Source organism: Xenopus laevis, chromosome 9_10S, assembly GCF_017654675.1.
Source record: "Xenopus laevis strain J_2021 chromosome 9_10S, Xenopus_laevis_v10.1, whole genome shotgun sequence".
Lineage (NCBI taxonomy): Eukaryota > Metazoa > Chordata > Amphibia > Anura > Pipidae > Xenopus > Xenopus laevis.
The window spans coordinates 64,669,282-64,813,460 of record NC_054388.1 but is presented as its reverse complement, the minus strand read 5'-3'; the positions used below and the strand labels follow the sequence as shown (position 1 = coordinate 64,813,460).

Below are 144,179 nucleotides of genomic sequence, written 5' to 3'. Positions count from 1 at the left end.
GCGAGCCTGCTAATACATGTGTAGCCATAATGTGGGGCAGGGTAACGGTAACTACAGCCTGTTCGAGCCTTGTCCCTCAGCCTTGTGATTGCTGCACATATAATTCAGTAGTGGCTGATTGACTAGGCTCCAGTACACTCCAGATATAAGACAGAGAATGGTTTCAATATCTACTGCATTGTGAATTGCAGGAAATACAGCTCTGCAGCTAGATTTCAGCAAAAAACTGGTGTTGAGTTGGGGGAATTATTTTAAGCAAACTTTTTCTACCATATAGATGCATCCCTAAAGCTACTGCCCTGGACATGGGCCATGGGCGCCTATATGGTATTCATGCCCACATATAATATATACTGCACAACTTAACCCCAGCACTCCAATATATAGCCCCCAGGGAAAACTTCTTTTTGCACAACTTAAAGGTAACATTTAGTAAAAAGAGACACTTTGTTACAAAGATTTTACAAAATATGCATAAGCTGACGCGCCCGGTCAAGGCAGTGTCCATGCGTCAGTCCTAACTAAGTGAAAAAAGAGTTATCTTTGGAGGGTGAAAGACCATACCTGCTTTTCTCTTTATTTCATTAAGGTGCTGGGAGTAAGTTGTGCAGTATGTATATCAAGCCATACCCATGTGCACCCAGTGAAAAAAATGGATGAGCTGCATTTTAGTGTATCTATGTATGTGTGTGTGTCTATATATATAGATATAGATATATAGATAGTGATTGAGATAACGGCACTCACGAAAAAGTTGTCTTTGTTCCCTGGGTGCAATTCCACAAATTGTATGAATCATCCAAGAAGGTAGCCGCACTCGAAGGACTTATAGTGAACATAAAATACAAGGTATGGCGCGAAAACGGTCACTCAGCTTTCGCGCCATACCTTGTATTTAGTTTGATGCTTGTATTTCTGGGTCACTTTGAAGAAGGCTGGTGTATTGGCCGAAAGTTTGGAATAACGCATTCCTGGGTCAGCACTTCCCGTAGTGAAACAAGTGTCTTTTTATTTTACACACAGTGCTCCAACGTTTCGGTCCCTCTTGGGACCTTTATCAAGGATAGATAGATAGATATAGACATATTGCAATATATGGACAAACAATCCCTGTGTTGTTTAAAGGGTAAGGCATTTTTTAGTAGCAGTATGCACAAAATGTCTCTGTCTTAAATATATTGATAATGGGTTGAGTGCAGAGGAATCTTGTATTTGTCTATATGTATTTTGTGGTCACACCCTCATTGCACCCCCGCCTAATGGTTTTAAAAAATAGTGGTGAGCACAACTTTCCCTTGTTTATTATATATATATATATATATATATATATATATATATATATATATATATATATATATATATATATATATATATATATATATATATATATATATATATATATATATATATATATATATATATATACACACACACACACAAGTTTCTGGTTTAGGTTTTGCATATTATACAAACCCTGAGTGTGCCAGTCTTTACCTTTGCTTTACATTTTTCACATGGCACCCTGGTCACAGACTCTGTCTGTGGAGTGCACCTATATAACTGTGTATATATATATATATATATCTATATATAGAGAGATAACCAAAGGAATGGTGCACTCCATAGACAAAATTAATACCTGGGTGCCATCATGGGAAATAAGCAATGAAAAAGGATTGCGGCACTCACAGGGTTTTAGTGAAAAAACGAAATATATTTTATTATTAAACCTCAACGTTTCGATCCCCCACAGGGGATCTTCGTCAGTTGCAAAAACAAACAAACATGTCACCTGCTTTGTCCACTGATCACAATACCTACTATACATCTTGTTCTCTAGGTAGGTTTACTATGCCCCCTACAATTTTTGTTTCCTTGTCCTCTTTAGTTTCTCCTGTCTGCTCACCCTAACTGAATGGAATCTCCATGTTGCTATAAAACCTCAGAGTCACTAAAAGGGCACAGATGAACCATGGCAGTTGCAGAGTTCTCTTTAACAACAAAGTAAGAAGCCTCTATTCTGAGTTTAGTCATACCTCTACATTCTGCCTTTTTTACTGGAATCCTATGAAATGACAGGGAAAAAATTGTACACCTATACATTTACTGCCATACAGTATAAAAGCCTTGTGCAGCGTATTAAAGTTTACGTACATATATTTTGTATGATAAAGTATTGGGTTTTTAGGGAGGGCAATATTTACCTTGTCACCATACCATGTTTTTCTATACAAGATATAGAAAACCAGTTACACTGTAGCACACCACAAACTTGAAGATAAGTGCATCAAAGTTGCTTTTTTAGCCCCAGAAAAGTAGATATATATACAAGCCAAAGTTTCGGACCCCACTGGGTAGAAGCTCTTCATATTTGTGTGGATTTCTATACAAGATATGACTGACAAAACCAGTTCTAACCACTAGAGGGTGATAAACAGCTTGACAATGTTAGTTATTGCACATTGAATAAAGTCTGCATCTTACACTGAGGAAAAACAGCTGCCAGTTATTAGCTGATCTCTGATGCTATGGTGGCCCAGGCAGGGAATTAACGTCTGCTAAGGGGGTGGCAAGGAAAAACGAAATTTCCTTAACCACATACTGCCAAAATTACACAGGCGTAATGGTAATGTGGGAATGATGTGCACAGTTACAGCAATAGGATTATAGAATACCCTATTCTTAGCAATATTTAAATTGGTCTTCATTTTTAAAAAAAAATGTAATTATTTGCAGGGGTGCCAAAACGCAGGTTCTTTATCTTGATACAGGGCCATATCTAAAATCGTGAGGGCCATATCGTGAGCAATATGTTGCTCCCCAAACCCTTGGATGTTGCTCCCAGTGGCCTCAAAGCAGGTGATTATTTTTTAATTCCTGGCTTGATGGCAAGTTTTCATTGAATAAAAAACAGATGTACTGCCAAATAGAGCCTCCTGTAGGCTGCCAGTGGAGCTACCAAATAGCCAATTCCTATATATATATATATATATATATATATATATATATATATATATATATATTAGCCAATAGACAACCCTTATTTGTCACCCCAGGAACTTTTTTTCATGCTTGTGTTGTTCCCCAGCTCTTTTTACATTTGATTGTGGCTCATGGTAACATTGGGACAGATGTAATTGCTTGTTATATATGATACTGTAAGAAAATATCTTGTGACGCAGGATTTCAGCACATTCCCTGCCTGTGTGAATCATTTCAACAATTTGTACTGCTGCTGGCTTCTCTTAGTCTGAAATTTACAATGAGCCAAGTATGACAATTCTCTACCAATTACTATGTTTAAAAAATGAGAGATTGCACTGTGTGACAGAGCACATACAATATGAATATGATTTACAATCTTTAAATGCTTATCCCTGGATAACTCTGATTCCGAACTTAGTGCAGGTTTTGTTGTGCAAACTGAGTGGCGAGTCACAACCAATAAACTCAGAATTCTTCACTGTAGTGTGGATTGTAGAGAAAATAGTGAGGCAAAATCACAAATGTCTGCGTGGCTTATTTTTAGTTAGAAAACATCAGCCACAATTGAGATATAGGCCGGTTAACTGGCTATCCAACTTCAGCCGGTTGATGTACCTATAGCTTTGGGGGCCCTCTCTCTAATATATTAGTGTGGGAGAATTAATGGAGTATGCTCCAGCAGTCATAAGCCGAGCCCATCTACAGGGAACAGAGTGCTGTATACAGTGATGTATAATCCTCCGTTTTCACTGATCAGATGTAGCTCCCTCAAGTCTGGTGCCATGTGGCCCGTATTTATGCCCCTGTGAATTTGGGATTATTCTGACTATGCCAGAGAAGTCAACTGAGAGATGCATCCATCATAATGCCTAGCCATGCCCCAAGTGCCACCTTCAATAAAGGGGAATTTGGGTGATTTTTGTAAAATTTAGTCAAGTTGCCTCTATCTGCAGCAGTTCTTATTCTCCCATTAAGGTGTTTGGGAAAATTAAGAACACACCAGGGGTTCCAGGGCTCACTCTGTAGATTGAGTGCAATAGTCACTGCATTAACGTTAGTTCTATCAAAGCTTGCATTGCACCACTAGAAACAGTACTATGTACACCAACAGTGACAGCACAAACTCGTGATGGCTGCCTGAGCAGTGTCATAAGAGAATCTGACCTCAAGGTCCAACAACTGCCTGACTCTGCCTATGTCATCACACATCCCAGAAACATTGCATGACCCAACAGGACCAGTGCCCACAGTGTTCAACTTGAGCATGATTTACCAATGTGAACAGAAATTAGTATCTAAATAAGCTAATGGTTATATTTACATGTGACTGCAGTTATTCAGGATTTCTAGGAAATGATGCATTTGTGGGTAAAAACATGGCAAAATTGCATGCCAACTTTCCACCCTGAACTTGCTTTCTGAAATGAAAAGTTCATCGAGGTTGGGGGGAACAATTTAAGGACTTCTGCAGTAATTAAGATCTCTAAATTCTAAATTATACTTTATATCTTCACCCAGTGCGGTAGAAAGAGACACAATCTTACCTGTGGATGGCAATAGACCCTCAAATTGATTTAGAAATATGTAACATGTTGAAAGATGTAGGCAATGGCTGGAATATCATATTTAGAAAACATTTTTTTTTCTACTTTATGGAAATCATTGGCCTATAAGATTCTGCTGTAATTTTGTTAAATGGTGGTCGTCATGGCAACGCTTCCATTTCTTTAATTTAGCTCCCTATGCAAACTAATATTAGCTTTATAATGTAGCTGCAAGAGTAGCTAGTTACATATTTCTTATCGATAAGAAGACTTACTATTATGAGATAAGGATATACATGCGTGATCATGCAGTGTTTCATTAGGACATGCAGGGCCGCCATCAGGGGGGACAAGCGTACCGGGCCCGGGCATGAAGGGGGGCCCGGCAGCGCTGCATTTTTTGAAGATCCGGGCCCCCCTTACGAGCGCCCGAGCCGTACGTCATACCTCTTGCATTGCCGAATGCGGAAGTGCCGATGCGCCGAAAAGACCCGAAGTCACTGAAATAGCCGAAGCGCCAAAAAGACCCGAAGTCACGAAGCGCCGAAAAGACCCGAAGTCACGAAAACAGCCGAAGTCCTGAAGCAGCGCAAAGACCCGAAGTCACGAAAACAGCCGAAATTGAAGTCCTGAAGCGGTGAAAAGACCCGAAGTCACGAAAGGAGGCGAAGTTAAAATACTGAAGCCATGAGTTCAATTCTTCTGAACACCAGTTTGTGTGTTTTTTTTTTTAATCCCCTGGCCACCAATGTATTATTTTAATATTCTATAGGCCCCTGCCACCAATCTTTTTTTTTAAAAAAACATTTTTTTTGGGGCCCCAATTTTTTTTTTTTTTAACTCGTAAGGGGCCCCCTGCCACCAGTTTTTTTTTTTTTTGTTTTTTTTTTAAATTTTTTTTTTACATTTTTTCTGGGGTCCCAATTTGTTTTTAACTTATAAGGGGGCCCCTGCCGCCAATGTTTTTGTTTTTTTTTTCAAAAAAAATTATTTTTTTTTTCAAATTTTTTTTTGGGGCCCCAATTTGTTTTTAACTTATAAGGGGGCCCCTGCCACCAATGTTTGTTTTACATTTTTTTTTTTGGGCCCCAATTTTTTATAAGGGGGCCCTGACCATCAATAGCTTTTTACAACTTGTGTGGGGGGGGTTTACTTTTTTAGCGCTGATGTCTGTGTGGTCTTTTAACTGCGATGTGGAGTGGGCGGGATATGGGGTGGAGCTTGGTCGTCAGTGTGGGCGGGGCCCAGGGGGCCCCAAAAATTTTGTTGTACGGGGCCCCGTGATTTCTAATGGCGGCCCTGAGGACATGTCCCTGTAATGCGCAGCTTTATGCTCTAAGCTTTATACCTCGTACCTGCCCTCTCAGCTTCTGTTTCTTAAAATATCCAATTTTATAACAGCCAATACTGGGCATTAGACCACCATATTAGCGCACCATCCTTTGATTTTTCATTGGAAAATGTAGATGCCTTCCCACTGACTGCATTGCATTTGCCAACATTTTGGTGACAGTTTGCAAATTTTTTTCTGCAGTTTCACAATTTTTTGGTAAAATGGACCAGGAAGTGCAAAAAGCAAAAAATCTTTAATGAACATCTCTCCTTTCAACTTCATTATACTAACTAGAAGCTTGGAAACTAGAAGAGTACTTTTACATTCAGTTTACATTCAGTTTTGGACAAATTTACTTACCACCGAAATACTTCGACAGGCATAGATTCGCCAGGACATCGATAATTCACGGAAATCCGAAGTTGTGTCCAGGGTTCTGAACGATTGCGAAGTTGCGCTAGCGATAATACGATAAGCAGTTAGAAGTTACTCTAACGATGCCTAATTTGCATATGGCGTGAAGTTAAAGTACAATGGACGTACCGGTATATGTTGCAGCAACTACATTACACTACACAAGACCAGGGAAGCTTAATAAAATAAAATAGAGGTGTTATATTGGCCTACACATGTGCCCACTGTATAGTTTATGTGCCATATGTTAGGAAATGTAGGGGGGAAGGAGGGAGCCCTTTAAAAAATATACAATCTTTTTCAGCCTAAAAGACTCCAGCGTTTTTTGAGACTTAGAAAAATGTTCAACTTTTTTTGAGGATTTCCTAGCTACTCTATTGCACTTCGCCTGGTCTGAGGTGGTGAAGGCAAGTCTGGCGCAAGCGGTCACATTCAGTAAAATCCGCATCTTAGTGAATTTGCGTAGTTACGTCCATTCGCCAGAGCGAAAATTTGCCTGGCGTTAGAGTGCGAAGTAGCGCTAGAGTCTATCTCCTTCGCTAGCGAATTTATGCCAGAGCCCGTTAGTAAATCGGTGAAGGTCCGCAATGACTTCACGCTGGCGAATTTTCGCCAGCGTTAGTCACTTTACCCTTTAGTAAATTTGCCCCTTAGTGTCTACATTTCCTTTAAAATAAAGGCAGTTTTAATGGAGATAAAACGTATTCCTATGTGGAACTTATAGGGGGCCATACCTTAGGGTTATGCGACTAATCAGCCCATATGCAAAATGGTCAGATATTATGCAGTTTCCCATGCATTGTCTTATTTCAGACCAGAATCTGAACCCAGAATGAATATGAGAGGCAGATAGTAGGAACTAAAGCTCTTCTCTGCACTTCCTCATCTTCTCCACCAGTCAGGAAGAAGCATCAGCAGCTGAAACAATAAGACTAACTGAAACTGACCTTTTCTCAAATTGCCATACATAAAATTGATGGAGAGTACAGTATAGTCAAAACTGGTCAGACTTCCTAACCAAATCACTCTTGAAGGGAGGTCATGTAAACTAGTGTGGTTCAGATGTTGGAATAGTGTGGATGGAATGTTCTGTCATAAACGCAGCTAGAATCCCAGCCATCAAGCATTATACAACATAAAGATATAGATATCCTTTATTATTTCTCCCTCCACAGGAACAAAAGTGAACCTTTCCAACACATATAAGTACATCATTTCCCCCCAAAAACTAGTTGGTATCTATAAATATGACACATTATTTTTAGTTACAACCCTTTTTTTCTAAATAGTTATGTGCTTTTTAACCAAACCAGTATCTTAATTTGGGGTCTCAATAAAAAAACAAAAAAAATCTCAGTATTTAACTATTTTTTAGAACCAGAAGCATGGAGAATAGAAAGAATATTTTAAAAAAAATGTTGTCTAAGTCTTTCATAATATTTTCCTAGAATAAAAAGAATATCATGTGTGGGCCCCATCTCTGGCTCAGTAGAAATGCGGCCTATTCCATTGGCCAGATAGACCCCCGTTGTTCTTAGAAAGGATTTTCTGTCCTTAAGTTACACTCGCTTCTATTATGTTTTTATGAAATCACTGCCTGAAAGCCAGACATGTGTGTTTTATTCTATTGTTACTGCTAATCTTTTCACTTTCCACCCGACCTTCAAATAAATTATCTAATAAAAGGAAACTCTTAAAAATTTTAAGTGGCTCTGTTTTTTTCCGTATCTTTTTTTTCCCCCCTATTTCAAAGAGCCTGCCCTTTGATACACTGTTGCTAAGCAACCTATCTACCCATCTTTGCAATAACTGAACCCCCCACCCCCTGTCCATTCACTTATTCAGGCAGGGAGCAAAAGTGTTGAATGTCGAGTTTCTATAGCAATGAAATTCAGGTGTGATATGTTTTCAAGTAGTTTCCATTGTGCCGAGCATCAGTCCTAGCAAAAGCTAAACTTGTGCATAATAAGTGTACTTACCTTGCTCCAGCTACTGGCTAGATGGTTGCCCAAATTCACCTTTAAAAACTTTTAGTATGATGTAGAGTGATATTCTGACTCTAATGTTTTATTATATGAGACCTTTGAGTTATGTAGCTTTTTATTCAGCAGCCCCCGGTTGCAAGCAAACTGGTTGCTAGGGTCCAAATGACCATAGCAACCATGCATTGATTTGAATAAGAGACTGGAATATTAATAGGAGAGGCCTGAATAGAAAGACGAGGAATACAAAGTAGCAACACCAATACATTTGTAGCCTTAGAGTATTTGTTTTTTAAATGGGATCGGTGATCCACCCCCATCTGAAGGAAAAGGCAAATAATTCAGAAACTAAAGAAAATAAATAATAAAGACCAATGGAAAAGTTGCTTAGACTTTGCCATTCTAAAACATACTAAAAGTTAATGTAAAAGTGAACCACCCCTTTCAGCAAGCCATACATTAACTGCCAAACAAACAGTTTCTTGTCCAGGTTTGCCACCCATGAGTTTGGCCAAATTATGCTGATCGGTTGCCAATATGCAGGCTTGTTGGGTGAAGACGACATTAGTGCACAAAGTAATCCTTGCATGAAGAGGTTTTCAAGATATTAACCAGCAGGGCAGTGGCATAACTACAGCTAACTGGGCCCCCCAGAAAAAAATCCAGAGTAGTCACACACACTCCCTCTCCTCTAGCGTGGTCCAGGCCCTCCTGTTCTCTGTGCCCCCCCCTCCCCATTGTGATCGCTGGGCCTGATGTATTATAGATCTGCCACTGCAGCCAGGTCATGGAAGGCCCATACACAAACTATTTACTACTGACGACTCAGTTAGTTCACCTCAGTTCAGGAAAGAAAAAGGTGCACATTTCCCCAAAAACCTTTGTCCTCCCCCACAAATACAGCTCTGACTATATTAGTCATCACTGTATTGTAGTTGTCCCCCTTCTCTTCCCCTATATGTCCCTTACTTGCGTGTCATTCAGAGGGGGCATGTTTGGGAGTGGCAGACTAAAATGGGGCTTAAGCACTTGTTAGATGAGCATTAAGGTGCACACTCCTGCTGGAATGAGTAAATGACCCATATAGGGCACTGCATAGAAACAGTACATGATATTTTCTTTACTCTTTCATTTAATCCATTATTCATAGAGGCACAACAATACCTTCAAAACACAAACCAAGAAAATAACATCAACAGTGCCCTCCAGGAGTTATCACATGAATATCCTATTGGCACAACCACACCTATAAAGAAGAAGAACCAGATGAACTTTATATACAAATGATGCTTTTTGGATGGACTTTTTTGGTTTTACTGTTCCTAAAGAGGGCCCAAAACAAATATCTAATTCCTGGGGCAGCTGCCACAAACATTCTGTGGCACTGACAGTACAGTAGTCAAGCAGTAAAGAGAAATGGAAGAGATGGGAAACTAACAAGCAAAATCTCACAATAACTTTTTAAAAAGATCCCCAGGAATAAAAATTATATAAAATGTTGTGGGGCTACAGTTGGGCTCACAAATAGACCTGGAACTGAAATTTTAGTATGATCTGAGATTTAATTGAGGCAACATGCCTGAATGATGCAGTACATTAACCCTTTCCCTGCCAGTGTCAATTTTAAAATCATAACATGACAATGCTGCTAATGCTTTTAAAAAAAACCAAAAACTGAATTACAGTATATGCAACTGTGCTAAAACAGCTGAATGCTGGCAGGTACAAACATGCAGAATAAAGAGAATTAATTAGCTCATGCATTTCGTGGGCACTCAAATATGCATCTCAAACTAAATGCCCATGTATAAGGGCCCTTAAGCTTGCATTTGCTGTGCAGTACGGGTCTTAATTGCTCTCATTCTGCCTTGTGGATCAGAACCCGCAGGGGCCCAGACACGCAGTGAATGCAGAGAGAAAATGATCTGAGCTGAGACTTTGCTTTCGCTCCTGTGGGTACAGCCCTATAAGGCAGAATGAGAGCAATTAACACTCATCTTCCTATGCAGAGGAAAGCAGAACAGACCCTTGGGTACAGAGACTTATTTAAAGGACAAGGAAAGGCAAGAAAATAAAATCCCATTTTTACTTTCTTTAATGAAAAAGAAATCTATCTCTAATATACTTTAATTAAAAAATGTGTACCGTTTTATAAGAAACCTGACTGTATGCAGTGAAATTCTCCCTTCATTTCCTGCTGTGGATAGTAATTGTCAGTTATGGAAGGTTCATACTTATGAACAGCAGGGGGAGCCCCCGCCTCACTTACCAGCCATGCAGAACTCAAGCAGCTTTGTTTATGACGATCCCTAAGCAGCCCAGACCACACTGAGCATGTGCCCAGTCTTAGTCTTGCAAAGATGTTTAACAAAGTTACAATATGACAGCCCCCGGTGGCCAACTTTGAAAGCATAAATCATTTGTTTGATTAGGCTTTGTGGTGCAGTATGTTCATGCTTATGTTTAGTATCGAAAATACAGCATTTCTAGCCTTATTTTATTTTAGACCTTCCTTGTCCTTTAAGAGTGATTGTCAGGCCCAGAGTCACACAGTAGGTCTACAGGGGCTGGTTATGGAAGTCTAATATACAAGGAAGTGTCCCAGTGCTTTCCTAAAATAGGGAGAAAATCACATGTAAAGGACACCTTACTGGTCTAACACACTGGCAATATAACGCACGGTACTTAATTATGGTAACATATTTGGATAGGTATAAACTGCTTAATTATGTCTACAAATCTACAAATAAATGGAAACCTTAATTTTACTGCTACTGAAGCATTTGTAAATCAAAGTTTGGGCAAGATAAGCTCATGCCCCCAATCCACAATAGTCATGCCCACACACTGGCCGGCCGCTTTAGCTCTGTGATTTGCGACTGCCCCAACTCAACTGGAACCATTGGGTATGATTAAACTACAACCCCCATACATGCTGTTATCCTGCCTTTGACTGTCTAGAAGAGCTACCAGGTGTATTATAACATCAGTGGGACAGCCACAGATTTAGTCATACCAGCAATGAAGCTAAAACATGAATGTCTAAACCACAAGTATAACCATGACACCCAGGATACAATGCCTTGGACTCTTAGCTTTGCACCCTTTGCATTGCTCTTATTTAGAAAGAACCCTTCCAAAGTACAGACTCTGAGAGATTCACATCTTACATGCAATTGAGTGGCATTTCAGACAAATCTGAAGAATAGTCTAACTTGTTCCTTTTTAAATTTTAACAGGTCACTAGGTATAATGCTCCAAAGCCATCAGACCACGCCATCTTTTATTTGCACTAGGTAAAGCCACACTACACAGAGGGGCCAGGCACATATAATTACCTGCCCAGGGAATTCCTAGTGACAAGGGCAACACGCTCCAGATGGGCAAACAATTTATTTGTTGCTTCACGTTGTGATCTCATTACTTCCTTGGCACTGGCCTTGATAACAAGCAGTTATGGTGCTATTTGTACCAGAGAAAAAAACCCCATAAAGCTTATATAGTGCTATTTATATTAATATTTCAATAATAAAAAATAATAATATATTTAAGTATGTACTAATATGTATCCTGCTGCGCTGTATTATAGAAGTATGGTATATAAATGAAAATATACAGATTAAATGCAAATCTAGTAAAATCTATAAAAATAAGATAAATGCCTTTGTGTGTATATTCAAGGTGAAGTCCATTTTTAAATGAACTGTTTTATAATATAGACATTTTTATTATTTTGATATAATTAGCAATTTGTCTTCTTTCTATTTCTGAGTTAATATTATTTTTACTTTCCTATCCACACGTCTCAGAATCTAAAAGAGAATTTGTTGGATGGGACAGGCAGAAGTTTCCATCGAATCAGCCCATAGTGTGAAACACTCTTTTCCCTCTATGAAAATGAAACTGTTGCAACACATGTAGAGACATTTATTTTCAGTCGACACAACAGGTCTTCTTTATCCTTGCTGTCTTCAAAGGAGTGTCCCTTGTCTTTTAAGTGTGTAAATACAGCTGAGTTTTGCCCTGTAGAGTTCGCCCTCCTATGGGCCTTCGACACCACCTGTCTGCTACAACCAATGCTGTTCTAACATCTGTACCCCGCGGCAGGCCCGGACTGGCAATGTGTGGGTTTTGCCAAATGCCAGAGGGGCTGCTATAAGGTCCCATAGAAAATCAGTATCTAGTGGGCTGGTGGGGCTGTTTCGGCCTCTGTGTGGGCTGATTGGGCCTCTGTGTACCGGAAATGCCAGGGCCTATTTTAATTCTCAGCCCAGACCTGCCCAGCGGGTTTCAGAACACTTCACACTTCAATTCATGCAACTCTCACAAGTTACACCTGTATCTAGGAGTTGCATGACACATTGGATAATCCTATCACAGTAACTACACAGAATCTACACCTCTGTGAATTTCTTCAGATGGCACCTCTTTGAAGAGTTACAATGTCCATTGTGATTGGATTAGTGGAAGAGTTTATATGCCGAGAACTTCCCACACCAGTGAGTTGAACTGAAGAAGCTGCTCGGATGAGTAGTGAAACGTCTTCATTGATTACTCAGCAAGTCCAGTTGTTTTTAGATTTACCTATACTAGATATTCAGGGTGACAGTATCCCTAGGTTTCCCCAGCGTCAATAGGCACACTTATGCACAGAAAACACATTTAGAAATGACCCATGTAATCAAAATGTTTTAGCTCCCTTCTGTTTTACAGGTGCACCGGTGATGGCTATGAAGAAATTTTGGGGGTTGTAGTTTCAACAACAGTTGGAGTTTCATATCTGATAGCCCTGAAATAATATTATCTTACTATACACACTATCCCAAAGATGAATCCCCATTGCCTGCACTGCCTTCTACTCTGCAGTTACTCTCTGCCCCCTTCCCCCAAAAAAAGGCAAAGTTCTTGTCAGTGTTTCCTTTTTAAATACTGTTTCCAAAAAGAATCCTGCTGTCTTTGCAAGAAAGTTTTCTAAAAAAAAAAAAAAAAATCTTTTTATAAAGGAAAATCTGTGACAGTATCTCCTCGTTTTTCATTTCTGCAGAGCAGAAATCATTTTGTGCCTGAGAGTTTGTCTATGTCTCCCCGCGGTGATGATGAATAAAGTCTGGAATTCTGGTGGTTTCTGCCTTTCAGTTTAATTACAGAAGAGCAGAAGAAGGAATTTTCTACCCACTGTCAGGTTTACACAATACTGACATTCACTCACAGCTTTACACAAAAGCTTCCCGCAATCCTGATTAGGGGAAATAAAACAAATGATTATAACAAACACCACATGTAGATTTCCTCTCCGCATGGAAGCACAATAGGGCTACCGTCCATCAGCAGCCACTTGCCTTATTGCCCCAAATAAACAGGATAGTCACGATTAAATATACAGTAGTTCCTCAGAGTCCGATTATATTCATGTTATTTTGGAACTTTGGAGGAAATGATTAAGAGAGAAACTTAAGGGACGAGGAGAATGGCAGTAGAAGCATGCAGAAATGAAATGGAAGAGTTCTGAAGAACATCAGTGAAGTAAAGGGGAAATTCACCCTAAAGGAAAGGAAAATATGACCCTCTTGTTGACATGAGATCATTCAGTTGGCCTTATTTGGACAAGGGGCATAAACTATATAATCTATATAATTGTGTCTTGCATATTTCCCCAAATCCATTGCTTGAATTCAATCTATTAGAAATGCATGTCTCAAAATGTGCACTTCCGTATAGTTGCACTCAACACATCCCACCTTCTTCTCCAAACTGAGCAGAGTGAGCCTATTGATGCAAGGGAACCCTGGAGCTACCACCACCTCCTAAGGATTCCCACAGCAGCCGGCACCAACCACCACACTGCACTTATTCCTATTCATGCTTACATGATTCTCACATTGTCTACTGGACATGATGACAACCATCTTCAGCTCTATTCACAATTAAGTGTGTGCTGAAAGAAACACAGTGATCTTAACTCTAAAGGTAATGGAAAAATTAGGAGATTAGCTGGCCCAAGATTAACCCCCTCTAGTACCAGCAGTTCACATGCGAATCTCGTTTGGGGAAAAATACACCGTGCTAAGTTGCACAAAGTTTGCTCAAGAGGAAACTTTGGGCTACTTTAGAAAGGAACTGTGCCCAGGGCCGCCATCAGAAATCGCAGGGCCCCATACGAAAAAAATTCCTGGGCCCCCTGGTCTGCACCCACCACAAGCCCCACCTAAAGATCCGCCCTCCCCACCCCACAGGTCCACCCCCACTACACAAAAAAAAAAACATTGGTGGCTATGGTTCCCACATGGGGAAAAAAATTGGTGGCCTGCCCCCCCCACGTTATAAGACAATTGGTGGCCAGTGCCCCCCTTAAATGTCCATGTAAAAAAAACTTGCCCCCCCCAGAAGTTTAAAAAAGATTTGGTGCCCAGGGCCCCACCACACAACAGGGACCACAAAGGGTTACCTTTAGGGGGGCGTGCCATGTTAAACTTCATTAGTGCGGCCCACCTGCTGTCAGTGAGCTGCCAACTACAGAAGGGAGGAGGGGAGCACAGGTGGCTGCATCTACTTCCAGTGACAGCATTTTCTTCCCTTACTGGTCACAGAATTTCAAGTCCTGGTAAAGCTGCATGGTGATTGGATGAGTTGGAGGAGAAATTCAAACCTCTGCTATCCAATCCCTGAGCAGCTCAACCGGGGCTTAAACTCAGTGACCAATAAGGTGAAGTAATGAACAGATGATACCTCCTCTTGTGCTCCCGCCCTGCCTTCCCGGAGTCAGCAGCTCTCAGAAAGCAGGGGGCCTGGCTAATCAAGAAAGTGTGGCGTGGCTGGGCCCCCCTTACCCACGGGGCCCCCTACAACTCTCCCCCCTGTCCCCCCCTGATGGCTGCCCTGACTGTGCCACAAATGTTTCTATAGCAGCGAAACATGTTAGCTGTTGGGAAAGCATTTGGAGGAGATAAGGTGCCCACATCAGAGGCAGATTGTGCCATTTTTTGCACTTTGCTTACAGCAGTCTTTCATTTAAGATGGTCAGGTTGGAAGAGGAACATAGATGTTGTCCCCTTACTGCCCATACCTGCCCTGTATATCTTGATCTTTTTTCTAACCAGTGCTCAGTGCAGAGCAAATCATAAAAGGGGTGAAATGCTTAGCAAATAAACACTGAGGGTCATGCTCTTGCACCCCTTCAAGCTCTTGCTTTTCTCAGGGGCGAAGAATGGCCCCTAATGTTATGCCACCCCTACTTCACCTTATTCTTTTGTGAAGCCCTTCTGCTTCCCATAGCGGATGGAGCACACATTCTCTTTCATGCAAAGTGTTTTATTTTTAAAGTAACACTGCATAAAAAAACTGGAAATGTATTTTGTGTCCAAAAATTGCACTTTGCACACTTGTAAATAAATGTTGCTTTTTTTGTCTAGCACTAAGCCTGCCGTTCTGATGTTTAAATGGACAATGCACATCTCTTTTCTGAAGATACTTTTTGTCTGTTGTATTAATTAAGAAATATCTGTGGTTGTTGATCATTCTGGCATCTGCCTAGTAGAGGAGAAGCTGAGAAAACTAATTAATGTTTAGAACACCTACTTGTAAGATTTAGGGGGTAACAAATACTTTTATTGAGGGTTTACATTACAAATATTTGGTTGCTATGGGTTACTAGACCTGGAGAAAATATAGCATTTTTTATTGTTTTTCTCACCTTTAACCAGGAAGGGGAAAATAATCCCAAAAGCAAGAACACATTACAAAGTACAAAGTAAAGATTCACTTTGTACGTACAACTTTTTTTATAGCCAGACAATGCAGACTTAGATACTATTGTCCACTTTAATGAGACATATAGAAAGAATACCTGTCTGCTTTTGTCTAGCAGTTGACAGTAACAGATATCACTTATCCAAGAGACTGACACTGACACCCTGAGGGCACTGTGTAATTCTAATTGGTGCCGGGGCCAGGATTCTTGTTGAAGAAAGCAGTCATCTGAGATGAGAAGTGTAGCTAGGTCATTCAAAAACACTGTCTGCCAATGGATACAAGAAATGGAAAATTAAGAAGTAAGCAGACAATGGGAAGTTATGCTACTTCATGACTGAGTAATAATAATCTAGGGAATGCAGGAGCAAGATGAATAGAGCGTATAGTCCTGGCAAATTAGTTTCTACAGTTACTGCTGCACACTGATAGAACAAGGGCATTCTGGTGCAGACATATAATTTCACTTGGCATGGGCAACATAGATCATCTGCCCTTATCTGCACTTAAACCGCCATTCCAATTTCCAGGGAAACCAATATGGCTATACATGCTGTATTTGATATGCTCACTTTACTGCAACAGCCTAAAGTTTTAGAATATAACAGCAATGATCCAGGTCTTCAAAGTTATTCACAAGAGTTCGCCATCTTGGTTCTTGTAAGGAGGGTCAGTGATAACACAAGGGACATATTTACTAAAGGGTGAAAGTGAAAATTTGGAGTAATTTCACCAAAAATGAAGACGCCCCTCAATATCTCCAATTTAGTAAAAGGAGAATACACTGTTTTGAGAATTAACTTCACAGTGGTGAAAATTCTCTTTGCATTGGTGAAAATTCCCATCTCTTCACCAGGTGAAATTTCTCCAGTGAATATTCTCCAATTTACTAAGCACACAAGAGACCATTCCTGCTTTATCTCCCTATCAAATCCCCTGCAGCTGGCCCCAATTCTTCTCAGTCACTATGTCCTACTTTTCACTGGTTTATTGCCCCCATCACTAACCTGACATCTAACATTCTACCTCCCTACAAACTTTCTCTCCCCTTGTGAAAAACAAAACTCAGCTGCAACTAATCATGATGCCATCTCAGCTTAACAACCAAATCCTACAACTGAACCCAGAAACAACTATTTAAAACACTATTGCCCAACAGCTGCACAGCAGCAGAACTAGTGAAAGTCACAGTTGAGCAGCAATATTCATATTCAGAAAACTAAACATAACCGTGTCCCACCTATTGAGTAATATCAACCACAATGTCCAACACCTTCCTTAATCCACATCAAGCCAAGTCAACGCAAAGCTGAAATCCATTAGCCAGCATAAGGGGTCCTTTAGATAAGAAAGTGCTTCTAACAAATGCTTTAAACATGATACTCCTGGGGAGTGTAATTATTGCCCACTTGCCAAAGTTTGTTTTACTTACATAGATACTGAAACTGGGCATCATCTAGTTTCCCAATCAGCACCCCTTGTTTTCTAGGGCCCCCGGAGTCTGCTGTGTTGGCAGTTACACCCTGTGAAGCAAAGGCAGAAGTTAGCTTTTGTACAATTGTTCTCAGGGACACAAATGTTTCCTTAGGATTCAGACTTTAGTTAGCATGCAGCGTGAGTTTCTATGTGAATGGACAACCTCTCCTGTCTCGGACCTCAGCTCTTCCTCTTCTTTTTTACTGACTAAAGGAAATATCTATGAATGTGTGTAGTTTTGACCCTGGAGCAGCTATATTCTTTTATATAATGTTTGTTTTTTCTCTCCTTAGTTGTATTATATTTTTATTTTAAAGAGCACTGAAATTTATAATTAATTATTTTCAAATGTGACGTTGTTATACAGCATGTTAGGGAGAAAACTAAAAATCACATACCATCTGTTGCCAACTCTATGGTACTGTATATGGTAGGACACCATGACAAAATAGAGCAGTGTTCACTGCTGCAAGCAACAAATGATGCAGTTGACAAAATGCCTTGTGTGCCAATGCCTTTAAAGAACCCTTTACACAAAGAGCAAGGTGGTAAGGACGGGCTCTTGTCTGAATGATGCTCAAATTAGGGGTGGGGTGGGGCAAGCCAACATTGTGTTTTCAATGACAAACACAGGCAGCACTCTATCTATGGTGAAGCACAGTTCTTTGCACTCTGTTCAGAGCCACATACACAAAGTAAATGCTCAAACACAAGGCGGTTTGTGCGCATTTTTATGCATTTTGCACTAGAACCCACATGCAGTAAATGATCCCTATAGTGTTCTGGTTTTTCTTTCTTTTTGTATTGTCATGTTACAACCCTGCAGAGTAATGACCTGTTAGCATAAAAAGTTGGGGAATATACAAAGTAGGGGAGATGAGAAAATAACCATGTTTTTCAGACTTCACTAGCCCCTCTGTGCTGCCAGTAACTCAAGCAAATGGGAACTCACTTTAGCCACTGTAGTCTTGGTGACTGGGGATTTTCCGCATGACAATGCATATTTGCATGTATTTAGGCTGAAAACCTAATCAGTGGTGGGCAGTACCAATTTAAGTGAATGACAGGATGCTGCCTGAGGAATTGATCACAAATTGAAACCACTTGTTACTGTTTTTTTTTGTTTAAAAATGTGCAAATATATTAAAAGGGGCAGAATATTTTTTTTGTTTTGTATACCTATTTTTTTTTTCCCTAGCCAGTTGTGCAATTATTGGTTATGTAGACCAAAGGCCAACTATAGCATCAAAAATGGCATTTCCATTAATCTTCTTATAGTCTGAATAGAGAAATAGAATAGACAGAGCACATGCACAGTCATTCTATATATTAAGCACACCGTCATAAGAACATTTTAGTATTGGATTATTTGCCATGTTGGCTTGTATTTAACACTGTAAGTTAGCTGCATTTGTTTATAAGGGTCTACTTGTATGGACAATGTAGAGCTAGATAAAGCCTGGCATTGTTCTCTTCTGTCAGAAGCTCTGGTCATATGCTGATGGCAGTGTTCCAGGGTGAGTCAATGGCTCTATCTGGCACTGCATGTCACAATCTGCAGCCCACCAGGGGGGAGGGTTCTGAGCACAGAACGCAAGAGATGTTAGGAAGAGCAAGTTTAGTGTAAGCCTATGCTGCAGCTCATACACTCATCTACTCACTTATTACATATAGTGGGTCGAATAATTCTCATACAGCATGTTTGAAAGTCAGATTACAAGATATAGAGTAGACTGTGGGCCAAGAAAATCTGTTGGAGGGCTTCCAGTTGGACAGAACTCTATTAGATGATCCATGTAAGCAGGTAAAGAGCACATACATTTTATAGGTGTATTAAAGAGCAGTTTTATAGTGCTTAAACCAGGCTTGTGGCTCAAAGGTCTGTAGGGGCCCTGGGTGACTGCTGGGGAGGCCTTTGTGAAGCAGTGCACTGCATGGGTCAGCCATGGACAGGGGTCAGTCAAAATGAAAGAGAAGCAAACATAGATATGGAGGCAAAATCTTAGTTAGGAACAGGCTAAAAGGATAAGTGGCAAGTACCAAGCTCAACCAACAAACAGTGGAGTCAAAACCATAAATAACACACTTATATGATTATGCTTTATTCAAGTAGCAACAACATTTTCAACAGTATTTTACATACAATATAATATATATTAGTCTCTGTCCCAGCAGAGCTTCCACTTGAACTTGTTCATGACCTGAAGAAACAGAAGCCAGCTTGGGCAAGGGTACAGTGAAGAACTGGAAATGTAAGGCTAAAGGAGATAGTATTAAGACATGACACAATAGTGTTAAACTTCATTAGGCTTGAGCATCAGCATTATCATGTGTGGTGCATTTGATAACAATAAATGTGCAAAGGCAACAAAGGATCAGAGCGACAGCAGGTAATATCCAAGTGTGCCATTAAAAAGCTCTATTTGAAGGTTACATAGTTAAGTTGGGTTGAAAAAAGCCAAAATCCATCAAGTTCAACCACTCCAAATAAAATCCATTGCACATACTTACACACACCCACTGAAACTTTATATACCAATAGCTATATTAATTGTAGATTTTAGTATCACTATAGTCTTGGATATTATGCTTGTGTAAGAAATCATCCAAACCCCTCTTAAATTGGCCATCACAACATGATCTGGCATTCCACAACTTCATTGTCCTCACTGTGAAGAGCCACCTATGTTACTTCAAATGAACATTCTTTTCTTCTAGTCTAAAGGGGTGGCCACTGGTGCGGTGATCCATTTTATGGAAAATTAGATCTCCTGCTAGCGGTCTATAATGCCATCTAATGTGCTTATAAAGAGTAATCATGTACACACACAAGTGTCTTTTCTCCAGAACAACCTCAACCTTGGCAATATATCCTCATAATTAAATTGTCCATCCCATTAACCAGTTATGAAGATCAAAAGTAATTTAATAGGCCTCAAAAGTCAGGTTAAGCAGCCTGCACTTGCTAATAATAGGTTAAGCTTAATAATAGAATTAAATGCTTGCAAAGGATAAAAAAACAGGAATCCAAACTGCTTGCAAAGGCATTTGGAAATTACCTAGAGATATTTTAATAGATCAAACATTTAGGGGGTTGTTTACTTAACTCCGAATGGAAAAAAACAGAAAAATATTTTTTCGTATAAAATCTGACTTTTAAAAGATTTTCAGAGTTTATTATAGCCCTATGATGGAAAAGTTTGAAGCAGAAAACCCGGCATCTCAGACCTGTCAAAGTTGCATATAAGTCAATGGGAGAAGTCTCAATGATTTTTTTGATGTGCGCTGTGTTTCATGCAATAACCCAAAGATTTTGGAGTTTTCTGGAAAAAAGCCTACAAAATCTGAGTTTTTGGGTGATAAATCTGAAAAAATAGCGAAATTCTGATTTTATTTTGCAATTGATGCTTAGCATGCAGCTCAGATTCAAAAGCAAAAGTGCCCCCCTCAAGTCTCTGATTGTTTACTGCCTGGTAACGAATCAGTAAGAACCATGAGAGCTGCAAAGCAGGAAGTAGTGTCCAGGCTATTATGTTAGACATCCAGTAATTCCAGCCTTTATCGATTACATATAACTATACTAAAAACATTTTTTATTTTGCACAGCCTATCTATTTACATAGTTTTTATTTTTACACTGAACAATTCATTTAAGGACTGGAGACCAAAACTGCACTGTATACTCAATGTGAGGCCTTACCAGGGACCAGGTTCAGGTTAGAGTGTCATGCTAGCTACTAGTGATGGGCGAATTTATTCGCCAGGTGCGAATTTGCTGCGAATTTGCGTGATTCGCCACCAGCGAATAAATTCGCAAAATGCCCTTGAAATTTTGGCGGCAAAAACGAGACGCCGGCGCCGTTTCGCAAATTTGCCCATCACTACTAGCTACCTTAAAGGAATAGTAATACCAAAAAATGAAAGTGTTTTAAAGGAATAACAATATAATGTACTGTTGCCCTGCAATGAAAAAACTGGTATGTTTGCTTCATATAAACAAGTTACTGTGTAGCCATAGGCACATCCATTCAAACACAGGACACAATGCAGATAACAGATACTGTAAATTCTAAAGAATCCCATTGTATAGTACAGAGTTTCTCTGTTATCTGCTGTGTATCCTATGTCGTTCCTCCTTTTTCACTTTGGCTACACAGCAGCTTCATTACATAAACTATTGTAGAGTTTCTGAAGCAAACACTCCAGTTGTTCCAGTGCAGGGCAACAGTACATTATAAAACATTTAAGTTTTTGGTGTTACTGTTCCTTTAACTGTCCTTGCACTGACTGTATCAGTTAACCCTAGGGTTGCTATAGATAACTGTTGAGCCAAAAGCCTGGTATTAGCAGTATAAACTGCTACTATGTCAGGAACCACTAATAATAGAAAATTAATCTAAACTTCACAAATGCTCAAAGAAACTCTGAGAGTAAATTTGCATCCTTTTTGATGTCAGTCCCTCCTACAGTTCCCTTAGCCTTTTTAACAATGGACACAAAATAATATACCAAGGGACATACTGGTGAACAGTATGAATGGTATGCCAGTCATGGCTGTGTAGTAATATGACCAAAGTTTGCTTTAATTAGGGTGAACATATGGCACAACTATGCTATATACAAAATGTGGCTATATAAAAGGAAAACAAAATTCTACTAATTATCTAATATGTTGAATGGTTGAATGGCTAAAGCAGGAACCCATGCAATGGAAATGCAGTTCCAAGATAACCACTGGTGAAATGCACTGAATTTTCATTTTGCTGTATGGTCAGAAATTAGTGTTTGAAATGAATTGCCTGTTTAGGGCCACCTTTAATTATGCAAAGGCTCACATTAATATATATAAGGGAGGCACCCAATCCAGGATTCGTTTTGGGATTAGGCCAGGATTCAACCTTTTTCAGCAGGATTCGGATTCGGCCGAATCCTTCTGCCTGCCAAACCGAATCCGAATCCTAATTTGCATATGCAAATTAGCGGTGGAGAGGGAAATTGTGTGACTTTTTGTCACAAAACAAGGAAGTAAAAAAATTTCCCCTTCCCGCCCCTAATTTGCATATGCTTGTTTGGTTCGGTATTTGGCCGAATCCTTTGCGAAGGATTCGGGGGTTCAGCCGAATCCAAAATAGTGGATTCGGTGCATCCCTAATATATATCCTCTAAGCACCAATCATATAGTGACATTTTTTTAAAAAAAATCTAAGATATAATAATCAAAAAGAAAAAGATTTTTCACGGCTAATTTAATCAAATTCTTTTGTGATGACACAAGTCTCTGTAATTAGTACTTTCTTGCTCATAGTGTAGGAAGGAGCAGGGAAAAACAGGTTCAGTGAAGAGATTCGTTGTTACTGTTGCAGCAAGTCTGAACTTGTTGCAACTTGTTTAAGTAACACATTGCAGCAATAAGGGACTGCAACAGTTTATACTTATCCTTGGCTAAGGATATCCTCTTTTGTGATTGGAATATTGAAATGTGCCATACGTATTTTAGTATTTCTTAGAATAATATCTTAGTTAAACACAAGTAAAATATTTATGTCTGTTTCATGACAGATGCCACAATGGTAATAGAAAATGACCTCTCTGGAACTTGTACAACCAGCATTCTGTTTAACAGGTTGCAGGAGCCAATGTAAGTTTGGTTTAGTCACTGAAAATGTTTTGTATAACATATATTTTCCATCAGTTAATGTCTACCAGGATTTGTATTTTTGTATATATTTATGTTTCGTTGTGGGACTAAGTGGGGACAGCCTTGATTTCTCTTACAGGATAATGCCATCTGCAGACTCTATGCAAAAGTGCCATCCCTTCAATGGACTGGGGAAGCTGATTGCAACTTGGCCCACTCCCCATGGGGCAGGTTGAAGACCTGGATAGCAAAGATCATAAAGGCACGATTTCTAAAGTATGCTTGGAGGGCCTGTCCAAAGTGGAGGGTTGGGTAGCTTTGGTATTGTGTATAACAAAATGAATGGCCATGTATCTTTAAGAAGTAAAAGAATAGCTGTGGTATCTTGTATAACAAAAGGAATGGTCCCAGTATCGTGTAGAACAAAATAAATGGCCAGTGCCTTTTAGAATAAAAAGAATAGATGTGGTATATTCTTTTTCTTCTAAAAGGCACTGGCCATTTGTTTTGTTCTACAAGATACTGGGACCATTCCTTTTGTAGAAGAAAGTAATAGGCATGATATATTGTTTCAGAAGAAAAAGAATAATAATCTTTTAGAACAAAATCCATGTTTCAGTATGCCTGCTTTGGATAAGTCTGAGAGAATCAAGGTATGTGACAAATACAAGAGGTCCTCTGCACTCAACCCATTATAAATATATATATATAAGACATTTTATGCCTTAAGCTGGCCATAGACGCAAAGATCCGATTGTACGAATCAACGTACGATCGGACTTCCCCATATACCGACCTGCCACTAACCATTCTGATCAAATAAAGTACAAAAGAACAGATCAGCTGATGTTCTGCCCCTGACAGCAATTGTACGGAAGTTATGTCCAACAAAAGCTAGTGACAGTCTCCCTCTGAAAATCGTATGATCAGCAATACATGTAGAGATATTATCGGCAGCCGACAGAAATCTTTTAACCTGTCCGATCAACCAAACGACCAATCTCCACCTGAAGAAAAATGCCGGGACTCTCCACATGCGGTCCGGAAATCATACAAATCCTCAGTTCGTACAATCAGATCTTTGCGTCTATGGCCAGCTTTAAGCTACTAAAAAATGCCCTCTCCTTTAAACAAAACAGGGATTATTTGTCCGTTATTGCAATATATATAAGCTGGCCAACTATGTCAATGTCATCCCCGGTCTGGCCAGTCCTACACTCAACTTGCATCTGATTCATCAAGAATTCTACTGCTTCATACATTATAAATTGAACCCCCACTTAATGGTTTAAAAATTATGGTTGAGCACAACTTTCCCATGTTCAAATGATATGTGATCCATGTGCCCAATGGTATACTGTAGTAAAGATTATTTTCATGAGATTTAGGGGGTTATTTACTAAAACTTTTAATTTTCCTCATTATTTTATTAAAACAACTTCGACCAAATTCCCATCCACAATTTTACCTCATTTATCAATGAAAAGTTATTCAAAAAAATTTGGTGCGGGAAAATATTCTGTTAAATCTCTAAAATTTTAAACAAACCCAGTGCAGATCATGATATCTTCCAGTTGTAAAAAGAACATCTGCCATTGACTTCTATATGACCTTTGCATGTTTGAAATGGAGTATTTTCTGATTCTGACTTTTAGCAGTCTGGGAGAATAATAAATCTTGAAAAATTCAAGGTTTTTTTCCTACGAAAAAATTGTGTTTTCCACCTTTAAAACTCCGACCAGAAAAATTTGGCCTTTAGTAAATAACCCCCTAGAAATATGCTGTTATAATGGTGAAAAGCTGTGTGGGGCAACATACACAAAGATTGTTGAATTTGTGAGTTCTGGGAGTTGTAGAATTTAAATTGTATGCCCATAGAGTTGTGTAATTATGGGCCACTTGTGCTCACTAAAAATGCTACTTTCGCTCTGGCCATCCCATTTTCAAATTCCCCTCAAGCACAAGATTAGCTTCTACTCCTAGGTGCACACTAAGCAATGCTCTAATCTATTTAAAAGACAAAACTAATGGAGAGTATTTTTCCTTACAAAAATAACACAATTTTAACATATCTGTTGTGCCATACCCAAGACCCAATATCCTGGGGATCCAAGGTTCATTTTATCCCATTCTCTATATTTCACCTCTGATCTCCAAATAAACTCCTTTACGAAACCTTCGCTCTGCTTCTGACCTTCGCCTCACTTCTCCTCTCATCACTTCTGCCCATTCTCATCAACAAGACGTCTCTTGGGCTTCTAAGGAACTCTCTGCCTTGAGCTGTCAGACTTTCTCCTTCTTTCCAAACTTTCAAACGCTCCTTAAAGACCCACCTGTTTAAAGAAGCTTATTCAATGTACCTTAATTAATCAATCATTGCTGTATCATAAATCACAAAATTGTTTCTAAAATCCTAACATCTCAATTGTACCCTAACCTTTAGTTTGTAAACTATAATTTGTAGGGCCCTCTAATCCTATTGTACTCTGTAAACCCTTGTTTGTTATCCACAATTTATTCCCTGTTTGTTATAACTAAGGTAAAGCACTGTGTATCATGTCGGCGCTATTTAAATAAATGATGATGATATGATTGATGATTCTGCATATTTTCAAGGCTTCAGCAGCCCAAATTCCTAACTGGAACAGTAAACAGCACTTTAATGCTCCAGTAATTAGGGCATTTTAGTCCTAAAAATATAGTATTAAACAATTAATTTCAATCTCTGGGACATGAGGTCCCAAAAATTTTTTTAAAATTCTTTTGGTATCCCTTAAGTAAATACTCAGCCCAATGAATATTATTGTAAGAGGGAAGTAGTAAACCATTATATTTAAAAATATTCCCAGTTGTTTTACATCATTTATGAGTAACAGGCAAATATATTTAATAATACATATATTAATAATATTATTAATATTATGGTTTATTTAAGAACTGGTGATATAAATTGTCTGTGCTGTTAGGTAAATAACCTTAGGGTTCTAAAACACTGAATGGACACACTCACTGCGGGGACTCAACCGCCATCTCCGTTTTTGTTGCGCACTGATCCTAAGTGATACATGCTCACGCTGCTTCCAGGTTTTCGACATGCACTCCACGTCTGACGTCATTGTGCTTGGCTCCTTGTTCCCAATCCTTCCTGTACACATTTGTGTAGTTGTGCTTGTAAATGAAATCTATCCGTTGACTCCTAGGGCTGAAGGTTTACATAACAGTTTTTGTCACCCACCCTTCATTTCCTCCTATTGCTATTAATGTAAATTGAAGGTGGGGAAGCATTTAGTAGCCCAAAGTTGCTTTTCAAGACAATTTCATGCTACTATGCAATTCATGTGCAAATGACGATTTACATTAATTCCAGTAGGAAGGAAACTTTGGATATTTTGTGACCATGCTGGAAACACTAATGGTAAAATGTCCAGTCTGCCAGTGCATTCATTGATCAAAAATTGACTCATTTGATTAGCTAGCCAAATAAGATGATTATAATGTGCCTGGCCAGCTTTATACAAAAACAACATAGTGATTAAAACTGCACCTAGCGATTATGGAAAGTGTGGGCTGCTGAGCTTGATAAGTGTATGCCAATGTAATCCCAGCTGGGACAACACAGATACACAACTGTATGTAACATCCAATTAGATCTTATGAATATGACTCCTTTTGTGCAAGTCTCTGTAGTCGTCTGCAACTACAGTACCCGGGAGTGGCAAACTGAAAGCTGAAAAACCTCATCAGTATAAGAGCTACATAAATCATTAAAACAAGATGCAATTACAACTAATATTTAATTGCGTTAGAAAATACAAGCCGTTCTGGGCCTGATAACGTTCTGAAAAATGTAGTTATAATAGTACAGATGCAGACAGTTGCAGAGCCATTATACCAATTTGTATAGAGAATGTTTTGGTTTTATCTGATTGAGGTGTCAATGCAGATGAGCGTTTTCATATTGTATGCTTTGAAATTCACTTTCTGAGCTTAAAAATCATTTCAGGAATGCGATCTTACTAAAGTCATTTAGTACAGGTATGGGATCTGTTATCCAGAACACTTGGGTCAAAAATTCTTAAACTTTACAAGACGCACTCGCAAATATTACATGCGCTGCCTGATTATTCTACTTTCTGTGCATGCCCACTGGCCTTGGAGAAGGAGAGGTGATTCATCTTTTACTTAAATCAGCGGTTTCTACTATAATCTAGCAACTGAACTGAAAAAGGGCTTGACATAGAGGAGAATGGATATGACAAATGGCAACGCTGGATGCATGACTTTCAATGGAGGTAAACTCTTTTCTAGCCTTTCCTTGTCTGTTAAGGCTTCTAAAAACAGCGCCGAACAGCCTTCCAGCATTTCAGGGAGATTAATCACCGGTATTCGTATTGTTTCTTTTTCTGAAGTCGTCCGAACTTGCCTCACAAGGCAACTGCAGTACAGGAGATTTGTCGCTGGGTGACTAATCTCCCCGAATCTGCACGTCTGCCACCACCCTAAATAAAAAATTATTATTGAGTTTTCCTTGTAAATGTTTTAATAGTTGGGTTAACCCCTTCAAAACAACTCCATTTTCCCTTCTCCTTTCCCACTTTGTCTTTTATTTAAATCATACCTCCCAACTGTCCCTTTTTCGGAGGGACAGTCCCTCTTTTGACAGCTCAACCCGCAGTCCCTCATTTGTACTGGAAAGTCCCTCTTTTCTCTGCACTGAACAGCCAGAAAAAGAAACAACGTTTCTCACTTAATTGGCTTTTAGCAGAGAGCCCAGAACAGGTGCAAATAAGATACTTTGTAACAATTTTGAGACACAAAAACACAGTTTAGATAAGGAGAAATATTTGCAAACTTTCACAACCTGCCAAATTTTGTAAAACAAACATGGTAATTAGAGGGTGTGGCCACAGAAAGGGGTGTGGTCAAAAAATTGCTGCGCTACATGCAGAGAAAAATTTTTTGTCCCTCTTTTTACTTCCAAAATGTTGGGAGGTATGTTTTTAAATCAACCCACTTTTTCTTTATCACTAATATTCTTTCAGGCACCCCCCCCAGTCTTCTTTCTCTATATCCCATTCTGTTTTCATCCTACTCTCTTGCTCTTTATCCCTTTTTCTCTCTCCCAATCTCATGTCTCCTTGTGATTTTTAATGTTTTCTTCCCCCCCCTTCCCCATCTCTTACCCCTACAAATCAATGCCCCATATCTCTCTCCCCACTTGAATTTCTGCCACTGTCCTTCCTACTTCTTTTCACTCTCTCTTTTCTTCCCTTTGTGCATATTCACTCTACTTTTCTCTGCACTTTCTTTTTTCCTTCTCATGTTCACTCTCTGCTCTGTCAGCTTTTCATTTTGTCCTCAGCTTCTCATTGTCTTTCTCACTGAACCTTTCTTATCTCTACTTTCTTTTTCCTCCTTCTCATGTTCACTCACTCTTTTTCCCCACCTCCACTCTCCTCATGTTCTCTCTCTCACAACCTCATCTATGCTCCGCTTTTCCCTCTCTCCCCACGTGACCTTTTGCCATTCTTTTCTATGTACATCTCCGTGCGTTTCCGGTTTGCCCACCTGGAGCTGGCAGGTAAGGGCGTGGAGGAGCGCGCATGCGCACCAGTTGGCTAGATAATTTCACCTGGGTCCAGCAAAGCGGAAGTAACAGCGGTAACATCAGCCCCCAGATCTGTCATCATCATCATCATCACAATTATCGTTCCCGAGGTGACAGCCGCCTCCGTCCGGATCCACCTTCCCCTCTTCCGTCCCCACTTGCAGTCTGTCTGTCCGAGGAGCCGCGGCGGAGAGCAGCGCTGCCTGGGCCCTTCTCCATCAATGTGAGTACAAAACTTTCTAAAGTTCAGTAGCATTGCCGGTAAGGTCAAGACTGTCTGACACTCAGTATCCAGCGCAGCCTCGGGATAACTTCAGTGCCCAGTCTTTGGTCTTCCTAAGGATGCTGGGACTTGTAGTTTAATATATAGCAGCAGGCTCTGCCTCACTTCCAAGCGCTGTGACTCTCTATTCTCTGTATTTTACCTCCTTTGAATTAAATACACACATTCTTTATTTACTTTTACCTTTGTTTCCCTTTAGTACACTCTGTAAATGCTCTTTAAACACAGGGGATTGTGGTTTATTTAATGTTGCTATTGCTGCTTTCCTTTCCGAACATGCCTGAGTTACATAGTATTGTGTATTGTTTAACCTCAGCTACCCAGAACCTCATGAAACAGGGGACTGCCAGTCACAGACACCATATAAAACTTTGTCTGTGACTCCCCACTGACTCTGCTAGTTCTCAAGAGGTTCTACAGGAGCTGTGAGGTTACCTAAGACAGGCTGGCTTGTGTTTGCTTGAACTATTAATTTAATACTGTTTGTAACAGCATTTCCATCAATTAAATCAATTTCAACTTGTTCCCTGAAGTGATTTAAACAGATTCTGATGGGCGACAAGCCCCCCTGGAATAATGACAGCAAATCGTCCGTCATGATTGTAACACTCCGTATACTTATCCTGTTGTGGTAACATCCGTGTTTATTCAGGGCAATAGCACAGGGCTCCATGTCAATACACTCATTCCTATGCACAACCCATAGCACAGTCGCCAAATGGATTAAATAATTTAGAGAGGATGGGATTCTTGGCTTCTGATTTGAAGTAACAGGCAGAGTGCTGCTTATACATACAACCTTGGGGTGTAATATACACTTAAGTAGAAAAGTGCACTGGCTGTCTGTTTGTAAACTGCCACATAATGGGCATTCATTGATTACATTAAGTACACGCGTGTTCACAGAAGAGCAACTGCAGCTATTTTGTACTTTCTGCTTGTGGATTTCCAGCACATTCTTCATTTTGGACTTTTTCATTTTCTGAGAGTGCCAGTTTCTATAGGAGAAGAAATAATATCATACACAACTTGTACGTTAATACTTTCCTGAGCACATCACCTATAAGGGCTATGACACACTGTGCTACTTGTTACAGCTACAAAACGCCAAGGAATACCCTGCCATAGACAATACTGAGAATCCTCTGCTAAAACACATAACAACCAGGGCGCTATCTGCCAGAAGTTTGTAGGTTGTCCCCATATCTGCTTTGGTTTCCTCCACAAATAACTCCAAATACAGAAGCAGGTTAATTAGCTTCTCATCAAAATGACTATAGTGTGTGTGATGTGTAGGCTTGGATTGTAGATGTAAATGCTGTTTAATCTCTGTAATATTCTATGGAATATGTTGGTACTATATTAAAAAAAATACACTAATAATACACATAATATGGTTTCTTTATTTACCATTCAATTAAAACACGGGGTCTAGTGAAATACAGTATTTTACTTTTTTGTGCATGTATTTTGCCATTCATGTGTGTCACATATTTATATAGAAGAATAATGATGCCTCCCCTTCCCCACTTCCTTTTTATGCTGCTCTTTGCGGCCAATATTTGACATCCTGGTTTGCAACAGTTTTTTGCTGTTTTGTATCAGCATGTAGAAATGTGTGCTCAGACTACCAGTGAAAATATGGTGTCCTCCACTAGCTTTGTAAAGCATGCAGGCAACTGGTCAACACTGGGACTTTACTGGTATTGATGACAAGAGAGCTGCCCTGTAAAACTGCAGGTAATCAAGTTACAGTTACACAGACAAAACCTTTTTTGTCATTAATATTAGGATACCCCCTGGCTGCAGTATTGCACTGTGCAAAAGTCGTATTTGTGTGCTGAGTTGGTGTACAAACATAAATACATGTATGTACTACAACTTGCAAATTTTACTACTGTTCTGAAAGCAACTAATCAGAATGTAGCCATAACCAGTCACCTGTTTTAAAGCAAATATCTCATTGGTTGGGTTACTGCACCTGGCAAACTTAGTTCCTTTTATTACATATGGGGTGGGACTAATCTTTTACCTGGTTATTTTTTTTTTTTATTTCAATTTTTATTGAATCAATTTCATTAGTTACATATAAAACAATCGTTCATTGTTAGTACCGATCTGAACATTGCATCATATATCTTGTGTTAGTACTTGTTATGTTCACAATCAAAACTTTAGATCTGTTGTATGTAACATTGCTTAATATGAAATATTGACCTCAGACTTGTAGGTCATAAAAATAGTAATATCTGTAACAATAATACTTGAGGTAGTGAACATGGTATAATTTAAGTGTCAGCTCAATCTTTATAATACAAAATTAGGAAAGATTATATTTATGTAGTGAAATATGAGACCCAAGGCATCCAGGTAGTTTCATACCTGGATTTTTTGACCACATTGTGTTGTTTGTGCCTTTCCATTAAATTGTAGTTTTTCGGTTCTTGTTGTGGACATTTAGTATGTGGAATTGCCTGGCACACCTGAAATTTTGTAGGTAAAGGGCAGAAATATCAGACCCATGTGATGACATGCAGGAAATTGCCACTAATTGCACAGATGCAGAGGGCAGAAATATAAAATCCTAATATAACTTCAAGCTGGCTTTACAACTGCATGCCATTTTTACTTATTCAAATAATCAGCCCATGAACCAGTGAACACCATATGAAGCAATAGGGACCTTTGATTGTAAGCTCCACTTGGGACTGATATGAATACAGACCTGACCTGTTATTTAAAATGCTCTGGGCCTGGGGTTTTCCGAATAAAGAATCCATAATCTACAAATATATCATTTAAACATATATTAATCCCAATACAATTATTGCCTCCAATAAAGATTAATTTTATCTTAGCTTGGTTCAAGTACTAGGTATTGTTTTATTATTACTGAGAAAAGGGAAATCATTTTTATAAATGTGGATTATTTGAATAAAATGGAGTTTATGGGAGACGGCCTTTCCATAATTGGGAGCTTTCTTCATAACTGGTTTCTGGATAATGGATCCTATACCTGTCATATCTTCAAAATACAATGTATAAGTATCTACAATACAATCTGTAAGTATTTGCACCACTTTATGGTTAAAGGACGTGTCAACCCCCAAAAAGGTTGATATTATTCTAAGCAACTTTGCAAAATACATTCATTACACATTTTCCATGGTTTTTAAGTTGTTTTTATTTGTGTTGCTATTGAAAGTAGTCTGTCCCGTTCTATTCTCTGCCCTGGTGGTTCTGGCTTTTGAAACAATGTAACACAAGCCAAGGTATTGACAGACCTGAATTTCTGGAGGAGCCTGGCTTTTGCTACATTGTTTAAACAGTAACAACCAAGAGATAAGCAAATGCTGCTTTCAATAGCAACTACATTTACATAATAACATTTAAAGCAGACCATTTTTAATAGATCCATATTGGGACGTTGCTTATAATTGTCTTTTTTTTTATTAGACACAAACTTATTTTTTGGGTTTACATGTCCTTTAAAGCAGGGAGCACGGTTAAAAATATGTATTTATCCAATAATAATTTCAGGACCAGCAATTCCCATGTAGTGTGTTTTTATTCTTAACACAGAAGTCAAACAATTCAGTCCTTGTTAGGATAAATGTATCTATATATATATATATATATATATATATATATTTAAGACATTTTCACTGTTTGTTGGGCACTTTGAGAAAGGCCCTTGGCGGGCCGAAATGTTAGTCCATAGCTCTAAAATAAATTATTATTTGATATTTTTAAGACCTGTGAATGCTGATCCTTTTCTTTGGTTTATATTAAAACCATTTGCCGATTGCGCACACAGACATTCTAATTATTTTTTTCGTGAGTGCTGGCTTCTTTTGGAACTGTTTTGCAATATTACAAAGCCACGCACCCGAGTATCTATATTCTTTTGATAAAATGATTATTATACATAGTGCTTTAATTACGACTGGTGATGGAAACAACAACGGATACCACAGCAATAGATACATCTCTGAATAGATACATCTACAACTGACGGCCGCTGGGGCAGCCGGAATTCTCATCGATAATACACTTTTTTGTTCTTTATCTTCGAACAATTATTACCGACTCCCCAACTAACCTAGTGTTGGGTGGTAAACCGTAGTGGTGAGCTGGTCATGGCTTGGTCTACTCATGCTGCATACAATGTTCTGAGCTGAGAGTGAGGGGTGCTGTGGCCCCTTTTGGCGACAAGTTGCTTGCACTTTTGGGGGGGTCCTAGGAATGTGGACCTGGCACAGATGCCAGCCATGCAGGCGCCGCCGTGTTCATGTGTAGTGCATGCCAATGTGGAGGTGATCGGTGAATTGGAGACGATGGCGTTCCGACGCAGACCACATACTCATGCTGCATACAATGTTCTGAGCTGAGAGTGAGGAGCGCTGTGGCCCCTTTTGGCGACAAGTTGCTTGCACTTTTTAATTGGAGTGCGACTCTGCTGGAACATATATATGTTATGCATGGACTTACTCACCATGATTAAGGACACACCCTACGTGACTTGGCATATGGACTAGGGGAGTGCATTACGAAAAGGTTGGACTTTTTGTGTATATACAGTGGTGTGAAAAACTATTTGCCCCCTTCCTGATTTCTTATTCTTTTGCATGTTTGTCACACTTAAATGTTTCTGCTCATCAAAAACCGTTAACTATTAGTCAAAGATAACATAATTGAACACAAAATGCAGTTTTTAAATGAAGGTTTACGTTATTAAGGGAGAAAAAAAACTCCAAATCTATATGGGCCTGTGTGAAAAAGTGATTGCCCCCCTTGTTAAAAAATAACTTAACTGTGGTTTATCACACCTGAGTTCAATTTCAAAGGTTATAAAGCCATTTCTAAAGCTTTGGGACTCCAGCGAACCACAGTGAGAGCCATTATCCACAAATGGCAAAAACATGGAACAGTGGTGAACCTTCCCAGGAGTGGCCGGCCGACCAAAATTACCCCAAGAGCGCAGAGACAACTCATCCGAGATGCCACAAAAGACCCCAGGACAACATCTAAAGAACTGCAGGCCTCACTTGCCTCAATTAAGGTCAGTGTTCACGACTCCACCATAAGAAAGAGACTGGGCAAAAATGGCCTGCATGGCAGATTTCCAAGGCGCAAACCACTTTTAAGCAAAAAGAACATTAAGGCTCGTCTCAATTTTGCTAAAAAACATCTCAATGATTGCCAAAACTTTTGGGAAAATACCTTGTGGACCGACGAGACAAAAGTTGAACTTTTTGGAAGGTGCGCGTCCCGTTACATCTGGCGTAAAAGTAACACAGCATTTCAGAAAAAGAACATCATACCAACAGTAAAATATGGTGGTGGTGGTGTGATGGTCTGGGGTTGTTTTGCTGCTTCAGGACCTGAAAGACTTGCTGTGATAGATGGAACCATGAATTCTACTGTCTACCAAAAAATCCTGAAGGAGAATGTCCGGCCATCTGTTCGTCAACTCAAGCTGAAGCGATCTTGGGTGCTGCAGCAGGACAATGACCCAAAACACACAAGCAAATCAACCTCTGAATGGCTGAAGAAAAACAAAATGAAGACTTTGGAGTGGCCTAGTCAAAGTCCTGACCTGAATCCTATTGAGCTGTTGTGGCATGACCTTAAAAAGGCGGTTCATGCTAGAAAACCCTCAAATAAAGCTGAATTACAACAATTCTGCAAAGATGAGTGGGCCAAAATTCCTCCAGAGCGCTGTAAAAGACTCGTTGCAAGTTATCGCAAACACTTGATTGCAGTTATTGCTGATCTGAACATTGCATCATATATCTTGTGTTAGTACTTGTTATGTTCACAATCAAAACTTTAGATCTGTTGTATGTAACATTGCTTAATATGAAATATTGACCTCAGACTTGTAGGTCATAAAAATAGTAATATCTGTAACAATAATACTTGAGGTAGTGAACATGGTATAATTTAAGTGTCAGCTCAATCTTTATAATACAAAATTAGGAAAGATTATATTTATGTAGTGAAATATGAGACCCAAGGCATCCAGGTAGTTTCATACCTGGATTTTTTGACCACATTGTGTTGTTTGTGCCTTTCCATTAAATTGTAGTTTTTCGGTTCTTGTTGTGGACATTTAGTATGTGGAATTGCCTGGCACACCTGAAATTTTGTAGGTAAAGGGCAGAAATATCAGACCCATGTGATGACATGCAGGAAATTGCCACTAATTGCACAGATGCAGAGGGCAGAAATATAAAATCCTAATATAACTTCAAGCTGGCTTTACAACTGCATGCCATTTTTACTTATTCAAATAATCAGCCCATGAACCAGTGAACACCATATGAAGCAATAGGGACCTTTGATTGTAAGCTCCACTTGGGACTGATATGAATACAGACCTGACCTGTTATTTAAAATGCTCTGGGCCTGGGGTTTTCCGAATAAAGAATCCATAATCTACAAATATATCATTTAAACATATATTAATCCCAATACAATTATTGCCTCCAATAAAGATTAATTTTATCTTAGCTTGGTTCAAGTACTAGGTATTGTTTTATTATTACTGAGAAAAGGGAAATCATTTTTATAAATGTGGATTATTTGAATAAAATGGAGTTTATGGGAGACGGCCTTTCCATAATTGGGAGCTTTCTTCATAACTGGTTTCTGGATAATGGATCCTATACCTGTCATATCTTCAAAATACAATGTATAAGTATCTACAATACAATCTGTAAGTATTTGCACCACTTTATGGTTAAAGGACGTGTCAACCCCCAAAAAGGTTGATATTATTCTAAGCAACTTTGCAAAATACATTCATTACACATTTTCCATGGTTTTTAAGTTGTTTTTATTTGTGTTGCTATTGAAAGTAGTCTGTCCCGTTCTATTCTCTGCCCTGGTGGTTCTGGCTTTTGAAACAATGTAACACAAGCCAAGGTATTGACAGACCTGAATTTCTGGAGGAGCCTGGCTTTTGCTACATTGTTTAAACAGTAACAACCAAGAGATAAGCAAATGCTGCTTTCAATAGCAACTACATTTACATAATAACATTTAAAGCAGACCATTTTTAATAGATCCATATTGGGACGTTGCTTATAATTGTCTTTTTTTTTATTAGACACAAACTTATTTTTTGGGTTTACATGTCCTTTAAAGCAGGGAGCACGGTTAAAAATATGTATTTATCCAATAATAATTTCAGGACCAGCAATTCCCATGTAGTGTGTTTTTATTCTTAACACAGAAGTCAAACAATTCAGTCCTTGTTAGGATAAATGTATCTATATATATATATATATATATATATATATATATATATATTTAAGACATTTTCACTGTTTGTTGGGCACTTTGAGAAAGGCCCTTGGCGGGCCGAAATGTTAGTCCATAGCTCTAAAATAAATTATTATTTGATATTTTTAAGACCTGTGAATGCTGATCCTTTTCTTTGGTTTATATTAAAACCATTTGCCGATTGCGCACACAGACATTCTAATTATTTTTTTCGTGAGTGCTGGCTTCTTTTGGAACTGTTTTGCAATATTACAAAGCCACGCACCCGAGTATCTATATTCTTTTGATAAAATGATTATTATACATAGTGCTTTAATTACGACTGGTGATGGAAACAACAACGGATACCACAGCAATAGATACATCTCTGAATAGATACATCTACAACTGACGGCCGCTGGGGCAGCCGGAATTCTCATCGATAATACACTTTTTTGTTCTTTATCTTCGAACAATTATTACCGACTCCCCAACTAACCTAGTGTTGGGTGGTAAACCGTAGTGGTGAGCTGGTCATGGCTTGGTCTACTCATGCTGCATACAATGTTCTGAGCTGAGAGTGAGGGGTGCTGTGGCCCCTTTTGGCGACAAGTTGCTTGCACTTTTGGGGGGGTCCTAGGAATGTGGACCTGGCACAGATGCCAGCCATGCAGGCGCCGCCGTGTTCATGTGTAGTGCATGCCAATGTGGAGGTGATCGGTGAATTGGAGACGATGGCGTTCCGACGCAGACCACATACTCATGCTGCATACAATGTTCTGAGCTGAGAGTGAGGAGCGCTGTGGCCCCTTTTGGCGACAAGTTGCTTGCACTTTTTAATTGGAGTGCGACTCTGCTGGAACATATATATGTTATGCATGGACTTACTCACCATGATTAAGGACACACCCTACGTGACTTGGCATATGGACTAGGGGAGTGCATTACGAAAAGGTTGGACTTTTTGTGTATATACAGTGGTGTGAAAAACTATTTGCCCCCTTCCTGATTTCTTATTCTTTTGCATGTTTGTCACACTTAAATGTTTCTGCTCATCAAAAACCGTTAACTATTAGTCAAAGATAACATAATTGAACACAAAATGCAGTTTTTAAATGAAGGTTTACGTTATTAAGGGAGAAAAAAAACTCCAAATCTATATGGGCCTGTGTGAAAAAGTGATTGCCCCCCTTGTTAAAAAATAACTTAACTGTGGTTTATCACACCTGAGTTCAATTTCAAAGGTTATAAAGCCATTTCTAAAGCTTTGGGACTCCAGCGAACCACAGTGAGAGCCATTATCCACAAATGGCAAAAACATGGAACAGTGGTGAACCTTCCCAGGAGTGGCCGGCCGACCAAAATTACCCCAAGAGCGCAGAGACAACTCATCCGAGATGCCACAAAAGACCCCAGGACAACATCTAAAGAACTGCAGGCCTCACTTGCCTCAATTAAGGTCAGTGTTCACGACTCCACCATAAGAAAGAGACTGGGCAAAAATGGCCTGCATGGCAGATTTCCAAGGCGCAAACCACTTTTAAGCAAAAAGAACATTAAGGCTCGTCTCAATTTTGCTAAAAAACATCTCAATGATTGCCAAAACTTTTGGGAAAATACCTTGTGGACCGACGAGACAAAAGTTGAACTTTTTGGAAGGTGCGCGTCCCGTTACATCTGGCGTAAAAGTAACACAGCATTTCAGAAAAAGAACATCATACCAACAGTAAAATATGGTGGTGGTGGTGTGATGGTCTGGGGTTGTTTTGCTGCTTCAGGACCTGAAAGACTTGCTGTGATAGATGGAACCATGAATTCTACTGTCTACCAAAAAATCCTGAAGGAGAATGTCCGGCCATCTGTTCGTCAACTCAAGCTGAAGCGATCTTGGGTGCTGCAGCAGGACAATGACCCAAAACACACAAGCAAATCAACCTCTGAATGGCTGAAGAAAAACAAAATGAAGACTTTGGAGTGGCCTAGTCAAAGTCCTGACCTGAATCCTATTGAGCTGTTGTGGCATGACCTTAAAAAGGCGGTTCATGCTAGAAAACCCTCAAATAAAGCTGAATTACAACAATTCTGCAAAGATGAGTGGGCCAAAATTCCTAAGAGCGCTGTAAAAGACTCGTTGCAAGTTATCGCAAACACTTGATTGCAGTTATTGCTGGTAAGGGTGGCCCAACCAGTTATTAGGTTCAGGGGGCAATTACCTTTTCACACAGGTTTGGATTTCTTTTCTCCCTAAATAATAAAAACCCTCATTTAAAAACTGCATTTTGTGTTTACTTGTGTTATCTTTGACTAATAGTTAAATGTGTTTGATGATCAGAAACATTTTGTGTGACAAACATGCAAAAGAATAAGAAATCAGGAAGGGGGCAAATAGTTTTTCACACCACTGTGTATATATATATATATATATATATATATATATATATATATATATATATATATATATATATATATATATATATATATATATATATATATATATATATATATATATATATATATATATATATATATATATATATATATATATATAATCCCCTTACTGGGTTTTTTCTCCATGAAATCATTATAACAGGGTGTATAGTGATATAGTTAAGCTAGGAACATAGCTTTGAATACCAAGACAAAGTGTTTAATAGTTGCACGATTTCTGGCTGAAATCCGCCTAGTGTAAGCAGGGACAGACAAATTCTCTGCCTATATTTACTTCAGCAGAATCGTAGGGCCCAACGATTGGATCAAATAAGGGCAGTCGGAACACAGGACCGCATCTATGAACAGATGCGGCTGCGATCCAACAGGATTTTTAACCCTGCCCGATCAACGTCTGGCCGATGACTCGATCTGTCAGCAGCTTTTATCGCCCCGTGTATGGCCAGCTTTACTGAACAGTTATGTCCCATATGGTACCCCTTCAAGTTCAGATTGGTTTACTGGCTGGTAATAGGTTAGAGAGCTGTAGAAGAAGGAAGTAGTGGTCTGGCTTTTACTATCCGTTCACTCAAGCTTTTATAGATTACATTTTTGGCTAACTAACTATATTGAACATATTTGTTATTTTGCACAGCCAATCTCTTTACCTAGTTTTATTTTTACACTCAACTGTTCCTTTAACCCTGTGAGCCCTGTGTTAAAGGAACAGTAATACCAAAAACTGAAAGTGTTTTAAAGTAATGAAAATATCATGTAGTGTTGCCCTGCACTGGTAAAACGGATGTGTTTGCTTCAGAAACACTACTATAGTTCATATAAACAAGCTGCTGTGTAGCAATGGCGGAAATTGAAAAAACGGCTAAATGGCACAGGATAGATAATGGATAACAGATAACACCATTAGACAGACAGAGCTTATCTGCTATCTGCTGTGTAACTTGAGCCTTTTCTCCTTTGAATGGCTGCCCCCATGGCTACACAGCAGCTTATTTATATAAACAATAGTAGTGTTTCTGAAGCAAACACAGCAGTTTTGCTAGTGCAGGGCAACACTGCATTATATTTTTATTACTTTAAAACAATTTAATTTTTTGATGTTACTGGTCCTTTAAAGAAGTTACATTTGTGAGCTCATCTTGACCTTGATATTTCATTAAGGCACCGCATATGTTTTTGTTCAAATAGGTTGGAGGAGGAATGAAGATAAAATCAGGTGGACTGGTGACTACTTCTCCTCCTTCTGTAAATACTTTTCTGGGAAGGAAAATCCCACTAAATAAACACATTTGCTTAGCACACTATTTAACCATCTGTATTATGAAATCGAAATGCACAGCATTGCACATACACAGGATGACCATCCTACTATTCCTAGTGTAAAGGGCATTTCTACCCAAATATATTTGCATAATGAAAGAAGATGTGACTCTATGCACTTTTTCAGCTGTGAGACAACATCTGACAGTAGGATTATACTTCCATATAACAGCTCAGCTTGTGATTGGTTAAGCCTGTATGTATAGCTAATAGCAAATACTTACTAAGGAAGCCAGGGTTTAAATTAGAAAAAAACGATTTTATCTTCCTTCACTAATTGCTCCTCTAATTGCTGGGTAATATGGGTTTTTTGGCTGTTCCAGCAATAGTATAAGATGTCATTAATCTAGCAAGCAAGTCCTGGCAACCTTGCTATGCACAATTTCTGTTTATAATGTCTTTAAAGACTTCTCTTCTTTTTCAGGCTTGGCAGTGCAACTGAAAATTGTGATGGGATATCCCACTGACTGATTCTTTTTCGTGCATCATCTTGCCCCACATTTAATATGGCAAATATAAAAAGACTCTTTTTAGGGAGACGATTTATTCACTGGAAACTTGGCTTTATAACACTAATATTTATGGGATTTTTGTTTTTGATACAAAAAGAAGTTGTTGATTGGGAAAGGGATGAACTGGGGGCCCATCGTGGGAAGAAAAAGATGTTAGACATTGTGATCGAAGCTGTGAACAATATTAAAGAGGCAATGCCCAAAATGCAAATTAATGCCCCTCTGAGGCAGACTGATAATGGAGATGAGAGACCATGTTTGCCTGGATATTATACAGCCGCAGAACTAAAATCATTCCTTGAGCGCCCCCCTCAGGATCCTCATGCACCTGGAGCAGCAGGAAAGCCATTTAAGGAGGATACACTCACCCCAGAAGAGCAAGAAGAAAAAGAGAGAGGAGAGAAGAAACACTGTTTTAATGCTTTTGCAAGTGACAGAATCTCACTTCACCGAGATCTGGGCCCAGACACAAGACCTCCTGAGTATGTTGTCAGATTCACTTTTATCATTCTTAAAATCACATTTCCAGGGGAAGTTAAACTGCACCAATTCTCCAGAAATGCTGTATAATAGACTGAGGCGTCTGCCATTTCCTGGAGATTGTTCATTCAAATGTTTTTGCATTTAAAGTATGCTGTGTGCTGCCCATGTCTGAAACCTAAAAGTTATCTCAGAAATGTCTGTACCCTTTGTTTAATCACCTGCAAGAAATGCACAAATTCTGAGACTAACATATGGCCCTCCACTATTCCAAATATTCAATATTGAAGACAATAAACTTTTTATTTTTTAGACAGGCTTTACTGGGGCCAGAACACAGTGCTAGGGAGTTCCGCCTACAAGTCAATTATGGTGAAATCTAATCTAATGAAAACTACATTTGCTCTCCTGGATATATCCAGAAATAGATATACGTTGAATTATTGTTTAATGACTGCAGTGTTTTCCTATTCCTGTAACCTTGTTATATTCTAAGGAAGGCCGGACCAACGGTTGGTCATCCATATGGGCTTGGGTAAATGTCAGTAGCCAGCAGCTTGCCTTTATTTACATAATAGTAAATACAGCCCACTCATTATGTCAATGAGAGTTTAAAGAAAGAATGTGTTAACCTTAAATGGCCAGTAAGATTTATCAATCCAACACATGTTATGATTAATCTTGCTAAGGGCAATGACACATGAGGAGGATAGTCGCAGAGACAAATCTCCTCTTTTTTTCTCCAAGTGCTTTCACACTAGCGAAAAAGTGAATCGCTGGTGGTAAAACATATGCATGAGGTTTGGCCCAACAACAGTAGGAGTCCTGCTATTTCTTATTTTTAGTGGAAAGTATCATTCATATTGATCAGGGTCCCAGTTTTTAAAGATATACTAAATTTATGTATTTTTATGTCTCATTTATATTGATCCCTACCGCTTTTGCCATATATCTAACATGCAGGTGCATTGAGCAGAAGTTCAAGCGTTGCCCTCCACTGCCCACAACAAGCATTATAATCGTGTTTCACAATGAGGCCTGGTCTACCTTACTCAGAACAGTGTACAGCGTTGTGTATACTTCTCCAGCTATACTTCTTAAAGAGATAATTTTGGTGGATGATGCCAGTGTAGATGGTAAGTGTGAAGTCCTACAAAATATTCACTTTCTTCTGTGGTTTTTCTCCCGGAGGATAGTGGGTGGGCTTCGAGAGGGAGCAGTAAGTATCAAATTAGTATTGATGGACCGTCCAGTTTTACGAGTTGGTTGCTGCACAGGCACATTTGTATAGCCCAGAAACCTTATATAAATGCATAAAGTACGTGTGCCCTTCTCATTTGGGAGCCAATTTTGGGCAGCTTTCCTCTGTGTCTGATACTGTGCTTTCATTTTCTGCATATTTAATATGTATTAATGAAAACTACCATATTTACTTATCTCGGTTGAATTATTTTTGTGGTCATTCATAGATGGTAGGTTTAGCTGAAGTGTAAGTAGAATAACTTACTATTGCAATCAATAACAGTTATGTCATCATATAAAGAGAGAAGGAAATATTTTCGATACAAAAGTGCTGTTTATCCTGGCATACGCGGAACTATATGGTTTGTGGAAGGGCACCAAATGTCTCCAAACAAAATATTATAATAAATAACTATAATTACTAAATAATATAATAATTAATAAATATATATAAATACATATATAAATAATATAATGATATAATAAATAATATGATAATAAAAAATTGTTATAAATAAACTGAAGATTAAGTAGAAAATACTGACCGAAACCTTAATTACAGATGTAACAGAATTCACTAATGAGAATGCCGATTCCTAGCATAGTCCGATATTTAGCTTTTATTTTACATGAAGAGATAATGTCATTTTTTATTTATTAAATTACTCTGGAATCCGACATGAGATTAAAGGACAGCAGTGATGGGGCCCAACTGGTCAAGCGCCCTAGGCAACCTGGCCAGTCACTGTGCCCCCTGCACGACCCCTTCCCTGGGTGTTTGTGTGCTCGTGTTTATGCGCGTGTTGAAAAGCAAGTGGAAGGGGTTTACCGTAAAGTGGTGGGATAACAAGTGGGCAGTAGGAGCAAAAAGGGCCCAGACTAGGGGTAGGCAACAGAAAAGGTACATGTTCAGTGCACCCACACTATTGTACTCTAGGCATGTGCCTCTTCTGCCTACCTCTAGTTCCAGCCCTGAAGGGCAGACTAGGAAACTGTGCTACAAAAACACAATTTCATTGAACAATTTTTATTATATACGTCTAATAATTCACATCCATTCGTGTTACCTGATATGCATAAGCAATATATTAAATGATGCTCCAAAAACAAACTGTTACTGCCTTCACAGAGTATTTGAAAGATAAACTGGATGAATATGTGAAACAGCTTCAAATTGTCAAAGTAGTGCGACAAAAAGAACGGAAAGGCCTGATTACTGCTCGTTTATTAGGTGCCTCTGTTGCAACGGGTGACACCCTTACATTTCTGGATGCGCACTGTAAGTATTGCAAGGCTCAGACTGCAAGAAAAATACAGGAAGTCTACATGTAATATTAATGCAGGACTTTTTCCTTAGTCACATATGTTGCTGTGGAGGTTTATGTTATTGTGCATAATATTGTTATGTGTAGTGTTATTTTCATTAATATCTGCCCCATTAATAAACTTCTTCAGATTAATATTTGAATTTTACTTTGTTTTTACTGTGAAAGGTCAGCAATAAGCATTGTTCAGCTGCTGTTAAACTGCAAGTGTATGAATAGATTAACATGCAAAGCCTGTTGAGTTACTTGATGACAGTTCAACAGCTACTAAAGGTCAAAGTATTTGGAACTGAACAGTCATTTCTGTAAGCTTTAAAGCTTCAGAACATGTTTAGAACATTTTTATTTTAATTTTGTGGTACATTTGTTTGGTATTTTCTTTTCAGTCAAAAATGTTCTCTGTCGCTGTTTTTATCAGTCTTATTTTTAATTTCACTAATAAGTACAGTCATCATACTGATTTTATGGAGCCTGTGATGTAATCAAAGACAAACAAAGCCTCAAAAGCTTCAAAATGGCAGCATTTTGTGTTACAAAGCAGTAATTACATGGGTGGAAAACAGTCCGGGAATCAGCGAGCACCTGATTTTTGTAAATTGCTGCCTTTAAATCAGATGGCTCTAGTAATTTCTGTCATTATGGTTGTTTTAACAGTCAGTCTCATTTTTTTCCATCTGTAATTCTGCTAGGTGAATGTTACTATGGCTGGCTAGAGCCACTCCTGGCCAGGATTGCAGAAAATTACACCTCTGTGGTCAGCCCAGACATCACCAGCATTGACCTAAATACATTTCAGTTTGCCAGCCCGTCCCCTTATGGAAATAATCACAACAGGGGCAATTTTGATTGGAGCCTATCGTTTGGCTGGGAAGGACTTACGAGTTCAGAAAACAAAAGACGGAAAGATGAAACCTATCCAATAAAGTAAGAGCAAAAGAGAATTATTTTATTATTATTAAACAGCCCCAGTGGTGTTGAAAGTTTGTGAACCCCTTAACATTTTCTATATTTTTATATGAATGTGACCTAAAACATCATCTGATTTTGAAACAAGTTCTGAAAGTAGATGAAGAAAACCTAGTTAAACAAATGAAACAGAAATTATTATCTTTGGTCATCTATTTATTAAAAAAAAATTATTCAATGACATATCTGCCTGTGGCAAAAGTAGGTAAATCAGTATTCACTTACTTTCACTCACTATTTGGTGTGACTAAACGTATTTGCGGTAACTTGATCAGGCCTGCACATTGATGGAGGAATTTTAGCCTATTCCACCATACAGAAAGCTGTCCAAGCCCAGATGCAGCAAAACAGGCCCAAACCAGAACACTATCCCATCTCTGAAACATGGTAGGGGTAAAGTTCTTCTGCTGGAATGCAGTGGTTTTCTTTGTCCAAATGTAACGCTCCTAATTTAGGCCAAAAAATCTTGGCTTCATCTGTCCACAAAACATCTTCTTCAAGTGTGCTTCTTGTTGTCCACATGATCTTTGTGTAGAGATTGAACAGCACCATCAATTCTTGAGTAGTTTAAAAAGCCTTTATTTGTGCTTTTGTGGGCATCACCGCAACGTTTCAGGCCATGCGGCCTTTTATCAAGCTTGGCCGCATGGCCTGAAACGTTGCGGTGATGCCCACAAAAGCACAAATAAAGGCTTTTTAAACTACTCAACAATTGATGGTGCTGTTCAATCTCTACACAGTATTGTTTGCCAATGGGAAGTGGCCATTGCAGAACGTGCACCATCCTTAAAGAATATCGAGAATCCGTGATCTTTGGCAAACTGTAGATGCAATATTTTTGGGGAGAACAGTGGCATTATCCTTGCTACCCTGCCATACAAAATTTTAAAGGATTCACATAATGTATTGTAGATTTTGTGGCATTGTACCATGCATCATGTATCTATTATGTTTCAGCTGTGACTGGCATATCATATAATCACAGCTTACATTTTTTTTATAAAGGGTATTTATTATAGTGTGTAAAGACAAAGATGTTCAACTTGTGGTCCTCTACATGTTGTTGAATTTCAACTCCTACACAGTCATGCCCGCTAATGAGATGGTGTTCTCATAGCTGTCAGTACATACTGAAGCTTGGGTGGATGGGAGCAGATTGGCCTTTTGTATGACATTGCCTTTAGTATAGTCCGACGGGCCCAGAAATAAAAAATGTTCAAAAAAAGTTAGTGATATGTGTTCTATTCACATTCTCTAGGTCTCCCACTTTTGCTGGAGGGCTTTTTTCAATCTCCAAGGACTATTTTGAACACATCGGAAGTTATGATGAAGAGATGGAAATCTGGGGTGGAGAAAATATAGAAATGTCCTTTAGAGTGAGTACAGTTAGTGCAGCGATTTCTAATTCAAATGATTTTACTTTTCTTCATTAATCCTGGAAATAGGGTGATGTTTTGCCATTAAAGTAAATTTTCACATCTGCGGTATGTGTTTACGAAATTCTCATATTTAATTTTAGCATTTCTTCACTTTTTTTTTGTTAACAGAAAACAGGTTATTGAAGTATAAAACAAAATCATGAAATATGAAACTTCTTTCATGACAGCATGTTCATTAGTTTGTGTGTACACACACAGAAACACACACATATATGTGAGCAGAATATACTGCACATACATGAACCAATTTCAGTTTCAAAGACAGGTGGTAATTATATACTTTGTTGTAATGAAACCCTTGCGCATTCAGTTCAGCCCAGATTTTACTTATTCTTTACTGTCTAGCTGCTCAGAAAACCCAGGTATATTACTTTGAATATCCATTTCTTAAGTATTAATGGTAGAGTTCCACAGTAGGCTCACCTGTTCAGTCCCCATCATGGCCAGTGAGAGAATGTGTAACTGATCACTACTTTCTACATCTGATACTTCTCTATAAGTGATTATTTCTAAAGTTCAACAGGAGTTTGTGCATTAATTATGTGTCACTATAGAAAATGCTTTCCAAATTGAGGCACTTTGTCATAATTACCTGCAGGGGAAAAAGCAATGTGTGTCATTGCCCAAATGCATTTGAACAAACTCAATTGCACATTATTGAGTGTGCTCTCTAATTCTTGCAACCTAGGTATGGCAGTGTGGTGGACAGCTAGAGATCTTGCCTTGTTCTGTTGTTGGCCATGTATTTCGGAGCAAGAGTCCTCATACCTTTCCTAAAGGAACACAAGTGATTGTGCGTAACCAAGTGCGTCTGGCGGAAGTCTGGATGGACGATTATAAAGAAATCTTTTATCGTAGAAACAGAGAAGCTGCAAATATTGTCAAAAGGGTGAGTATAGTCGGTAAGATGATGCCCTAATAGTCTACTTTCTGCAACATGCCTATTATTTAAATTTGGAAACATATATAGTTTTTGTTATTTCTTGAACGCAACAGCAAAATCTGAAATTAAAAAATTGAAGGAGAAGAAAAGGCAATTTATACTTGGGGTGCCAAAAGTGGAGGAACCCGGGCGGGTGCAGTTCCGGAATGCAGAGTTCAATTCTCATATTTTGATAAATCTTCCCTTAAATGTGTAGCATGAAGTGAGCTGCTATAAGCTGTATTTTTTTAGGCCTTCCTGTTTTAGTGACTGTAAAGAAAGACGGCTTTTCCCACCTTAAGAATTGTGTCAGTGTGATACTAACATGTGCCGTGACATGGTTCTTTTGTACAGAAAGAATATGGAGATTTGTCCAAACGGTTGGATCTGAGGCATCGACTTCAATGTAAAAACTTTACTTGGTATCTGGATAATATATATCCTGAGATGTATGTGCCAGAAAGAAACCCTTTGATACATGGAGATGTAAGTAATATAACTTTCTTTTCGTTGTCTCAAAGGCTTTTTAATTTCAGTGTGACTTGACAGAACATTTGTGTCTGCTTTATTTAACTTTCCCTCTCCACCCCTCATATAAATCTGGCACTCAATGTGAATAAATGGCTGCAGTTTGGGTGCCTCAGCCCTGCAGGTGTCATTAAATAAATAAACTTTCCAGGACAATATCTGTTCATGCAACATTACTTTCATGCAGCAGTGCATTTTGGCTGCATGCTATAGAGCTGAAGTAGGTGCCAGTATGGCTATAGTGATGTAGATACTCATACTCCTGCTCCTGACAGTTGTGATGATTTATCAATGGTCGGCAAATTGTACAGAATGCTAATGATAGATTTTAACCTTTACTGAACCTTTCACATTAAACATTTAAACCTTAAAATTCTCCAAACTCTTTCTTTCCACATGTATTGCATTGGAAAATCAGAATTTAAATGGGTTCCCCCAGAGCAGAATGGTCTTTGACTGCCAAATCACACATGTATGATAAATGTGTCAGTTCTTTAAAATGTCCTTGACTGCCAGGAAGTTTTATACATTAATATCAAATTGTGAGTTCTTCTAAATTCTTTGGTTTGGTATTTGATCATTCAACCCCAAAGTTTCAAAATCCTTTCCTACTTGATTTGTGATAGGCGGAAACTACTTGGCTAAATGGCTTAATATAATTATCATTGTAAATAAGCATCTACAGTGTTTCAGGAATTCCAAGGGCTATGACACAGGGGGAAGAACAGTGGCAGACAGTGTGCCCCTTTTCAGTTGTCACTGTTCCTAATTCTGTGTTATAATATCTGAATCACATAAGTTGTTACAGGCAGACCATGCTGCCAAAATGTTCCAATAGGTGCCCTTCCTTTACTAGTGTTTACTAGGAGCAGTAACAAACTGAAAGGAATGCTTTACAATGCAGACTTTGCAGTCTGCTATGTATTGATACATAAATTACTGTATTGTGTATTATGTTTACACCAGACCGGAGTCCATATTTTATATGATGATCTGCATGAGGCCAATATGTTTCTCTAGTGATAGTAACCATATGGTTGCACTCCAGTTTTACTTTTCTAAACTAAATGTTGCTTGGATTTTCCCACTGTGGAGCTAGATGCCTGTTAATATGAACAAAACACTGATTCTGATATAGCTGACAAATAATATGTTTCATTGGAAACTCTGTACTTTGTTAAGTGTTCTGGAAGATTCAGTTTCGGGTATTGAAAGGGGTCTAATATGCTCCCACTGTGCTCTCAATGGGAGCTTCTAATAACATCACAATCCAACTTTGGTTACTTAGGTAACATATTTGATGCGTGAAAAAGAGGATCAAGCAACACCCTTTATGATGTGAAATTGTATGTTTTTTTTTTTAGTTAAAAAATGTTGGTAGAGAATTGTGTTTGGATGTTGGAGGGGAAAATCATGGAGAGAAGCCTCTGATCATGTACAATTGCCATGGACTTGGTGGAAACCAGGTAAACAAATAAATGTATTTCTTAATGTACAGCACTAATCAGGTATGCATCTTTAAGGAGATCTCAATAGATTCTTGTGTCGAGGGCTGTGCTTAGTGGTCAGGGCCGGATTTACCCTCCTTGCCCCCCTAGGCCCAGCTACTGTGCCGCCCCCCCCGCGCACGCATTTTCTGGATGTGAATCTTTTTCCAATCAGGACATTTATGCAAAAGTGGATCAGATGGATCAACTAGCAGTTAGGCTTGTTTGAGATATATCTATATATATTCTCTATATATAGACACCTTTTTATACATAGATGCAGAGAGAGATGTGTCCCTTGTTTTGATAAGTTTGTCAATTGTGCTACAGTGGGCAGCCGCAGCATCAGTTAAATATTTATTATAAAATAAAAAAGTCAAATCTTGGCAGCATCATAATCTTTGTAGTTCCTATTTCTCAGCAGACATTATCCCTTATAATACATGAGTGATACTCCGAGTTCCCTGTGTAACTCAGCCTGCAGCCTTGTGCCTTTATATGGTCACAGAACAACCCCTCAGTGACTCCTAATATCCTTATCATTTACAGTAGGGGGTACATTATCCCTTATAATACATGAGTGATACTCCGAGTTCCCTGTATAACTTAGCCTGCAGCCTTGTGCCTTTATATGGTTACTGGACCCCTCAGTGACTTCTAATATCCTTATCATTTACAGTAGGGGGTACATTATCCCTTATAATACATGATGATACTCCGAGTTCCCTGTATAACTCAGCCTGCAGCCTTGTGCCTTTATATGGTCACAGAACAACCCCGTCAGTAACTTCTAATATCCTTATCATTTACAGTAGGGGGTACATTATCCATTATAATGCATAAGTGATACTCAGAGTTCCCTGTATAACTCAGCCTGCAGCCTTGTGCCTTTATATGGTCACAGAACAACCCCGTCAGTAACTTCTAATATCCTTATCATTTACAGTAGGGGTACATTATCCATTATAATACATAAGTGATACTCAGAGTTCCCTGTATAACTCACCCTGCAGCCTTGTGCCTTTATATGGTCACAGAACCCCTCAGTGACTTCTAATATCCTTATCATTTACAGTAGGGGGTACATTATCCCTTATAATACAAGAACTGAAATGGTTTTCATTTTGTAGGAAGCAGGAAAGGGACATAAAAAAAATCTGTAACAGGTTTAGAAGTTAGAACACTTGTGATTCTGCACCTGCAGCAAATCTGCAAGTTGACTATGACATATTTCTCTACATGGCCGATATACAGCAGATCTGCAGGGGAAATATTAAATGTACATACCAGGAACAGATCACCTTGCTGGGACACACGCAGCACAGCAGAGGCAGCAGCAGCACGAACACAGAGAGGAGTGGGAGGGGGCGGAGCCACAGCGGGAGATAGGCTGGAGGAGCGGTCCTAAAGCCAGCCGTATCTATCAGGAGCAGCCGACTTACACAAGATGTTAGGGGGCGCCTTCTTGCCGCCCCTAACATCTTGCCGCCCTAGGCCCGGGCCTAGGGGGCCTTTCCCTAAATCCGGGCCTGTTAGTGGTTTATAATTCAGTTTGCAGTTTCACAGCTATTCAATGCCCAGCATCAGCTGTTGGAGGAAACTGGGAAGTGTATTTCTATAACAGCTGATTATTAACAGCCAAGGCTGTCAAGAGAATCTCACTTGGGTCCTATACAGGAAATTATTTGGGAGCCTTGTGATATATTGCATTGTATAACAGTACTAAATATATATATATATATATATATATATATATATATATATATATATATATATATATATATATATATATATATATATATCTATATACATATATATATATATATATCTCAAAAACCAGCACCAAGGGTCTTGCAGCATCAAACTTTGTTTATTATTACATAATTCAGTTGTGTTCAGAATAATAATAGTCTGATATCACTCCTTGATCAATCACTGTTTTTAGTAGAAATTATGTTTTACATGGCAAATAATTTACTAGTAGGTTTAGTAGAGTAATAGAAATGTCATGACATGCATGCTGCTGATTCTGTGTAACTGAATTATTAATTGAGGCTTGTTCCAAATAATAATAGCTTGTTCCAAATAATATCAGTGTGGAGTTCAATTAGTGAGGTCATTCATTCTGTGAAAAACAGGTGTCAACTACGCCCCTTATTTAAAGGGATACTGTCATGGGAAAAAAAATTTTTTCCAAAATGAATCAGTTAATAGTGCTGCTCCAGCAGAATTCTGCACTGAAATCCATTTCTCAAAAGAGCAAACAGATTTTTTTATATTCAATTTTGAAATCTGACATGGGGCTAGACATTTTGTCAATTTCCCAGCTGCCCCAGGTCATGTGACTTGGGCTCTGATAAACTTCAATCACTATTTACTGCTGTACTGCGAGTTGGTGATATCACCCCCCTCCCTTCCCCCCCCCCCCAGCAGCCAAACAAAAGAACAATGGGAAGGTAACCAGATAACAGCTCCCTAACACAAGATAACAGCTGCCTGGTAGATCTAAGAACAACACTCAATAGTAAAAAACCATGTCTCACTGAGACACATTCAGTTACATTGAGAAGGAAAAACAGCAGCCTGCCACAAAGCATTTCTCTCCTAAAGTGCAGGCACAAGTCACATGACCAGGGGCAGCTGGGAAATTGACAAAATGTCTAGCCCCATGTCAGATTTCAAAATTGAATATAAAAAAATCTGTTAGCTATTTTGAGAAATGGATTTCAGTGCAGCACTATTAACTGATTCATTTTGAAAAAAAATTTTTTCCCCATAACAGTATCCCTTTAAGGAAGGAAGGCAGCAAATGTTCTGCATGCTGGTTATAGTGCATTTCTCTCTGAAAATCTGAGTAAAATGGTTCGTTCCAGACATCTTTCAGAAGAACTTTGATTAGAAGTTAATCAGAAGTTAATTGGAGAGGGGGAAAACATATAAAGAAGTGCAGAAAATTATAGACTGCTCACATAAAAGGATCTCAAATCCTTTAAAATGGCAACCAAAACCTGAAAGACATGGAAGATAATGGAAAACTACCATTCGAATGGATAGAAGAATAGGCAACATTTTTTATACGCGTGACAATTTTTTCTCACTGCAAATGCATTAAAGTTGATGGGCGTTTTTTTGGCAACTTTTTTGTCTCAGCGACCCTGTGTCTGCGCTTCTTTTTTGTCCAAATGCATGAATGTCAATGGGCACTTTTTATTATGGTGACTGCAAAATTTTTATGCCTCAGATTTTTGCCATAGTTTTGGAGAAAAAAAATTGCAGATGGCAAAATGCAGAATTTTGCTGCCTTGTCTGGATAAAAAATTGCTAATCAATACTTAAGAGGTTGCAATTTGCATAAGAACACATTGACAAGCCCAATGCATTTGTGTGTATGGAAAACACATTGCTATTCTGAACACAACTGTACAGTATGTACAAACGACATTTCTGTCCCCATTCCGAAACATATCTTGTACATATTATGCAATAATACATTATTTTTGACACTGCAAGAACCTTGTTGCGGGTTTTTTATTCACTTTTATACATCCTGGATTTCCTTGCACAGGGGCAGTTACAAGGTAGCTTAAAGGAAGGTGGTGCAGTCCATGAAGTCCACTATAATATATATTATATTATTGAAATATTGATTGAGTATGTCAACCTTTAATCATAAATAACTTCTGAGTTACTGGCTTATTCTTAAATAGACCATGGCCCTTGTCTGCCCCGTTAACACAAACGATTGCTCACCCTATCCCTCATAACTGGTTTCTGGTGGGCCACACTCTGTTTTCTGCATCTGGAATATAGGCAGGGCTGTGATGTTTAATTCAGTTCACTATGTAAAGTGTAGTGTGTATAGATAGTATGTCATTAACATTTCTGCTCTGCATATTCATACAGCTGTTTGGAATGGGCCTTCTCCAAAGCAGAGGTATTTTGATATATTGTTGTCTATGGAGAGTAATTGGAAAAGCACTTGGTTTGGTTTTCCTTTAGCAAAGTTGACCAACACCTTTAGTTGTAACATCCATGAAATGTAATTATTTGGTGTACATGCATAACAAAAATCTACATATATTTCATTTTTCTGTAGTATTTTGAATACACTTCAAGACATGAAATTCGACACAATATTCAGAAAGAGATGTGTCTCCAGCCTTCCCATGGTTCCCTTCTTATTAAGCCGTGTAATTACAAAGGTCGAGACACAGCCCCACTTCCTGAAGAGAGATGGGAGCTGCAGAGGGTATGCTGGCTTTTACAATACATGGTTAACTTTACCAACCATCAGGAACATTTTCCTGTATTGTTTTATTGTTTTTTTGTTTTGTTTTTTTACACATTCATCAAAGCTTATACCTGTGTGAATTCATCAGAATGTGGTTGACTTTTTTGAGCAGCTGCTCACCATTTTGTTCTATAGATGATAATGGTCAACACTGCTGGACAGAAATATCCTTATACTGTCCATACTGCTTGGTACCCAGTAGTTACCACCTTCTGTGTACAAGGGGTGGATTTCTGTCCTGAAGCATTCAAGTCTGCATTTTTAAACTAAAAGCTACCACATGACTGCATAAAAATAAATTAAGGTAGCATTGATAGTATTTGGTGGTCAGGGGTAGTTTCATAAGTGGCAGAAAAATATTAGCAAATGATCTGCTCAATGTAACATTAATCTATTTAATTTTATTTGTTTATTTTCTAATAAACATAATAAATCCACACCACCTTGGCTAAATCAAGTGCTTGCAGAAAGCTGTAATGCATTCAGTTCAATCATGCAGAATAAGTCTTAAAGGAGAAGGAAAGTCTTGTTCCACTTGGGGGTGTCAAATGTTAGGCACCCCCAAGTGATTGTATTTACTTACCTGAAACCCCGGGCTGGTGCTCCTATCAGCAGAAAACTGCACCGGCACAGGGTTTTTCCATCGAGCACCATGGATCGATCCTCTTCCAGCTTCCGGGGCAGATGCATGCGCAGTAAAACGAAATAGCTGACTTTTTAGTTAAAGTTTGGCTTTTCGATCTCAGCCGTGAGAAGAAAGAAGAAGCCAGAAGAGGATCGATCCATGGTGCTCACTGGTATAACCCTGGGCCTGTGCAGTTACACAATCACTTGGGGGTGCCTAACATTTGTCATCTCCAAGTGGAAGAAGACTTTCCTTCTCTTTTAATACTAATTGGCCATTAAGTCGAAAGATTTTACGTGTCGGGTTTTAAAGGAGTGATGTTACAACATTACCCAAAGCACCAGGAGAGATCCGCCTGAGGCAGCAACCCTGATGCCTCTCCCGCTCCATGCTTAAAAGTTTAGCGTCAGAGCAGGACAAAAGGGCTGCATTGCTAGCGCAAGAGTGTGTACTGCGCATTCTTCACTAGCAGAGCCGGACATTTGGCTCTTAAAGCTACAGGAGGCATCTTTTTGCCGCCCCTTGTAACTGGCCACTCACTGCCGCCTGAGGCAAGGTGCTCACCTTGCCTCATGGCAGGAACTGCCCTGCAAAGCACCCTATCAGACGTGTGCAGACTAACTGTTAGACATGGAGCATAATGAGTGATAATGTAATTATAAGCATCTTTCCAATATGCATCCATTATTTCAATGGTTTTAATGTTACCTGCATGTTGTAAGCAGTAGTTGTCTGTCTGCTAACATTCTCTACACTCTTGGCTCTGATTCCTGAAACATGTTGCAAGCCAGCTGATGCCTGGGGGAGACCTGACTGTTATGTTGGTCAAGAGTCTGAAAGAACAACAGATTTCTAATGCAGCTTTACTTGCTTTGTAAACTACTGAAAATGAATGAATATTGAAATTACATTTTCTTTCATTATGTAAAGACAATGGTTGGATATCCCATCTCACCTTATTCTGATTCCTAGATTTGCAGTCACCTTAATACAAAAGAAATGTCATGCAAATTAAATTGCTTAATTTTATTTTCCAGGAGCAACTCCTCTTTAATCCCTCCTATAACCTGTGTGTAACTTCAGATGGAGCCAGCCCCAGCCTGGTTCAGTGTAACCCTGCAGATCCATTCCAGCAGTGGATCTTTCGGCATCAAGAATAAACCACCAGAAGATTGTTTTCTTTTCAACACTGTGATAAGAGTACACTGAAGCATTTTATGCAATAGCAGCTGCTGTGGTTATGCCGGGAAGCAAAGCCTGTCTTGTAACAAAAGAACAAACACTCCATGTTACGGCTGTGACTCTAGAAATGCCAAAGAAACATTTTAATCTGTTTATATTCTTTTCTATTCTTTTCTGTTTACAGTTTATAGAGTAAGGTGAGGGGTGGGTTTGAGGGCAAATATTTACAGGCTGTGTCATAAGCACATTTTTTTTGAGCCAAAGAAAAAAAATGGCAATGTTTTAAGGAATTAATATTCTCATTACTTTCCCAGAAAACATGCTGGAACACTTTAAAGCAGACATGCCAGACTAGCACCAAAAATAACCTAAAAAAGGAAAAATAGTATATTAATAGTAAGTTTAAATGACTTATTTGTCTCTTTAACACACCATAGTAGCACAAAAGCTTTGTTCTAATGGTGCTTCTTTGGTTATATGATCCACACATACCCAGTAAAGCTCGTTTTGAAAGCCAGTGCAAAATTCAGAAATTGTTTTTAGAGTTCCAGCATAATAGCATGCGCCACAACTGTCTTTCAAAATAACCAACTCTGACACAAAGCTAAATGTAGAGAAACAGGTTGCTGAGAGAAGGTTAGTGAATAATAACCAGATAATTTCATAAATTGTGCAGAGTTTTTAATTGATAATAAGGGAATGTAATTAAAAATGGCAAGGGTTATTTAAAATGGCGTTTTTGCAAGTGTTTAGCGCTGCTCGTAATGTAATATCATTCGCTGCTGAATATTACATTGTGCATTATTGCAAAAAACGGTTTGCGATTGCAAAATTTTATTACATACACTGCACATTTTCGCAAAAGCCATGTGCAAAAAAGCCATTTGTGAAAAAGGATGTAAGAATGTAACATATTACATTCCCCCCATTTTTGGAGACTGTTTCTTATTTCCAAGAGATGAAGCTTATATTAAAATTTCTATTTCATGAATGCAGCTTATTGCCCAATTTTGCCCTTTGAACTTGACTTTGTAAATAAACCTTATTAGTCCGTTTTTGTATATATAAATGAGGACTATATTGCACATTCTCTTAAAGCAAGTGGACCCAAATAGATTGCATTGTTAGGCAATGAGGAACATTTTTTATTGCTGCTTCCACCCATATGCATTTAGAAAATATTCAATAAACTGAATATTACTGACCTTAAGTACACTAAATAATGTTTACTTAATTGTTGCATATTCTGTATGTATCCATTTAATTTGAGTGAATGATGTGTGTATTATTTACGCAACTAATATTTTTTTTTGTGTCGTAATGTCCCTTTTGTAAGAATATTCCCTGCTAATTCCCATACAGTGTAGGCTGCTGCATTTATGTATTCTCACATAAGGAATACTTCAGTTTTTACAGGCAAATGATCAGTTGTAAATTCAATGTCCAGGATGTAAAGCAGGAGTAATGTGTATTTCTAGTTTAAATAGGCATAATACCGAATAGAAAATATAAATATTTTTAAATTATTTAAAGAAGAAATTATTATTGGTAATTGGCTCTTGTTGTGCAATGAATGAGTGAACTATAATTGTATTTGTGTTCCAGTGGCATAGAGTTCCCACAAGGGAAGTGAAAACCTGAATGAAAGGTGAAGCTAAGCTCAATATCATATTTCAACATGAATCTCTGGTATCGTTTTGCCATAGATTGATTGGCAAATTGGTCATTTTAACGACAATCATGTAGTTCAGCTGCAGGCATATAAAATGTAACAAGACATTTCCTCTATATATATATATATATATATATATATATATATATATATATATATATATATATATATATATATATATATATATATATATATATATATATATATATATATATATATATATATATATATATATATATATATTTATATACATACAATTACAAGAGTCCTCAGCACTCATTATACCGATTATCAATATATTTAAGACAAGAGACATTTTGTGCATACTGCTACTGAAAAATGCCTTACCCTTTAAACAAAACAGGGATTGTTTGTCCATATATTGCAATATATTTAAGCTGGCCAACTACGTCAGTCATCCCATATCTGGCCAGTCCTATGCTCAATTTTATCTGATTCATTAAGAATTCTATTGCTTCATTATACATTTTACAAAGGGACTAGGTTTTACCTGCAACTTACTTGCTGCTTTCAAAGTAAAACTCCCAAACTTGGCTGCCCTTTTATTAGACACCAGTGGGATCACCTGACTATAGTTGGGAAGGGTGGGAGCTACAACATGGAGCTGGTCACTGCTCCTGTATAAACTATAACAAACAAGGGATACATAAGGCTAGAGTGCCAGCTGAAACATGATCTCTTTTTAAAAAATACTGAGAGTGCGGACATTGTTGTTCAATTATATATATACTATACTGTATGTATATATATATATATATATAGAGATAGATAGATGGATAGATATGGGACAGATCTACAGTTGCCACATACAGGCCGACCTCTAATGAGTTGGGCAGACAACTGGTTATTTATGACTGCGCTGGGTGACCTGATCAGCGATACCTGTCATGCTAGGTGTGGGTGAGTTGTAGCAAACACATTTGTAAATTTAGTTTTGTGTGGTTGGACCTGCAAGGATATTGATTTGTATTGCTTCATCTGTTCCTTCTTTTATACCTTTGTTAATCCCCTCATTTATACTGCATTTGCACAAGGAACACATCTAGATAGATGTAGTCAATGTGTGTGTATATATAAATAATTCTTTTTTACACTGGAGACTTCTTAAAGATCATATTGGTCATACACCCATTAGCTTCCCTCCAGTTATTTGGCACTGCAATGACTTTTGAAAAAGAACGTTTTGTGTTAAATTTATTGGAAATAACTTTGATGCCGTATTTAAAAAAAATGTACATATTTCCAAAAATGTTGCCTATAAATACTTTCTTGCATTCAATATTTTTTGTTTCTGCCCCCTGCTGCATGTGTATAATATACCAAGAACCAGATTACCCCACTGCAAGTATGGCCAATGATATTGCTGGACAGATTTCATAGAGAGCTTTACTATACTACTGGTCAATAAGGTAAAGGAAAAGAGAGCCTTACATGTACTCTAACCTTATACTTACTGTTTTAAATGTGACTGCTGCTCTTTCCTAAAATAAAATGCCTGTAGCAAAATCATACATTCTGCAGTGACTATTTGTCTAAATATCTAAATATAAAACTCATTGTTTAATAAATGTTTATTATACCTTGTGTTTTATATCCTCCAAGGAAGGCGCTGTATGTCATAGCCAGTTTTATTGTGGCTTCCACCTACTTTTTTTTTTTTCACTGCCACATCGGCATACTCAGGAACTCATTCCCTAGACTTGTGCCAAACAGTTGTAATAGCGGAAATCAAAACCAAAGTTTCAACAGTTTGTGAGGTCAACATTTAGTGGTAAATGCTATTTAAATAATTTTCTCTGTGCCTTCGCCACAAAATAATATAGTATGCCCTCTCCACCCTTGTCTCGATCTTGTCTGGGAAAAAATACATCATTTCTTAAGAAGTCTGCTTTTTAGAATTCTAATTTGTGAAGTGTTGTGTGTTGCTGTTTTTGTAAAATGACATATAGAAATCTTTTATTCAGAAAGCTCCAAAAAACTTTAGTGCCATAACCCCAGTGTATTGCTTTTATAAACAGATCTTGATTCTTGGCTATTCAGCTTGTCTTAATGGCAACAACACCAAATTGTTGTTTTTTAAATGTTTAAAGGGGTTGTAAACACATTGCACCAGCACAATTTACTTGTTTGTGGCTGGACTTCAAATACCAGCATACTATGACATATTATCAAGGGTTAAAGCATTCTGGGAACTATAGCCCAACATTATCAGGATTGTAACTTAAAGCAATTTTGCTCAATAAAATGATTCACAACCCCTCCCTGGCTAGGGGTCCTATTAAAGTACAAAAAATCTTTCAGTGATCTGTGTAATTATGGGCTACATGTGTTCTTTGTTCTTGCACCTGGAGCTGTATGTGGCAGCACAGTATGTCCTTCCATCTGAAAGGATAAAATCATGAAGCCAAAATTACACAATCATTTGTGTTATTGTTCATTGATAGCATTCTCATTGGTGTATCTGTCTTTACATTTTTGGTTATGAATTGACAATGGTCTAATGAAGGATTTAAAGGTGTATTGGTAAATTCTAGAAGCATGGCTCAGATTTTTGCACAAAAAAAAACCACTTATCCCGCAGTCCACATTCCCTTATGTGTTGGTGTTTGCCCTACCTTTACTCTCTGTTTTTACATTATCTGTAATGCCACAAAAACCTTTTTGCCTCCTATGAGAGTGGGAAATTTTTTACAGACAAATACAAGAGTCCTCTGCACTCAACCCATTATCAATATATTTAAGACATAGACATTTTGTGCATACTGCTACTAAAAAATGCCTTACCCTTTAAACAAAACAGGGATTGTTTGTCCATATATTGCAATATATTTAAGCTGGCCAACTACATCAAAGTCATCCCATATCTGGCCAGTCCTATGCTCAATTTTATCTGATTCATTAAGAATTCTAATGCTTCATTATACATTTTACAAAGGGTCTAAGTTTTACCTGCAACTTACTAGCTGCTTTCAAAGTAAAACTTGGCTGCCCTTTTATTAGACACCAGTGGGATCACCTGACTATAGCTGGGAAGGGTGGGAGCTACAACATGGAGCTGGTCACTGCTCCTGTATAACTATAACAAACAAGGATAAGTTGTGCTCACCACTAATTTTTAAAAAACATTTTTGTTACAGTTCACTTATTCTTCATTGCTGTCAGTAGGTACCACTGTCAGAAGAGGATAGCAAGATGTGGAGATGGCATTACAATATAAAATTAAAGACTGGTGTATGGTTGAAATGTGGGGAGAGGGGAGATTGGAAGATGAGGAGAGTAGGGTTGAGAAGTTTTGGAAGACATTATGAGGCAAGAAAGTTAGGCCCAGCAAGGCATGATGATACACTAAGTTATGGTAAAGGGGGTGGAGGCCATGTGGACAGGTAGTGGGTTGCACAAGCCATGGAGAAGAGAGGCAGGGGCAATAAAGCACGGACGGTCGAGACAAATTTGACATAACCATGGAGAAGAGAAAAAAGTGGGACCATAGGATAGGAGCTATAGTAAAAAGGGTACAGAAATGACTGGGAGGAATAACCAGGGTTTTGGAAGTAAAGCAGTAGAACTCAACAGTCCACCAAGCATTTATAAGGTTAGAGATGGGGGAAGTAAACAAGACCCCAGGAAATAGATGAAACAATTGAATGAAAAATAAGAGTTTAAATGTGTTAACTGTTTTATGCATATATGGAATGGATCCAAAGTATTTATGGAAGCATTACTGGCACAAGAGGTAGATGTGTTGGTTATGCAGGCAAGCTGTGTTTAGCAAGGGTTAATTTCATAAAAAAGGCCCATAGATTCCGGTCTACTGAGCGCTGAAATAGTTGCCACAAAAAAATTGCCCCTTGACTCCAATGCATTTCGGTGGCCGATTTTCCCTTCACTAACTGCATTTAATGAATATTAATATTGTTGTATATTGTTGTAGAACAGCAATCAAGAAAGCAAACTCTGAAAATAAGGAACAAATGGCTGCACAGTGTAAGGCTAAGCCCAAAATGTTATGTTATTAGAAAAAAGATGCAGGTTGAGAGTGTGGCTCTTTTACATCATAAAAATTACTAGAAACTAGAAAGGATAAACTAGAAATGACAAAGAAAAGGTGAAAAATATGCTTTAAAGGGCATAAATGTTCATAAAAATTTTTTCCCGCCAAACAACATTTTTTGTAAATGTGCCCCTTACAGTCATTATGCTACCGGCAGTAGGGGGGAGCTCCCAGTGATGGCGTTCATGTTACACTAAGCAAAGTCCCATAGTTCTCGACTGCTATGCACGTGTGTGTGACGTCACATGCATGTACATAATGAGCGGAGCTGGTATGCATGCATGTGTTAAACAGGACATGGTCACTATAGGTGCAGGAGACATAGAACTTGCCGCAGATATTTTTACAAAATAAAAAACTATTGTTTCTCCCAAACAAAGTGTAGGCTCACACCTCCTGTGGGGGAAACAGTTTTTTTTAATGATAGGGAGTCAGAATTTCAAAACCCACTAGATGGGAGTACAGATGGTATAGCTCTATCAAGTCAGTGGATGACGCTAATATTAATGGGAACAAGGCACCAGTGCCAGACTAGACCAGGGCTCAACCTATGACAACTTTGTCTGAGAGTATTATAGATAAGAAGAAGTACACATTTTTAACAATACCAACCCACGTATAGCCATCATGTACCACCTTTCTAAAGTTCATAAAACACTGGTAAATCTAATCTTTATTTGGGATGGCGGCGCTGATGTCTAGGGAGATTTTATTGCGGATATCAATACTAACGAATATAACCTCAAATTCACTAGTGAGTCTGATAGTACAATGACCAACTACTGTATTTGGATATGAGGTCTTTCCTATTCGATCGACATTCAAGTTAGACATTCAAGTTTTTTCATAAATAATCTCCCATTCGAGTTTTGAGTATATTCAAATGTATTAGAGTTTAAAAAATTCACACAACTTCGAAATTCGACCCTATGTGTGCGCTTCCTTTTGCATTCTATTTTAGATTCCCTCTGCCTATGACTGTATCTAAAATCAGTGTATTACAAATACTACCTCATGTCCTTTGACCTGTGAGTACAACCCTGTGGTGCTTTGCCATTCTCTGGCTAAGAGAGTCCTGTATAACCTATGTTCTACTAACCACTAGCTTGGGAAGGCCTGCTTTAGCCAAGATATGGTTAAAACTATACATAAATATATAAGGGGACCATACAATAAGCTATCTGATGCTTTATTTACTAGTAGGTCCTTCCGAATGACCCACATAGATTAGAAGAGATGTGAAGTTGTAGAATTCTCTCCCTGAATCAGTCATACTAGCTAATGCATTAGATAGCTTTAAGAAGGGGTTCAATTCCTTTTTAGCAAGTGAAGAAATACAGGGCTACTGAAAATAACTTTTAGTACAAAGTTAATCCAGGGGCTTATCCAATTGCCTTCTTGGAAGGATTTTTTCCTGGCAAGGCATTTGAAAGTGCACTTAGAAGTCACTGGTTCAATGGTAGGGTAGATTTACACAAATGTGTAGGTTAAAATCCATGTTTATTAAATGCAATTAAAAGCATGTAACACTTCAAAAATAATGGATGGATAAGCAGTGGAGTGCATGGCTCTACCGTTTCGTGACTATACTGGTCACTTCAGAAGCCAAGGATTTTTTTCAGAGTTTTCTGCTGTATGGCTACAGTTTTTTAACTAGCATTTAGGCAGCTTCCACTTATGTTGTTATGTACTATGTAAACTGGGGGGAGGCTGCTGTATAATATACAGGACCCTCTCTAATTAGAGTACCAGGACCCATGGGTCACTCATGCCACTGTTCTAGAAACTCCAGGTCCCACGTATTATGGATGATACAATAAATACCTGTATTACATCACCATACTGTATATATCATATTACTACAATTTCATGGCAGGGCTTGGGCAGGAAGATTGCACTGGAAACTCATCGGGGAGCAACAATTTCAAAATAGTCAACCCATTAGCCATTAACATACTAAGTAAAAGTCTCACGAGTGTTACAATAGAAACAAATCTACCAAGACTACAAATGGCAATTTGAACCTAGGCAGTACATCAGCAGGCAGGCTGTCCAATGAGTTGGTGGCCCATTCCACTTCCTTAATAAGCCAAGACTAATAGTGCATAAAACACCCTTTCTGTCATGTTGCTGCTCTATTCTTGGAATATAATTGTATTGATACGTGGGCAGTGGCACTGTATGTGATGCCATCAGGGTCACTTCGGGTAGAAACTCCAACCATCAGGACCTGGGCATCCTGAAAATCTCACGGGTCAACAGACTGAAATATAGGACATTTGTTTCCAAGAAATAGTTTATTTATAGGTGTCCTATCAATAGATCAATAAACAGGTGACCTGTAAATTCTTCCTGTTGATTGGTTGCTATGGGTTACTGCTCCTGGGCAAACAAGGCTTTTATTACATAAGGGAAATTAAAAAAATAAACTAATATTTTTGATTATTATAATGTTTATTACTCTAGGGAGCAGGTTTATCAAAGGTCGAGTTGACTTTTCGAATGAAAAAAAATTGAATTTCGAGATATTTTTTGTGTACATTGACTAGGGAATAGTCCCAATTCAATTAGAATTTGAAAAAAATCAAAAAATTAGAATATCAAAATTTATCATGTACTGTCTCTTTAAAAATTTGCCATCTAAACCTGCCAAATTGCTGTTTTATCCTATGGAGGACCTCCTAGAACCTATTTGGAGTCAATAGGTGGACTTTGAAAAATCAAAGGTTTTTTTGGGGGAAAACTTCGAATCGAATTCGATCGAATGCGATATTCCTTTACGATTCGAATTCAGCCAAATACGGACCTATTCGATTGAAAACTGACCTATTCGACCAAAAAAAACCTTCAACTTAATTTCGGTTGGTCTTTTTGAATTCGAATTTTGAAGTTTTTTCATTTTGAAATTTGACCCTTCATAAATATGTCCCTAACAGTCCATGTGTATTGAAGGCTAGTCAGGCCTCAACATTAACACTATACTTCATTTTACAAAGGCTTTCCAGAGATCTGTTCATTTGGTTAGAGGAACTCAAATATCCAAAAGAGGGAGCCATTTCTAAATGATCTGAGATATTTTGGACAAAGCTGATTTAGAATCAAAATGTTTTCACCTAAACTGCCTTTCATGTATGGGGGAATGTAATATGTTTTGTTATCTTGAAAAAATGTTTGCAAAGACCGTTGCGAATGTTGGCGACCATGTTTGCATCCTTTTTGATGGATTACAGACCTTGAACAACTATTTGCTACCAAATGGCTTATGGGAACATTCACAGGGTATGTGATAACATTTTGCAATCGCAAGGAGTGTTTTGCGAAGCTGTTAACACTGGCTTTTGCTTAGCGATGTAATATTCACCAGCTAATTATTTTACATTGCGAGCAGCGCTAAACATTCACAAACAGCATTTCAAACATGCTTGCAATTTTTAATTACATTTCCCCTAGAAAGATCAATGACTGATTTCCAAGGTTATTTCTGCACGTAACCGTGCAGAGTAGCGAAGCTTAGCTTGAGGCCACCATCTTCGATTTGTTTCAGGAAGTGACCGCTAAAACACGGAGCTATTTGGCGCATGCGCAGTTGGAGCCAGTCCTGTGTTCGTGCCAATTGCACATGCACCAGAAATCTCCATAAATAGCCGAAAGGAAGGTAGAAGAGAACCAAGATGCAAAGATAGTGCCCTTGAGCTCCGCTGCACTACTCGGATACGTGAGCTTCACAATTAGGCATACATTTATCACTAATGCATTATACAGGGTGGAAGAAGGAGGGGGCACTATGGAGGGTAGTGGATAAATGCTATGACCCCTGTACCATCCTTATGGTGGCCTTGTTTTAATGTACAATGACATGAGAAGAAAAGAAGGTTACAAATGACTCGAGACAGCTGCCAGGTTGAAGTTTGTTTCCAGAAAGCATAATTTATAGCAACAGATTTTGTCACTTTACATATCAAAGCACACACATTTATTATGTAGGAGGACCATTCTTACAGAAGTCAGATTCTGCATTCTCCATCCATTCGAAATCTCCAGAACAGCAATTTTTCAATTAAAATATATATATTGAAAAAAAACTTAGTAGATGCATTAATTAACAGCAAGGCAAATTCTACATTTCAAACCATTTACATAACACATACTTTATATCAATATAAAGACAGCAAAAATACTGAAACAGATAAGGAGGTGTCATATTGCATCGAAAATGTCAATACCCTTAATCACCGTATCCTAGTTCAAAAATGACCAAAGATTATCTTCATAAACTCACTTCTCTGAAGTTAAATAAGCTTGAGGTAATGTAAAATGCAGTAATTGTGCGTTCATATAAGTATATATAAAATATCATTGGAAGTTTGAACACTCAAACATACGATTGGACACCTTTTGATTTTTATTTATTCAGCAGAGATACTTGATCCTTGACACATGATTTAGGGGCAGATTTATCAAAGGTCGAGGTGAATTTTCAAATTCAAAAAATTTGAATTTCAAGCTATTTTTTTTGTGTACTTCGACTAGGCAATAGTCCAGATTCGAAAATTCGAATATCGAAATTTATCATGTGCTGTCTCTTTAAAATTCGACTTTGACCATTCACCATCTAAAACCTGCCAAAGTGCTGTTTTAGCCTATGGGGGAACTAGAACCTATCTTGGTGGACTTTGAAAAACCTACGTTTTTTAGGGGAAAAACTTTGATTCCAATTCGATCGAATGTGCTATTACTTCGATTTGTACAATTAGGGGACATATTTATCAAGGGTCAAATTTTGAATTTGAAAAACTTCAAAATTCGAATTCAGAAAGACCAACCGAAATTAAGTCAAAGGTTTTTTTTGGCCAAATAGGTCAGTTTTCAATCAGTTTTCCCACGGCATGCGGGAAAAGTCCAGACAAAATCGTGCGACAATTCAAATCATGCAACTTTTTTTAATTGTCATCTGATAAAATAAAATTTATTGGATTATCTAATGAAAAGCACAACTTTTTTGGATTATTGAACAAAAACCAACGCCCAGGGCCGCCATTAGAAATCATGGGGCCCCGTACAACAAAATTTTTGGGGCCCTCCGGGCCCCGCCCACACTGGCACCCAAGCCCCACCCCATATCCCTCCCACTCCACATCACAGTTAAAAGACCACACAGACATCAGCGCTAAAAAAGTAACCCCACAAGTTATAAAAAGCTATTGATGGTCAGGGCCCCCTTATAAATTAAAAAAAAAAAACATTGGCGCCAGGGCCCCCCCAAAAAGGTTTTTTAAAAAATCATTGTTACCCTTATAAGTTAAAAAGAATTTGGGCCCCAAAGAATATTTTTTAAAAAAACATTGGCGCCAGGGCCCCCCCTTATAAATTAAAAAGAATTGGGGCCCCAAAAAAAATTAATTAAAAAAAAACATTGGTGGCAGGGGCCCCTTACAAGTTAAAAAGAATTTGGGCCCCAAAGAATATTTTAAAAAAAAAAACATTGGTGCCAGGGCCCCCCCCCCTTACAAGTTACAAAAAAATTGGGACCCCAACATTAAAAAAAAAAACATAGGTGGCAGGGGCCTATGGAATATTAAAATAATACATTGGTGGCCAGGGGATTAAAAAAAACACAAACTGGTGTTCAGTAGAATTGAACTCAAGGCTTCAGGACTTTAACTTCACCTCCTTTCATGACTTCGGGTCTTTTCGCCGATTCAGGACTTCAATTTTGTCTGTTTTCGTGACTTCGGGTCTTTTCGCCACTTCAGGACTTCGATTTCGGCTGTTTTCGTGACTTCGGGTCTATTTCGCCGCTTCGGGACTTCGGCTGTTTTTGTGGCTTCGGGTCCTTCGGCTGTTCGGCTTTTCAGCACTTCCGCATTCAGGACTTGCAAAATGGCTGCACTGCTCGGGTGCTCGTAACTGCCCAGGCCCAGGACACTTGTCCCCCCTGTCCCCCCTGATGGCGGCCCTGCCAGCGCTAAACAGCCAGAATCTCGAAACAATCATGAAAGCAAAAAAACACATTCCAGTCTTTTTTTGTTCATATTTTATCATCAGAACTTATAATAAATAATGATAAATAATTATAATAAATTCAATGACAATCGTGGTTTTAGAGTTTGTGAATTTAGTCACGGTTTCAAAAACCTCTCAAATCACTAAAATCCGACCTTTAATAAATGAGCCTCCAAGTGTTTCTATAACAGGATTTCTATAACAATAGAATTTGTTTTTACATGGATCTATAAAATCTGAATTTTTCGTAAAAAAAAAATTGTGGTTTATTTTATCCCGAGGATGGAAAAATCTGATTTTCTGGGTGGAAAATCCGAAAAATTTGTATGATTCGAATTTCCCGATGATCTTCACAATTTTTTTTTCTGAAACTGCAATTTTTTGGGAAAATGTATTGATAAATAAGGGGAAATAACCCGTGCGGATTTGGTCAGAGTATATTTCAGAAAACAATTAAAAGATAAATTCGGACTTTACTTACTTTAATTACATTAATTGAGCTCTCAATGTAGAGTGAATTGGAAACATTTTGTTGAAGAATGTTGTATTAATAATCCATGTCTGGATTATTATATATTATATTATACATATGGATCTATTAACGATACAAGAAAGTTATATGTGAGCATCACGGTTTCTTTAAGGCCAATATTTGCCCCTTTTATCTCGAATGCAATTAGTTATTATTCAGATTTTTTTTTTTAAAGCTGGTGCATTTAAATATTTTTACCTTAGCAATATCAGTCCTGTAAACGTTCAGTCTCCCTCTGCTAAAGTAGTAATTTCCAAAGAATTTCTTTTAGCTTCCCACTTTGATATGTCATGGTCAAACAAACAAGAGCCTGGACAGATTGCTAGATACAGTTGACAGAACTTATACAGATAACTTAAGCCTTTGCAGTACAGCCATTCAAAGACTTTTTGTTACTCAAAAATAGAAGTACTGTGTGTGTTTTGTTTTGTTTTTTAAATCATACAGTAAAAAATTATTATAGAATTGCAGTAGTTGAAAAAACACATACAAACCATGTATGTGCCTCCTTTCCTCCCTGCACCCCCTTTTTATACAAAAAGGTAGAACAAAATATTTGCAATCAATATTTAAATTTTTTAGATTTGTTCAGAAAAGGAGGCATACATAACATTGCTGCATGATGACATTATTATTATATCCAACAGAGAGGTGCAACCTTCATCTATAGCTGAAGTACCGCTCAGTATCCCTTGATAGATTTCAGCAAAATATAGTGGAATGGAATTTTAATGGTTCATTACATATTTTCAGTGTTTTTAAAAAATGTTACATGAAGCATTTTGATTATAATACAGAGACATCATAAGCCATCAACTTTTGCTGCTGGAAGTTGCAGTTCATTACAGCTTCTAAGAAAGGTTCAGCCTATACACACGGGGAAAACCAACACATTACAATTAGGAAAATAAGACAGACGCCTGCCTATTGATAAAATGTTGACATTTCAGAAATTTCTCAGCTGAAGGGGCCAATTTCACTCGTCAGTATTGTGTAGAAATCTACACATTTTTATTACTTGAATGTTTTCAAATTCTCAGCCAAGGTTAAAAAACAAATGAGGAAAAGGTATGATATTATTTTTGTATTTGTTTTTTATTTGTGTCATTTTATGTCCACTCAAAATACCCTCTACTTACCATATTTGCACTTCAGGGGGAAGGGGGTTTTCAGTAAACATTTTTTAGGAAAAGATTAGTGAATATTATGACATTTATGCTAAATATGTATTATCCAATAAATAAGGGAAATATTGTACATACCTATTCCTCAGGACTAGTGATGAGCAAAACTGAATTTTTTTCAAAAATGTGAAATATTATGAAATGCAAAGAAGTCAAATGCTTTAGAGCCAATGGAGTTTTTCTCAAATCTAATACATTGGAGTTGGGTGTTTTTTCTTTGAGAATTTTTTTCTGGCACAACAGCCTATTTTTCCTTGCAAACATTGGTGTTTTTTTCCAGTGAAACAAAACACACAGTGTATTTTTAACGCAGATTTGCAAAAATGCATATTTCGCTGCAAAACTTAATCAGGAGAAAAACCCCACTAAATCTTGTTTAGGACTTACTTCTAAACATCTAGGGGCAGATTTATCAAGGGTCGAATTTCGAGGTAAAAAATACTTCAAAATTCGACCATTGAATTGAAATACTTCGAATATCGAATTCAAACTTTTTTCATTGAATTTGGTAGGTTTAATTTGGCGAAGTATTGAGGTCGAAGTTTTTTTAAAGAGACAGTACTTCGATTAACGAATGGTCGAATATTCAAACTATTTTACTTTGAATCGAATTCAAAGTAAATTCGAAGTCATAGTATCCTATTCGATGGTCGAAGTATCCAAAAAATTACTTTGAATTTCGAATTTTTTTACTTCGAAAATTCCCTCAAATTCACTTCGACCCTTGATAAATCTGCCCCTTAAAATGCTTTATCGAGAATGCCAATGTTTCACCTGGACCACTAGCCTTTCTCATGACATGCTGACTGCACCCTGATCCAGTGTCCCAGTTATAATTGAGTGCATGTATTTACTTGTATATGATGAAAATATGCACCATACATTTTTTGACAAACGCAGAACTGAATCAATCCCAATATTCAGATATTCTATGAAACCATTAGTAATTACCATGAGAATGCCAATTCCATTTATCATATCTACATCTAAATGTCATTTTAAACTAGATTAGTACATTGCATGAAATAAACAGGAAGCCTAAATATGTTCTCCATAATTGTTCCAAATATGTTATTGCTAATTATGATTATTATGTTTTATTATGTGGCCATAGTCACCATATCAAATGATTGTAACAAATAAGCACCATGACTTAGTGATGAACATTTACCTATAGGTGTGTAAAATTAATCATTTGTGGGCCTATGTGGGGTCTGCACTGTTTGGAGTAGGAGGCTGTATGGGAGTTATATAATGTAAAATGTTTTATTGAAATTGCCCCTTTTTCCCATATGATTATCTCAGATTTGTAGCATTCGGCTCATCCGAATATTCTGAATTTGAGCCACATAATTTGGGGCACATAATACAGAGAAAACGCTCAATGAACATTCCAACAATTTACATAGAAGAAAGAACAGATTTTTAGCCAGTAGAATTGTATATTTCCTTCCCATTCAAATTACTTTACATTAGTAATTTCCATGGCTTTAAAAGCATTCTTATGTCACGTGATATAATAGATTGTCGGAAGCCTATTTATTTGAGAGCATCCAGATTACAAGAAAGTGCTGTTTTCTTTCAAGACACAGGTTACATTTGTTCGTTGTAACATCTGAACAATAAAGTGCATTTCTGTTTAAACATGCTTTACACATTTAAACAATCCAACTGGCTACCAAAAAGGCAAAAGTGTGACTACCTCAAATGACATTACGTTTCTAAATAAGTAAATCATAACAATTTTAATGGCAATAATTTCATGTCATTTCATTAAATAATTCTTCCAGCACCTTTTTTATTTTATAAATCCAAATACCTTCTCCATTAGCATTTATTGTAGTAACATTTAATTTAAATTCTGTATTTTCCACAAAAACATTTGGTAAATCATATCTATTATTTGTCATTATTTGCAGAGATCAGATTAAGAAGGTGTATCTTGTTGTATTCATAGTAATATTATTATCTGCATATTCACTTATGTACAGTCTGGATGCCATATTGCTTTCTCACCATCTAATGCAAAAAAGTAGTGGTACCAATCTATTAATTAACCTGAATACTCACAAACCCTGAAAATACCTACACTATAAAGCCAAAAGTATCGGAACACTTGCATCCAATATCTGATTCCCAAAACCAAGGCTATTTATATGAAGCAGTTTAACCATTTGTTGTAAGATTGTCTACTCTGGGTAGGCTTTCTAGAATATTGTTGATGGGATTTGCATCCATTAAGCCAAAAGATCATTAGTGAGGTTGGACACTAATGTTGGGGATCAGGCCTGGCTTCCACATTCATCTCAAAGGCATTCAGTTGGGTTAAAGTAAGTTATCTGTTAAAGACAAGCATGTTCTTCCATTCCCAACCCAGCAAATCCATTCTGTATGGACCTCTATTTGTGCTGAATCAAGCAAGAACCTTCCACAAACTTTTGCCATCAAGTAAAAGTTGGCAGATCTCATTATAAATCTCATTATATTGGTAGCCTTAAGGTTTGCTTTCAATGGAACTAGGACCTTAGACCAAACCAAGAAATACAGCCCAAGAACATAATTCCTCATGCATAAAAGTTTACCATCAATGGCATATATTCAGGTAGGTAGTGTTCACCTAGCATCTTCTAGAGTCCAACGGTGGTGACCTTTATATCACTCCAGTCAATGCTTGGCATTGCACATGGTGATATAAGGATGGTTTGTCTCTTATCACCCATAGACACCCTACACTTACAAATACACCTACAAATAGTTCTAGTACTGACATTGCTTCTGGAGACAGTTTGGAACTCAGAATGTGTTTGGCCAGTTAATCTATGACAACACATTCAAATCTAATTAATTAACTGCTGGTCTTCTGTATCAAGAATTTGGAGAACTGTTAAATATTTCTCTGAAAATGCAAGTGGTTTGTCATGCCAAATTAACGTATTTTGAATACTGAATGTTCAATGCACACAAAAACACAATATTTTTATAATTCAATATCTGATTAGATAAAAGTCCTACTTTTTTCAAAAATAGGATACATTTTTGCATGTACTTTTTTTGTACAGTTTTTTTTTGAAGCAGGCCTTTTACAAATGAAAAACTTTATTATTCGTTAAATAATAAATCCCATATCTAATTTGAATGTCAGAAGCACTTAATCCAGTTCCAAAACAGTTTTGTCCTGCAGTATCTTTACGTGTTACTTTCATTATCTTCCCATTAATGGGCATTGACCTGAAATAAGTGTCTGTTAAGAAAAGCTTTCTACTCGTATTAGCAAGTCCACAAAAAATCAGTTAATACTGTTTGTCGCCATTTAATTATCATATCAATGAACTGCTTTTTAGTTTAGTTTTCTGCCCATGAGAAGCAATAGCTCTGCTACCAAAAGTATTGACTTTGGACAATCTATTGAGGACTTGTATTATCTTTAGAGTCTGAGGGATTCTGATGGGAAACGTAGAACCATTTAAATAAAAAGACAGTGAAATATTTCTGGAAGAATGGCAAAAATCTGCAAAACACACCAGTATCACAGTACCCCCTCAAAAACATCACATGGTATAAGAAGCATTATTTGGTCTAATGGACTTCATGTCCAATAAAAATGTCAATGCCATTTGCCATTTCTTTTATGATATGTCTTAGTAAAATGCCACAGTTTTTATTATTGTTGTGGACATGCTCTAACAATCTAGGAATCGTTTACCTCCCAGAGGTCCACCCCTCCCCACTATGAACATGCTGTCCATTTGTATAAAAACAAACACTGCATAATACACATAAATTCCATAAATAAATCACATAAATAATAAGGAAACATTGTTTCACAAAATTATACTGTTTTTGTACCTTTTTCCTCAATAAATCTAGTATTTAGGTTTCTCTGTACTGAGCATCATATGATAATTTAGGATTTCATTGAGCTGGTTTCTTATTCTTATTCTTCACATACTTTGATACAAGGCTACTTAGAGACATATAGAAATATTGACATATTCAAACCAATGCTTCCTAATAAATCAACATAGTTTTAGTAGTTTACATTGCTTGAGAAACAGCGTTTGTGCATTGTCATAGCCTAGTCAACTAAAGACTTATGTTTAACCAATTTCTACTAGACAACAGAAACAATTGTAGATCAGCTGCATTTGGTTAGAAATATTTTTGATTGTTAGAAATAGATTGAGTTCAATTACAGTTGGAGAATAAGGAAAAGCAGATGGACATTATTATCTAAACAGGTACTGTTTCCATTGCAGGGGATTTTATGCAATCATCCTGAAGTTTACTTGTTTCTGATAGGTTTACAGGATTATCCTTAAGAAGTTCAGATGAATGATGGCTAGATCCATTTAATTTAGGAACAAATTCATCAGGAGAGGAACTTTTTAAGTTTGAGTGAAATTCTACTTGAGGGAGGTTTGACCTTAGCTCCGGGTATAAATTGTGGCAAGAAGTGTTGTTTTCACTTTCTGAAGCAGCACAGCAAACTATGACAGATGGGTTTGTCGTAGGGTAATGGCAGCTGGAGAAACCTTCTTCATGTTGTCTTGAGTAGTCAGCGAACTGCTCTGTTCTCATGTTGTAAGGCACCAAATTAAGTGTAGCATTTTTCACAGAGCTTCTGTCTGGATATGGCTCAGATATTTGGTTTGTGGTGCCAGAGTTATGATTCTCTACTTGATAATACAGGGCTGATGAGTTAGAGTAATATGAAGCATTTTTTAAGTGGATGTCATGCATTGTGTTGCCATTGGAATAGCAAAGGACTGAATGTCCGGTGATATTGTCATCATGAGGTGAAATTACTTCACTAAAGTCATCTGATTTGTCTCCATCATCCTCATCATCTTCATCGTCATCATCATCTGATTCACTAGGTGCTAAACTTTGTGTACTGGAGTCTGTAACCCCACTACAGTAACTGCTGCCATCATCTTCCTCTTCATCATCGCCATTGCACTCTAGATGTTCAGAGGACTGAAAGTGCATTAAAGCTGACTGAGACTCAGTTTCTATTTCAAAATTCTCCGCAAACTCTACAGAGTGGCCGTTTTGAACTAGAGTACTGGCAAGGGAGTTTACATCACTGTGGCAACTGTTTCCAAGAGTTGCCTGCTGCTCTCTGTTTTTCTCTAGCTCCAACTTCATGATTGTGTGCAAAAAATGTGTCCTTACACGAATAGGATTAAACTCAATTCTACCGGCTGTATTGCTGCATCCTTCCTTGGAACACCCACATGGGAACGACATACGATCAACCTGAAAAATAAAAAAAATATATATAAATATTATGTTCTTAACATCCTGCAAAGAAAACCTTGTTGGGAACATATTAGGTACAAATCACTCTTTATGGATCATCTACAATCTTGGGCCCAAGTATAAAGTAAAATGCTAGAAAGCAAAATCACAGGTTCACATTTGAGCTTTAAAACAAATGTGACTTATCATTATTCTGCCTCTAAGTAGCATTCCAACTTATGTGCAATGTGCTAATATAGATGCATAGTAGCTCCATCTTTTGTAGATTGTATAGATGATTGGTTATGTCATCTTTTCTAATGTGCCAACATTCAAACTCGCCACAAGTCAGTTGCATCTATCGATGCAACCTGCTAGGGGAACCCTTGAATTACTTCAAGATCCAGGCTGGCTAGAGTTCCCTAGTATATATAATTTGAGTGGCACACAATTCATCAGAGTAGTCTTTAGGGGCACATTGACATTGACCACTAATTCCTAAAACCCTGTATGGATGGAGGTACATTTGTGAAAAGTGTCATTACTAAATTTTATTACTATAAATTTTGCATCCAGTTTGAGTGCTTCACACTTGTGTTAGCTCTTTAAATTGACACTGACAATAAAAATACTACTCTTCAACATATTAATGTATATTAAAAGTTACCTATAGGTCATGTTTATTGTTTTTCACTGCAAAATTATAATTAGCATGCAAAAACTATATTATGATAGATGTAATAAATGGTTTAATTTCTGGTGTTAGAATTGGTGATAAGCAGAAAATATTGCCATGCATAGATTGGCTGCGAACTTCTGCATTTCGCCAGCGGCTAAAATTTTCTTGAAACTGCGGCAAAAATTTGCATGTGACAAATTCATATGCCATTTTATACTTCACCTCTCCTGCCACATCAACCAAAAGCATCTGAGCCATCCCAATAAATATATGATTTATTCATTTTAATGTGAGATACAAAGCACCCAGATATTATCTGTTGGTCAGATTTATTAGTAATATATAAACTATAGATGTTACTTTTTGCTTAAAGGGGATCCGTCACCCAATAAAATTATTCATAATCCTGTTTTATTACATCAGTCAAGCAAAATGAACTTTAATTACACTATATAAATTATTTGAATCTTGTTTCCTCCAGTCTGGGAATTCATAATTATAGCAAGCAGGCAGCAGCCATTTTGTGGACACTGTTATTAAAGGGATACTGTCATGGGAAAAAAATTTTTTTTCAAAATGAATCAGTTAATAGTGCTGCTCCAGCACAATTCTGCACTGAAATCCATTTCTCAAAAGAGCAAACAGAATTTTGTATATTCAATTTTGAAATCTGACATGGGGCTAGACATTTTGTCAATTTCCCAGCTGCCCCATGTCATGTGACTTGTGCTCTGATAAACTTCAATCACTCTTTACTGCTGTACTGCAAGTTGGAGTGATATCACCCCCTCCCTTTCCCCCCCTCCAGCAGCCAAACAACAGAACAATGGGAAGGTAACCAGATAACAGCTCCCTAACACAAGATAACAGCTGCATGGTAGATCTGAGAACAACACTCAATAGTAAAAACCCATGTCCCACTGGGACACATTCAGTTACATTGAGAAGGAAAAACAGCAGCCTGCCAGAAAGCATTTCTCTCCTGAAGTGCAGGCACAAGTCACATGACATGGGGCAGCTGGGAAATTGACAAAATGTCTAGCCCCATGTCAGATTTCAAAATTGAATATAAAAAAATCTGTTTGCTCTTTTGAGAAATCGATTTCAGTGCAGAATTCTGCTGGAGCAGCACTATTAACTGATTCATTTTGAAAAAATTTTTTTTTCCCATGATAGTATCCCTTTAAGGCAAGCCTTGCATCATCTCAGAATCTTGTTTGTGCACCAGAATGGGGGACCTGATGTCCATCCCCATGCCCTGGCTACACAATTAAATGGTTAAGAGAACTGGGGGAATGTAGGGACAGCAGGGCATAGAGGAGGGGCAGACAATATTTGATCGGACAGCTGAGATGTTTAAATAAGCTTACAACAGCTATGAATGCTTTAATAAAAAATAGAAATTGTTTAATTTGAAAAAGGACTTTTATTATACAGCTTTTTGTGTCTGGGTGACAGGTCCACTTTAAACAGCAACAAAGTGTAATAGTAGATACCATTACCAGTCGATCACAGGTATTGTCAAAAATCACAGACATGTCTTTAAGAAATTGGCAACACGGGAGCCTTTTTTTCTGTTTAAAATGCAGTTGTAGCCTAGTGGATAGAAGGTCCTCTAATAATGTAGGGCATTTGTGTAGGAGTACACTGAGCATCATTTTGCCTTCCCAAAGCAGAAATAAGGTGCCATTAAAAATTTATGTAGTTTGCTACAAAACATACTTGCAACAAAAAAAAAATTCTTGCGTAGCAAAATATTAGTAAAAAAAAAGTTTAGCGAATCTTTTAGCGAATCAAAACGGAAGAGATTTGCTTATCACTAGTCGGTATTTCTTTAATGTCTGTTTCAAATTTCATTCCTTTGGTAGAATGTAATGTTCCATTGAAGAGGTTGTATCATGAACATTTTTGATGGTGCAACCTAACTGAATGATGCACGTGTTGATCTTCTTCTACCAAACTGGGTATTACCTGTAGTGGTCTCATGACCTATTGGATGTTTGCAGTACTTAAAATATTTATTACTGAAGCTGGCCATACATACAGAGATCCACTTGTTTCCAAACGAGTGGATCACTTCTTAATATGCCCACCTTGAGCTGGGTGATATCAGCTGACTCGATTATGGACCCTAGGTCCTAGATCCAGCGGTTACTAAACTACAATCCTCGGCATAATTACAACAGCTGCTGAAAATATCTATATTGCCCTTGGTAATGTCATTACACAACTACAGAACACATAATACAAACCCCTATTTAAGAAGTAAGTGGTCAGGATGTTCAAGGAGGTGTAGAACTTCTATTAAACTCTCCAACTGCACTCCCTATGTATGTAAGTAGTTGGCCATTATTTAAAGATACAAACATTATATTCCAGAAAAAACAAACAGCACTTGGGCAGTTTGCTGTTGTCTAACAGAATGATTTATGCAAAGTTTTGTTTTACCAATATTACTATGTAGATAAATTATATGCCCAAACAACAGGACACTTATTTGACACAAGCTGCATTCTCATTATATTATTAAGTGGACCGCTGGCACTGAGAGCTTAGAAAAAGCATTCTTAAATAGTGTTTCTTTAAAAATCCATTCTTTATATATAGTTGGAGTATGTTGGGATTGGAAACTTGTTATTGAGCAACTGAACAAAGGAAATGTGATCCCCTAGAGATTTAGGGGCAAATTTACTAAAGGGCGAAGTGAACGTTAGCGAAAATTTGCCAGCGTCATGTCATTTCGGTACTTCGCCGATTTACAAACAGGCATAACTTCACTAGCGATGCAGATAGACTCTAGCGCTACTTAGCACTCTTACGCCAGATGAAGTTTCGCTCTGGCGAAAGAGCGTTACTTCGCAAAGATGTGCATTTTACTGAATGTTACCTGTTCCGCCAGACTTGCCTTCGCCAGCTCAGACCAGGCAAAGTGCAATGGAATGTATAGGGCTTCTTCAATTTTTAGTTGAAAATTTTTAGTTGAAAATGTTCTAAGTCCCAAAAAACACTGGCGTCTTTTTGTTTTTTCAGGGTGATAGGCTGTAAAAAATTTTTTGGGTACCCGGGTGCCCCCATACATTTCCTAACATATGGCACATAAACTATACAGTGGCCACATGTGTAGGGCATTATTATTACTCTAGTCTAGGAGTTTAGGCATTTGTCCAGTTAGGTAGTCTGAATAGACTTTAGTCATAACATAAGTCCAAATAATTTTTACCCAATTACAGATGATCTGCATTAACTAGTTATTGAAGATATGTATATGTGTGGCACAGAGACTGAAAAAAATTTAGGCTGTCACAAACTAAGTGCCTATCACTAAGTGCCCCATGGAGGCACAAAACACATAAGGCTCTTTCTTGCACTATGGGTGCTTTAAATTTTTAACAAACAATTAAGCAGAAGAAGTCGACTGTGGTTCAGTTTGTTTCAGCCTAAATTTTGCATGGTTTGAACAAACGTGGCATACTCCTTAAAATGATGCGGTCATGGGACAACATGTTTTTTTCAAACCACATCAGTTAATAGTGCTGCTCTAGCAGACTTCTACACTGAAATCCATTTAACAAAAGAGCAAACATATTTTTTTTATATTTGCAGAGAAAAAAAAGTTAAGTGAAAAAGACTTGTTGGTATAAGTTTGTTTTTGTTTTGGAGAAATTAACTCTAATTTTACTATGTATGTTTAATTTTGCATATGCTATGTGTTCTCTTACATTATGTTCTAAAACCCTACTGTGAATAAAATATAGGCATTACCTATCCATATAACCATGAGTGTCACTGGTTTTTAACTTTGGAAAGGTATTACCACACCTGCCTTTTAAATGAATTCCCATACTAGTCATAAGGAAAAGACCTTTAGTCCTGTTGCCATTTTAAACAAATCATTGATGGCCCGCCTAATGTTTAATTGTCTGGAAAAAATTTTAAAAGCAAAAAAGTGAGTCTGAACTCTAGCTGGTGATGGCTAGAGAAGCATACAAATCTAACATACTATAAAGCTTCTGCAGAAAGAACCAGCTAACCTGAAAGCAGGGCTGGATTTCCCTCTTCGGTGCCCCTATGCCATATGGTCCTATTACCTGCCTACTTCCCAGCGCATGTGCCAAAGGGCTGGGGAGCTGCGAATCCCTAATGCCTGTTAGAATGCTGCTCGGTGGCATGCAGCCCCATAAATCTTACTGCCCTTGGCCAGGCCTTTGTGGCCCTGCCACAAATCCAGGCCTACCTGAAAGAGAGGTCTGAAAAGGCCGTAAAAATTTATAAGAGTAGCCATTCAATCTAGTTAGCAGCACTAGGTATTCTAAGGCTCATGTGGTTGCAGTGCATTCCTGGTTTTGAATGGTTTTCAAGGTAAAAGAAGGGGTGGGGGGTATAATCAGGTTTTATGTTAAATTCAAAATGCTTTACAAGCAACTGGCAACACAAGAACATGCTCTTGCAAATTGTATCCAAATTTTGCCTATAGCTGCCATTCAGCCTTTAAAACAGGGAATGATTTACAGGTATTTGTTAATGAGCTGGGGCTTAAAAGCTCCTTGCATTCTCGCTAGAGCTTCTGAGTTAAGTGCACTGTTGGTCTTACTATTCAGTCACACTGTTTGCTGGGGACTTGATTTTAAATGCACTACAAACTTAGAATGCTTATGGATAGTGTAGGACTCTACAATGAGGGGCCTTGATGTGGCACGTGAGCTTACATTTTTTAAAGCAAAGTGTAATAATAAAACACTTTTTGATGGTTATCAGCAATAATATTTGTATTTGTAGGCAGCCATAACTCAACCACCACCAAGTGTTGACAATATCTTGTCTTGACAATCAGCTCTTTTCCCATTGCTCATACAAAAACCAGTTATTGGACATGTGCATATATGAAATAATAATTGCATTAAATGCCTAAATGTGTTATTGGATAGCCAATGTTTCATCATAAAAATGATCATTTATCAGTGTAAAACACATCACTGGTTAGCAGAAAAGCTGTCCATTGAAGTGTTTATTAAAAAAAAGTTTATTCAAAAATGGGGCTTTTTTTTGTTTACATATGTCATAAATAGTTATCCATACCACTGTGAACATCTGTAATATCAAGTAACATGCCAATAATACAGATAAATAACAGTCCTTTACGGACGGTTAGAGGATGCACACATATCTCTTCTAAATAAATGCTTCTTTAAAATATTCTCAAAGAATGATTTTTATAGACCATCACAGCCTGACATTTATTGCTAAGATCAATTCAATCTTGCCACTTACCTGACATTTTATGCCTGCAAGGCTGCAAGTGCATGTTTCTGGATCACAAAATATTCTGCAGTCACAACCACAGTCTTCTCTGGATAGACGGATGGCTCTCAGCTCATGTTTCTCTTCCACGTCAATCTTTTTAACTCCAGATGCTCGGAGCAGTGCTCGCCGTTTCTTTGTTGACAGAGGTTGCAGAAAGAAATATTCGTCGACCTCAGTGTTGTCTAAATCAATATCATCATCAGAAATATCATCTAGAGTTAAAATACTGGCTTCTTCAGACTCCACCGTGCCATTTTTGGTTATCTAAAAGAGGGGGAAAGCAAGAGAGCTTTGTGTAGTATTCTGCAATTATATAAAGGATATATGAATAAATAATCAAGGCTTATTTGTGAACATTGTTTTCTTGTGTAGTTTACGGACAGATCTAATATAAGAGATGTATCTTTACCTAGATTCTAGAGAACATTAAAATTAGCTTTATAGCAAACCTTTTTATTTTAGACTATTACATATTGTTCTGGGTGGACTAGACTGAGCATGCAAGTATACCCAGAGACTCTCTCCTCAGGTACAGTGATGGTTTCCCCTATGAAGCTTATAGTATAGATCAGTGATTTCCAAACTGGCCCTAATAAGGAAGTTCAAAGCTATTGATGGTCCAATGGCTCTTTAGAGGGAGGTTTGCCATGAACACACATTTGAAGTACCCAGTAATCCCAGATATACAGCATGATACAGGATTTTATTTGTTACACTTGGGTACATATTTATTATGCTGTTTCAGGGTTCACCATTAAAAAAAAAAAACAGAGTAAAAATGCATTTTACACATTTTTTCTTAGAGTGACTTCTGCTGGAAGAAATGTAAAATAACAATGTAAAATCTGGTATTCACATGGCGTAAATTACACACACCTTTGCCATTCATTTTACACAGCTTTTTACACATTTTTTTTAAAGCTAATTTTATTTTACACAGCATAATAAATATGCCTAAAATATGCATCACTGCCCCAAATGTGTTGTATAGAGTGGAGCAAACGTGTCCCATTTTGCCAAAAAATTATTTAGCAAAATGGTGGAAAAATTCCAAAATTAAATGTTTTTTTAACTGTGTTTCATGCAAAATGCATTGAAGTAAATGACTGTTTCTTCTCAAGTTCTTTCTCATTCGAAATGCCTTAAAGGAAGAGTAAAACCAAAGAAGTTTATTAAAGTAATTAAAATATAATGTACTGTTGTCCTGTGCTGGTACAACTGATGTGTTTGCTTCAGGAACTCTACTATAGTTTATATAGTATATATATGATGTGTAGCCATGGGGGCAGCCATTTAGGAGAAAAGGCACAGGATACACAGCAGATAACAAATAATCTTTGTATCATACAATATGATGAATAAGTAGGACGCATTAAGTATGTATAAGGTCATATATAATTTGGATTTGAATTGTTTCATATTAATAGAGTAGCAAGATGTAGGCCTAGTAGTTTGCAACTTTGAAACAACTTGTTTGTTTACAGTGTACCCTGTTTTGTTGCTTATCTTCCCCCCAACTCGAAAGTGTACTGGCTGAGTAATTTATCTCTCCTCCCCATCTCGAGAAGCTACTTGATATCCTAGACATGTCTTGCTAAAGAACAGACAATCTGAAAGGTTCTATAGAATACGTCACAGAATATGGACTAAGAGTAAACGAGGACAGAATTAAAGCCTTCCAGGGGTATAAAAGAACCAATGGGGGGGCTGTTTTTGGAATGCTTATGTACAACTTCTGTCGTACATGAGTGTCAAGAAATGTTATCTTATTTATTTATCCTAGTCTAGGTGTAATTTTCTTATTGTTAAAGGAATTGTTTGCCTGACAGTGGTAAAGAAGGATGCATTGCTGGGTTTAAAATGTGTTGGATACTTTTATGGCAGGAAAGGGAACATACAAAGCTTTGGCTTGTTATGTCCATATAAGGTTAAATGGCCTGGTCAGCTAAATTATATAAAGAATTATAAAGAAGGCTTTCCAGAAACGTCTCTGAAATAAAATTACCTGATTGTGTTCTCTATCATCAAAGTTGACAAAAAAATGTACATGGCAGAAATTGTACAGTTCACCATATTGAAAAAACTGGATTTCTCTTGCATTTGTAATTAAGCTTCTAACTATTATCACCAATGAGTCTGACAAATTTCCGAAAACTCCCATAGCTTGGATATGAAATATAGCTTGAATTTTGGTAATATAATTCTCTCTGCCTTCTACGTGAAATCGTCATCTTTTAGACGCCGAATCATTATATTACAGTTTGAGTTTTTGTGATTTTTTTTTTTAAATCACAAAAATCTGAGTTTCCAAAACTCAAATTAAAATTTGAATTGCAACTTTTCCACTTGTCTTCATTTTTTTTTAATTTGGCACAAGGAGAGTTTGCCTCCCTTTGCATTTTCCCATGATTAAGCCAGAGGTTTTACTTTTACTTAAAGTTATATTATTGAAAGTCTTTCTCAGGAGACTGGTCACCCACAGTAGTGCAGCTCTATCTCCCTGTGTGGCCCTAAACCATTGAAATTAGAGGCTGGAATTCCAAACTGGAAAACTCCAGACCAAAAGGTAAACAATTAAAAAAGACACACACAAAAAATGAAAATCAATAGCAAATTGCCTTTAGAATATGTTGTTAATACTAAAAGTTAATTAAAATGTAAACTTTCCCTTTAAAACTACATGTACAGGACTTCCTTAGATACTTTATTAAAGCAGATGGTAAAATAGATTGTGCAGATTCGCAGATTTTTTTACATTTTAAAAAGCTATGGAGAATCTCTTTAGAGCCAACACAAATTAATAATAATGAGTTTATTTGCATAGAAATTGCCTCGTTATCGTGCTTACTTGTTAAAAATACCGATGTTGAATCTTAATTTGTTCAGTACTCTCTGGTAGATACAGCCAGAGAGCTGTGTAGTGATTTTAAGTCACTAGAGAAAATCTGGATAAAAATATACGGTAAGTAAAGGAATTTGTAGTTGTTATGCATGTATTCAACCTCTGTTCTGATTTATCCAGATCCAGTGCCCAAGGGGACATACATTTACTTTCTTAGTACTAAGCTATATGTTTCTGCTTTAACACTTCCAGCATACTCCAATTCTTCATCAAGGTTTAAATTATGATGGGAGGATCATTATGAATTTTTAAAGGAGAACTAAGGCTTAACAAAAAAGTAGGGCAGAAATGCTACACTTTTTGGGGTTTTGTACCAGTTCAGGGCAACCACAGCTTTTTAGCTAAAGATCAGGAGCGCCTTATTTTTTCAGATTCTAAACTCTTTGTCTGCTCGATGATTTGCATCAAACCCTAAGTTTAGCATCTGAGCAGCTTCTTGGACCACACTGAGCATGTGTAGTGTCCCTTTTCTTTGTAATGTAATTGTTTGATTTGATCTGTAGTCTAGCAATACTATAGTTGAGCAACATAGTAAATGAATGTTTAAACCTTTAAACCACAGAAATATAACATAATATATACCTTGAAGGCAAACAAAAACTCTGATACCTTTTGCTTGAGGGAGTTTAGTTTCTCTTCCCTCAGGTGATCTCTCAGCATCTCTTTATGTAACCTTTCTTGTTCTAAGGCATACTCCCCGAGGGTGTATTGGCGAACACTGTTGTGACGGCTGGACATCCCCAACGTGCTTCCTCCCTGGCTCGGCACACTGGTGAATCCTTGTCTCCTTGTGAAATAATACACTGTGACACAGTTGAAACGGACATTTTTGGCTCTAAGTCGTTTCTCGCGTTTTAAAATGGATGATGCTAGAAAACATGAAAAAAATAATATTACTGAAAGGCACGAAGTTATATTTTAAATTAGATGGTTACTTTTATTTTCATAACTTCACTTTGATAGTAAAATTAAACAGATTGCTATGGCTACAGGACTGGCACAAATTTTGTTTATGGTTAAACATTTTTTTTTTTTGTATCTATAGTTGGACCTAGTTTGGCTATGACTGGAGGTTTACTTTTCTATTGCAGAATTCTCCTGCTGAAGCACTATGGGACAGATTTATTAAGGGTCGAATAGTAAATTCGAATTTTTACATTTTTTTGTTGGTGTCAAAATTCACACATTTGAATTTTAATCCCTCAACCATGGAAACAGTTTTAATTAGAATATTCGCCACCTAAAACCTGCCAAGTTAATTTACAAGACAATGGCAGAGGTCTGTTGAACCATTCGATTCTAATTTGTTTAGAATTTTCGGGTTGGGACTATTCGATTGAATATTAGACATTCAAAATTTTTCTTAAATAACCTCCCATTCGAGTTGTGAGTATATACAAATGTATTCAAGTAAAAATAAACATTCATTCGAAATTCGACCTACTGCAAGGGGGAAGTATTGTTACAGGGTTCAAAGGTATTGTTACCAGGCCCAGGTGCAGTCTTTTATTACAGCAATTTAACAGTTTAAAGTAAAACAAGCATCTTATTGGTTGCTATGGGTTTCTGCACCTGGGCAAACTTAGTGCCTTTTATTAGATATTTTGGTTAGTGCCTTATATTTCATATCAGGGTATCTGAGGAATCCCGAACCATACACCTCATCATTTGGCTTACTTCACACTTTATAATTAAATTATTATAGAAACCAGTAACCAATACAATATTACTTAATTATAAATTGGGGTGTAAAAATATATTTTTTCTAATGCAACAAAAACATTAAATGCCTCATGGTACTTAACTTACAGAATATTGCTTTTATGCTAGACACATAAACACAGAGACACACACAAACTTGAGTGGACAGATGAACATATGACAAATGACTTATAATTCTAAAATGCAGGGTCAAGCTGGATCACCCCTGCACCAATAATTTAGATGGTGGACCCAGGCATTAGTAGCCACCCACATTCAGTCAACCTTTTTGTCTTCCATCTCTCTAACCAACTCTAGTCTTCCCATTCCCCATAGAAGAGTAAAAAAAAAGAGACATTTTGTAAAGAAAATGGCCAAGACAGAACGAGCGAGAATGAAATAAAGACAAGAAATCAAAATAGGTGAAAGAGAGAAAAGAAGAAAAAGAGATGAAGAGACAGAAATGGAGTGGAAAGGAGAAAAACTAAAGTTAGGGCCAGATAATATAATATTTAATGATAAGAGACTAGAGGAAGAAATAATACTAGTAGAAAGAGCATAATGCTCTTCAAGCACAAATTCTTGATCCAAGGTTTGCTGGTGAGCCCCTGACAACCCAGTTTGAATATTGACACCATTTATGCTAAATGCCATTGATTCTGCTTTGCATGGACAAATGTTCATGTTTTGGTGGCATTATATTGTTTCTTATATAGATCTATTTATCACCATGGAGCAGAGTGCAAAGTATAAAAAACAGACACAAGCTTTGAACACTGTAAAGTGGGGCAGGATGCAAATGATCCTATTCCAGGTGGTAAGAATAGTGCTGCTTTGAGCCCATCAACCCTGCTCTTTGCACCTTGTGTCAGATTTATAGGTATGCTTGTCCAGATACAAATATGGTTACTGAATGAGCACTAAGGGGTGTTCCCATTGTGATATAGCCCTTGAGCCCAAGGCATATGTAAATGCCCCTTCTGATTCTTTCCTTGAGTTCATTGTATAATTTTTTTAGAGCATTTTTGTTATTGAGGGAATATCACTATATTTTGTACTTGCTAGGATAATGTTCAGGTTTCTACATTTGTAGTTTCTTATGACATCATTTCTGTCATATCATATTTGTTGAGACCCGTTTGGAGCAGTCTTTGCCTTTAGATCTATATATATAGAGATCTGGGTCTTGTAAAAGGTACTCTTAGTTTTGGTTTATTTTATAGACCCTTGAGCAAATTACTGTTTAGAGATGTGCTTTACTTTACTGTCATGATTGCTCTACCTCTTTAAGCATATGGCAAATCATTACAAACCTATAACACTTTCAAAAGCACCCTTCTTGCAGGAAAGGATATAAAATCCATAGTCACATCAACATAAATACTCTTCCTCTTGGCAGTTTTCCAGGTTGTAAGCCCTTTTTTCTACTTTTTCTGCTAGTTTTCTCATGTCAAAGTCACATTAAAATGAATGTGAACCATATGGCTCCTCAGAAGAAAACCAATCCTCTTCTTTCCAAGAGGGCAATGTAATTCATTACCACAATCACAGACCATTTTTAAGCACATAGATAATCTCCAAGTGAGATAATAATGTTCAACACTTTGAATTCACATTCACGCACATTGTCAAATAAAAACAGATCCGAGAACACTCTTCAATTCATTTCTTTCTTCCTTTAGCAAGGCATTCAAAGGTGCTGAGACCAATATTGGTAAAAACTCTTTCCACCTAATTCACAGTTGTGTAACACAGCACAGAGTATTATGCAATCCAACAATAAGTAAAAGACATTGTTAATATAACTGCTTGACTTAAGCTGTTGACTCTATTATTCTAGTACTTATATTTGTTACACTGGCACTGGTTTATTGTAATTATCCTACATGGCCATTGTTTTCATTTCAAATAGATATAGATACCATGAAATCGGTTTTTGGCCTTTGATCAGAAAGCCATTGATGATATGTAGGTTTTAAAGGACAATTTTCAACCCAAAAAGACAACATAATTCTAAGCAAATTTGCAATATACATTCATTATGAGATACATATAGAATATTTAGACTATTGCTACTGAAATCAGTGTTTGCCTGTCTTCTTTTCTCTGCACTGATGGCTCTGGCTCTTGAAACAATGTAACAAAAGCCAAGGAATTGACAGACCTGAATTGCTGGACAAGCCTGGCTTTGCAACATTGTTTAAAAATTAACAGCCAAGAGTTGAGCAGATGCTGCTTTCAAAAGCAATTACATTTACAAATAACTTTTAACACACTTATTTTTAATACATTCATATTGGAAATTTGCTTATAAATGTCTTATCTTTTATTAGATAAAAAATACTGTTCGGGTAACGTGTCCTTTAAGGTCATAAATAGACTTTTATGATCAAAGCTTGCCTAATATATTGTATATAAAATAATCAATTTAATATGAATTAGTCTACAAGTATGTGACATGTTAGATGACTGGCTCACAACATTAATAGATAAATAGTTGCCTATTTTTATCAGTTTTCCTTGCCAAAAAAATGTACGGATATTATGGCTCAGAGATATGCACATTTGCAGTTTTTGTTTGCTGATAATATCTTTTTCTTACATTTTCATGCCAACATCACCTTAATCATTGCTCTTCAAGATGCATCAGCAAGTTGAATAGGCTTTATCACTGAAACTCCAGCCAAATGAAGTCATGATCATAGGGAGTATTCATACAGAGAACTCTAGGCAACAACTCTGCCTATAGGGAAATTATAAAGTATTGAAGTAGAGCCCAAAATTAGGAAACTTGGCCAGGCAAACACTTTTAAACCTGATGCCAGTTCCAATTACAATTAAATTTACAAATAACTTTAAAACCAATGGGAATATGTAATTAAAGTATATTGGGAAGTTACTTGGAATTCTATTTTCTTTTGTAAAAATTTAATTTTTGGGTTTATGTTAACTTTGTCAGTATGTTTGCACTCAATACTTTTGTTTGCAGCTACAAATATAGGCATAGGGGTTTATAACTCAGAAATGTCTTAGCACTGTAGCAAAATGAAAACCTGACACTATGGCTATTGAATAATGGAAAGATAGTCTTAAAACTAATCTTAAGTCTATTCTTAAAGTGCCTAAAGACTCACTTTCTATAGGAAGCATTTTACTTGTCTTCCTTTACAGCAACATGTCCCTGGCTTATGCACTTGTTCCCCTAACCATTTTGTTCCTATCTGTATCCTCTTCTACATAGATTTTAAGTTCTTTTGGGAAATAAGCTCATTCTGAATTGTATATTGCATATGCAAATAAATTTAAGGGAGTCTCCTTAATTATGTGACCTAAAGAATGTGGGATTTGGTTTAACTCTTCTTTATATATAAATAATTACAATACATGTCATGCATAAAACATGTTTATAATATCAAAGTAGAAACTACTGCCTTGTAATACAAATTAAGGGGGCAATGACATTAAATACAAAGTTTTTACTGGTTCTAGTAATGCACAAAATGCATAAGGTCATCTGTATACCAAATGGGATACCAGTGGGATTTGTGAGTGTCTACTGCAATTCTGGTATAAATTGGCTCTTTCAGCTCTAGGCCAGGGGCAGGTATGCCTAGTTTCACTGGTGAGGTTCACTTACTATATACGGTATCTGCTGCACTGTACGTATCCTTTGTAAGCCAGGTCTAGTAACCGCAAATGCAATTTAATGGTCACCTGTTTGAAAGCAAATATATGATTGGTTGCAAATGTATTACATTATCCCTATGATTTTTGCAACTTTATGTTTCTACCCAGAATACGAATACCTTCATTCTGTAAAAACAGCCATATTATTACTGTGTTTACAAGCAGGGCATTATATTGATTTCTTTATTGTAAAACTTCTGAGCATATTTTTTCTACACAGAAATGCTTATTTCTCTATTTACTGGCATTCATTGATATTTGTGGTTGTGTCACTGCTATTTACTCTGCTGAGTAAACAACATTAAATACTGCTCCCAGAGGTGGAATCATCATGAAATATGGTAGAATGATTGCTTAGGTTTAGCATGCCATAACTTCTGAATGAAGCATCTCCCACAGACAGGAAAACTCTTATCTTATTCATCCACCAAAAAATGTACTATGATATAATTTCAGAGTCACTAACTGACCAGGATAGAATACATTTCATTCTTTTGCAGTTAGAAACAGAGAAAGAACAGGGAAGGCTGAAGAGATGAGAACAAATAGGTAGGTTGTAAATGGTGGATTTATTGTCCGCCAGGAGATTTTATGGTACATAACAATTGTTCTGCCAGGGAGCTCAATGAAGAAATATTGCTGTCAGTAAATACAATGACACTTCCATCAGCTGTACAGAATTCAAAGAAAGGAACCAAAATTGAATTCAGGTCAAGGCTTTTTGTTAGCTTGGTCTACACATGCTCTGTACAGCAAGAGAAAGAGCTATCCGGCACTCAGAGGAATCCACAGGGCCAAAAGTATAAGTTAAAAACAAGTTTTTATTGATCAAAGTTAAAAGTATAAATGCATCTCCTTAGGCCCTACGCGTTTCGTGCCCAGAATGTACTTAATCATGGGCTGATATCCCAACCACAGAAAATGAGCTTTTATACAGAAAGCAACCAATCAAAAAGACAATTTGAAGAAAAGGGAAAAAAAGGGGAAGCAACTCTTAAAGTGACAGTGCCCAATACAAACAAAGTATAAAGCAAATGGTTAAAGAACATTCCATTAAAAACAACCATACATAGTTGAGAGTTCATAGTGAGAAATAGTACATGCTATAAGGAAATTGCGGACATATCTATGTATCTCAATAGTAACAAGTAACATCGAATTTAGAATTCATACCAAGTGGTATCCTTATATTCAGTTTGAAAATCCAAAAAAATTCTCTCTTATCTAGTACTTTAGACAAGTCTCCTCTAAACACTCTCTGCCCATACAATAAATTAGGTCAGTGAGCCAACTTCATGTTATGTGTTCCGAAACTGAAATGGATTCTGCCAACAAGTGCTGTGTATACTGTCAGTGTAATTAACATCACAGCACACATCTATAGGTGAGGTGGGGAGAGATTGGCTTTGGATGGCCTTGGACACTCATATCTATTGGCCTGATTCTGCAGGCATGGAAACAGTTATACAGAATTGTCAGCCACAATTTTTAACAAATAGAATTTTAAAAAATGAATTTCTGTGAAATATCCAAAAATCTCAAATTTCTCATCCAGTTATGGACTATATTTCAGTTATAGTGACTGTGAAATATTAAAAACATGTTCACAATATTGTTCGGTTTGTTGGTCACTTATCTTTCACATTGGAAACCATTACAAGCAGGGCCCTCCTTACTGTTATTATATCTGTCAGTATTCGTATGCAATTTATATGTTTGATGTATACCCTTCTTCTGTATGACACTTTAGAATGTGTTGTTGATTTATAAATACATTAAAATAACAAAAACAATACTATTGTGTAACTTTGAAATTTAAATAGTTGAACACATCTCCTTTTCCCTTTTTTAAAAAGATACCTTTGTCTGTGCCTTCTCCCTTCTGTAATTATCTTGGTGCACCTGTTGGGCAATGTCTTGGGTCTTAGTTATTATTAGTTGTATTTGTGGTTTTAAAGTTCACACCTAAACCTCCCCTTTAGCGTTTTCCAGAATTCTGGGGACTTTCCATCACAGTGAGGGTAGAATCTGTTAATGATGCAGTATGAATATCCTAAATATTAGTTAATTTACATCAGCCAGTAACACCGATATGCTATAACTGGAATTTTCTTGCCAATATGCCTGAATTTCACACTGCAATGAGAATGCCTTGATACATAATACATTTACTACATAATACACAAATACTACATTTGCATTATGACAGGTTTCCATTGGGAAGCTGACTCTAGTTATATTCCAATGCGTGGTGGGTTAACAGTGTCCAGGAGGGCATCAGTGCCCTGCCACCCATTACTGCCTGCCGTGATATGGCTCATGAACCGCACTGCACAGCACACCCGCTACTGATGTACCTGTACCTGGGCCAGTGGAGCCAACCTAGTTTTCTCCCAGTGCCTCAAGGGGGCCGGTCCAACCCTGCATAGTTCAAGGCAGACATGAAATACAGGGCTTACACCAGATTGTATGATTGGTTCTAGGTACAGATAGCAGTTTGTACTGTGCATGGGCTTCTAATAAGTGCTTAGTATATGACACATCCTTATGCATCCTTCAGCACTCTAGCATTACACCTAGCCATTTTTAAATAAGTCATTGGCCCACATTGAATAACAGCTTTCCTTTAGAATTACAAAAATAAAAGTCTGGGAATCTTACCCAGTGTGTCCTCTTAACTGAATGTGCTTAAACTCTAGAAATTGTAGGTTTCAATGAATATCAGGAGGCCCTTTGTTAGTCATGCATTTTCATTCCTTTGTTTCACATGGGTGGCAAAGGTGATTAGTTTTCTAAAAAGTAAAAATTTGAACCCTAGTAAGGTCAAAGCTAGAATCCCAAAACAAGGAAAGCTAATGGAAAATCATTTTTGTTCTTGCGTAATAAGCGTGAAACTGGTTTTGTAGAGTCAATTAAGATATTCTTCCAGCATGCTACAAAAAGAAACTCTTCAGAAGCAACAGCTGCAATAAGATGTGGGTAATTAGCTGTCTGTTGAATATAAGCTTTTTTTAAGTGATTGGCTTTCTGAAAGTTATTTTGAAGAATTATAGAGTGGAGACATGTGATTCAACCTACAGCCTTAAACGGATTTTAGGCATTACTGATTAAATCTCATAAATTATGAAAGCTCTGCCCATACCATGTTGCTTATGCTCAGTTGGGGCTTGCAGATGAACTACCATATTCTTCTGTACTCAAACAACCGTACTAATTCGTTTTATTAACATGAGTCTTTATCATTTCTTTGGACTCTTCTAAACCTATCCCCACCACTACCCAACCCTTGTTTAACAACCACAGCAACAATAATAAAACAAAATAGCAGTCATAAAGTCTCCAACATAAAGAAAGGTATGATGTTTTCATTTTATTCCCAGAATCAAAAGAAGGCAAGTAAGTCACCAGTTAATGACATGTCTCCAAAAGAGTAAGTTACACCGGCAAGTGTTAACTTAGAAACACTCAGAAATGTATTCAGCCTGTTACATTCCTCTAGAAATGTAAAGAAATAATTGTGAATAGAAGATCATGATAAGATAAATTACAATTACAAGAAACATGTAGTGCTTTTTGTTTGTTCTTTTCAATTCTAAGTGGTAATGGATGCAAGTGTAAGCATTGGACAACATTAGAAAACTAGTTTATCCAGTGAGCCTTGTACATTTATTTTATCTTGTCCCTTGTAACATACCGAACAGGACTAAAAATTGGTTTTATTGGAACTTTAGCAGTGACTGTGGCCCCTAAGGTATAAACACTATACCACCCCTGAACGGCTCATTGATTGAGTATATGAGCTCTAGGCTTAGCTGATATAATATTTGTGCATGGGAAAGCCAATTTGCAGTGATGAACTTCTCATTAGCTAATCACACTGAGCCTGCAGATACATTAGCATTTTCTGGGCATCACCGCTGCTTGTTCCTGCAGATATAAGTGCTGTGTAGCAAGGTCACATTTGGGTGACTTTCCCAGTACTAAGAAGACAATCCTAACATTACACTGGCCATAGGCATGTAATGTAGCTTCTATCTGCATTTATCATAGGATGGCTGTATGCAAGAGAATATCATTTGCAATATTTTACAGAGAGATTTGGGATAATTGTTTTTTTTTGCCTCTAAATGTGCAACAAAATACAGTTCGGCGCTCAAACCACAGGATAAATCTAGTGAGCTGGGATATTTGCAGAAGATATTAGGGTAGCAGTGTTAAATGTAGGAAAAATTAAATCAACTCTTGTGACATTCGCCAAATCCCAGTTAATCCCAATGCTTTGTGACAGCTTGAACATTTATGTACAGGCAGAGGCAAATCCATTTTGATGTTGGAATACAAATGTACACACAGTATGTTGCAGTTAAACACAGAGGAACAAAAAATAGGCAAGTATTATTGCAAACCATGTTTTACCCCTATCTATACATTAGATTCAGTAATGAATACGTTTCCTTGCATGACACCAACAGAAGGCAATACATTTTTTCTTTTTTAAATGAGTTAGGGGTGGCTATTTGTCCTCAGCTTTTCGATAGATAAGGAAAGCTATTTTTATTCACTCATATGGCAATGCTTTTCTAGAAGAAAACATTGGCTTTAAAACAGAGTAAGCTATATCTGCAGACGCCAAGCTGGAACCAATGCCAAATGCTGCTTTGTGATTGGCAGGCTGCCATTAAGCTTCTTAGAGGGTAAAATGTCACTCGCATTTTACCCTCTCTTGCTTTCTACAGTTGCATGCTTCATGGTGCTTAGAAAAGAAACCAGGGACAATTACCATGCATCCAGTGTCCATTAATACATTTCTACTGAATGTGACTGAAAAAGAAAGAACAATGATAGGCAGTTGTGAAAAAAAATCTATCGATTAGAAATGTTCAGAAAGCATCCTTACTATTCATCTACTCTACGATTCTTCAATGACTAAAAGCATGGGATGCAGGTGAAAGACGACTAGTGCATCAGGATTGATTCATTCTGTCACATAAGTAGGATTTTGTTCCCAAACAAAACAGGATTTCCATCATAGTTTCAATATTAATTAAGCCCACTGCAACTTCACTCATACAAAAGATTCTTAGTGTTTATCTTATATCACTACCTCTCGTATGCTTTTCATAAATTGTTCAGCACAGATATATATAATGCTAATCAACCCCACATATGAACTATTAGAGCTGCTATGTGACCTTCATTTTTTCCTTTTTCTGATGTTAATTGCCCTTTTGTTCTTGCTTACTGCCCACAGATCCCCTCTGATATACTGCATGCTTTTGGCATCACTTAGTGCTCTTCCATTAACTGGTAGCGATTCAACCCAACATGCTTTTGTGTTTGTTTAATGGCCTCTATAGCTGCAGTACAAGAAGTTGCTTTTTGTGCTTTTTTATAGATACCCTAATAAGGAACAACGCTTAAATTCACTAAATGCATAACATAATATGAGTCCTGATAACTGCCCTTCTTAAAGTCTATTTAATTGCTTTTTACACCAATGACAGCTACTATTGCAATGATTCTTGTGGTTACGTATGAGCTATTACACACTGGAATAACCTTGGGGGGGGGGTGAAAGCATCATTTACAGCTTAAAGCAATATCCGCCATTTGGCCATTTGCTCTTCTGCTATGGCCATTTGCTCTACTAGAAGCACTTGAAAGCCCAGTTTGAAGGCCAGGTTGAGATTTGGGTTGAATATGTATTTGATGCCCTAGATATTTATAGAACTATTGCTGAATGATTTATAAAATAATGTTTTTTTTTCTGTGTTAAAGGGCCCTCACCAAAGCCTTGACCTTCAAGGTGGTCAATGTCAAAGGCATGTCATGTCATGGGGGGCTTGAACTAAGAAATATTTGACAACTGGTTACTTAAGGTGTGGGCAGTGTGGTAAGCCATAAGTGCATGCATTGGTACCCCTGGGAGGGTTCCGCAAACTGTACTGCAATCCTATTAGATTTCAGCTGGTTTGTCCAAGCTCAGAATTACACCTGCCATTTAGTGATGAATAACATGTTACACCATGAAAGGTTCAAAAGTAATATCCCACCATCTGCAACAATTTTCACAAAATCACCAACAAATTTAACAATGTGTGTAGGAGAAGCAGTGAAAGATTCAACAGGGTGCTAGCAGAAGCAGAGACATCTAGGAAGCAGTAAAGGTGTACTACCATCACATCAGAGCTGTAGGCTCTGCTGTTCCCAGAGTATTTATACAGGCTAAGACAAGAGGATCCACTCCAGCTCCATTAATTTCGACGGTAAAATATCTCTCAGTTATGGAAGTATTGCTTTCTACAGTTGCATGCTTCATGGTACTTAGAAAAGAAACCAGAGACAATTATCATGCGTCCAGTGTCCAATATTACATTTCTAGTGATTATGAGTAAAAAATAAAGACAATAGGCAGTTATATATGTGGTTACCAAAAACCTATTGATTAAAAATGTTACAAATACAAAAAGCATTCTTACTATTCATCTACCCTATGATTCTTCAACAACTGCTTAATAAAGCATTGGAAGCAGGTGAAAGACGATTGCATAGGGCATCAGAACGGAAAGCAGAGGTCAGCCCATAAATGCAAAAGGAGGCATCCTCAGGCCGACCTCTGCAGGAAGATTTAAATTAATGGAGCAGGAACAGGAGCACAGACCAGATCCTTTTTTCTTAGACTACAAAAATATGCTCCTAAGTCCTTTAGCTTGCTCTGATACAGGACTTCAGTATAAAAATAAAAACTAAGTAAATAGATAGGCTGTGCAAAATAACAAATGTTTCTAATATAGTTAGCCAAAAATGTAATGTATAAAGGCTGCAGTGACTGAATGTCTAACAGAACACTATTTACTGCTTTTCAGCTCTCTTGGTTTCCACTGACTGGTTACCAGGCAGTAACCAATCAGTGACTTGAGGGGGGCACCTGGGTCATACTTATTGCTTTTGAATCAGAGCTGAATACTGAGAATCAATTGCAAACTCACTGAACAGTTATGTCCCTTGCGGCCTCCCTTCAAGTCACTAACTGGCTCAGAGTTAGAAAGCTGAAAAGCAGGAAGTAGTGTTCTGGCTATTATGTTAGACATCCAGTCACTCCAGCCTTTATAAATCTATTTAGCCAGTTTTTATCTTTACACTAAATTGTTCCTTTAAGCACAAATGTATGTATTGGTACAAGGATGCCCTGAGAGAACCCTTAATGGATTACATCAATTGTTACTTGCTGTAAGTGAAATGAATGCTAATTGTGTTGTTAACGCTCTGTTTCATGACACCATTCCAAAACAATACAAAATCTGCAGAAATTGCAGGCACCACAATTGGTTAGTGATATAGCAAAGCAAACAATAATTTGCATTGGAACTGGTGCATCACACACACACGTTTAGTAGACACAATGTTAACACAAAGGTGAATAACCCCTTTAAGATGGTCAAGTTCTACTAATCCCAATTTAGGGAACCATCTTTTGCCACAAACTTGACAAATTTGAACATGTGATGAAGTAAACTTTGGCCATAGCCCAAACATGACAACCTCTCCGCCAAACTTTTTTTCAGTGTTCTTGCAGGTGCTGTTCATTTTTGTTTCAATTTTGAAATCTGTCATGGGGCTAGACATATTGCCAGTTTTCCAGCTGCCCCAGTCATGTGACATAATAAAACTCTTGGCATTCAGAAGGGGAACTGAGCCCATGGGATCCATTGTTGCAGTTGCAAAAATTGGTTTTGGGTGACTATATTTACTGACTTGCGGTGACTGTTTCATTGTACGGAATGGATATTTTAGTTGTTAATTTAATAAGATTATGCTAAGGCCTTTTATGCATCTCCTGGATTTTTGGGTAACAAGGCTTAGGTCACATAAAGATTATTGTTGGCAGGGAGCAGGTGGCACGGATTTAGGTGGGGTGACCATGATTGATGCTGCCTCAAACTTGTGTAAATGATCGTTTGGTTTCTACTGCAAATGGGGTCATTAATTTAATAGGAAAAATGAACAGCTAATTAGTGGCATATTCCAATACTTAAAAAGTCATTAGTTATTCAAGAATAGGACCAGCAAACTGTGGGATCTTGCTTAGGTGAGACCTTCACATACTGTATGTAACATAACGATAATTTATGTTCGTCTGAGCAATGAAGGGGAAGACCACTGATTTTGTTAGACTGAGTAAGTTTTAAGGATACACAGTATTCATCAGTAACAAAGTATTTTATGCAGAATTCTGCCACGTTAAACCGATGGAAGAATGGATTCTGAAAATAATCTACATTTACAACCAAATGTCTATAGTTGAGATCCCGCTTGACGGATATTGCAGTGGTAATTTATTTTTAAATTAAACCTTTAGTACAGATGTTCTGCAGCAAAAAGGAACATGGGGATTCATTATACAAAGTTTTTGAGCCACAAGAGTAAATCTGCAATGTATATTTAAATATTTAAGTGCATGTGTACTAGACTGGATCCTTGTCAAATAAAATATGTATATGTAGAACAACGGGGCACTGGAAGGTTTTGAATAATAACAATGATTAATAATTAACTACTGAAAATGATATTTTATCCATCATGCAGAGGAGTCTACTAACATTTTATGTCTATGAAGCCTTTCATTCATCAAGTTCATGATAGCAAGGTTTAGTCTAAATTCAGACTAAAGCAATTGGATTTGCTGAGTTATCAGAATGACAGATGAATATTACATTCTTTAGGGCAGGGATTCCAAAATTATGGGGCTGCACCCCCCGCAGGGTTCAAGTTTGAAGGTAACTTTGGGTGAGAATTGGGGAAAATGCATTATGCTCTTCTAGATATACCTGAAAGCCCAGCTTGAAGGTCAGTTAGGATGAGATTTGGGGTGAACATATATTTGCTGTCCTAGATATTCTTTAACTAAATCTCTGATAGACACCTATTTACTTATATCTGTACTATTTGCTATGATGAGCTAATGTGGGTGCTGACCAAAGTATGGACCTTCAAGTGGGGCTTGAACTGACAATGTTTGACAACCATTTGTTTAGGGTAATACAATATCCATAATTCAATAATACCGGTTCTAGTAAACCTTTCCAGCAATTGATAGTTGAAACTAATTGAGATGAAAATGTTAATAAAAATTTATAACCATAACCTGATAATTGTGATGCCATGAAACGTTGTTAATCGCTTGAGTTACGTGACTGCAGGTGTAAATTGTGGTGAAAACAGGTTAAAGATGTTAAAATGAGATTGTTCTTGGTTACATGAAGGAAAGTCAATTCTGCACAATTTTATCTAAAGCCTAGACTGTTTTTTGGAAGATTCTTTTGCTTTTCTTGATAAATACACCATACAGAATCTATTCATTTATTTCTTGTGCTAAAGCAAATTACAGTGGTAGTCTTTTTTCTTTTTAAAAGACCTACAAGGAAGGATATCTGTAATATGGCTGCTGAAGTCATAATTGTATGCTGAATAAATGAAACATCCATAAATTAGGATTACTTGCTCTATGTTGATTAGCAGCTCTGGAAAACTTTTCATAGCAGTGTACAGCTAAGAATTCTATATATAAACACAATAATCACTATTGCTACAAGCAGTCTTCATATTGGGTTAAAACTGACAACATAGTAACATAGTAAATTTTCTACAGGCATGGGACATGCTCTGGACCTGGGGTTTACTGGATAATTATATCTGTAATTTGGATGTAAACATTAAATAAATCCAAGTGGCTGGTTCTGCTTACAAAAATGAATAATTTTATCTAAATTTGAATCAAGTACAAGGTCTGGAAATTCTTTTTAAAAAATTGGATTATTTGGATAAAATGGAGTCTACGAGAGCTTTGGTAATTTGGAGCTTTTTAGATAACAGTGTTCCAGATAGTGGATTCCATACCTGTACTTCTAATACTTTAGAGAACTAGGGGGCAAAGTGGACCAGTTTTATGGAGGCTTAAGATCATTTTGCATTACAAAAGAAAACATTTTTAGAGATGTGATCATCTCTGCCGGCGTGCAGTGTATAAAAGCCATAATATTGTTTTGTCTCTAGAGCCATGGTTCTGGGAACTATCTTCATATTTATATTGACTTCCTTTATGTATGTCTACTTTGTGGTTATGAAAAAAAAAAGAAAAAAAAAACATGTGAGGAAACCATTTGTGGTATTTCCATCCAGTCTCTCTCATATTGGCAGAAAAAAGGAAATACATACATTAATCATGCACTTAATTACATTCTTTTAGTTCCTCAGTATGACTTTGAGGATCATTTGGTAGCAAAATATGAAAATCACAAAATCACTGCATTTTGAAATATTATTTGGAATGTCTGAATTTTATCAAATGGAGATCTGTGCAAACCAATTTGCTCCCCTAAAAGTGCATGTTTTGCTTTGCTGCCCATTATTGATGGAGGGTAGATTAGTTAGTATTTGCTAGCACAGCAATGGAAAACAATATCACTAAGGTCGAAATTTCACTTCATGAAGAATCCTTGGGTTGCAGAACTTTGCATTTCATTATATATGGTTGTCTTTACTGTGATAGCCCTACTTGAAAATTCAGCACATTGGCTTTGTGGCTCTTTATACAATCCAGTTCTTATATATCCAGTGGCTACTAAACCAATAAATCAGATCGCTTGTAGCACCAAATTAAAATAGTGATTGTTTTACACCATATTCACAGCAGAGTATTTAAAGGCTTATGAGCCAGCACCTTGAGGGCTAATTAAAAATAGAGACAGCCACTAAAGGCAATACTACCCTGCCTGTCACTTGCTTAGTCCTTGGCGGTTTTAAAGATGTACTTACAGCTGCAGTTAAAGAGCTGATTACTTCTAGTCCTATTGTGTGCTGGTACCTGGGCAATTTAAGGGAGGCATATTTCGTACAGGTTCTTCTTCTATCCCCTGCAGTACAACAGGTTTATTGCAACTCCAAGACAGTGCCTCATCTGAATTATAATTAGATAGTTGGTAGCCTGCTTGCTCTCTCAATATGTAGAAAGAGAAAGCAGCAGTGCAAACGGCCTCTTGTTCTGATTAGTTGGGCAAAGTTACAGATTCAAGATTTCGAACTGGGCCAATATTAAACAACTGGTCCCCAAAACAACTAATTTGCTATAGCTCATCCAGTGCCACCACAATCTGCTATGCCCTCAGTATAATGCTCCTGTATCCCATTTTGTTTTAATAAGTTGTCCCCAGAACCCCCCACCATTGGAAACATTCTAAAGTACACGCAAAACTCCCATAGTGACTATGTCCTCAGTGAATTGCCTAAAATGCCAACTTTATTTTATTTATTTAACTAATGCCTAATATCCATTCTAGCCATAATACAGAGCAGTTCCACTGCCACGTCACCCACCAGAAACAACCACATTTGCATTGTACATACCATTGAACTGGGCAAAGCAGTTATAGTGAACAACCTGTATGTCTACTACAAAAGGAGAAAATATTAAAGACATAAAACATGCTTAGAAATAAATTATTCAAGATTAATGAAAAATATTATTTAAGACTTTATATATATATATAACATACGTGCAAAGTGATTTGTGCTGGATGGATTAACACTGTCGCTACTGTCCGCACTCTCACTGCTGGAAATGTCATCATCAGATTCCTGTATAGAAGAACAAGGTGAAGAGCCTTCTACTTCTTCAAATTTCCTCTTTAAAATTCCGCTCATAGCTGCAATGCTGTTGCATATACCTGCAGGAATAAGACAGAGTGTGTGAACTGGCCGTGCGTAACAGACAATCTGCCGGCTGTAACTATGGAAAATCTGAAACGAAATGGGCAGTTGGGATTAGATTAGGCAAGCCGCAGCATGTGGAGATAATCCAAAATTCTAAATAAAGAGTTTGCTTCCATTCACGAAAAAAAGGGCACAAAGTATATCAAAAACAAAGCCACTTCATTGGTTCTCTATAATTGAATGCCGAGCTTATAACTGCAGTGAACCAACTTCACTTCACTGCTGTTAATGGGACCACCGAGGCAATGGCTTAGAGAGGAAATCACCGATTCCAGAATATCATGTTTGCTTAAAGAGCAAAGACGAAAAGGAAAATCAGTGATAGTATTAGAAGATGACAATATCAATAAACCGCAAACAAACAAGTAAATTCGTAAGCACTACTCATGATATACTTTAATGTAGTAGGTGAAATATTTAATTTAAAAATGCTAATGTTATACAGTTCATTCAAGTCTTAAATCCCGATTCACTTGGCAGCCTGTCTTGTAGGAGTTATTTGAGTTATATCCCTGTAAGCCCTACGAACATGATGATTCTGGGTCAGTTAGAAACATAGCTATACTGTTAGGCATGTAGGTAACAGCTCCTGGTTGTTGCAAATCAAGGGTTTGAAGCATAGACCTGAACCTTGGGATGTCTGGATTGTATGGCTTTTTGATATATGTATATATCATGCCTTTGGGTGCATCTTCCCTAATGTAAACCTTCTGCTACCCTTACTAGTTAAGCTGCCCTTTTATGAACTGTTGGGTTTGTGTTCCAGACCCTAAAAATGCACTGCATATTTAAGATAAGGCCTGGCTAGTGCTTTATAAGGAATTGGAACTATTTACTTCTCTTTTGAGGTTCTACATCTTTATATGAAGGTGTATTTAGCTTGTATGGTCAGTATGTCATTGCTTGCTGTGTCCAAGTCTGTTATACTCCACTTATTCATAGAGTATTTTTCATAAAGAATTCTGAGCCCAGTCTCCTAAAGGGAGAAGTCTGGCATATAAATTTAATGACAAATTGGGAATTTTATTCACCCACGCCCAGGATGTTTTCAGTGTTTTTCATAAACATCACTGCAGCAAATGCAAAAAGCTATGCACTCAGAAACACCTTTTGCATTCCTTTGCTACAGATTAACGTGAAAAAGAGCACAATTAGTTCCTTCTGTGCCACAACAGATGTGTGCATATCCTGGAGGAGAAAGCACTCACAGTAAATTATGGTTGACCTTCTGGTTCTCCTCTCTCTTCTTTCTATTCAAGCAACACATGAATGGCTGTAATCCTCTCAGCACTGCTCAAAGTCTATCTCACCAGACATTCTGGGCATTAGCATTGGTCCAGATGGGAATGTGCAATATTAGTATCATTCCGAATGCCAAAAAATATTACATTGATATTAATCAACGTTTATGGGACTGTTTTCACTCTTTTATGAATGCCCTCTCCTTTATCATACAATAGCATTGTCTCTTCTTTAACATACAAAATCACTTACAATTCTTGAAGAAAGCTATAAGTGGCCCTTACACTAGTGGCACACACCAAATGGTGAATTTTTCAGAACTTTCAAAGGTAGTTGCAAAAGTGGTTATCACATGACTATAATTATTCAGTGGATGGAGTACTGTGAGTTATGCTTAAGAAAATCAACAATGCTCCATCGGTTCTTTATCACAATTGATAATATCACGTGGGTAGTGGACAGAAGGCAAGCACTAGATACTGGACATCCAGGGGTCCTCAACATTTTTTATACATGAGCCACATTCAAATATAAAATGTCAAATATGGTCTGTTATTGGTACCCCTTATGTGGACTGGCAGCCTGCAGGAGGCTCTGTTTGGCAGTACACCTGGTTTTCTTCAAACCAGAAAATCAAGCACCTGCTTATTTTTGGACTGGTAACAACATCCAATGGATTGGCGAGTAACATGTTGCTCACAAACCACTGGTTACAGACCACTGGTTTAGACTAATAGCTGACCACAGAAACAAGTTTTCAGCAGTGTGGTGATGCACACATTACATAGCTTTGTTGCTCTACTGAAATATTCTTGGGCTAAAACCCCCAGCATTCTACAACATTACATCATATTATAAAAGAATATGCATGATGGGACAACAATAGGTATGGTTTCCTAAAGCAACACGGATCATGCACAATTAAACCTCTTTGTTCTTTTTTGACAGTCTCTTCTTGGTTTCATAGAGGTTGCCCCTCAGCCTGGCACCATTAAATCCTGTGTACAATATACACAAAAATGGTAATTTTGAGATGATTATATCCCTTTAAAACGTTCACTGAGTGTATTCCCTGGAATTTTTTAGTAAGCATAAACAATGCTTTAAAAAGGTGATTTCAAGATTAACAACGACTATCCATATGTGGATGTACTGTATTTTGTGACATTTTAGGATTTGAAAGTTTGTAGATGTAATCAACGTCAGAGCGCTTACCATAAATTTCATGCAGAACTCCATTAAAACGAATGCTCGGGCTTGTTCTGTGCTATCCTAATGAAGGGATAGATTGTATACAGTATAGGAAATATCAGGGTGATTATGAACTGTTCAAATAGTTTGGCCCTCAGATCGACAATTGGATCATAATAGGTGCATACAGTGTGCATATCCATCAAGAGAGGATTGCATTATTGGGTTGATATGGTCCTCATCTGTTGCGATTTTTATACTTTCAAGGAGAACAAATTCCATTTTACTCTTGGGGGAGCCAAAAGTTAGGCACCCCAAGTGACTAATTTTACTTACTTGCCCCCCCCTTGGGTGGTGCTCCTATCAGCAGAAAACTGCACCAGTCTGGGGTTCTTCTAGCGAGCACCAATGGAGAGATCCTCCTCCTGTTACTTCTGGTCTTCTCACAGCGCATGCGCAGTAGAGCAAAAAGCCAAACTTTAATCAGGAAGAGGATCACTCCATGGTGCTCACTAGAAGAACCTCAGGGGGTGTCAGGTAAGTAAAAGTAGTCACTTCGAAAATTTGCCCAAATGCATTGAAGTCTAGGCCAAACAATTTTTTTGAAGTGACAGGCATCGCAACAAATTTTATTTGAAGCAAAACACTTTTTTTTCTTATTGGAGTCTGTGTGCGTCATTTTCACTGTTTTTTACTAGGAAAAAAAGTTTTGACATCTCTACTGGCTAGTCCCAGTAGATTTACTAGTAACGGTGTAAAAAATGTCACAGAACCAATTGTTGGTCCAATTGAGATAACAATCTACTGTAACTTCACTGCTCAAATCAGACGAACTGCCCTGCTTGTTGGCCAAGTGTAATGGTCCTCTGGATATATGTTAGGGAACTGCAAATTAATTTCAATTATTGCAATGAAATCAACTCTTTCTAGCATGAAAATCAGTCATCAGCTCATACTGTACACGAAACCGTTAATGTCACAAGAGAATTTGGCCAGAAATTTACCATTATCTTTTGACAACAACAGATCAATCTCTCCATTTTATAGTCAGCATTGTGCCAAATACACTCACAGCTTAAGCATCTTCTAATTTTATGGACCAGTAAATAGAGTTTATTAAAGCATACTGTGTTGTATTTTGCATGTTTATATTCTAACAATTTATTGGAGAACTGAAGGCATGAGAAGCTTCCTCTGTTATTTTGAGTACAGCAGAACCCATAGAAAATTGTCAATATACTGAATATATAAGTAAAAAGTTCTCAATCTTTTCACCTAGGGTTAGCTTACTTAAAGGGGGACTTCAAATTCAGATGAAAAGGTTCAATTAAACAAAGGAGGAAAAATTATACTTTAATTCCATTCCCATTACAGTAAGTAATGGACAGGGTGGCGTATAGCAGCCTTCTGTCTGTACCTGTTGCAGGGGCAAGCCTTTAGTTACAATTCTTTGTATACATTTCTGACTGTGATGGACACTGCCTGGGCTCTCTCAGATCTGGTTTCATTGCATATCAATGGAAGGGTCTGGTAGCCAACCTTTATAAAGCAAAGGCAAAGCCAATCTCTGGAAAACTGGAGCAGTGTTTGTGGTCTTCGGGATCAGATTCCATTGGATGTTATGGTACTAGGCATAATACGCAGCCCCCTAATGGACCAGGAAATCAGCTGTATACTTGTATTCTTTTAGCTGTGTCTTCCCTCTGACTGGTATGTGCAGGGGACTTCTATTTGCATTGTGGAAGTTTGTACTAACATTTGCTTGTAATCCGTTTATGGTTAATTGGCCAAATCCTCTTTCAGCCAGAACACACGATGAAAGCTACTCCAACGTTCATCTACCCCACATACCTATAGTCATGTCTTTTTAGAGAGATAACTTGATGATACAAGCTATAAGTTTAGACCTCTCTATTCCAGTCAGAGATCTATTAAACAAAGGGTATTTTTGTGAAATATGTGTTTAGTGCGCAAAAATTTGCAAAATTGGGCCTGGGCATGAAGTGACACAGAGATTTCAAGCTGACCAATATATGTTGTCTGTTGATTGGATGCCATGGGTTATTAGACCTGCAGCAAACACTACACCTTGTATCACATTACCCAGAAATCTCTCTCTCTAATTATAAATAACCCTACAGATGGATGCAACTTTTTACATTATACTGTGCATCACAGCACAACACCCTTGTTTTCCCACAGAAAAAAAATGTGTGAACATAATCTTTTTAAATGGAGTGACTTGGTGGGTCATGATAAGCCATTTGAGCCAGATGTCTAGATAATATGTGCTCCATCTGTATGTGGTTCAGCCTCTTCTTCTGAACCATTGTTCTTCTGAACAGTTTTGTACACAATTTTATGAAACTATATATACATATATATATACATATATATATATATAAAACAGTCCACGAAAGCACTCACAGCAGCCGCCATAGAGCGTGAATCAGCAAATCTTTATTTGTGCATGGTGAGTGCTTTCGTGGACTGTTATATTTAATTGTGGTTAGCACCCGGCAAATTGCTACGTGATTAGTGAGTACCGATAAATTCTATGTATATATATATATATATATATATATATATATATATATATAATCTTATAAATGATGAACCTGTCATTAAAAAAAGTATTAGCGTATACTCGTTCTAGATAAAAGGTGGTATAAAAATGAAATCCTTGTCTTTACAACACTGACTAAAAGAGAATCAGTGTAATATACATATCTGAATGTGCCGGGCCCTTTTTAAGTTAGGTGGTAATTTACTAAACTACAAATGCAAAAAACCCGAAAAATTTGAATTTTTTGTGGAAAATAAAACACAAATTTTTTGGAGTTTATTATATCCCAAGGATGGAAAAAAGTCAGAATCCGACATCTCAGACGTCGAGGTTGCATATAAGTAAATGGGAGAAGTCGCAAAGATCGGGGTATTGCACAAAAACCCAGCGCACATCAAAAAATCATTGGGACTTCTCCCATTGACTTATATGCAACCTCGACAGGTTTGAGATGCCGGATTTTTGCATTTGGAGTTTAGTAAATAACCCCCTAGTTGTCAGGGGTGGTCTAGTTGTGTTTGGAGGCATGACTTTTGAGAGCCCACTAGGACATTAAAGCTGGTGTCCTTAAAGAGATACTGACACCTGAAATTAAACTTTTTTTTACATCTATTATAATATTGGCTTTGCAAGCTACTTCTAACTTTGCCATAAAGTATTTGCATGATGCTTTTACATTACCTGTCTGATCCCCCATGTTCCTGTATGAGGGGGCTGCCATATTTGTGCAGCAGGAGTCCGTTAGCATTAGAAACTGTAACTAACAGGCTGAGATGGGACAGTCAGGTTGGCAAAGTCAGAGTGTCAGAGAGTCAGCCTTAGGAACTTCAACTAACAATTATATACAAAAACAAACCTCTCAGCAAAAAATTATATAGGTAACATTTAATGTACATTCATATGCTAAAATTCATTTTTTAGTGCCAGTATCACTTTAAAGAGTTCAGACAGATTAGTTGTAACACATGGAATCTCAAACATCCACTTGCTCATATGATCAACTTTATTGTGGCTCCATAGACAGCGAGTTAAATAGAGCAGGCTTAACGTGAACTCACTAATGAATACACACTTGGGGGGGGCTAATTTATTAATTGTGTATTTATGTTATTTCAGTATTTTGCAGAGGGTAGGTTATCAGTTTATTGTCAGTTTATTCAGTTGAATGAATTGTGTCATTAGGCATTAACAACACCATCTAGGTTTTTTTTTCTTAGTTTTAACTGAAGCAAGCCTTATCTGATATAGTAATTAAATAAACTGAAAATTATCTGACATTGACTGCCAGAAGACATCCACAATAGCTAACAAAACAAACAAAGAACTCAAGCGCTATTTTTTTTTCAATTCCGACTCTTAGGGCCACACAAAGGCCAATGTTCATAGCCATTACTTGAGAACAAAAAAAAAAAAGTTTAAAAACCAGTATAATTTGCTTAAAATATACCCTGCGGGAAATGGCTTTCCATAATTCATAGCTTTCTGGTTAATGGGTTTCCGGATAAGGAATCCCATACCTCTACTCCATTTACAATCTAATGTTAAAGTTTTAAAACTGAAACTGAATTATCCAGACAACCCAAAATTACATAAATCTAATTTTATAGAGGTATAGGCAGGATCCACTATCCAGTATGCTTGGGACATAGGGTTTTTTCTCAGATAAGAATCTTTCTGTACTTTGGAACACCTTTCCTACCAAACTACTTAACATTTAAACATTAAAACGTTTTAAAAATTGTTTTTTTTACCCCACATGTTTCAGAACTTTTCAGAGATTTTAGGATAATGGGCTAATGGAGAATAGATCCCATATACAGTAATTATTTTTAATACAGGTATAGGATCCGTTATCTGGAAACCCATTATCCAGAAAGTTCCGAATTAAGGAAAGACCGTCTTCCATAGACTCCATTTTATCCAAATAATCCAAAATTTTAAAAATAATTTTCTTTTTCTATGTTATGATAAAACAGTACCTTGTACTTGTTTAAAACTAAGATATAATTAACCCTTATTGGAAGCAAAACCAGCCTATTGGGTTTATTTAATGTTTATATGATTTTCTAGTAGACTTGAGGTATGAAGATCCAAATTATGGAAAGATCCATTATCCGTAAAGACCCAGGTCCCGAGCATTCTGGATTACAGGTCCCATACCTGTAATACAAGAACTGAATTCTCAATGTTAGAAATTGAATATAGCCATTTTATTTTTCTTGCACAGGTATAGGATCCATTATCATGAAACCAGGATAAATAAGGATTTCCTTTTTCAATGTAATAATAAAACATTACCTGGTACTTGATCTCAGCTATGATATAATGAAACTTTATTGAAGTCAAAACAAACCTATTGGGTTTATTTAATGATTTACTGATTATTTCATTAGACTATGGTGATCTAAACTACAGAAAACCCCCTTACCCCGAAACCCCAACATTCTGGATATAAGTATACCATAAATAAATCTTCTGCAGCATTAATAATAAACCATTGAATTGTATATATTGTATAAAATCACAACACATAACACTAAGTGGTTATTTAAAGTAAGGCTTTTCTATGCAAAATACAAATGTGATTTTATGGCACTGAATTGTTCTTTATTTCATAGCAGAGATTTTACTTCTTTGTTTATGTTAGAGTCACTATTTCATCAACTAGTCCAGTAGCTCCCAGTACTGACTCCTTTATGTGAATGTGAAAGAGTTAATTGTATACTTTCTTAATTAGTTTTTTAGAACCCTTTTGGTTTTTTTTCTTGGCATAGTGATGATAATCCCATAGCTATCTACACAAAGCCTAATTTTGACCTTCGTATGGGTCATAGCACTTTGGATGAACTATACCATTTCAGTGCAGCTTTTAAACCAAATTAGCTTAAAAATAACAGACTGCAAGCTATTATTTAAGATGTCAATTTCTACATCAGGGGCAAAATATAAAAAAGACCCGATATAAATATATTTATATTTGAATCCATTTAGTGCAGTCTGGAAGACAAAGGGTCCCACCCAAGCATGAAAAGGAGAGAAAAATCAATTGACTTTGATTTGCTAAGGTTTACATTCTTTTCAATGCGTGAAAATAATATCCTATTTATTGTAAGAAACATTGCATAATTCCCTTTTTCCTGTTTGCCATTCACCAAAATGTAATTTGAACAATGCACTGGTTCTCAGCAATGTTAATGACTGCAAGTTTTAATTGCACCATAATTTGTCATCTTTGAATGATCTGATTTTGAGTCTAATTTAAATGCAGTCAAATGCCATATCTGATATTAAACTATGAGAGGGTCATTAAAATGGTCTTGTTTGTTAAATTGCCCTAATTATTGCTGACAAATAGGTTGATTTTGTTGTATGTCAGGGATGTATTTAATATCAAACATTTCATTTTGAACTAATAAAGGTATCACAATAAAATATTTTCCTGAACTGCATAGTTTATCATTAGTCATTCTAACTGGACACTGACCTACATATCAGTTTCTCAAATGTATTGACTGTGCAAACCTCGCCTTTTAACAACAGTGATCTGTAAAGAATGATTTTTAAAACTCAATATTTATGCTATTTTTATAGAAATGGAGCAATTATATCAACTGTATTACTCTGTTCACAGAATATAGTGAAACAATGGCAATACTGGTGAGGTATCCAAGGCAAGTCATACAATTTAGCTCCCCAATGGATTTCACCTTTAATTTAAAGATCTGAGAACTCAATCAATATATCATCAACATATTTAATTAAATGTCAATATTTATGAAACTGCAACAGCACTAATAATAAAACACAGTTCAATATATATATATATTTTGCATGCAGATACAGTCCTATTGTTTTATTGTTATTATATGAATTATCTAAGATTATTATTTTAATCATGGCAAATTATACTGAAGATATAAAAGATATTTAACCCATTCATCCAAATAATATAATTAAATTTACTCCTCAGATCAAGGAAATCTAAAGCAATGCTACTTTTTTTTAATAACAAGATTGTCATACCGAGGAAAGAAAAATAAAATTGCATTAAAATTGCCAAGGGTAATGACTGATGCATGAACAATATTATAATATGGCTTTACAAAAGAGAATGAAATGATAACTTCATGGGAAACCGGCAATATTATATTCTGAGATAATTGCATCCCATTGTAAACAAAATCCAAAATCAAAGATGTTATTTTTATATTACTTTTGTTTATTATAAAAAAAAGATTTTATTTTAATTCAGTTTTTTTTATAATTATTTATAAAAAAGGGAAAATATTTGTAGAAAATATATAGGCCATATACAATTAAGCAGAGCTTAATTTTAAACATAATTAAAACTGCCGCATCAACCAGATTCATTCAGCTTTGTAACCTTTGAGCTTTATTACTCCTCCCCCTTTCTCTGCAGTTAACGCTACTCTTGTTGTTGTTTCATTTGCATAAAAATGGTATAGGCTTAAACTATTTAAAGGGGAAAGGGACAAAATTAAGTAGATATCTAAATCATGAGTTCAATTATTAACAATGCAAAAAAATTCTAAAGGATGCATTAAATGACTTGCTCTTTTATATAGAAATTGAATAAAATGCTTAAAGGAATTTATATGGAAAGTAAATAATTAGTGCAAATATTAATTGCAATTAATTCTTGGTACATACAGTATACGACCCATTATCCAGGATGTTTTGGACCTCGGAGTTTCTGAATAAGGGATCATTCCATAATTTGGATCTTGATATAAGTTTATTAAAAAAAAAAACATTTAAACATCAAATAAACCTAATAGGAATGTTTTGCCACCAATATGAATTCATGTAACTACAAGGTACAGTTTTATTATAACTGAAGGAAATAATTTTTAAAAATTAGAATTATTTGCTTAAAATGGACTGTATGGGAGATAGCTTTCCTATAATTCAGGAAAGAGATATTTATATATATCTATATATATATAACATTCTAAAATTATAAATGTTAAAATTGCTTATTATTTGAGTTTTAATGGGGACAACATTTGAAAATTAATTGTTCTCACATCACAATTGTTCATATCAGGTCAATGACACATCCAATTCATAACATTATTTTACAATGATAATAAAATTGTTAGTGTGAATATTGTGCTTTTCATATTTGAATTTTTTTTAAATAATTTTTAATGTATTGTTAGATATCTGTTACACTAATATGAGTGCCTGAGATAACAAAAATGGTTTTCAAAATAAAAAATATATATTTTATTAATATGGCTAGAAATCACTGATAAGGTCTGACTCTACAAATGTCATATATTATATTTTGAAATTAGAACACTTCAAAGTACAAAACTTCAAAGTACAACATCAGGTCAATGACACATCCAATTCATAACATTAATTTACAATGAAAATTAAATTTGTTAGTATGAATATTGTGCTTTTGAGATTTGAATTTCTTTAAAATAGTTTTTTAAGGTATTGTTAGATATCTGTTACACTAATATAGGTGCCTGAGATAACAAAAATGGTTTTCAAAATAAAAATATATTTTATTAATAGGATTCAGAAATCGTCAGCCTTTACAGGAAGAGTATAAACATAACAAAGAAGATTATTATCCATTACATTAAGTATCATGCTCCTAATCAAGCTGACATTTCAGTATAGCATTAGTCAGTAGTTTATTGTATTACAGGGGCCTTAAAATGCACTGTATGTGGTAACATATGACAACAGACAACACTAGCATAGAATGAATGCGAACAGCCTGCTATTAGCTATATTAAATGTCAAACTGCAGCAGATTCCCAGTGCTAATCTTCCTTCACTCGCTTGTGATTAAAAGCACCATAATAAAAACCTTAATATAACTAACCTGCTCAATGTGATGTTTGCCAATCCATAAGCTTGATATGCAGAAATTCTAATGACAATCCGATTAATGCTGATCACTGGTTTTAAAGCACAGCATTGCTGTGCTTGTTGGTTATCGTCCCTCTGAATGGAACATTCTTAAAATTTTCCAGCTCAGTGTTTTATTGCTGGGAACATATGCTTTATTGTTCACCGTCAAGAGCTCCAGTCGGCACAAAGACTCATTACCTACTGCTTGCAGAGCAGCCTCAGCCTTACTGAGCTTGCCTGTATGATGATCACATGGGACTCTTATCTGAGAAGCCAAGGCCTACCACTGCTTTCACTGTCTATGGATATTTTTTTTTATCAGCTGAGTCCTTACAAGAGGAAAGAACCAACAAATCCCCCAGGCGTTTGAAGTAATTAATCCACTACAAATCAGGAAAAACCCTCAAACAACATTTTTTCTCCACTTGAGGAAACAAAAGATATCTTAGAGAAATTTGTCAAATGAAGTCAAATTTCACAATGTTATTTCACATAACGATAACGTTAGTAATATTTAAAATAGACTATGATACAACATACTTTTTAATTAACGAAGAAGAAATGTTCATGTAACCATTTTTTTTTTTTGCAATAACGTTTTCAGTTACATGTCAATCATCAAGATAAAATTTAAAATTACAATTTGGGATTGCAACTTCTGAAATTCTAAAATTAAAAAGAAACATAAGACATATTAGATGTCTACACGGACAAAAATACTGCAGGGACAGTTGATGTAGTTTGCAGTTGAGGGAGATGGGGGGGAGGCAACCATGTCCACACACAAGATTTAATTTCAAAAAGTTGAGTTTTGTTATTTGTAGTGTTAATCACTTAAATAGCATTGTATCCACCCTTCTAAAGTTCTATAACAAAAAATGTTAAATGTTAGTTAACAGTGAGCTGACTGGCATAAAGCTGGTGAGGATGATTCTCATTGCAGAATTATCTTCCTTCTGCATTGAAGCTGGTGATGTCTACTTTGGAGAGCTAGTTCAAAAAGAGTAAAGCTGGCCATAGACGCAAAGTTCTGATCACACGAATCGAGGATTCGTATGATTTTCGGTGTGTGGAGAGTTTTGACATTTTTTGTCCAGCGGAGATCGGCCGTTTGGTCGATCAGACAAGTTAAAAGATTTCTGTCGGCTGTGGGTAATATCTCTGCATGTATTGCAGATCGTATGTAGTGATGGGCGAATTTATCTGCCAGGTGCAAATTTGCGGCGAATTTGCGCGATTTGCCGCCAGCGAATAAATTTGCGAAACACCCGCGAAAATTCACCCGCGAAAATTCGGCGGCGTAAAAAATTTTTTTTCACCGGCATCGAAATTCGCGAATTTTTCGGTGAAGCGAAACGGCGCAAATTCGCCCATCGCTAATCGGATGATTTTCAGAGGGAGACTGTCACTAGCTTTGGTTGGACATAACTTTCGTACGATTGCTGGCTTATTAAATCAATTATATCTGCTTTATTGTAAACTGCTTGTTGATAAGGAGAACCATGTTCTACAGACAGCATGGTGCCTTGTAGTGCTGGTTTCCTGAGTTAAGTACCAGCTGGAACACTATATGCAAGGTGTTTGTATTTATCCTCCCACCCTAAAAAATGATACAGACAGGTTAAATGACTTCTTTACTAGATTGACCATAGAATGTAATAGGAACCTTAGATTGTAAACTTTTGTGGGGCAGTAAATGCTGTAAAGCACTGTGGACATGTGTTGGCATGATATAAATAACAAGAAAGAAAGAAATACATAACAATGAAAGTTTTTCAAATAACAGCTTCCAAAACCAGAAGCCACAGGAACTAGAATTTTCATGCAATCTTCAAAAAAAGTTATGCATTTCAGAAAATTAGCAGAAAACAATGTGTAGTAATGAAATTTACACAATGCAGTTGTGCAGTGGTTAATAATACAGATGAATTCTGATAGTTGAAGGTTGTAGACAGGAATCGTGCACAGTAAGCAGATATTAATCCTCCCAGAGTGTGATTCTTCTCCAACATTCTTCCTGTAGCTATAAATAGATCTCTTTGTTGTCTTATATACTAAAAAATGCACACCTAATTCCCTTCTATCAGTACTGGGCATCTTCCCGTGAGCAATCCCATCTTCAATAGCATTAATTACATTGCAACAGTCTACTTGGCATTTTCTTATTTATTGTTTTATAAAGGTAAATTGTTGGTTGCATTGTATTAAAGGAAATCTAAAGCCTCCATAAAAGTGTCCCACTGCCCCCCCCCAGTATGTAACCAAAAACATAATTACAGATGCAAGGGAATTTACCAATAAGCAGAGGAGAAAAGACTGCCCTGATGGAAGCAATGATGACATTGTAAAATGTAAACAATCACATAGGAACTCTTATTCTGCAATTGCTTTGTGTTCGCAACCACCCAGACGGTATTCACAGCTAATCTTATGAGGGGTCATTTATGACTTCAATTGCAGTGTGCAAGTGCAGTTTCAGGTGCAAATCACAATATTTTTTCACACAATGCAAGGTTTTGACCCAGAATTCCAGTGTAATTACACGGTTGCGAGGTAGCAATGCATCTTTGAGGGTGGCAATAGCTCCATGGTTTCCCTGTGTCAATAGGCACGCTGTATGCAACTGCCAAGAGGAGTTGAAAAAGAATCCGAGGCACAAGGGGCATCTATGCACAAGTGCAAGGATCAGCTTCTGGAGCAAGTACCTTTAGTGAATGGCATTTATATATCCAATAAATGCAGCACGATTTCAGCGACTGTAACAGCAATTTGTAATAAAAAAGGAGACCTACTATCGGCTAAGTTTTAAATTCATTAGAAGTCACTTCTGCTGCACAGAGTATTCCAAGCAATAGCATTGCCCATTTGCTGCAGTGCAGAATACAAAGCACAGAAAGGTGCAGCGTCGTACATCTCCCAGTGCCTGCATCTTTATTGCACAAACTTTAGACGATGCTAAACATTCTACAGTACAGTTGACATCATGTGCTGACTTGGTTCAGTGATAAAAGTAAAACTGGAGAGCAGAATGCTTCGATCCTTGGTATATATTAAGCTTCATGGTGGTTCTGTTGTGCATCATTAATCTCACTGCTGATATCTCCAGATACAAATAGGCGAGTCAGAATAAACCAGAGCAGTACAATGAGAAATGTCTTTTTATTTTTCTCAAGCTAATAAAGGCAGCAGTCTCATCAGCTTGATGGGAATACCCTTACTGGCCGATGCTTCCTAAATTGTGACATTTTCATTCCCTCTGAGATTAAATATGGCCTCCAGTGAGCCAATTATAATCAGTCATGTCAAAGATATATTCCATGGGGGGGGGTGTAAACACACTTGCAGAATATTTTATTATTCAGGTATGTTTAGTACATTATTATTCTTTAAATGGGATCTTTAAAGGGGATGGTTTATAGCACCTACTGTAGAGGATATTCAATTATTCTCTATCTCAAATAGGTTTTATTATTTTCTCACAGTATTTGATAAAATATTTTTTAGTACTCCCCTCCCTAAATATTTTCCCTGCAGCAATCTGTTACTGTGACTTTAAAGGACATGTCATCTCCAAAACAAATATTGTACCTAATAAAAAAAAATATAATTCTAAGCAACTTTGCAATATACTATCATTACACATTTTCTATGGTGTTTAAGTTTCATTTTAGTTTTAATTTGTATTTGTATTGCTATTGAAAGTAGTGTTTGTCTGTCCCTTTCTACTCTCTGCCCTGGTGGTTCTGGCTTTTAAAACAATGTAACACAAGCCAAGGAACTGACAGAACTGAATTGCCGGAGGAGACTGGCTTTTGCAACATTGTTTAAAAACAACCAGGAGTTAAACAAATGTTGCTTCAATAGCAACTACATTCGCAAATAATGTTTAAAGCATTGGCAATTTTTAATCGATTCCTAATAGAAAGTTGCTTATAATTGTGTTTTCTTTCATCAGGCAAAGAATTATTGGGTTGACATGCTCTTCCAACCTAACAATTATAAGTTGTTATAAACAACGCTTAATGCTACCAGCCTAGGTCTCACAGCATGGATGTTTTGCCTTCAGCGGGAAATACATTGTCAGACAATGTAGCTCTTAAAAAAAAAACAATACTTGATTTTATTTCTTTTATATCTAGTACTGGATTTTTTTGATTGTCCATTATCCACCTGAACAAGTGGTCAAACCCTAAAATTAATAACTATAGGTATCATTTATGAATACAAGTGCAGTGTGCACAATTCATTTTTCAGACACTAATCAGCATTTTTTAATCATTAACTGGGCATTTTCCCCTGTAATTCCAGTGTAATTTCAACCACCCTGCAGTTGCATCTGCCACAGTTGCATCCGATGTATAAAGACAGAAGCATTTATCTACTCACATTCAAAATGGTATTTTCATCTCATTCACTGGGCCCAAGTCTGGTGTGCCTATTGATGTAAGCCACTGTGGGAACCCTGAAGCTACCATTGATGGATACATTAGTAACCATGCAGATGAGCAGGAACATGCTTTAACGCGTTAATGAAGTAAGTAACTACAGGTATGGAATCTGTTATCCGGAAACCCTTTATTGAGACAGCTCCAAATTACGGAAAGGCTGTCTCCCATAGACTCCATTTTATTTAAATAACCCAGATTTATAAAAAATAATTTCCTTTTTCACTAATGATAAAACAGTAGCTTGTACTTGATCGTAACTGACATATAATTAACCCTTATTGGAAGCAAAACCAGTCTATTAGGTTTATTTAATGATAGACTTTTCTTGAAGACTTACAGTACAATACAGTATGAAGATCCAAATTATGTAAAGATCCATTATCCGGAAAACCTTAGTCCCGAGCAGTATCAGCATCTAAGTGAATTTTAAACATGGGCAGATATTGCGGGGTTGTTGAACCTCTGGGCTGGTACACTACGTATAATATATATTTTTTATTCAGAATTTAGTTCTCTTTTAAATCTGAAAACTGAAATAATCTTACACAGTTATTTTCACCAAAGTGGATTATGAGCAAATATTTCCATCAAAAGGGAAAAATATAATTAGCTCAAGGCAATTTTAGAACTGCTATATTAAAAAAGCAAAGCAAATTATTTCAGGCAAGAACTTTATTGGTGCTTTAACATTTGCTGAAAACGAGAGACAGACAAAAATTATTTTGATTATAATCAGTATAAAGGGGAAAGTAAAATCATTTTCAACTTGGGGGAGAATAATTATATGCTATGAACATAACTAGGGTGCATAACTTGACATTTTATGGACTTATAGACTTATGAAATGCACAGCATGAAACGTCTGTATTATGTTTCTGGGATACACAGAATCTCTCTGGACGTAAGTGCTTCTAGATTGAGGATTAAGAGTTTTGTTCCCTTTAGTGCTTTTGTATTGCAGCTGGGGTCTCTATTGATGACCCTCATATGTTGAGCAACCTTTTCACCCTCTGATAAATATTTCCTTAAAGTGGACCTGTCACCCAGACATAAAAAGCTGTATAATAAAGGTACTTTTCAAATTAAACATGAAATCCAAATTCTTTTTTTTATTAAAGCATTCCTAGCTGTTGTAAACTCATTTAAAAATCTCAGCTGTCAATCAAATATTGTCTGCCCCTCCTCTATGCCTAGGCATAGAGGCGGGACAAGCAATTACTTTCACTTTCCATTCAGCACTTCCTAGATGTCACTGCTCTCCCCACATTCCCCCAGTTCTCTTAACCATTTAATTGTGTAGCCAGTGCATGGGGAAGGACATTGGGTCCCCCATTCTGGTGCACAAACAAGACTTTGGGATGATGCAAGACTTGCCTTAATAACAGTGTCCACAAAATGGCTCATGCCTGCCTTGCTATAATTATGAGTTCCCAGACTGATCGAAAAAAGATTAAAATAATTTAAACAGTGTAATTAAAGTTTATTTTGCTTGACTAACTAGGATTTGGAATAATTTTTTTAGGTGACGGGTCCCCTTTAAAAACCTATACAAGTGAATAAAGATCTAAGATAAAATGTGGTGAACTCTATTTTTGCTTTTTATTAAACAAGGCCATTGGTGTATCCAACTGGTTTTCAAACCCTTTACCCATTTTAAAGGAAATTTAAACCTTCTTTAAAACTGTTGTGCACCCCCTACCTTTCGAATTCATATAACAAACATAATTACAGATGCTAAAGGATTCTCCAGTAAGATTCATCCCTACTTGCCAATATTATACTGTTTTAAAACTTCAGCATGGCAGATACAATACCTGTTAATTTAATTAGAGCTTAAAAGGGTGTTTCGTCTTTAAAGGAGAACTAAACCCTTACAATTAATATTGCTAGCAATGCCATATTTTATATATAATATATATTATTTTATTATTATATATATAATTATATTATATATATAATTTAGTGAACAGCCTAAAGGTTCAGCATTTCTATAGTAGTAGTGATCCAGTACTTCAAAGTTGTCACAAGAGTTTCTCATTTTGAATTCTGTTAAGAGTGGCTGTAACACGCACATGCACAGTGTGCTTTAAACAGCAGCTGTAAAGCAAATATTAGGGGTTGTTGCAAATAATCATCAGATAATGAGGATTGCCTTCATATAAGATGATGCTACTGATTAAACTGGTTTCTGAGCTGTCATGTACCAATAATCAGAATTGTTTACTAATCGGACATATTTATATTCTGTAAATTGTGTATCTGTTATTTATATTCAGTAAATCTGTCCCTTAACTCAGTAACTGACAACAGCACAGAGAATCTGCAGTGAATCAATAGCAAAGAAGATGGGGAGCTACAGAGGCATCTGGAGGCACAGATCTTTACTGCTAAAGTACTTTACTGTGACTGCCTTGGGCTGGTATAGAAGCTCAAAATATAATGTACATAATTTCCGCCCTACTTCTTTAGTTAAGCTTTAATACACCTTTAAGTTAAGTTTTAGAATCTTATAGGATGGCCAGTTCTAAGCAATTAATATTTATTTTTTATAGTTTTTTTATTAATATGCCTTTTTCTTCTGACTCTTTCTAGCTTTCATTTGGGGGTCACTGACCCCATCTAAAAACAGATGCTCTGTAAAGCTATACATTTATTGTTATTACTACATTTTATTACCGATATTTCTATTCAGACCCTCTCCTATTCAGAGTTCTCTAATTAAAATAAATGGTAGGGTCCAAACTAACCTAGCAACCATACTGCTTCAATTGCAAACTGGAAAGTTGCTGAATAAAAAGCTAAATAACTCTAAAACAACAACTAATAAGAAATGAAAACCTTCTGCAAATTGTCACTCTCTATATAGTCAAATGTTAATAGAATTGGCAAGTTTTTCATTGGAGTGTGCTTTGGGTTGCATTAGCTTGGTCACTGTTGCCCTATAAAACTTGTAAAGCATTATTGCTTTTCCATTTTTCATCATACAATAACCCTTGATAATATCGCAAAGAATGCTGCGAGATGTAGTCCAGCATCATTTGGTTCAAGCAACAATCCTATGGAAGTTGGATGTCACGTTAATTGCACCCAGGAACGGAATAACGAAATAATGTACTGTTGCCCTGCACTGTTAAAACTGGGGTGTTTGGTTAAGAAACCCAACTATATTTTAGCTGCTGTGTAGCCATGGGGGCAGCTATCCAAGTACAGGCCACTTAGTAGATAAACTCTGCAGAAGCCAATTGTATATTCTACAGATTTTTTGTTATCTGCTGTGTATCCTGTGCCTTTTCTCCTTTTTCAGCTTTGAATGGCTGCCCCCATGGCTACACAGCAGATTGTTACATCCATTCGCCAGATTGCAAATTCGCCAGTCGTTAGTACCACTAGAGTCTAACTCCTTCACTAGCGAAGTTATGCCGGCGACCGAAATGACATCACACTGATGAATTTTCACCAGCGTTAGTCATTGGCACCCGAACCCCCACCCCAGCTTGCCATGACTCTTTCCTCGTCTTTAAAGCATAATCCTTCTTTTATTATATTATTTACCATGGAGTATTTTAATTTGCAATATATTTTACAGGAACTCAGCTTGGTGACAGCAAAAGATGAAGATGCCAAGAAATGAAGTCAAGCAATTTAGGAAGAGCAAGGTCATCCTAATATCTAAGCTGTCATACTGACATAGACATACTGTTGCTAAGTCTGAATACTAAGAGGGACATATATCTATCAATTCACAGTCTTCCTGGTCATCAGGGTAAGTGATGGATATATAAACTACATTCTATTGTAATGTAATGTGTACCTTGTTTATAAAGTGTTAATGTCTTGCCTGTTTCCATTATTCCATATTCCAGTTATAAACTCTCACAAGTAGATATTTCTGTTCACATATTCTTATTTCTTGTATTTTTTTCTTATATTTTCAGCACAAAGCTGTTATATATAAAATAATCGTATTTGCAATTTTTATTCTGTTGGTATTTTAATGTATAGATATATATATATATATATATATATGGATCAAAATAAGCAGCATAATTAAATAAACTCTGTAGCAGATGTTCCATCTGGTATTTGCTGAAGATACCCAGTTTAGTGACTTGTGGATCTAATAGGCCAAGTGCTTTCACTGGCCATTTTTTGTCTGATATTGAAAGACAGCTGTTCTGGACTTTGTCTATTGCTCTGTGCAAAAATAAAGATGACACATAACAGATTGTCATCTGTTTAGAAGGCTTAAAGGAACAGTTCAGTGTAAAAATAAAAACTGGGTAAATAGATAGGTTGTGCAAAATAAAAAATGTTTATAATATATATAATACTAAAATGTAATCATTAAAGGTTGGATTGAGCAGATATCTAACATAGTAACATACACAGTATGCACATGAACTGGGCGCGAGCGGTTCTTTTATGCTTAACCAGGAACTTGGTTTATTTACAGAACAATCCACATAGGAGTACAGAGAACATATATCATAAAGGATTAGTTTATACTCACAGTACCAAAGAACACAGCTTGATCCCCTGCAGCCAAGGGAACAGTTACTGCAGTAGTTAAGCAGCAGTAGAGAAGGTACCCCAGCTTTCAGCCTGTGCCCTTAGTGGAACCTAGGGGAAATTCTACCATCCCTAAGTCTATGCACTTAGTCCCTACTTCTGGGATCTAAATCCCTCTGATTCTCCTCGTTGGAGCCTTGAGCTGCTCAACTAAATAACCTATCTATCACTCCTAGAGTGATGAGTATAGCTATCCACTTTACTAGGGCCGGAGCTCCTAGGTTCCATTACCCATTCCCATCCTGCCTGCTCAGGTAAGGGATAAAGCAAAATGGACCCAGACCACATGGTTTTCTAGACCTTTATACTATAGCACAGTGCCATCTAGCGTACACTGTGAGAACTACAGGGGCTTACATAAGCAGAGCAATGACACAAGTCCCTATTAGGACCCATTTAGGGGGCTAAAACCTTTAGGATGTGCCTGCCTATAATATTTGAGGGTGTCTAAATTATCACATCCCTACAGTAACATAGTAAGTTAGTTTGAAAAAAGAAAGAGTGCAGAGATGTGCAACTAAACTGGTTAGAGGGAGGGAAGACTTAAATTATGAGGGTAGACTGTCAAGGTTAAAGTTGTTTTCACTGGAAAAAAAAGCGGGATATGAATTAGCTGGAGAAAGTGCAGAGATGTGCAACTAAACTGGTTAGAGGGAGGGAAGACTTAAATTATGAGGGTAGACTGTCATGGTTAGGGTTGTTTTATCTGGAAAAAAAGGCGCTTGTGAGGGGACATGATTACACTTTACAAGTACATTAGGGGACATTATAGACAAATGGCAGGGGACCTTTTTACCGATAAGGAGGATCACAATACCAGAGGCCACCCCTTTAGACTAGAGGAAAATAACTTTTATTTGAAGCAACATAGGTGGTTCTTCACAGTGAGGTCAGTGAGGTTGTGAAATGCACTACCAGATGTTGTTGTGATGGCTAAATTATAAATAGAGTGGCTTGGAAGATTTCTTGGACATGCATAATATCCAGGGCTATTGTGATACTAAAAACTACAGTTTATATGGATATGGGTGTATATATATTTTATGTGAGTGTATGGAGGGGTCGATGTGTGTGTATGTATGGATGCTGGGTTTCATTTGGAGGAGTTGCACTTGATGGACTTTTGTCAACGCAATTTAACTATGTAATTACATAAAAAAAATTGCTGGAAGGGATCAGTATACGTGGGTTTACAATCTAGGAGGCTTGTGCCAGGACCAAATTTCTATAATAGAAAATGGTGCAGATATATAAATAAAATATGGTGATTTAATGCTGCCTCTTTGAAAAGTAGCCCACGTATATAAAATGAAGACCCACCAATTCTTTGGTGGCATATGTGTATCAATTATCTTATCTAGAACTGACATCTCAGCTCCTATCTATAAATTACTTGTTCCAAACATGTTGCAACCAGCACCACAAGATGAAATATAATGACAAAGAACAGACTGTGTGAATCCCCTGATTCAGAGTGGAGGTTAAGAACCATGGCTCTACTTTCTAAGAGTTTCTCGGCAAGCAGCCAAGTAACAGCATCAATTAAATTATTGACAACTTGTTAAAAACAATTCCTGACAAGATTTAGAGGTTCTGTCTGTCCCCATTTGACCTTGTCCTGGAGAAATTGTGGGCACATTTTTTATTAGAGGAATAATTACTTCCAGTGTGGCATTCAGCAGCTAGCTAATAATGCTGGTATGAGGAGTGACAAAGTTCCAGCTCTTGCCAGAACAGAAAATCAAACTGCGAGTGACTAAGCATGTCTCTGTGTGCAATTATTCTCTGTCATTAATGTGCTAAAAAGCTTGGTGCTTGCATGGTCCATTGTTTGATTCCTAAGTGCCCAAGCTCTACAACAATGTTTTTTTTTAGGAAACTCATATTTCATTCATGCAAAGCTATAAGGGGAATGGTAGAGTTATGCCTACAGCACAGTAACTAAAATACCATGCCAAGTGAACCAACCATGGAACTTAATGATAGCAGCAGATTATTATCATGAAATACAGTATATAGAATTTTTGCCATAATATTAATAAATTAATAATAATAATTAATAATAATAATTAATAATACTAAAAAACCTACTCAGTCTTATTAGCCACTTAACATTAAAATGTATTTATTTCTCTCCTCTGGAAGTTAGTGAGATTATGTGGATTAGTGGTTTTCATTTGGAGGAGTTGAACTTGATGGACTTTGTCTTTTTTCAACCCAATTTAACTATGTAACTATCAGTAAGCAGTCATTTTTCTTGACTCCTAGAAGGTAATTCAGTCCCTACTGGTCCCAGTTTATTAATATACTGCCCTGGTGTATCTTTAGCAGACCTATGGAGATATTAGTTTCAATATTCAACCAATTGTTTATGGAAGTCAACTTCCAACATTCTCCAGCATTTTTCCACGGGTAAATCATGATAGGACCTGTAGTCCAGCAACCACAGAGATGGATGGATTTTTAGCAACATTCCACTATCAAATTTACTCAATCCACCAGGTTTAGATCCAACTGATCCAATATCCTACAATAAGAATACTGCCTGCTCTGCTCACACTTGAATCTTGGTTTCAAATGATTGTAACTGGAGGTATTACACTTTTTTCTTTAGACTGTAACCTCTTTAATGTATTAATAATATATATAGAATTCATATTTGTTTATATAAAGACAATATAAGTCCAATACCAACTGTGTACAGTAACACATTAAAAGGCACTTTTCTATCTCCTTCTGGTTACAAAAGAACCCCAAGGAGCCTATGTTTATTACAAGTGGGCTACTAACTCTCACACAGTTCCTTCCGGGTAAAAAAGCAACTATTGATTTTAGAAATCTATTGCACAACGCAAGGCAAAGACAATTGTCTAGCATGGTAATTATGCCTAGACAGGCAGGCAGCCAGGAAGCTCAAGACACAGAATGTGATGTTAATACCAAGGTGGTATGACAGCATGAACAATTAATAATGCTTTGCTGTACTTTAAGTGCTCATAGAAAAAAAAACGTCAGTGACATAAAAACCACAAAAAATGCGTCAAAGACAAACAACATACAATTACAAAATTATGATTTTATATTATACTGAAAAGTTTGTTAGATAATGTATTACTATTAGCAATGTATGGTTAGTTGCAGTTAAATTACCACAAATTAAAATTGAATAATTGAATTAAATGCTTTTATATAGCATGTCATATAGCAAACTCCATAGCGTTCCTTAAGCTTGGCCAGTCTGTGTCATTCAGTTAAAGGCAATCTAATTAATGTTGTTCAACCACACAATACTTGGTCATCTACATTAGAGAACTCAAAAGAACCACAGGACACAATGGGACAGTTTTATGGAATGTTTAGACTGCTTTTAATTAGATTCTCAGCACTAACATTTAAGAACCAAGAAGGCCTGCTCTCAAATATGTTGTAGGTGAGTATAAGTTATTGTCCCTGTGATGGAATTTTAAAGTCTAGTAAGTAAAGTTCTGTCAGAATTGTGAGACAATTGGAAGGCTAATTAGAATTGGAAGGCAAATTATAAGACAGCAAAATCAACTCATACCTGACAAGGCATCTGTTACTGACTCTGCCATCTCTTTTTAGTTGATGACAAACCCTTCAAATGCCCAGTACATCACTTTCCATGTCTCTATAAAAAAGCTAGAAAGTGCTGCTCAACTATATGTTGCCAAATGTTGCTATAACTAAATGAGCCCTGTAATATATTTACACAATATTTAATTATTCATTTGTAAAAAAAAATTTTTATAAAAGTGTTGGTAAGGCAGGGACTCCAGTGGGAACAAAGGGGTTTAGCAAGGAGAGATCAAGGATGTCCTGTGAGAGTAGAGCGTTGGTGTTGGAGAAGTCAAAAACATTTTTATTGCTAGGGGGCCTGGGTCCCTGAAGTTATGTGATAAGACATCATGGGATGTGCTGAGCATAGTAGTGTCAGACTGCAGCAATAAGTGCCCACCAAGGGCAATCAAGGGCACACCAGCTGGAGTCCTAAAACATTTCTTCTTGCTGAGAAAAACACTGGCATTCCCATGTTTAAAATATTTATTAGCACATTATCACATACAGTATGACTAATTAGTATTACCAATAGGCACATGGAGTAGTGTGACATTAGAGCTTACCACAGTACAATTCCTTTGGGGTTTTTCCAGGAGCATTTATGAAACGGTGAACTTACTTTCCTCCATTGATAAATATGCCTCTAAAAATCCTATTGGAATGAATAGAGAGGAATTTTACTGTTGTGAGCTCCAATATTAGACTTTGATAAATCTGCCCTTATCTTATATGGACATCTATGGTATGCTCTTTTATGTGTGTTGCATTGTGCTGTTAGCTGCATTACTGCTAGTACAAGCCTTGTAATAGTATAAAGCCATATAGAAATACCGCTGCTTAAACGTATTGTTTAACTTCCTCCAATCCATAGCTTGGAACCCTTACTGATTGCCCGACATGGAGATACTTACAGGCCTAGCCAGCTTGAGTGCCACAGTTAGCCAAATTATTTAGGTTAACCCAGTCTGCATTAATGCTAAGGGAAGCTGAACACAATCTGGGGAAGACTTTCTTAATTAGCGTAGTCGATAACAAACATTATCACTTCTTTCACAAGATTCATTAGGAGACTGAATTCATTTTTTGCTTATTGTAGAACATTTGAAATAAACTCATTTTAAACAAACCCACTAGAAAACATAAGCCTTGAATAGATGATTAAAGGCACATGGAACATTATTGTTCAATGAGTTTGCATTTGATCACAAGAATTATTTTTTTATTTTACCGTGTTTTTATTTTTACACTGAACTGCTCCTTTAAATGCCACTCCATAACCTGCCCTCCATCCGTCTATGCACCAATGCCCAAACCCCTTTGTCATTGTCCTGCACCTTTTACTTCACTACCCTGCCCCCTTATGTCATGACTCTCCCCCTTTCGTGCCTACTCCCACTGGGTTGTGAGAACATTTTACTATTTGCTTCTCAGCATAATAACACTGTTAATAAAAGAAATGTATCCCTTACATCTCTGCATATCATACATTTCATTCTAGATGTTTTTGTATCGATTACTATGTCTAGCTGTCTGGCCACTATGAAAGTAATAAGAATTACTACAATTGAGAGCTGCCATGCTGTTTCCTCTGCTCAGGTTGTTTGTATCACTTGCCCTAGCATCTCTTTATTGCATTCAAGCTCTTTATTAACTATGCAGTCATTTGGATCTGTGACCCTAGCAACCAGAGAAGAGTTAAAATGGCCCGCTGTGAAGCTACCCTGAATTACTCACCAAATAATAAGATAAAAACAAAAATGTTAATTAATGAGGCAACTGTAATTCTCATGAAAGCTAATAGGGGCTACATTCCTATTATCACACACACACTTCCAAAAGGCAATAAATGATCGTACAGTATATTGCAAGAAACGCAATCTCCTCATGTTGCTAGGCAACCAGGCAAGCCAACTATTAAATCTATCCAGGGTTTTGTGCAATGAATTTAATGAGGGAACACACAGTATGTAGGAGAGTCAATTTAATGTGGAATAGACACGTGAAGATAGAGAGTAAACAGAGCAGACTAACAATATACATAAGCTAAAAGGTTAGCCAAATACCAGGAGCAGAGAAAACACAAGGTCTGCGGAATAGATAAAGGATTCAGAAAACAAGGCTGATGTGTTGGAACAGAATCAAAGATAGAACACATGATCAGAATTTCTAATGTAATCAGAGAAACAGCATTCCATCTGGCTGAACTATAATTCCCATCATCATCTGCATGTTACCAGATAAACTACTGCAGATTCAGAATTCCTTAGAGCAGAAAAAAAATAAGAACTTAAAAGGTGGGCTGAGCCTCTCAGCTTTAAACCTATATACCTTTCCTGTAATAGATTCTTTAGCTGATATTTGGATTACTGTGCAAATTTCGTCACCTATTGTCTTCAATGTGTTTGACAGATTCGCTCATCCCTAATTATTATTATTGAACCATTGAATGCTTGGATTGAAATAATGTATTCCAATTGCATCATGGATCTATAGAATAGTTGAAGGTTTGATGATGCAAACTAACAGAATACATATCTTCTGGAATTGAGTATTTACAAAGGTTTTACCAATAGTCATTTCTGAAATAAATATAACATATTTAATGTGTATCACTTGTTACTATTCTAATGCCTTTCTGGCATATTCAAAGACCATGAATACAGGATTCCCCTCCCTTCCCTTAGGATGTAGGAATAGCTAGTGACAATTTGCCTATTTAGCCTTTGTGAATAAGATCCAGGCAGAACTGATCTACTTTCTTTTGTAATGTAGAAAATGTCACAAAATGTAAGAATGTATATGAATATATATTCCAAGAAAGCATAAATCCCAAGATGACTATACACACACACACACACAAGTATGATTATTTCTTATAGACAAAAAAGATTGAAAAAGATACTTTTGAACTACACTGGCATGTACAGTATTTATGTGCTGACCTTCAAGGCCATGTGAAAGCTAAAGCCCATCAAATACTCATGGGTCAGGCAGAATAAACCAATGCAGCAATTTGATTGGCAGTATAATTCTGGTGAGTGGTAAGAAGGCTGCTACTTCTTAGTGTCTCTGGGACAATTTTATGCTGCAATATTTTGCATTTCTTTCAAAAGTACAGTCTCCAGTTGAGTCTCAGGTGTTGAGTGTCTAAGAAGCACCTACCCAAATAACATAAAGAAGTTTTCTTTTCTAAATAAAGAACTGCCCTGTGTATTTTTACTCACAAATACACTTATCAATCTTAAATGAGTAAAAATACACTATCAGAAGTAAAAAAATAAAGTCATATAAAACCCACTTTTCAAAAAACTAGCTCCAATCATAAGAAGCTGGATGTGATCATTTCATCATATTGCCCATGACTGAAAATTATCCATGGTCTGTTACGGATCTCAGACTTGTAATGGCTGAAAATCTTATCCACTTTTTGAAGTATATCATAATATTTGCAGTTTCACACACTGAAGGCACTGAGCTAGAGTTCAAAGGTTCTTGCTAGTAGAAAAGTTAGCAGCACTCAAACACTCAATAAACCATGATTCAGTTGAATAGCAGTGAGTGTTTGGTGGCCTGGCACTATTGATTTAACCAATCAATTTCCAAAAAATTGATGGCATTGGCTGTATGCAACTGCACACCAAGGGGCCCATTTACTTAGCTCGAGTGAAGGAATAGAGGAAAAAAAACTTCGAATTTCGAAAATGTTTTTTTGGCTACTTTGACCATCAAATGGGCTACTTCGACCATCGACTACGACTTCGATTCAAACGATTCGAACTAAAAATCGTTTGACTATTCGACCATTCGATAGTCGAAGTACTGTCTCTTTAAAAAAAAACTTCGACCCCCTAGTTTGTCACCTAAAAGCTACCAAAGTCAAATGTTAGCCTATGGGGAAGGTCCCCATAGGCTTCGCTATCTTTTTTAGGTCGAAGAAAAATCGTACGATCGATGGATTAAAATCCTTCGAATCGAACTAATAGCGCTAAATCCTTCGACTTCGATGTCGAAATATTTAACTTCGACAGTCGAATATCGAGGGTTAATTAACCCTCGATATTCGACCTTAAGTAAATTTGCCCCCAAGTGATCTTTGCATGTTGCATCTTTGAAGTAAAAGATGTATATCTTCCTTTAAAGGAACAATAACACCAAAAAATGAAAGCACTTTAAAGGAATGACAATACTGTATAATGTACAGTTGCCCTGCACTGGTAACACTGGTGTGTGTGGTTCAGTAATTCTACTATAGTTTATATAAACAAGCTGTTGTGTAGCCATGGGTCAGCCATTTAAGCACAGAATACACAGTAGATAAAACACTAGTCTGAAGAATCCCATTGTATACTACAAATCTTATCTGTTATCAGCTGAGTATCATGTATTTTCTTACTTTTCAGCTTTGCATGGCTGCCCCATGGTTATACAGCAGCTTGTTTATATAAATTATTGTTGAGTTTCTGAAGCAAATACATCAGTTGTACCAATGCAGGGCAACAGTATATTATATTTTCATTACTTTGAAATACTTTCAGTTTTTGGTGTTGCTGTTCCTTTAAACTGGATATTTCGCTTCCTCTAGCCCTCTAACATAGCTTAATTACAGATGGAAGAGAATTTACTGACTCTTTTGTAGCAAACCTTTATTGGTCAATTCATTGTTATCCAACATATTGGGATTACTGGGCAATTTTGCTTGTTAACATTACACTTTAATCAAATCACAGAATGGTGTATATTTTGCTATTTAGAAAACATTTGTTTAATGCTTTTGAAAACAATGGTTTGATATCAAGAAGTGAGTCCAGATTGAAGAGAGACGAGAGAAGCAGAAGTGGAGGATTCTCTTTCATGAACTGGGCTGTTGGACCTTTTTTATTGTGCATGTTATTTTTAAAATGTATTTCTTCAGTTGCTGGACTACAGATCTCATCATACTTTAGCCCTTTATAATATGCTGGAGACAGGGCCGGATTTAGAGAGTGGGTGCCCCCAGGCAGCGCGGTCCTATCGCCCAAACCACGCCCCCACACAAAAACCCCCAGTGCTCCTCAGCAAGTGACTGGGCAGCAACCCGCCCCTAATATTTTGCCACCCTAGGCCTTTGTGGCCTTGCCACAAATCCGCGCCTGTCTGGAGAATTTTGGGAGTTGTAATTAATTTGTTTGTAGCAGCATTGCTATGTGTCCCCTTTAACTGGACCCTAAGCCTTAGTCAACAAGTAGGAGTACAGTGGGAGAGTACATTTCCCTTTCAAGAACTAAATCCATATGACACATTTGTATTACTTTGATCCTAGGTGTTAATAGAAGTAGTAATAAAATATATTCTATATCAGCATTAGTGCCTCCATTTTATAAGCCAAAGGAAAAATATATATAAAATGCTGACTGTATCTCCATCATTTGTTCATTGTTAATTATTTGTCCATTCATTTCTTTTTTATTAAAAGTATATTTTAATGATGAGAAAGAATAACATTTCCCTGGGAGCCCCCCTGACTTGGATGGATTTAGCTTGGTCATATCACCTTGACCTTCAGGAAGAACCATCTCATTGGTTATTTGAGCAGTTCTTTGTTTTTCAGTGCCGTGAAGTGATATCTCTATGCTCTCAAAATGGTAATGCCCTTTTATGCCCGGAAGTTCTTATGTCATACATTCTCAAGTTTATAAAAACACTGTGATTTATTTGTTCAGGGGTTCTGACTCTTTGTGAGTTTAGAATTTATGGAACTTGTGTCATATAAACTTTATGTTTTCACCTCAAGTGGTCTCTGGTTCGTGAAGTTCCACAACAATGACATCTTTTTTTCTAAATTGTTCACTGTTGAATGCCAAATCAGCATCTCTGCCTGTTCTATACAAAGTGACATATAAAGAACAAGAGATGGCTGCTTAGAAACATGTCACATTCATCAAGTAGGGGTCAAGGTGAGTGACACCTACAAGAGGAGCTGATGCCATATTAAGAAGAATGTCAGCCCATTGTTATGTCATCTACTACAAGGCTGTCCAGCCAGCTGTTGAAAGTAATTAGAAGTGATGAGCCAACCAGTCATGGTTCATTTTGTTGAAACATTGTTTCAGTACATTCCACATTTTGTGGACATGTCCCTACCGAAACATGATCTATTGTGTATTGTTAGCAAAATAATATTTGTTTTCAGAAATAAGCTTTTAATAGATGGAAACAAAATAGGTTTTATTCACATGGAGACAATTTTGTTCTACTACCGCTGTTTCACAACTTCAATCTTAAAAAACTTTTTTTTCAATAAAAAAAAAAATGATAACTTCTCTGTGCTGGAATGTTTAATTTTAGCATTTTCTAAATAACAGTTTTAATTAGTATTTTAAAATGTAAATGTAAATTTGTTTTTGCAAATCTTTAAAGGGGCTGTATACTTTATTGTTCAACATGAGTGCAACAATCGGGCTTGCATTGAAATACTTTTTGCTTATTGTTTCAAGGATGAAAAAATCACACATTTTTGTTATTTCTTGAGCTAAACAGGACAAAGAGAAACTGAAACTGCTCCATCTTTGGTCCTTGCAAGGGAGATAATTAGATTCTCAGTGCACAGAAAAACAGAAGACAATAATGTAAGAGTATTATCTACGAATTGGTAATCTAATTTGTTTCTATCAAGAAATAACAGATTTTACGTAATTAAATCCCTAAAACATATGTATAGCACAAACCCTATTTATTGAACTCATGTTGAACAAAGGGTTATACTGCCATTTTAAATACAATTCATTTTTATGACAAAACAGTCATGGTATGCTAATGCTTTATGGTTCAGACATTAGTTATCTTACTAATAGCATTTACACCCCAGTGGCCAGATAAAAATGTGAAACTCCACTAGAGAGGATCCAGACCACTGACTGGTAACTTAAAGGGATTCTGTCATGATTTTTATGGTATTGTTTTTATTTCTAAATTACACTGTTTACACTGCAAATAATTCACTCTACCATGTAAAATTATAATATTGGTGTGTAGGCAGCCATCTCAGGTCATTTTGCCTCATCATGTGCTGTCAGAAAGAGACAGCCCTTTAGGATGCTTTCTGGCAGGCTGTTGTTTCTCCAACTCAATGTAACTGAATTTGTCACAGTGGGACTTGGCTTTTTACAATTAAGTGCTGTTCTTAGATCTACCAGGGAGCTGTTATCTGGTTACCTTCCCATTGCTCTTTTGTAAGGGTGCTGGGGGGGGGGTGATATCACTCCAACTTACAGTACAGCAGTAACGAGTGATTGAAGTTTTTAGAGCACAAGTCACAAGACTGGGGGCAGCTGGGAAACTGACAATATGTCTAGCCCCATGTCAGATTTCAAAATTAAATATAAAAAAATTTGTTTTGCTCTTTTAAGAAATGAATTTCAGGGCAGAATTCTATTGGAGCAACACTATTAACTGATGCGTTTTGAAAAAAAAACATGTTTTCCCATGACAGTATCCCTTTAAAGTTGTATCATAAACCTAATAAGAATCTCCACAGTGGTGCAAGCATTAAGCTTGCTTTTATCTGTCTACATATCTCTGCCTCAAAAGTATTATCAGTATAACCCTGCCGTGTTTGACAATAAAAATGTTGTTCATGTTCAAGAACCTTGGCTACCAAATTGCAGCAGTTGGGAACCTTGGCTACCAGCAGTTGAGAAGTACTATTTCATAAAACCATCTCCTCTTTTTATCTACTTAGTGAGGGCACAGCTGGGAAGAGAAATCTAATGTAACTGATTCTCTACCAACTTAAAGGGGAAATAAACCCTGCTGCGCTGCTCAACCAAACTCAGCTGTTGCTGGACTACAAATCCCAGAATAATGTATGACAATTCTTAAAGCAATATTGTACAATAAAACTTTTCCAGCACTCTTCCCCCAATTTCCACAGCCAGCGACTGTTTTAAAATGCAAAAAAAAAAAAAAAATCCTCAAATGAGAATCCCAGTTGATTTGGTTAGATCCGGCTCCATGATCTTTGTTCCTGCAACTGGAGTTGGTAGATTTATGCACAGTTTCCCATTACTATACAAGTCTGTTATTTATCCCCTGATTCCAGTGTAATATAATGAAGACAAAAAAACATTATTATCTCTATATGTAGAGCAACATGTCTGACATAGTGCTGGGAAACAACATTCTCATCGGTCAATTATTTTGCATTTTTAGTGAAGTTTTTAATCAGTTGAATTCTAATTGGTGATTTGTGATTGAGTAAAGGAAGCTTGGGTGGTAAAGGACAGATTAAATATATTTTATGAAAATTGTATATATATTCATTAAAAGTAGACTGTCAGGTACTAATGAGTGGTGCAGTAGGTAAACTTTATGATAATAAAATCTAATGCAACTTTTACAGACTCTCCTTATTAATTCTTCCCAATGTGACTCTGTACATTTGAACTATACCCCTATTCTGTATTCTTTTCTCTGTTTACAAAGCTTGAAAAGGCTTTGCATCTCTGTTTTTGCACTTTCCTTTCCCCTTGCTAGCCTGATGGATGCTTTGTCACTTTAGCTGTTTTCTTTGTGATTTCTAAAGATTCTGCTGTCACTTCTGACTTGTAATCCTTGAAAGCAACCGTTTTCTAGTGCTATTTCAATGCTTACATTTCTATTAATCCACAGTGTTTTGGATTTGTTTCTATTATACTTTTGTTTCCCAAGGGTACATCATAATAAGTGTATTTTTTTTCAGCAGCATTTTACAGATCTCCTATGTTTGCTTTGTGAATTCTCCTGAGGATACGTTGCCCCAGTTCATTTTCCGTAGAGAGTTGTAGTGTTAATGTTGGACAAAAGCTAATTTAAGCTCATCCTTTATAAATGTATCAATTTGAATTATTTTTCATTTTCACTAGTTCTTTTGAATATCAGAGAAAATCAGTTTTGTGCATGCTTAATCCAGACCATTGTCACATAAAGTGGTACATAGATGTTCTATACTGCACAATGTCTAGCCTCTGCACCTCCATTTACCCCTGTAAAGGTTCCAGGCATTAAGGCAAGTAGATGGGCTGTCTTACTGCTGGAGAGACATAATTGTTTTCTCCTTTGGGAGAAAAAAATATTCTGTTTAAATTCTACAGCTTCAATACTCATTTACAACTCCACTGCCATTTACAGTCGTGCAAAAATGAACAAAGTTAATGCATGCATTGACATTAAAGGAGCTTGAATCCAAAAATGCATTGTTTACTGGTTCTTGGCACCCAGACTAGGGGTAGGCAGAAGAGGCACCTGCCTAGGACGCAATGATTGGGGGAGCTGAACAAGCAGTGTCGGACTTGGATAAAGGGGCCCACACAAAAACCTTAGACCAGGGGCCCACTCTCAGTACTATTATTATTCCTCTACTCACTCAACCTCTATTTTCCTAGTCTCTTTTCTTTACATACTGACAACTGGGCCCACCAGGAGTTTTTCTGGTATCCCAGTGGGCCAGTCCGACACTATGGACAGGTACCTGCTAAAGTGTCTTCTGCCTTCCCCTAGTCCAGGGATCCCCAACCTTTTGAACCTGTGAGCAACATTCATAAGTAAAAGGAGTTGGGGAGCAACACTAGCATGAAAAAAGTACTTGGGGTGCAAAATAAGTGCTGTGATTGGCTATTTGGTAGCCCCTATGTGGATTGTCAACCTACATTGAGACTCTGTTTAGCAGTACACCTTATTTTTATACAACCAAAACTTGCCTCCAAGGATGGAATTCAAAAATAAACACCTGCTTTGAGGCAACTGGGAGTAACATCCAAGGGGTTGGAGAGCAACATGATGCTCACGAGCTACTGGTTGGGGATCACTGCCCTAGTCCATGCTCGCTCCCCTCTTCCACTCACCCCTCATCTCTGTCACTCTCCCTCCCCTCTGTCACTCTTCACCACTGGGGGAGGTTTCACTGCAATGTCAGCTGATGAGGATGATTCCAACTCCCTCCCTACAGTAACATTAGTTGTGCACCTACAGTGCCTTACTGTACTTAGTGTTAGCATTATACAGACAATTCTACAATGACAGGATTCATAGTAGTACAAGACATGCAGTTTTATACTGATAGCTCCCTAGTGCTGGTAGAATGAATATATTTAGCAGCTCTGTTCTTCTAAATGCAACGTGGCATGGCTATTCTGCCTGGTAAACAGACTTTTGTTTTGATCCTGCTCATTACATCAATAAGAACCACACCTTTTTGTGTAATTAAGGCCTTTTGTCAGAGTCCTGCATTTTGTGTTATAATAATGAAGGAACATCTCTTACAGCCATATGGTATGTTTCACAGATCTGAACGATGGTTGCCATGACAACTGAGAATTGAGGCAAACGGGCTGTACCATGGTGTAATGGACAACATCTGCTGGGAAATCACTGGCCGGCACCAGATATTCATAGAAGAATATGCAGGATCAAAGACAAGCTGACTGATTTTAACCTTTTCACTCTATTTTCAGTAGAGCTCAGAAAGTAAATAAAATGCATACATTAAAGCTGGCCATACATGGGCCAATATAGGTAACCAACTCCACCCCTTCTGGCTTCAGTTTCATGATCCATGTATGGAGCCCTAAAAAGGACTTACTTGACCAATCTCTGGCAGAAATCTAATGAGCAAGTTTGAAAACCCCATTGGGTGAGGACCACATCGACGTAATGATGTGGTTCTCACTCCACGGGTCTCCTTAAGCCTGCTGTATGATCTATTCATAGGCCCCTGGTCCAACAATAATCTATTTAAAGGGAAACGAAACCTTACTGTACTTAACACTAAAACTCACAGTTTACTCAGTTGTTGCTGGACTGTAAATCCCAGAACTCTTTAACATAAGGCATGCTGTGAGCTATAGTCCAGCAACATCAGTGTTGTACAACAGCTTTCCAGCTTTGTGTATGAAATGAAAATTCCACTTATTCCTAATATAGGAATATGGTGGGAGAGAGATTCAACTGCTGCTTGTTTTTTTTAAATGTTTTGCATACACAATGAAGGGGACAGGCCAGTGTTCCTTCATAGCCTTCATTATTGCTTGATTTGATTTATATCTTTCACAACCTTATGCATATGCCAATAAAAAATGTTAGTTTTGTCAAATTGGCACTACATGCACTTACATGAGACATACCGTAAGCTGAATTCAAAGACATCTATTTACTTTTGCATCTAAAAGCTTTTTACAGGCAGCTTGGCTACATACAAATTTTTTCATAATAGTGACAAATATATATAGCCCTGAGTAGTGAGATGGCAAATTGTGTCTGCTGATGCATGCACAAACTTGAAAGTGAACTTTAATTAGCTACTCAGACTCATTAATTACTACATTTAATTGTTGCTGACAATTGAATATTTGGAAGCAGATACAAAATTTAATCCACATTTCTATAAGTACCTGCATAGGGAGCCAGTGGTGCCAGATAACCCAGGCAGCATTTAGAAATGCACAATTTCTGTACAATTCCATTCAGCCTTGCATAAATACCCATTAGTCCCACTATGAATGCTACAAAAGCACTCACCTCTATTCAGATATCCCCTATTGTTTTGAATAGAAATCCCTTTTTTTCTAGTAGCTTGAGCATTCACTCTGCCTAATTCATATGTATATACTGAGAAACTAGAATGCTTATGCTTAAGCACAGTATGACTACTTATATTTAAAAATAGAGCAAGCTGATGCTCTCTGACATATACAACTTGGAGTGGAAAAGCCACTTTGTCTCATTGTGTAGTAGGAGGTCCTCTGAAGTATTCACTATAAAAGCATTTATTTATATATTATGAGCATCAGGATACCACAACTGATGAATGAATATGATTATTTTTTTTTGTTGTTTCTTTAAAAATTGTATGTCAGCACTGGGTATTTACTGACCATTTCAATTAAAGTGCCAATGCTTTCCATGTAATCAGCCAGATACTCATATACAAATGAAAATGCCATACTTACAAACCTGTGTAACCCATAGGAAGACTAGAACCACAGAATTGTCTTGGAAGACCACATCCAACCTGTAGGCCTCCAGCTCTGATCTAGATCACATCTGTCCAACTGGAGGCTTGTGGACAGAATGTGGACCTTCAAGGAACTGCATGACTTACACGCTCTTGACTAACACAGCTGCTGTTTGTGGGGGTATTATTAACCTTTTCAGGCTGCAGACTTAATCTCAAGCAGAAAGATGCATTTTGATTGCTGCTATAAGGAAGGGCTCTCAAAGGGAAAATGTACCCAACAAAAAAAGAGGGCCATTTTAGGCTTAAATGAGAACTAAACCTCCCGCACAGCCAAAAACCCACATTGGCCACCCTCCAATGGTCCCTCTCCCCCCCCACACAGTACCACACCAGAACAAGTGTCCCCTCTAGCAACACACACCCTAGCAATACCCACATGCAGAACAGGACAGTGGAGCACAGGTGTGCAATGTTTGGCCTCAGCATTTTCGTTAAGTGAGCACCGAAACGTCAGCTTTTGGCGGATAAGCAGTTGGAGCCAGAAAGCTCCTTAAATTACCGAAAAGATAGAATAGAATCCAGAAGATACCAAATCTAGCAAACACGGTACATCTGAGCTCCACTGCGCTATTCTGCATATATACTGTAGGTCAGTGTGGCCAGAGGGGACACCTATTGCAGTACAAAACAATACTGGGGGAAACCGGTAGGGGAGGGGGGTGAACGGGGGCCCCCAACTGCAGTTCTCATTTAAAGAGACACTAAACTCTGCTGCATTGCACTGCACACTGGACTGAAAATCACAGCATATTTTAACATGTTATCAAGGTTTAGGCATGCTCCCAGCTCTCCAGGGCCCAGGGCATCTTTAAAATGCTAAATAATACCAACGGACCTGTTTAAAAATGGCTCCATGTTCTTTGTTCCATGCACAGAATAAGTCTGTCATTTACCCCCATGTCTGATTCCAGTGTAATATGATGAAATAAAACAAATGACACAATAATCTCTGTATGTAAGATAACAACAAGATGGCAGACATAGTGCTGGGAATCAGCATTTTCATTGGTCGATTCTCTTGCATCTGTAATAAAGTTTTTGGTCAGTTGAATTCTCATTGGTGAGTTGGTTTCCATGTGTAATTACAATTTTTCTCAACTAGGAACTAGGGGGTGCCATGGGATACCATGGTTGGGTTTAGTATCACTTTAAGGTACCTACAGTGAAAATGTTTTGTGTCTTAAAGGTAAAATACTCATTAAATAAAAAATCATTTTCTTTAAATGCACCTTTCATTAATTTTTATCATTTCACATTTAAGAAAGTCTTCTGCAACCTCAAGTTCCAGATGCCTAAAAAGAGGGACATCTTTTTAATATTGTTAGACTTTGTTTATACACCACTGGCATCTTATACAATGATTTAGAAGGACTAAAACAGATTCAGATGGAATTTTTGCACCTGCACAGTAACCCATAGCAACCAATGAAAGGTATGCTTTCATTGTTCAACCTGCAGGTGGTGGGGAAAAGCCATTCACTGATTGGTTGCTATGAGTTACTGTCCAGGTGCAAATTTGCCCAGTGTTTCTGAATGAGCCCAATAGGCATTCTTATAAGTGAAGTATATGTTGCTGTTATGAGAGAAATACAAATATTTAATTGCATTGTATGCATAAAGTCTTTCTTGTCAGGTAATAATTAGAATAGCACATACAGTAGTTCAGCAATAGCTGGGAAGTTCAATGTTGTAAACTTCAGCATATATCTATCATATCAAAAGGAATGTCAAGACAGTTGTTGATTTATAATAGATCAAAGCTGATTCTACTTTGGATAACACAAATTGTGACCTTTACCACACTGCGATCAATATATCACAAGTGATCAATATATCACACTAAGCAATCAATACATTTAAATAAAAAAAAAAAACATTTGGAAATGGCAACTTTCTTTTTTCAATATTTACTAATAGTATACATTAAACCCTAAGCTCGTAGAAATGAGGGTGGGTGAAAAGGCACTATGGTTTGAATGCAGAGCAGTTATCCATAATATTATTGTTAGCTGTTATATGTAGTATCTTGTAAAAGCTCATCTGGGGTGGAATCCCAAAGCTAAAAGCAGCAAGACCAAATGTAGAGATGCCAGTGAATGTAAGTGGAATGAAAAGTTGATGGAACAGAAAGGCGAACAGAAAGGTGACCAGGATTGTATGCAGGCCCAAGTAAAGAGCCTTGAAAATTAAGAAAAATATTTTGTAAGGTTTTGGCTTAATGAAGAGTCAAGATTTCAACAGCAGAAGAGTTAGGAGCAGGATGATTTTAGCAGATAAACTAATGTGGGGAGATGTTAGAGGCTGGTTTGTAGCAGGTTACATTAGTCTGGGGCAAAAAAGCAGCTTGATTGACAGGTGGGGCCCCTCACTTTTCTTACATATGCTCTGTCTAAAGTGTGCAGGAAAACACTCTTTTTTTCTGTTTTATACCGCAATAAATCATCAACAAGATCAGTTTACATGTGCCGCTTATATTCATGGTTGTGGCTGCCATCTTGATAGCTTCTTTATTGCTTAACCACATGTCCTTAACCTTATGAGCCTAAAATCTTTCTGGGCATACCGATATTTGAATTTGAATTTAGTAGTGATATACTGTAAAAATATAGTTCAATATTAAAACCTTGAATGCCTGGTTGAATTTTTATTTCTATAAACAGAGAATCAAGACAAAAAACAAAGATCTTATGTTATTAAGATTTGGGCCACTGTAGCAATTGCAAAAATAATAACATATTAGAATTAAAAGTCTCTGTAAAGTTGAGCAACAATATAAATGTCTGTAGGTGGAGAGCTTTTATACAGGTCATGGACCTCTGAAGTAGCTTCTAATCTATCTATCTACCTATCGAATAACATATGGCACATGCTTAACTGCTAGTTAGAATAAGGGTGAAATCACCCCGTCTGCCCCCCCTCCCCCCATTTGCCTTGGGGTGGGGAGATATCCATTCCTGACTTCATAAGGGTAAGTGAACCAGTCCTTGGAACTGTAATGCCGTCCCATAACTACTCCTAGTTTTCTTTATAAGTTGTCCAAAACATAATTAGAAATGCAAGAACATTCACCAATAAGAATTCAACTAATGAAGAACTAAACCCAGCCAAAAAGGTGGTTCTCTAACAAAGTTGAGAAAAAAAACGTAATTCCACATGGAAACCAATTCACCTATGAGAATTCTGCGGACCAAAACCTTAATTACAGATGCAATAGGGGATAAACTGTTCTTAATGCTTCCCCCTTGTTTTCCATGTGTAATTACATTTTTTCTCAACTTTGTATAGAACTTGGGGGCACCATTTTTATGGTTTGTTTTTAATTTTAGTAAATGTTCTTGCATCTATAATTAGAACTAGAGGGCACTGTGGAATGTTGTTATTGTTGGGTTTACAGAGGGATACTAAACCTACCAGCACTGCTCAGCCACACTTTGCTGGACGACAAATCTCAGCATACTTTAACATATTACCAAGGTTAAGGCATGCTGGGAAACTTTTTCCCAGCCCCCCCGGGGCCTGCATCAGCATTGAGATGCAAAATATTCCTCCAATGAGAAACCCAGGTGATCTGGCTCCCCGTTCTTTATTCCTGTAACTGGACTTGGAAGCTTTAACATAAACAAGTGTGTATTTTATCCCCATGTTTGATTCCAGTGTAATATAATGAACATAAAAATTACATAATTATCTCTATATGTAAGATAAAAGCAAGATGTCTGACATATACTGTAGTAGTGCTGGCTATCAGCATTCCAATTGGTCAATTCTTTTGCATTTATAATGAAGGTTTTTTATCAGTAGAAATCTTATTGGTGATTTTTCTTGCATCTATAAATGATTTTCAGCAACCTCTATGGAAAACTAGGAGGCGCAGTGGGACAGTGTTGCCGTTGGGTTTAGTGTCTCTTTAATGTCACTATGCCTTATGTATATAACAGATGACATCACAAAGCCCCATTTATTAGCATATATTTTACAGGTTATTCACAGTCTTTATGTATTATACTGCGATAATACAACAAACAGCTGCCTAATACTAACCGCTACCCACAGCTTTTGGCCACATTACAGGGACGTCCATGGTGAACAATTACTAAATTGCTGTTTGTAAGATGCAAGATACATTTAGCATAAACCAAACCATTGAGTAAATGGCATACCATACATCTCCAGTACATGTATTGAATAAAATACTCAGTTCATACATACAGTATATATTTAATATTTCATGACAGATGCAAAGAAATTAAAGAGCCCTTGGGTATTCTGGTGCTTTTTACTCATGACATGAGTTGGTCTAATTAATTTGGTTGTTGCTTTTGCTTTTAAAAACACCATCCTTTCAATTTCAGTTTCCATATCATGGTACATTCACAATCTGCTCACACATTAGATATTTTTTTGCAAAGGGAATGTCTGCAGATCCACAGGCAAAAGAGATGCAGCTTGTAAACGAATAGCAATATCAATTATAAATCAGAGCTGCCATTTAATAGTCCTATACAGTTTTCTTAAAATGTGTATTTTTTTGGAGGGATCAGAGACAGAAAATTCCCATTGGTTTTGTCTAACATAGTTTTCAATCATAATAAATTTTAAATTAAAACATATACATAGATTGAAAATGATTTTTAATATTTGATTATCGATGCAAATTCACTGGTCAATAAAAATTAGCCTTGCTTAAAATAAATTTATAGATACAGTATATATTTTCAGTGAAAATACAAATGACTCACCTGATCGAGCTGCCCCTTAGCAGATAACACCTTGATATCTATAAAATCTGTATTTCTGTCTGATGCAAATTGCACCTTATTTGGAGATGGAGAGGCTGGAATAATTCAATGCCTCATTATTTTCTATGCAGCGTGCCAGTCTCTCTGTTTTTCTGATCCTGCCTTAGACCACTATTCTACACAAAGGCTCGGGTTCTTCTGCATGCGACTGCACAGCTTCTGGCTTGCTGATGCTGTCTGTTTGATCACATGGGAGACTTCTTTGAGAGAGCCAGCTATTTCAATAGCGGTGCCTGTAAAATCAAATGAGAAATATGGAGTGGCGACTATGTAAGAAATGGAAGCACAAGGGTGTATAAACAGGTATAAGTTGTAAAAGGGTGCATATAAAATTCTGTTTAACAGAATACTGATTTTAGATTTGGTTAAAAATCAAGTAACATTAAAAGGATAACAAAGGATTACAGGCATCTATCATCCAAAATGTTAGAGACATGGGTTATGTCTACCACCCTAAGTTGTTGATTGTACACTGGTGTTAAACTGAAGGAAGCTTCTTTTGCAGTGTGCAAACCTCTACTTTATGTACTGTATTATTGTGCTTTGGGACATTGGCATTAAATACAGCACCAATGTTAATCGCCAATTTAAAGAGGAGCAGATGATATTTCCTATGTTACTATATTTTTTTTTTTACAATACACTGTACAGCTCATACAAGGAATTAATACCTGCAATTAAACTGGTTAAGGGGAAGGGACATTTTAAATTATGAGGGTAGATTGTCATGGTTGGGTTTGTTTTCTCTGGAAAAAAGACTCTTGTGAGGGGACATTTTTTTCAACCCAACTTAACCATGTAAAGATGAAGAGGTAATAAAGGTTTATTTAAAGGAGAATTCAACCCTTTTACATAAAAACCTGTAACCCCCCACACCAGGTAGACCCCCAGCCTAACTGCCCCCCGGGGAAATGCCCCATACTTTATACTTACCCCTCTGCACAGATTCTAGCATTAGAGTTCTACACAGCCATCTTCCGGGTCTTCGTGTCTTCTTCCGGCACTTTTCGTGAGTTTTGGCGCATGTGCAGTTGTCGCGAGCCTGCAAAATGGTCGAAATGTGCATGTGCCGACATGGCGTTTTCCCACTCAGCATGCCGAAGACCCAGAAGATGGCTGCGTGGAACTCCGATGCCAGAATCTGCGCCGAGGGGGAAGTATAAAGTATGGGGCATTTCCCTGGGGGGGGGGCAGTTATACATTTTGCTCCCATTCAAAGCAAGTTTTTCTTTTTTTAGCCTTGTGAAAGCATTAGGGCTGCCAAAAAGCATCCTGGGGACTGGGGGGTTTGGGGTCCTTGGGAGATTTTATCCCCCTAAGCACACCTCATTTGTATAGAGTCTTCAGTGTTTCATCTTCTGGATCAGGTAGGCATGGTGGTGCTATGACTGATTTCACTTCTTTGTCCCTGATCCATGTGCCCTCCCCTCCTGCTTATAGCTTATGCGGTGGGAAATGTTCTGTTCTCAGTCCATGTGCCTTACCTGGCTTGTCTGGAAAAGTGCCCAGGGCCCATACAACCCTTTGTTGGAAAACAACAGACAGAGATAGTTCCAGTGCATGTTACTTAATGCAGGGAGGGTCCATTGTTGCTTAGCAATTTGATGTCATATTTGACCTGTAACCATGTGAGATTTTCTTCTTCCTTTTCCTGTGTATACTCTCTATGAAAAGTTCCTGTTGCAGACATGTTATGCTGAAGTGTTTATAAAGCAACCAAGTTACTGTTCACACAGAAGTTGGTGTGTATGTCCTCACTTACAGAGAAGCTGCACATGAAGTTCAGATCAGCTCTCTGCTAACACCCTTTTGATTTTTTCAGATTGGAGGGGTAGGTAGCAGTTAGCTAAGGTACCTGTTACTTTCTGAGGTTTCAGCTGGCCCAAACCATTGGGGTGAAGGGAGCTTACTCCTGGTGGAGTCCCAGTGTTGCACTGGTTGAGTGGGGTTAGCAAACATGCCTTAAGTGAGGTATGTTTAGTTAATGGCCCGAGCCTTATGGCTTCCTTCTCTTTTTCCCCCTATACTGGGGTATAATTTTTTCATTAAATGGAGGAAGTTAGGTTTCAGATCCAGCAGCCTCTGTCACAAGTCTTTACCAAGGTTGAGGTAATTTGCAATAATAAAAAACTAAAACAACAAAAAAAAAAACCCTTATCATTTTATTCTGCTAGCTGGTAGACATTTTGTTTAAGCTTTGAGTGCCATCTTGATTTTCAGAGTCTAGTGACAATCTTGTCTGCATATTATATGAGTAGGGAAAGAGTAGGGAAAGTGCAATACTGGTCAGTGAAGACACCAGCTTTAGGTAATCAGGTAATTATTCTGGAGGGCAGTGTTCAGGAGCAAGTCATGAGTAGGTAGGTGCCTACCTAGCATATGTTAACATAACTCTGTTCAGCTAGTGTGTATATTGGGATACTGTCTATCTGGGAATTGGGAGTCAGAGAGACTGTGTTAATTTCTCTTAGAGCTCTTTCTTACAGACATTTCTTCCTGCACTCCCCTGTGTTCCAGCTCTAGGAGCACGGGTCTAGACACAACATATTCTTCCTCACAATGACGCACGTAAGTGCCGAACACAGGTGGAATACACATTCTTAAGGAGACTGGTCTCAGGTTAACAGGCTTTCATAATGCAACAACCAGACTGAATGTAGATGCTAGAACATTTGGTGGTTCTGGGCCTGGCTAAAGTAATAACTAAATAGTAATGTAAAGGTTATGTATTTCTCTGCACTGGTTCATGTAACAACCAAACTGAAGGTAGCAGCTAAAGTTGGAGTCTTGGAGACATAAAGCAATATCCAGATGGTGTTTATGGTTATTCTGGTATGTATAATATATGTTCCTGTTACAGTGGCCCTGTGTCATGTTTGTTGCATGCAATGTTCCAATCAAATTAAAAACATGGATTACTTTGGAGCACTTGATGTTTGTGTTGCATACATCTGCATAATGCTGCAGCTTAGACTTAATTGCAAGAGCCAAGTCGGATATATTCAGTACATATGTTTAAATGCAGCAGATATGCTGGGGGTAAGTATTGTACTAGTTTAAATGCTGCAGTCAATACTGGCCTTTAGGGCACAACCAAGTATTATGTATGTAGGTTTGATATAAATGGAGTGGCTGAGACCAATCAGTATATATACCTCCCAGAGGGATAAAAAATTGCTGTCCGTAAAATGTTTGACCACGCCCATTCTTGTGGCCACACCCCCTAATTACCACGTTTATTTTACAAAATTTGGCAAGTTATGAAAGTTTAACATATTTCTGTGTTTTTTTTTTTTCCAGTTATTACAGTTTTGCTAATGTAGGTGAATTGCCCTTTAAGCTGTGAGTCTAACTTTTCCCAAGGAACCTCCTTATCTAAATTGTTAAAATTACTTATTTGCTTATCTCAAAATTGTTACAAAGTATCTTAGCTGCACCTGGTGGCTGATCTGGGCTCTCTGCCAAAAGCCAATTAAGTTAGAAACTTAGACATTTGTTTAATACAGAAACAAATACAAGCAACCATGTTGCTGATATGTAGTATACAGTCTGAAAGTAGTCACCAATTTGGGTTTAAATGCATATATTTGTACTATACTTTTGCATTAATGCAGTAGTCAAGCTTGTTCTTGGCCTGGATCTATGGATAGTCATTTTAATGTTGCTTGGACAGCTGGGGGAAGTTTTATTCAGCAATATTGCTTTAAGAACACAACCCTGATGTTACTGGACTACAGCTCCCAGCATGCCTTAACTTTGATAATCTGTTAAAGTATTCTGGGATTAGTAGTCTAGCAACCACTGAGTAAAGTGTGGTTGAGCAGTGCAGAAGGGTTTAAAATCCCATTAAGAAACCAAGCATACTTTAACCCTGATAATAAAGTTATAAAGTATATTAATAGGTTGGGGAGTTGCAGTCTAGAAAAATGATCAGAATTAATTAAATTTTTACTAGTTTAGAGCCACAGACTAGGTTTTCAATAAACCCATTGCAAATAAACTTCAAATCTGGATGCTGCTGCTCAAGCTTTAGTTCATATAGGAATATTTTTTCAATGCATTTGCAAAAATAAAACG

The 144,179-nt window shown here is 37.2% G+C and overlaps 2 protein-coding genes and 1 long non-coding RNA gene across 4 annotated transcripts; 1 reads left to right on the top strand and 2 right to left on the bottom strand.

Annotated features, from left to right (window-relative positions):
- Positions 1-14,648: 14,648 nt before the first annotated feature.
- Positions 14,649-27,770, bottom strand: LOC108702977. Its single transcript, XR_001933409.2, has 3 exons — positions 26,129-27,770; positions 17,437-17,527; positions 14,649-16,272 (listed from the first exon to the last, which is right to left on the bottom strand). It is a non-coding gene; the product is annotated as an uncharacterized LOC108702977 (long non-coding RNA).
- Positions 27,771-28,138: 368 nt separating this feature from the next.
- On the top strand, positions 28,139-56,252 carry galnt3.S (polypeptide N-acetylgalactosaminyltransferase 3 S homeolog). The gene is made up of 11 exons (XM_018238839.2): positions 28,139-28,949; positions 40,468-41,037; positions 41,999-42,171; positions 43,407-43,556; positions 44,292-44,526; positions 45,827-45,944; positions 46,696-46,896; positions 47,284-47,415; positions 48,822-48,923; positions 53,041-53,193; positions 54,898-56,252. The coding sequence occupies exons 2-11, from the start codon at positions 40,550-40,552 to the stop codon at positions 55,018-55,020; spliced, it is 1,875 nt and encodes a 624-aa protein (XP_018094328.1). The 5' UTR covers positions 28,139-28,949; positions 40,468-40,549; the 3' UTR covers positions 55,021-56,252.
- A 14,932-nt stretch (positions 56,253-71,184) lies between these two features.
- Positions 71,185-140,530, bottom strand: csrnp3.S (cysteine-serine-rich nuclear protein 3 S homeolog). 2 transcript variants are annotated; one of them, XM_041578636.1, is made up of 5 exons: positions 140,043-140,530; positions 99,569-99,739; positions 83,238-83,497; positions 79,694-79,990; positions 71,185-73,764 (listed from the first exon to the last, which is right to left on the bottom strand). In XM_041578636.1, exons 2-5 carry the CDS (start codon positions 99,714-99,716, stop codon positions 72,736-72,738), a joined length of 1,734 nt encoding a protein of 577 aa, XP_041434570.1. In that variant the 5' UTR covers positions 99,717-99,739; positions 140,043-140,530; the 3' UTR covers positions 71,185-72,735. The 2 variants fall into 2 exon arrangements, with proteins under 2 accessions (XP_041434570.1, XP_018094327.1); XM_018238838.2 differs by lacking the exon at positions 140,043-140,530 and adding an exon at positions 110,651-111,228.
- Positions 140,531-144,179: the final 3,649 nt, after the last annotated feature.

Bases quoted from the DNA above. Each gene is read 5' to 3' on its own strand.
- galnt3.S (XM_018238839.2), top strand. From the start codon at position 40,550: ATGGCAAATATAAAAAGACTCTTTTTAGGGAGACGATTTATTCACTGG. The intron at 41,038-41,998 runs GTATGTTGTCAG...TCTAACATGCAG, and splicing joins CCAGACACAAGACCTCCTGA to GTGCATTGAGCAGAAGTTCA. The intron at 47,416-48,821 runs GTAAGTAATATA...TTTTTTTTTTAG, and splicing joins ACCCTTTGATACATGGAGAT to TTAAAAAATGTTGGTAGAGA.
- csrnp3.S (XM_041578636.1), bottom strand. From the start codon at position 99,716: ATGAGCGGAATTTTAAAGAGGAAATTTGAAGAAGTAGAAGGCTCTTCA. The intron at 83,498-99,568 runs GTATGTTATATA...CATGTTTTCTAG, and splicing joins CAGCACAAATCACTTTGCAC to CATCATCCATTTTAAAACGC. The intron at 79,991-83,237 runs GTATCAGAGTTT...CCCCTCTTTTAG, and splicing joins TAAACTCCCTCAAGCAAAAG to ATAACCAAAAATGGCACGGT.